This window comes from Brassica napus, chromosome C9 (genome assembly GCF_020379485.1).
Source record: "Brassica napus cultivar Da-Ae chromosome C9, Da-Ae, whole genome shotgun sequence".
NCBI lineage: Eukaryota > Viridiplantae > Streptophyta > Magnoliopsida > Brassicales > Brassicaceae > Brassica > Brassica napus.
The window spans coordinates 10,412,873-10,530,438 of NC_063452.1; the positions used below are offsets into that span (position 1 = coordinate 10,412,873).

Sequence of the window (117,566 nt, forward strand, 5' to 3'; positions counted from 1 at the left end):
AAAATGTCTTTGTTTGATGATTGATGATCTGAGATGTTAGGATTGATAAATTGATTAATAGATCTAATCTCAAGATTCGAGATCCTTAAGGCCTTGAAACCCTTAATCTTGATTGATATTCCTAAAGGCCTTGAAACCTTAAATCTCTCATTACTTAAAACCTGAAAGATTGATTTAAAGAATTTACATATTGAATGAGAGTTAGGTTACTAGATTATTTGATTGATATGGATCGTATGGCATTGTGTTTTTGTTATCAATCATACTGAATGGCCGTGAGGCATAATGCATTGGTTCATACATGCGGCCTTGTGCCCTTGATTGAGATTAAAGCCGTAAGGCCTAAGCATCACAAAACATGAGCCGTGTAGCCTAAAGTATTATAGATAGACTTATGAAATCATATGCACTAATTATTTGAATTGGTTACAAGAATTTTAAATCATGAATTTATTAATGATTTCAGATGTCGAGATTTGAGCCTTCGGATTATGCTGCCCTAGATATCTCTGGAGATAATTATCCAGAATGGGAAATGAACACTTCAATTGCCCTGAAGTCTAGAGGACTCGGGAAATGTATCATTGAAAGAAATGATGAAGTTGAAAGTGAAAAGCATAGAGCCATAACAATTATGCGCTATCATCTCACTGAGGAACTGAGAAATAAGTACGAAAGTATTGAGGATCCTTATGATCTTTGGATAAAACTAAAATCCATATACTCAATGGAATTATGGCGAAAGGCCATGAATGATTGGAAGATACTCAGGTTCCAGGATTTTAAATCCGTGGAAGAATACGATTCTGCTCTAATGAAAATCGCCCATAGTCTTGAACTATGTGATGAAGTGGTTACAGATAATGATCTACTGTATAAAACATATTCCACATTCAATCCAAAGGATCAGTTGCTATCATATACAGCTAAAGGTTTCACAACCTATAATGACCTATTGTCATACCTATTGGCAACTGAGCAAAGAAAGCAGAAAATTAAAGATACCATTGACAGATTTGAGAAACTTCAGAAAAGATGCATTGAGGAACAAAACAGTGAGATGAGATATCCTGAGGCATTGGATCAGGATGAATCCAAGAAATCCGTGTGGAGTAATATAGATTGTGAGGCCGGCTTATACATTGACTAAAAGAAAGATCTCGACATGATAATTTTATTTTAAGTCTATGATTTTGTGATTTGCTTTTGACCTACTTGATGATTCACGATTTTGTTTTTATATATTATCAGTCCACTGATAGTTGATTTCATGCATGGTTTAACTTTACCTTGATTGTATAGGTTTAACTTTACCTTTCTGCAATCACATAAAATCAATTGATGGGTGTAGAATAATGAGTCAGTTCACTGATAGATTGATTTCTCGCATAGATTTAACTTCATCTTGATTGTATAGGTTCAACTTTACCTTCCTACAATCACTTGAAATCAATTAATTGGTACTGACAAATGGCAAAAGACACGACATTATTCAGACCCATTGAGTTATAAAGAAATCAATTAATGCCTATACCCATATTTTCTACTGATTTATTCTATGCTAAGGATCAGTATGAAAGAGGCATAAAGCCATGGTAACCAGTATGGTTCACCACGAAATAAACACTTATGGCATGACCAGATTAGCCATCTTGATCCAAAACATGATGAAAAATTAATTAAGGCACAAAAGTGATCCCATAAAATCTCACAATGTGTTATAAGTACACAAGAGGGAAAATCACTAAAATAATTAAGGCTCCACTGTCCTAAGCACTACGAAATTATGAGTATGTTCATGAGGGGGAGAGAGGACTAAAACCCACAGTCCATGATCATATCATAAATTCGGATTCCATGGTTTACAACCATAATATACACGGCTGGAAAGCTTTAAAGCTCTCACTAATGGTACATCACCCACGTCCAGCCTAAAGCTTAAGGACATTATGTATATAAATATTGATTTACATCAGGCCATACATGTAAGCATAGACATTCCCACCTCTGAATGATTAAGGGTCATAAACCAGACATATACACAAACCATCTTAAGAAAATACGAATATTCCACCACATATATGTGTGCCATTTAAGATGGAACCTCAGATGAGGATTGGGAATATATATTAGATAAATAAGACTTCCTCCATGAAACTATAATGTATCTTGTGCCAAACATGGATGATTTAATCAAGTGGCCAAGAACACAGGTTACAAAAGATAGTAATCTGATTATCCAACTTTGAAAGGAGAAAGTTATCAGGCTGATAAAGAGTAAAGAGTAAAAGAGAAATATAGTGGTATCAACCATAGTTGTCTTGACAAGATCCTCAGACCAAAGATTATGATCTAGACGTTCTAAAAGAATATGATCAAAAGATATAAAAGCTAGCAGAAATATATGCCAGATACACTGACCCGAAAAGAAAAAAATGACTATGTCATACCAGTTTAAGCACCACGAATTTGATGTCTAAGAGACACAATCAAGTTGCTACAATATCTATTAGAGATAGACAAATAAGTTCCAAATAATAAGGAACCTCGGAAAGTAATGAAAGGTGCTCAGAATCGTACAAATCCGAGTTCATAAGAGAAACCAGTTCAGACAGAGAAATAAGGTTGCGCAACCACACATCTAAGGTACCAGACCATGTAGTTTGGGACGCCAAACTGCAAGGTATAAAGGTCTTGGATAATAATATCTCAAAATCTAATTAGATCATGTCTGGAACAGTATGAAACTGAAGATAAAGAGTGTTAACACCAAAGATGTATTTACATACATAAGAGCTCATAAAAGATTGTAGTACTTGGGATTTGAAGGATATAACCTGAGGATCATGAACCCACGTAGAGTACTCATAAAACCTATATAGGGACGTGGGGTGTTCAAAGAATTCATATTAATTATAAGACAGATGGACGTAGTAACCATGTACATACAGAAAAGCCATCTAAGAAAGAAACCAGTAAATGGATCTTGTAAGATAAGAAATTCCGTGAGATTAAAGGACATGACCACATGGTATAGTGTGTCCATGTTCCTTCTAAATAACGTTCAAGTATAGCTTGATTACACAAGGATACTCACAAGGACCAAGGAACAATTTATAAAGAGATATGCTCCTCTATGGTGGATGCTACTACAGAAAATCAAGTTTGATTTTGTCTGGATATTTACTAAAGAAATAATGGTGTAGTAAGCAGCAAATGGATCACTAGATAAATGTATCAACGTACCATAGAAATATGAGAAAGAAATTCTCATAGAACAAGCTTTGTTCCTAAGTTGTTTATGGATTGTAATATACAGCAGCTGTAAGTAATATGAAAGACTAAGTATTTAGTGCAGTCAGTCCATACAGAAAATATTATAATTCCTTGTGATCATAATAAAGACCAACTGAGAGAAAAAGGTTTAATGGTTCAAAGGTTCAATGATACAAGTTATCGATTGATTAAACAGGCTATGTTTTACATATGGAAAGTCTGTAGAAAAATCATAGCCGTGTGTGTGTGTATGATTAAGTCAGCACGCCTAAGTGAGAACCATAAACCAGGATAGTGACCAGAAGGATGTCTGGTCGTGGCTTAATGATTATAAGCATTGCTAAAGCAAGAAAAGATCGATAACCATGTACAAAGGACATGAGTGTATGGCTGCGAATTCATTGTGTGATGAGTTTCATTGCAGCAAATAATTATTGATGGTATGACCTTAGACACTCATGATTATGAACGAATATAGACAAGGTCTATAGCTCAACATGGATCGACAAAAGAAAATAAAGAATGATTGGCTACAATGGATAAAGCCATTGGCACATACGAAGAGATATAAGTCCGAATGAACGAAAGATATGAAGTAAAGTTGTTCGTATGTGTTCTGCGTCTATGACTCAATATATATTGAATGTCCACATTTTGGGAAAGCCATATAACCAAAGAGAATCCGTGGGACATGAAAAAAAACCTGCAAGTAAAGTTTTATTGCAGATTATAAAGTCCATCCGAGCACCGTTTAAAGCACCATCAGTTCAACCAAGACATGGAGTGATCAGCAGCAAAGATGTACATCCTGACCACATCTTAATGGAGTTCCAAAAGAGATACCAACGTCCAAGACTTACAAGTTCATTCAAGGAGAATCCAGCTGATCATCTTCACCAAGTCATAGGCAACTTCAACGTTCAAGAAGACTCGGATACCAGATTGGAATGCGTCTACTACAGTGATGCATTCATCAGGGGGAGTTCATGTGTTGTACTCTTTTTCTTGTCTTGTTTTCCCTTTTTACCACATTGGGTTTTGGGTTTGTCAAGAGAGGTTTTAATAAAGCAACATCCAAAGCATGAATGAACCTTGACCGGATGTGTCGATCAAGGGGGAGTGTTATAAACTATTTAGTGATCGACCCATTTATCAGCCCGTGTAGCAAGACGGGCCAAGCCCATCCGCAGGATCATACTGGCGCCTATCTACTCTTGTGTTTATCCACATTATAGTTGGTGTTTATCTTACGTATTGCTAGTCATTATCTAGTTAAGGATAAGTACGATCTCATGTCGATCCAGTACTTAGACCGTCATTACCATATGTATATAAAGACCAGTTGGTCGACCTAATAATAAACACAAGTTCCCCTCTTCATTCACAACAATAATTTAATTCTAACCCATGTTCTAATAGATATGAGATCTTGCTAAAAATTTACTATAATATAATTCCCATACTTTTATATTACTAGGTGCATAGTCCCCGCGCAAGCGCGGGGTCGGCTACATTATATGTGTATTGTATAGTTTTTTTTACGGGATTTTTTTTTTTTTTTTGTCTATAATGTGATTGATGGGACTTTGGATATTACATGGGTTGATGAGTTTGATATAAGAATGAACGACGAAGTCATATGTTGATATTTTTATATCTTATATGTTCAAAGTTGAGGGTGATGGAACTTGTTAGTGTTTACTTAGGTAGTTGTTTGTATATAAATCAAATAGTGCATGGAAAAAGATAATAAATTTGGATTTAAAATGTTAGGGTTTCAAAATAACTGGGCCTTGAATATGTGGTTTAGTCTAATACTGAAAAAACTGTTAGGACTTCAACTCCTTTTTTCTCTATGTCGGGAATGTGGGCACTAATTTCCCGATTCATGTAGGTAAAATTATTTCTTAGTTTGTGAGATTGAAAAGCGTAGATTGATTTTAAGCATGATTGATGAGAGGTTTACTTGCATCAGCTTCGTCTGCCGTGGGTGTTGAGTTTCGTCGGCGCCAGATGTTAGACATGCAAGAGAGAAGATCTGAATATGTTAATTTCGTGTTTTGTTTTTTCTTCTCTCGTGTTTTGTGGGTTCCACTCTTTGCTCAGACTGTACAAAAGATGAAGTCTGGCTAGGCCGTCTCACTTCTCTGAAGTATTCCCTTGATTAACTTCCCACCAACATCTATCTTCTGATTATGTCTTGAAGTCGAGGAGCTTCCGGAAAAATTAGCTTCCATCTGCTGTTCCGCTTGGAATGGAGAGTTCTGAAATGCCGCATAAAAAACATATTGGCAAATAACTAATGATTGTCAACAACTATCACTATACCAAATAGAAAATAAATCAAGGTTTTTTGTTCTGCACAAACTAAAATCTTACAACAGGGTTGTCACGGTCTTTTTTCAGGAGCAAGATCTTTTTCTTCCCATAAACCATAGTCAATGCAATTCTTGGGAGAGAGCTATCCATGATAGAGGCTAAAGTTGCGTAGATGAAAAAATAGATCAGAAACACAGTAGATTTTTTCAGATAAGGAAAATATGGGATAAGTTGTTGACTAATTATCAGTTTCAGTTGTTGGTATGTCATTCCACTTGAATTTGCTTGATTGTAATCTTGCTTGGAGCTGCCAAATATGCTATGTTTACCAATTTATAGGTTTGTGTTCGCAATCACTTGGAGCACCTAGCAACCTCAAAACGATCGACTTTCACAATGGAATCTGCTTTCAAAGATGGCATATAATGATTAGCACGTCCGACGGGAGAAAACCCATGAATCACGGAATCTGTAAATAGTATTATCCAACAAAGAATCAGGAAATAAATTAAAACAATTATGTTAAATAAGTGTGATAGATCGAAGATTAACTTACCTTTTCATCGAGGAAAAGAACCGTGATTCCCACAAACTGTCTGTCTTTCTTGAAGTTCAGGGAATCCCAGAAGCGGAGGAATCCAGGGCTATGCTCTGACTACTAAGACCAAGACGGAGAGACTCGAAGGTTGAGTGACGGATGCCGGGACGCCGGTTTGACGAACTGGAGAAGCAGAGAGAAACATTTTCTAGAAGATGATTAAAGCTAAGATGAATCAATGAGTTTTGTGGAGATGCAGATTGGGTTCATCAAAGATGAGAATCATATATATATGGTTTACAGAGGGGCTACAAATCAGGAACATTTATGATCAAGCGATTTAAGATGGGGACATGAAGAGTTCACCGGTGAAAAAATAGATTACGAACATACACACGGCGCAACTCTGTAACTCAGACGTGTTTGAGACAATAATGAAAAGAACTCATATTAAACTACAACAGTTTACAATATAGGAAAACCATAATTGTTGCAAACTTAAGCTTTTTTCATATAACGTGATGAATCCCATTTAAAAATGAAACCCATAACACACTTGTATGTCCGACCCTCAGAGGAAGCCGAAGAAGCAAGGGCTTCCGACCTTCATAAATATATATTAGGTTCGGCCATCAATGTACAAAGGTATCAGTTAGCTTAGTGGTATAAATGTTGGTGTTTATATCTCAATAACCCGGATTCGAGCCATGGACTTCACACTTTTTTACACTTTTTAAAAGTGGAACCCACAAAACGATGACGTGGCGCGCTGAGTAGTGAGCAAAAACTGATCTATTATAATATAGATTTATATATTTTGACATGCCGTCAAAAAAGATAAATATTGGTATGACTTCATTAATGGCCTTGAACAACAACAACAACAAAAACTCCCACTTCCAAATTAGTCGTTCGCACGTCCTTCCCAGCTTCGCTCGCGTTCCTCGTGTTCTTTTTTATAATGAAGTAAATAATCTGAGACAGCATGGCTTTATTTTTGCATCCACCCACTTAGACATGTAGTCTACTGCAACCAAGATTACTTATTTAATTTCCAAAAGAAGATATATGGGAAATAACCCATGAAATCAATTCCCACGTAGAAAACCTCAACTTCCATAATGAAGTTCGGAGGCATCCCGTTCTTCTTTCTATTGTTGCCTTATCTCTGACGAGAGTCACACTTAGGAGGGTGTATTGAATCATGGATTTTAAAAGTTTGAATGGATTTGGAAAAATATTGGAGTTTGAAGATATTTGAACTAAATCTCATTTATATGGGTGGGATTTAGAAAGAGAAACGGAGATTCGGGTGAGATTTACTCTTAAATTTCAGAGTACTTATTAGCAAAAAATATATATTTCAGAGTACTCTAGATTATTTGATATTATTAATCTATGTTATTCCATTATTTTTGAACAAATGACACATCGTTACAAGACACGAGTTGGCTCCGTTTCGCAACTCTCACAAAGGGAAAACGAGCAAGACGACGTGGTTCATCAGATCATTGATAAGGGAAGTAACTGGATTTTCTCCTTAGAAGAGAACCATCGAGGCTTCTCAAAGTTGGTAAAGACAAGAGGGCTCTTAAGGTTGCTAAGAGGAAGTTGAGTATCCACAAAAGAACCCAGAGGAAGAGGGAGGATATGTCTAGTGTTCATGAGGTCTGGTGGAGATGCTACTACTGAGAAGAAGATATAATAGATCAAAAATGTTTATCAAAATATCAAATTCATAACGACAACAAGAAATATATAATAGGTGATTTGCTAACAAGTCTTCATGTTAATTCATTCATTTTTGCTATACATGTCATGTACGCTCATTTTTGCTACACATGTCATACACTCATTCTCATAGTTATAGTTACGTGTAAAAGCTTAATCCGGAACAAATAACTTGAGTGATGTTTTCCAAAAAACAAAAGGGTACACAATTATCAGGTCTATCGTGTTGTGCCTGCAAAAAGAACTTCTAAACAAGTTAGGGTGACACAGCTCCCACAACTCCTTCTCCCCTAGCTTACATGTGCTAAAGTGCTTCACCGCAAATGTTGTGCCATCAGAAAGAAGCGCCTTATACGCTGTCCATGTCCTAGTATAATGTTCTCAGAGCTTGCATCCATTAAGTCCCAAGTTTAACTTTAACCAAAGGCTTCTAAAACAAAGAAACTTGAGCAAGCTTATGGCTACTAAGTCTTTACGCCAAATAACTAACTCCTCCTTTGGTTAATCTACTTCTCTTCTCTTTGTACACTTCAAATGGCAATACCACCAAACCCCAAAAGCTAACAACATCCATGCTGCAGCACCAAACTCGCCAGCTGATAATCACAAGATTATTCTTGCTTAACTCCACAGGTCGAAGATAAAGAATGACCAGAGAGACCTTGATTCTCAGTGAAATCATCAGAGGAGTATTTAGGTGAGATAAAGAAAGATGGAATGCGACCTTAGACAAAGAGAACGTCGCTAATCTACCCAAAGACGACAACTCCAGATAACTGTTTCTTACACAGAACCAAAGAGTTCACAAACCTACACTCTGCTAAAGTAATCTTACCGTTCAAATCATTGTTTGACATATCAAGAGACACCAAGAACAGTAACCAAGTACACAGTTGTGGAGGGATGTTACCAGACAATTATTGGTTGCTAGATAGATCCAGTTTTTGTAAGCTCCCACAGTACTGAGGAGACTCTGGGATCGGACAAGAAAAACCATGTCTGGAAGCTCGAGAATGATAACTATGTTCTCCTGATTGTTCTAAGTTCCAACAAGACACACCCAAAAATTGAAACATCTAGATATAGAGTATGCTCGTGTGTCCTACAAGGAAGCTGATAGCTTGGTTTTTCAGAAATTACAGAGGAACCCAAGAGTGGTGTTTGCAAAGTTACCAAGGATCAGTGAGAGGTTTGGATTCCTCCTAAGCATCTTACATCTGCAGCCATCGCGGGATAATAACAGAGGAAGAAGATGAACAGAGTAGTGCTATCGATAAAGGAAGAAACTTTATGGGGTTTGAGCCGATCTCCATAGATGAAGTGTTCACAGGTTTGATTTTTTTGTATCTGCTAATGGAGCAGAGAGACAAAGCTGCAAGTCATACGCATTGAATGATCATCTCAAGAATTAGATAGATGCAAAGTAGCCGTCAATTGTCTTCTGCATATATTTTCTTTTTCATCGTTAGATAGATGTTTTATTTTTATTCTGAAGTCGCTCCAAATAACACATGTAGAGGTAGGAGTTTTATAACCACATTTTCTAACTTGAATTAACACAAAGTATCCCAAAATCACATTCATAGCTTTTTCTTTCAAAATAGTGTCTACCTTTCAATAACAGTAGATTTGATTTAAGTTTTGTAAATAGTTAATTGAATAACATGACATTTGCAAGTGTTTCTAGTGATTTTATATAAATTTTATGTTCAATAACAAGTAATTTGAAACTAAATTTTAAAATCCTTAATTGAATAACAGAGGATTTTAAAACAACCCCAAAACCTTTTAAAATCCGTGATTCAATACATCCCCTTAGATACAAGAGCATGGGCATCTATGAATATACTGGGTCACTATCAGTCCGCTTGGAGAATATTGGATACTATCTTGAATCAGTACCGCTCGAGACTTATGTGGCACCTAAAGCACACAAAAAAAATTATGCCCTTAAATATAGCTAAAATTTTAAATGAATTTTAAGTATGTAATAAAAAAATGCAATATACTATTAAATCATAATTTTTTAACAAAAAAAAAACAAATCACAGAGAGATAAAATCATATTATTATTGAAAATAATATATCTATTGATGAACTTTAATTAACTAAAATATTTATAAGCCAAATTTATTACTAATCTTAATTTGTAACATTTTCTATAAATAAAAAACATAAGTTGTATAATACAGCAAAATATGATAAAATTACATTATAACATCAACATCATTTTTCTTTTTTGTTAAAAATGTAGAAGTTGAGCAACTGATAATTTCAATCCTTTGTTATAATAAATATCTTATACAAAGCTTTTTTATCCAAAAATATAATAGAAAATAAATGAATACTTTGATCATTAATAAATTATTCTCAAGGAAAAAAATAGAAAACAAAAAAGAAGAAGAACGTGTACTTTAAATATATATATATATAACTAAGGTTTGTTTAATTAAATGGTTTATTTAGTAACATATGTAATAGAGTATATTAAATTTGTTAGAAAAGGTAAGGAATAACTAAGGTTTGCTTAATTAAATAGTTTATTTAGTAATATATGTGATAGAATTGTTAGAAAAGGTAAGGAATAAAAAGAAAAATAGTAAAAAGAAGATGGGGCATTGAACTCATTACCTAAAGGACTTGATGAGAAGGATATAAACCATTAGACTAAGGTAATATATTCGTAGAATCTGGCGCCCCTAATGTACAACGATTGGCGTCTAAAGCCCTGGTTTTACGGGCTTTAGTCCAGGGCCGGGCCTGTCTTGAATCTCCCCATTCACGAGCAGATCAAGTTACATGCATGTAATACAATCTTAAAAAACAAATCCTCACGAAACGCGGATAAACTATTAGTATATAATGTAAATAAGAATCATGACTCAAAATAAGAAAACTAGATATTAAAAACAGTGTAATTAGTGTAACTATTTAAAAAAAAACTGAGCAACATATGATTTTAACTTTTTAGCAAAAAAAAAAAACATATAATTTTAACCGGTGGTGGAACTAGAAAAAAAAACCATTGGGGTCAAAAGTGTATATATATGAAATTGGCTAGATATTAAGGGGGCCAAACTACTAAAACTCATCTAATTAATCAAAGTATATTGCATACTTAAGCCTAAATTTGATTTAATTCTTAAAAGTTGATATGGGTCAAATGAGCTACATGCTTCTTATCTGGCTCCGCCACTGAATTTAACTTTGCGTCTTATAAGTTCAAGAGCTGAAAAAAAATTAGATGGCTGCAGATAAGGTTCTGAAATAAAAAGTTTCTCAGAAAAAAAAAAGTGGGCAAATCTCACAAAATACTTTAAATGAGTTTTTGACCCAAAAAAACACAGAAAGAAGATAATCACCAATATAAGTTTTATTAATAGATAAAAGACTCTTATACATTTATTATATAGATATATATATATATATATATATATATATAACTAAAAAAATTTCAATTCGAATTTTTTTTTCAATTATTTTTTTGATTTTTGATTTTTTTCTTGAATTTCCTTTTTTGAAATTTTAAAATTATTTTTGAAACTATTTTTAAAAAAATATTTAAATATGCTAATCCTCCCCCCCCCCCTAATAAAAAACCGCATCCGTAAAATTTAAACTCGAAATCTATATTAGTTAACCATAGTGATACAAATATCTTTTACTTCTTTAATGAAATATGTTTCGGTTATTTTGACCATTGTGTGCTATATTTGTGTGAAAAACTATTTGATTATCTTTAGGTATTTTTCAAAAATGTTTTGTATTATGGTAGCTAATTTAGGTATTTTTATTTGGCTTATGCAGAATTAATAAAATAAACATGTGAGTAGTTATACTAAGAAATTTTAGTTGTGTCAAGTGAATAAGCCAATTGGGCTAAAACGTATTTAAAGCCCAAGCTAAGTTTAATTAAAATAGAGTTTTTTTATTGACTGGTTTTTAAACTATTAAAAAGATTATCATTTAAGTTTTAATAGGGCAACTAAAATTACATAAATCGTATGTTATAACAATAATAATAACAAACAGATTAATCTAACCAATTTTAAAGATATTAACAATCTTACACTATCCTTAATCATTCAATATTTTTAATATTTTTAATACATTATCTAAAACTGCCTAGATATTTTTATTCATTTTCAAAGGATTTTCTAGAGATGGACATTCAAATATCCATTCGGGTTGGTTCGGATCTATTTGGCTTTGAGATTTTTAGACTAGGAATTTAATCTCCATAAGGATATTTATAAATTTCGGTTGGGTTTTGTTCAGATATTTGCGAGTTGGATTCGGATTCATATAATTATTTAAAATATGTAAGCAATTTCAAAAATTTCAATACACCTTAAATCTAAAAATTAAAAATAATATACAACATATAAACTTGACATGTATGTTAAATGTCTAAAATTAACATAAAATTTGTTCGGTTTGGATATTTGGATGGAAAATCAAAAGGTATTTAGTATATTACCGTTGTTTTGAATATTTTTGGATTTTTTGGGATATTTACTTTTAATTATTTTTGGATATTATTCAGGTATTTTAGATATTCTATTATTAAATTAAAAAATTTAATATGTTTAAGTAGATTATTATGATTATTATGATTTGGTTTTGGGTATCAAACTATTTTGGTTTGGGTTGGATTTGGACCTGGTTCTTCATATACCAAAATTTTTTATCCGTTCAGATATCTTTGAGTTCAGTATAAATTTTTGAGTCAGGTTCAGTTCGATTCTCGGATCCAGGTATTTTGCCCAACCATAGGTTTTTCATTCATTTTCTAAGATTTTTATTCATTTTACACTACTTATGGTTTTTATTCATTTTTAAAAGGTTTTCATTAAAGATAATTTTGAACAAATAATAAATGATGAGCAGACCTAATCTAACAATCAATACACTATTTTATTTTAAAAACTAGGGGTTGGCCCGCCCTACGGACGGGTGAGTTTACAATAAAATTATTTGATATTTAAATATATTTAAATTTTATAAAATATTTGAAAATTACTTTAAATTGAACATAATAAAATTAATTTGTTTTCGAGGATCATATTGTAAATTTTATTAAATTTTGTTGGTTTGGACTGAAAGAACCACTAACGCTTCTTTTTAAAGAGAACATAAAATTTAAAATAAAAAGATAAAAAGTGGTTCATATTTTTTTTATTTTACTTTGATATAGTTGAAGAAATCGAAGGTAAGACTAACTAATACCTTTTCTAAGAGTTTCACATTTTTATATCTTGAATTCTCTTCGTTGTAATTTTCAAAAAAAGAAGATGTGGTTCAATTTTATTTATTATGAAAGCTGAAAGAAAGTCGAGACCAATCCATATTGTGCTAAAATTATGAAACACGAATTTGGTCATTTGTTTGTGGATCATTACATCCATTAGCAGGAATATATATATGTTTGAGAAAAAGAGATAGTCAAATAATAGTAATAACGAAGGAGTGATTAAATTTTTTTTATTTTTGGTCAGTATAAATCCATAAATATTTGTTACTGTGAAGTATATAATAGTTGCTGCGATCTGATGTTTTATGTTAAGGAATAAAATGTGATTGATGTATTATTATATGAATTAGATGAATTTTGTTATTTTCTTCTAGAAATAGCAGTGCTCGCACCTTCTGTTGATGTTGTTGGGACGTATGATTGTAGACTTCGTTGCTCGTAAAGTGGTTGAGTGAGATTTGAGTATTTTAACTCGCACTTCATGAAATGTTTTTTTAATGTGACTTCAACATTGATCCGAGCTTATGGTCATGCCTCCAAGGCTCCAACCAACTTTATCAATGTAGTTTTTTCCTATATCTTTGTCATTTTTGCAAAACATTGTTGTACTGTATAGATAAATTGCATCTAGATACGAACCGTCTGTTGATATTTGTAGATGATGGAGGATGATGCTAACTTTTTTTTGTTAAAATATTCTTGAATGTCTTTAACATAATGAACTTATAAGTTTTCAGATGATAATCATTTTTCCATATCGTTATACTTTATTGGAAAAGCAAATGGATGGATGATGGTTAATGATTTAATTGTCATATTCTTGAAAAAAATAGCTGTCTTTAGTAGTTTTGGCCAGTATTGGGCATAATAATTGCATGACATACGGGTGATGGTTCTTGATAACAGTGATACTTTAAAGATGATATTGCTTTCGATGTCTTGATGGAATTATTCAAGTTTTGATAGGGGTCTATCTCCATTAATTTTGACATTTATATATAAGAGTTTTTTTTTTATTTGAGCTAGAAAGTTTGATTTGTATCATCGAAGAATACTTAATTTAATTAAACGTTTCAACTCATGTGTAGGTAGTGTTCTTAATAGTGATTATTGACTTAGTTAATTTTCCGTAAGTGCTGATAACGTGTTTGTGCATTAGAGCACCTACAAAGAGGATTTTTCATTGGAGTTCTTGAAAATAATCAATACTCCATTAAAGTAATAGAAAAAGAGGAGAGAAGGTGATATAAGGTTCTGAAAATATACTCAGCAAGAACTTCCCCAAAAATCAATCATCTAAGTGTAGAATTGGGCATAATAATTAGAATAAAATATTATTATTATTTTGTTTACATACTGATTTTTAGATCTCACGGATGGTGTTGCTTTTAGATTCGAACTTATGATCACTAAAATATAATAAGAAGAAAAAGAACAAAATAGTAGAAAAACAAAAGAATATGTATTCTTTAATATATTTTTACCGGATTTAATAGAAATAATGATGTTTTATGATTCTTTAAATTAAAAGAATGAAAAAGAGTCCGGACGAGGTAGTCCAAGTGGCAGGACGGGTCTGTGGTGGCAACCACCATCCGGGTTCGATTCCCTCCCCATGCGGCAACTACCCTGCCTCTTCTGGACACCAAAGCGGTACTGGGTTCGATTCAGCCCAGGTAAAGCCCTCCCGGGTGAAGTGGACCGCTGCCTGACCGGGCCCAGGGAAATGACCCGCGAAGCGGGAAACCCCTGGATTATCAAAAAAAAAAAAAAGAATGAAAAAGAATATTGATTTTTTTTATAAATGGTGTTAAAGTTAAAAGAATGAAGAAGAATTAACTATTCCCCCTAATTCTTTTGATCACCTTTTAAACACTTAAAAGTATTTTGGTATTAACTCCGACCGTTTTATATTTGTTTACATGGTGTTGCGTAAGACAAAACGATTTACCAATACTTTGGGTGTTATTCTTTTATATAATCGAATAGTATTTGTTTTTCCATTTTGTTTTTTTCCTTAAAGTCCCATGCACGTTACGTCTATGAATATTGGTATAAATAATGGGATAATTTTATTTGTATTTTATAAACGTAAGTTTCATGTGTACGTTTGTAAATTATTCTCGCACTCGGATGGCTTAGACCGTCTAATGATGTCTTCTATCTTTTATATTTGTTTATTATCTCATTTTAGGCGGACGTAGAACAAACTTTTAGTGGGGGCAAATCATATGTAAATATAAAAATCAGGCTAAAACTTGATTTTTAATAGAGGCAAATAACTAAATTTTGGGCAAGTTACAAAGAATTTGATTATTTATTAGGGGGGCAAGTGCCACCTCCTTGTATCAAGTAGGTATTTGCAGATGTTTAACTTTTTTTTTTCTTTTTTTGCGAAAAAGGTTGTCGTTTAACTTGCAAAGATTTGTAGTTGTTTTAGGGCTGAAATTGATTCAGACAGGCTGAATGAGAAAATAGTTGCATAAGTTGTTGAAGGTTAAAATAGAAGCTATAGTTGAAGGTAAAACTGAAGCAATAGCAATGCATAGTTATTTTGACATATATCCGTTCAGATGAAGTTTATAAAGTTCTTAATACAAACCTTTTAGTGTTGTCCATATCATTGATGGGGCACCTTCTTGACATTATGTTGGATATAAGGCACCAATATATGTTTTCGATATTTGGTATATGAATAGAATATTAAGACTTATATACAAAGTTTGGTTTAAGTAAAACCCTTTTAGTGCCGCAGTTAAAAAATGTTGTGAAGACTGGAAACAATAATCATAGGAGAAGAAGAAGAGCGAGAGAGACTGAGAAAGATTCGCATGGCCAGCTTCCATAGTGTGACGGGCGGGGAAGCTGAGGCGTTAAAAGTTAGAAAAACCACTGATCTAGGTCCGTGATCTCACATGAGTTGGTTGGCAAGATGCCCTCCCTACCCTTCACTGGGGACCTGAATATAGGCGGGTGAGTTTCCCCTGAACATGGAGTCAAGTATCCTTTCATACCATCACTGCAAGTAGTTCCAAATACATCAGGAAACAGTTCGGAAAAAATCTTAAGTTGCAAGTGTAAAATCAAACTTACCAGCTGACTTCATACTTATCCACCATTACTTGAACATGGAGTCAAGTAGCTACCTTCATATTTTTCATTTGATTTATGAACCTTAGCTCAGGTCAAGAGAGAAGATGAATTTGGCAAGGAGTGCGACGTTGCTATGTAAAGCATGTCACACATACTGGCGGTTCCTCACTTGTTCTCATCCTGCAGAATGAAAGTAAAAAATAATTCATGAAAACAGAGCCTGATCGGAAGATAATTACTAAAATATTGGAGTGGAGGAATGACACCTATACTTTTTTTTTCTTGACCTTTTAGTCTCATCAACAGTTGCTATTAACTATCCATGTTTGAAACTGTATATGCGGCATCAATTGCGTCTCTCCTCCACCATTATCCTATAAGGCTAACCTCTCTCTCTCTCTCATAATACACAAAACCAACAGAGTAAGGCTCAGAAGGACAAATGCAACGAAATGGTACTGACTGAGGCAAATGCAAACTTGATTAGGTCTCAATTTGAGAAGGTTTGTGCCAAAATTAATAGCTACGCTTCCAAACATATTGATGAAATCTCCGATGACATACTCTCTCATCCCATGTTTAAAGAACGGAGACAATGATCATCTGAAGCTGCAAACTTGGTGTAATCGCAACCTGAGGCTCTGATGTGATTTTAAAGTCTTCGGAATCTGCAAGAGAAGAAAACATCTAAGCGTATAACCTAAGAGGGGCTACATGATGGTAACTGCAAGAGATACCAACAAAAACACAGCTTGCAGCTTCGGTTATGTAATAAAAAGAAAACTGTCCATAAAACTTCATCAGAGGGTTTCTTCAATTGTTAATTCTATCGAAACATAGATCAAGCTGAAGATTAGCATAGAATTGAAGAGGCCAAAAAAACCTGCTAGGATACGCCGGAGAGGTTCAGATCTAGATTGATTTTAAACAGTAAAGAAGAGTAGATGTCCTCCTCTACCACCAAACAAATCGGCGTTGAGTAAAAAGACGAATAAAATTAGATATTTTCCCATGTTCTTTCCATGGTCTCAACGTGTTGGAGCAGCTCCCAAGGATGTAGGAATTCGCCGTTGTCGTAATTGGTAAGCTGAACAAACTATCCTTGTAGAGCTTGTTGTAGTTATTCTGTTCATCGCTGGAAGTTGGTGTATTTATACTCGTTGCTTTAGTCGGTTACTTTGGAAATCGATGAGTCGATTGAATGCTTCATGAGTGGGTTAACCACGTAAAAGCTAGGAATAAAGTACATATTAATGCAAGCTGAAGACGTAACGGTGAGCTAGTCGGTATTAAGTTCCATAGAACTTACGGCTGCGAGACAGAGAATATCGAAGGAAGAAGATGACTAAACCTAATTTGCATGGGTTTATAATTTTTTGCTTAAAGCCCATAAAAATTTGAGGACCAAATAAAAACCTACCAAACACAAAGAACCAGCGATTTCGGCGAACGTAAATGAAGCGAGCTTTGCGATTTTTTAAGGATGCCACGTGTTGGGATTTGCCCCTCCCTCCATGATGACATGGCGCAAGGAGAAGGGAGCAAACCAACTTTATTGGTATAGATAGATATACACACGGTTATTGATATATAAAAATAATAAAAATAGTTTAACTATATATATTGCGTAACTGATTATATTAAGGATTAGTTGAGTCACGTACTATATCATATTAACCAATAATTAATCTACACACTACAGATCAGTTTGTCAATCAAATAATATAATCCATCTGCATTTTTTTATTATACAAACTACTATACAACCAATGATTTAAATGACTAAGAAAGATAAAACAATTTACATAGAAGAGACTATGCAGTAAAACCGGTTAACAAAAACACACTCTTTGCATTACATAAAACAATCCTTATGTATGCATTATAGCTGTGCATAATTTTCAAGTCAATTTTATTTATTTTATTTGAAAATGAAAACAACTATCAATAAAATATGATGTATGTTAGGTATCATATAATTAAATAAAATACATAATTAATATTATGAACTGAATTTAATAGAATTATAACACAATCATATAGTTATTTGGATATCAAACTATTTCGGTTTGGATCGGATTTGGATATGGTTCTTCAGATACCAGAATCTTGGATCCGTTCAGATATCTTTGGGTGGTATAAATTTTGAGTCGAGTTCGGTTCGGTTCTCGGATCCAGGTATTTTGCCCTGTCCTAGATTTTTCATTCATTTACTAAATTTTTTATTCATTTGCTCTACCTATGATTTTTATTCATTTTTAATAGGTTCCCGCGTTAAAGATAATTTTAAATGTATAATAAATGTCGAGCACACATAATCTAAAAATTAATACACCATTTTATTTTAAAAAATATACACACGGTTATTGATATATAAAAATAAAAAAAAGTTTAACTAACTGTATATATTGCGTAATTGATTTTTATATACTAAGGATTAGTTGGGTCACGTACTGTATCATATTTAACCAATACTAATCTACACAGTACTACAGATCAGTTTGTCAACCAAATAATATAATCCATCTTTACATTTTTATTATACAAACTATTATACAACCAATGATTTAAATGACTAAGAAAAATAAAACAATTTATTTGCAAGCAGGTAAAACCGGTTAACAAAAACACACTTTTTGCATAACAATCGTTACGTATCACGTATGCATTACATTATTGCCCCAAAATTGTTATGTATGCATTATAGTAGCCCGAATTGGTCAACTATATTATTGCCCCAAAATCCATTTTGCCGATATAATTTGTATTCAATATAAATATAACATTTGAGTTGATTTGACTTTTAATGGAGTTTTAGATGATTTTAATAAGTTGCAGAGATTTATGTGATTTTTGTTAAACCACTCTAGAATATAACCTAAAACCATGAGATTTGGATTTTAATTTTTTTAACTAAAAAACTCCACCCAAACACCATAAAATCACCTGAAAATTTTAAAATTCCACAACTTAAAATATTTTCAATAACAGTGAATTTTAGAGTACTCTACGAAATGTTAAGTTCAATAACAGTGGATTTTAAATGAGTTTTTAAAATTCATGTTTAAATAACAGTGGATTTGTCATTTTAATACAAATCACCTAAAACTCTCAGTTGAATATACCCCCTAAGTGCGTATTAAACAAACTATTGACTTGTAGGCTTAGAACATGATTATTGGGAAGTTTTTAGTGTGGAGTTCTTAGCGGAATATAAGAACCCGTCTCTTAATTTTTAATTAAAAAAAGCTAAGAACCGGTTCTTAAAACTCTTATTTAAGAACCAGTTCTTAGTTGTTTTAGTTAAAAGTTAAGATACGGTTTCTTATATTCCGATAAAAACCTCAGTATAAGAACCTCCAATAATCATGCTCTTAGACCATCATTATTGCAGATCCTTAATAGAGGTTTTTAGCTAAATGAGTGATTTAATTAAATCAAAAATAAATATAATTATAGTTACTGATCCTTAACAAGGGATTTTGGTGACCGATCTTTAGTGGGTTTTTGACACCACGTGCTCTCCGTCGTCTTCTCCGCCGTCTCTTCATGTCGTCGTCTCTTCTCTCAAGCAGGACTCTTCTCCCAAGCAGGTCTCTTCTCGCAAGCAGGTCCTCCTCCAATTCTCTGGTTTTTCTACCTATGAATCATCGAAAGTTTCCATCTTTTTTTCTAGGATTTAACATTGTTGATTCAAATTAGAATATCTCCTTTCAGTAAGCTGTTTGTGTGTTTGAATTTGTTTGCAACATGATTGGAAAGTTCCGGTACAGTTTGAAGTCATATTTGTTGATTGATTATGGAGAATCAGCCTGACATCAACGTGAGGATGAGAGGCATCCTTGTTGATTGGTTGATTGAGGTTAGTACAGAGACTACTCTGGTTTGGTTTCTCGGAAATATAGTTTAGTAATTAAACCATTGTTATGTGCAGGTGCATTACAAGTTTGAGCTCATGGAAAAGACGCTTTACCTCACAATCAACCTCATCGACATGTTTCTTGCGGTTACTCAACATGTCCCAAGGAAAAAACTTCAACTTGTTGGTGTAACAGCTTTGTTGCTCGCTTGAAAATACGAAGAAGTCTCAGTCCCTGTTGTTGATGATCTCATCGTGATCTCTGACAAGGTTTACACGAGAAGAGAAGTTCTTGACATGGTAAAAAATCCTTCTTCACTAGATATCATAAACCATGGATGCTCTCTCTATAAATGTTTGTGTGATGGGTTTGTTTACTTGCAGGAGAAGTTAATGGCGAATACATTGCAATTCAACTTCTGTCTGCCAACTCCATATGTGTTCATGAGGAGGTTTCTCAAAGCTGCACAATCTGACAAGAAGGTTTGTATAATAACTTTTTTGACCATATCTTCTTAGTTGGTAGGTATATAGAGGAGAATCAAATGTGGGTTTTGTCAGTTGTGTGTGTTTTTAGGTGGAGCTTTTATCTTTTTTCATCATTGAGCTTTGTTTAGTTGAGTATGAGATGCTTCAGTACGTTCCTTCCCGGTTCCAGGTTAGTGAAGTTCACTACTTGTCTCATTCATACAACAAAACGAAAGCTCCTCATCTCTGTTCCCCTTTGTGCAGACTGCTCCATTGGACTTAGATACTGAATCCTTCTACCTAACCAGGAAATAAACAATAGAGTCACAGCTAGAGAAAGTTGCAAACAGAATGGCTGAAGAAATGCTCATCATATCATACGAAACACACCGTGGAACATCTTGTAGAGGAGTGGCATGGGAGCGGTTTTCGTTAGAGAAACTGAGAGCAGCAGTGGCTTGTGTTGGAGGTAAGTGTGTAGCATTGATCAAGAAACCCTAATTAAGAAACTCCCATTGGGTCCGCGAGGTGTGATTGAGTTGGGTGTGAGAAGGGATGCGACACTGGAGGAAGCAGTATTAGCTGTTCGAAGGAGAAGAAGACATCGCACAGGTGTGTTAAATGTTATAGAAGCGGAACTGCACATCATTGCAAGTAATCTTGTGCCTGAGAAGGAGGATAGTAATCTGTGGAGTGGTAAAACTGGTTTTAAACAGAAATTCTCTACGATGGAAACTTGGTATTTGCTGAGAGAGAGTAAGAATCCAGTCTCATGGGCACGTGCTATCTGGTTTCCTCATGCTACTCCTAAATTTGCTTTTATGGCGTGGGTGTCTATCAGAGATAGAATGCCAACGTTAGATAAGATGGCTATATGGAGTAGGGGACTTGATACAGTATGTGTATTATGTAAAAATGCCTCTGAATCGAGAAGCCATCTGTTCTTCCAGTGTGAATACTCGTCTCAGGTATGGGAGTATGTTACAAAAGGGATATTGTGTAGTTCCTATACTACAGATTGGTCTGGAATCATTGCGATCATTTCAGATGAGAAAAGGGAGAAGATGAGCCGGTTTTGCCTTCGTTATGCGTTTCAGATTGTGCTCTATGCAATTTGGAGAGAGCGTAATAAGGTAATTCATGGGGAGAAGAAGATGCAGTTGTCAGTTATTAAAAGGATGGTTGATAAAGGGATACGCAACAAGATCACGTTGATGAGTAGAAGTGGGGCTAAGGGTATGGAGAGATTAATGCAATACTGGTTTTATACTAGAATGTAAATAGGCTTCAGTTCATATTTGAAAAGGTAGCTAGTGGTTAATTCTAGTATACAGTATGCACTTGTTGTATAAAGGCTTTTTTGAATAAATTTAACATTCATTCAAAAAAAAAAAAAAAAAGAAACTCCCATTGGACCATCCAAAATGGGAGTTTCTTAACAAAAATTCTTAAGGTTAAATTTATTACTAAAAATCATTAAGAACCCCATTAAGAGTTTTAGAGATAATCTTGCTCTTATCAAAATAATAATAATAGGCTTATAGCCTGTTAACATGAATTTTAGTGTTTAATAAATACAAAAAAAAATCACAGCTCTGATCTGCTGACCTGTCTCAGATAATATAACTTAATATTGAGATTATTCTTGTGAATGATTTTCCAAGATATAGTGTATTTGCCATTTCCTGTTACATGCATCAATTCTGCACAAAAAAAACGAAAAATAAATGGCGAGCTCGGATGCTCTCTTGCCTGTCATCTTCCGACGAAAACCATTATCAGATTCAAGATCCGACGACCTGATCTTGGAAAGCCGTCGGAGACAACCCATCAAAGTCCATCGCGCCGTCATCTTGCTCTTGATCGCTTTGTACGTCACTCTCATCGTTATACACAACGGCTCTGCAAGCAAGAATTGTGGAAGTGATGAAACAATGACGAAGTCACCTGCTCATTTGGCCGGTGTGTCGGAGAAGAGAAACTTTCGGAAAACAGAACCGTTTGCGTGGAACAATACGATGTTGTCGTGGCAACGAACGGCGTTTCATTTTCAGCCTGAGAAGAACTGGATGAACGGTATTAACATTCGTGATTTTCTAATTATATATATGTAAATAGCAAAAACAGTTCAAAGTGTTCCTTTTCCTTTTCGTAATTTCATGAAGATTAGAGTTCTTGACTATTTTTATAATCATAGCTTAAGGAACACGAGTTAAGTAATCATGCAAGAGTGATGTCAACTATATTTTCTTTGAAATCCGTAAAATTTTAAATCAGGAATCATACAATTTCTTTTTTTTTAACATGTATGATGTATGACTATCGGTTTCATTTCGCATTTAAATTTTTTCCTATCTTCTTTTGGCTCTTACTTTCTCCATCCATTGGCGTTTGTGAATGGCAACTATCTGGCTTCACCATCTGCAGATCCTAATGGTTAGATTCTACCGTATCTCCTCTCTTGTTTTTTCTTCTACAAGTAACTATTTTTCCCATTAACATTGTTTTTGTTGTTTCTGTAAATTATGGAGAACGTATTATAAAAATGATTTAACTTCAATATGAAACCTTCACAGCTGGTAGAAGTATGTTGAGAAAAAGGAAGATATTTTAAAATGAAAAAAAAAAAATTAGTCGTTTGCGGACAAAATTAAAAAGTCAATGGAACAAAAAGAAAAAAATGGAAACAAAAATATTGTGGGAAATTATGAACACCTGAACGTTTCTTAAAAGATTTATTGTTTAGTTTAATTATTATTTTTCTTTATAAGTTAAAGTTTAGTTTAATTATTTATCTGACCTGTTTTCTATACCACGTGAATCATGTTCATTGTTCAAACTGCATGCCAGTTATTGTTTAGCTGTCTATTTTGCGGTCCGACTCGTTCTAGTAACTTAGTTGACCAATGATTTCATTATTCACCACAAGATCCATAATACATTACAGAACTTGTGTTTTCGTCGCATCAAATGAACGAATGTTTTTTTTTTTTTGGTAAAAACGAATGTTAATCATGCGTCCAGGTCCATTGTTCTATAAGGGATTGTATCATTTCTTCTATCAATACAATCTAAATGGAGCCGTCTGGGGTGATATTGCTTGGGGTCACGCCGTTTCAAAGGATCTTATACACTGGTTTCACTTCCCATTAGCCATGGTTCCTGACCAGTGGTACGACGCTAACGGCGTCTGGACCGGTTCCGCCACTTTGCTCGATGATGGCTCCATTGTAATGCTCTACACCGGTTCCACCGACAACTTCGTACAGGTAATAATTTTAAAATCCTCTTCATCTTTTTTTTACTCGTGATCGTCGATTTATAATTTTATACGATTCCAATATAAGGTTTTGATAATATTTGTGATATTTTTGGAAAAAGGTAAATAAATAATATTTACTATTGGACTCGAATTCGTATCTGGTATGACTTCTTTCTAACTTGTTGAACTAACTGTATCTGAATTAACTTTTGCTCAAAAAAAAAAACTAAAATCTGAATTAACTATTGAGATAAATCCAATTTGGTCGGACCAATGGATTACACTACTAATAATAATTATTGTTTTTAGGTTCTAAATCTTGCCTATCCTGAAGATCCCAGTGACCCCCTTTTAATGAAATGGACCAAGTTCTCTGGCAACCCTGTTCTTGTACCGCCTCCAGGTATCGGAGCCAAGGACTTCCGTGACCCAACAACGGCTTGGAAGACATTGGATGGAAAATGGCGGATTACCATCGGTTCCAAGGTCAACAGAACCGGAATATCTCTAGTCTATGATACTACCGATTTTAAAACCTACGAGAAGCTAGATAACTTGTTGCACCAGGTCCCTGATACGGGAATGTGGGAGTGCATTGACTTTTACCCGGTGTCCAAGACTGAAATCAACGGGCTTGACACTTCTGTCAATGGACCGGATGTGAAACATATCCTGAAGGCTAGCATGGACGATACTAGGATCGACCATTATGCCATTGGGACATATTATGATTCAAATGGAACATGGATCCCGGATGATCCTATTTTCGATGTTGGGATAAGTACCGGTTTGCGATATGATTACGGGAAATTTTATGCGTCAAAAACGTTTTACGATCGAAATAAGAGACGAAGAATCTTGTGGGGTTGGATCGGTGAATCTGACAGTGAAGCTGCTGATGTACAAAAGGTTTGGTCTTCTGTTCAGGTATGTTTTCCCTACCTAACGTGCTATGAAAGTTAGGCTTTGATGTGCTAGTTACTTGTGTCCCAAGTTAAGGGTTAAATTTGTTAAAATCATGAGCAGAGCATCCCTAGAACTGTTGTCCTAGACACGAAGACGGGAAAGAACTTACTCCAATGGCCAGTTGAAGAAGTCAAATCTTTGAGACTGAGCAGCAAGAAGTTCGACATGAAGGTTAAACCAGAGACGGTGGTTCAGGTTGATGTAAGTTCCACGGCTCAGCTAGACATAGAAGCTGAGTTCGAGATCAACAAAGAAGATCTCAAAAAAATCACTGGAGATGAATCCGTGGAAGCTGAAGAAGATTTCAGCTGTGAAACAAGTGGAGGTTCAACTGTAAGTGGTGCTTTAGGGCCTTTCGGATTCTCTGTTCTTACTGATGAAAGCTTATCGGAACAAACCACGGTTTACTTCTATGTGACGACTAAGGGGAAAAATTCTGAACTCAAGACTTTCTTTTGCACTGACACCTTAAGGTAATTTTCATGTTAAACATGCATTGATAGATTCGATTCTTCTTTTTATACAAATTAAGTAATTACTAAGTTCCTTTAAATATCAGAAAATATTGACTTAAAGTTAATCAAAATGTCATTAAATAGGTCGACAATGGCAAACGATGTGGTTAAATCGGTATATGGAAGCTTCGTACCGGTCCTTAAAGAGGAGAAATTGACTATGAGAATCTTGGTAAAATATTATATCCTTTCATCAAACCATACACTTAAATCTAGTATTAGTTTTTACTTTATATATTATTATATTTCAATTGTGTGTACGTAGGTGGATCATTCGATAATAGAAGGGTTCGGACAAGGTGGGAGAACATGTATTACGTCAAGAGTATATCCGACAGAAGCCACCTACGGAGCTGCGAAGCTCTTCTTGTTCAACAATGCCTTTAATGCTACCATTACGGCGTCATTTGAGGTCTGGCAAATGAACAGTGCTTTTATTCGTCCTTACTCTGCGGCCGATTTGGTGCTCCTTCACAATTCATCATGAAATTTGAAATGCATATTGATGTTCATTTTCTTCTAATGTGGGCATTGGGTTGGTTTAAGTTTGAGGCGTTGGATGGTTTTAACGTTATTAGTTGTTGTTTCTTAGAGCAATAGCATTGATTATTATTTATTAACAAAAGTTATATTAATATGTAATCTAAAATGTATGCAAACTTATATAAATAGACTAGGGTCGGTCTGCGCTGCGCGCGATATGGTATATTTTTTTGCTTGAAGTATACTATTTTGTAAGCCAGTTTTGTTTGTACGTTGAGTTTGCATTAGGATGTAATAAGTGTGTGAATTTTCTATATTTTGAAAATATTGTTCGTGTTGCCGTTGAACAAAAGGGAGAGAAGTTTATGTGGGTATCAGTGAGTTCGTCAGATTGTAAGGTTGATTTAGTTTTAAAATACTGGTGATCTTAGTAGCAAGAATCTGTAATGTAATTTGTTATTGTTACCGGCAATTTAATAGTATGAGATGGATATGGAATGGTTTGTAATTTGTGGAAAATCATGATTAGGAAATTCACATGTGATTGGTTTTATAGTTAGTACGAAACAAAAAGCAGCATACTAAGTTTTTAAGTTACATGCATGTATAAGGATATTTGTTAGTAGATCCGGTAATTAGAAAATGTCATATGCTAAATGAACGGCTCATTGATTAGTGGAAAATATTTGAAGGAAATTCAAATATGATTGTCTTTATAGTTCAAAAGAAGCAAAATGGCTAAAGTTGAATCTAATTTTTAACATCCATACTTGTGCTTGATTCCAGTAGCAATCATGTGGACATCTACATTTTACACATAACATATCAGGTGCACTATTTATTTCCTTAACAATATTTATCTATAGTTATTTTGATACTGATTTTCATTTTGTTTTAAGATATTGAATATTTGATATTTTAAGATTTAACTAAATTTTTTAATATATTTTAAGAATTTAAACCTAGATATCAAGCTAATTTTTCTGATAGTTTTTAGTTTTTATATTAATTTATTTTGTTTTGTGAAATGCAAAATTTTTAAGTTCAATATTTTTAAAACAATTGATTTTGTCAGTTAAATTTTATGTAGATTTTCCAAAATATTTTGTTAAAACATCAAACTAATTTTATGGCATTATTAAGTGGATCTTCTAGAGTATCATTAAACAATGGAGAATGAACATGGATTTATAGATCACATCAATAAATAATCAATGAATAGATAAAATATAACATATTTATGAGACATTCAACTTTCTGTTACTCTCAGCATCTCTCTTTTTACACAGACTAGGGTCGGTGTCCGCGCTTCGCGCGGATTACATGTTTAATAAAAGTCTGGTCAATTAAAATTGGTAGTTTTGAAGTTTCCAAAAGGGCAAGTTAATTTTTGTATTTTTTTTATAATGGGGAGACGTTGGAAGCGGTGATAATTATCTTTTATAAAAACATAGTAAGTTTGAGTAAATAATTTTTTTGAGGACTGGTGGCGTTTGCTATGAGGCTTAGGATAGCAGTTTATTCCTCTTTTGGAAGCGTTGAATGATATCAATTTCGTTGTTAAAGTAGAAGCGCGTTTCAGGTGTTGCCGTGAGGGATAGTTTTCCTGGAAAAGTCAAATATTTGTTAGCATTTAGTTTTTTTGTAAAGTTTATGTTTAGTTTATTACCTTCATGTATCTTTGGAATGATACTTGTGATGTTTAATTCAACACTATGACTTTCCTTGTTTTAATATATGTTTTAAACAGGGCAAGCTTCTGATGAAAATAATTATAATTATGAACTTTTATATTAGTTTCATAAGAGTTTTGATTCGTGTATTAAATTAATATAATAATACAAAAATATATTAAATAATTGTTATCCACATAGAACCTGATACTAAAAAAGTATTTTCCTTTTTTTGTATGTTTTAAAATCATATTTATAAACAAATAACATTTAATAAGATGTAAAATAATTCACTCACGTGAATTTTCATTAAAAAATATCAGTTTATTTTTTTAGTTTTAAAATATAAAGTAAGTGAAAACATTTTATTCACATTTCGATAGTAAGAATGTTCCTGATTCTAAAATTATAATAGTTAAGGTACAGTATATAATTTCTGGTGTTTTGGGCTTTTTCTTATTAGTGGGGTTTTTGGAAAGTAATTTTTAACTTTTTATATTTTTCGAAAAGTAATATATTTGGTTGTATGGTATTAAAAAATAATATGACAAATCAAATTTAATAAGATGTAAATAATTATATTTATGAACTTTTAGTTTTGTTTAATTTAAGTTTTGGAGTCCCGTATTAAACTAATATAATAATACTAATAATGTTTTTGATTCAAACAATAATTTGGAAATTCAAAATACCTCCTAGAAGCGGAGGATCTTTGGAGGTTGGTTTCACCATGGTCTTTATGGACAGCCGTTCCTTAAACAATCAAATAAACGGAAAAGAGAAATAAGTAAGATATGATGACCCAAACTGGGATAAATAAAGTTAGTTAACCGGGACTGGGTAAGAGGGATGATATTGCTGCAACCATGTGAAGCTAATTCGCTTCTGCGACGAAGGGTATAACCGGGTGATGTTAGGAGTTTTTAAGGCTCCTAAGACAAATGTTGTAGTATAGTGATTGTCGAACCAGTTCTGAGGGATATCAAAGCACTGAGAATGCAAGTACTCACTTAATCTAAGTGCAACCAATGATTTAGATGAGTTTTAAACTACTACTAATACTAGAAAGCAATAACAAAATGATACTTTCTTGACTAAGGGAAAAGAGAACTCATGGGCATAGGGATTAGACCTTGGGTGATCAAGTATCGAACTAATGATGGCAAATGATCAATCAAACTATCAACCTTAAGCCTAGACACAATTCTAAGCAAGCTCTATGTCTAGATAAATGCTCATTTGCTAACATATCTCAAACATCAAATGTCTTTGGTTGAATAATATGAAAACAATCATTACTAACAAGTCTATTAGCTATCTTAGCACCTTTAACAACAAATGTCTTTGGCAAAGTATACTAAAAGCCTAGGAGAGTTGTCTCAGGCATTTCATCAAACACCTTTCGGGTGGGAAATGCCTATTGATCAACTTTTGAGTGGCCAACTCAGAAGATGCATTAGGAATACTCTACTAGCAAGGAACAAGAATGATCTACACTAAAACATCCTAGAACTAACCTAATCACCCTTAATCTCCCTAACCCATGAATTCAAAAGGTGATTACTCACTAATCTCCATGATTCCTCTTAAACCCATATTGGATTTCAGATTAATCATTCAGAGAAAATACAGATAATAGAATAGAAATCAACAGTAGAACATGTGATCAATGAATCAAAGAGATCCCCTTTTTCAAGGTTTTTGGTGGTTTTCTTCAGAACAAAGATAGATCTGCCTCCTGGTGGCTTACAGAGTATTAAAACATAGGTTTAGAAAATAAAAACGTGCATCATGAAATGACCAAAAGGCCCTTGAGAAATCATAAGTTCGAGCAGAAATAAGACGCGGAGCGACCTCCGCTCGTCGCTCCGAGTAGTCGCTCCACACTTCGGGAGCGACCTCGCTGTGTCGCTGCGAGAGGTCGCTCCGGACTCGTTCTCGCGTTCCCCAGTGATGAAAATGCGAGCGACCTCCGCTCGTCGCTCCGAGTAGTCGCTCCATGCTTCGGGAGCGACCTCGCTGTGTCGCTGCGAGAGGTCGCTCTGGCTCCATTGTGTTGTCGTCATGCGATAGAAATGCGAGCGACCTCGGGGTGTCACTCTGGCCAAGTCGCTCTGGGCTTCGGGAGCGACCTGGAGTGGTCGCTCTGATAGGTCGCTCCGGGTCAGTTTTCGGCTTCCACCGGGATGAAATGGCGAGCGACTTCTCCGCATCGCTCTGGTAAGGTCGCTCTGAAAAGGCAGGTCAGAGCGACTTGCTGGTGTCGCTCCGGGAAGTCGCTCCCAACGCTCTGCTCGTCCAATGATCATCTTTACACCTCTTTCGAGCTCCAAACACACCCAAATGTCTCCGAGAACTCCATGTGGTACTCCAATACCTGATAAAGACTTATGTATGCAAAATGCAACCTAAACATGGCTAAATCCTAGTCTATATGATCAAAATGCACATGGATGAATGGATAAGATAATGGAAATATACAAGATATCAACTCCCCCAAACTTGTTCTTTTACTTGTCCACAAGTGAACTTTCTAGAACTCATAGGGAGAGAGGTTTGAAGGTGGGAGCTCATAGCCAAAAGAAACACAACTAGTACTCGATTCAACATCTAATCCAGCACGAGCACACTCTCTTATTACACTCTAGCTTCTCTAGGTCTATCTGAACTCTTTTCATCCCTACACTCATCATCATGCATCCACACATTCAAATCAACCAACTCTCACATTCATTAAGCACAAAACATCAGGTGAATTCTTGCAAATGGTAAGTTGGTCCAAGTCATTTGGTTGGGTGAGGGAAGACTTTTATTCAAGTGATTCAAGAGGTTCGAAACATAAAATCTTTAAGGTGGTTTACTCTCGAAACAAGTAGCCTTGACATTGCACATAATATATCTAAGAAAGGGATCAACTCATGCATACAATGCTCAATCTCCATTGTTCTACCCTTTTCCCAAACATACAATTACACAATCATTCTCAAATGCCAAACCCAACTCACATCTCTCACCAAAAGATCCTAAGAACATTAACTCCTTCTCTTTGAAATCTACAAGGGATTTTTCACAACCTCAAAACATTACTTAGCTCCTAACAACTTTGCTAGCCCCCTTTTTCTTTCTTTTTTTTTTTTTTTTTTTTTTTAAATGGGGGCCAAGACTTTTCGTAACTTGAGCTAGAGGTTTTTTTTTTTTTACTTATCCCAGTAAGACAATTCACTTAAACACAAAGAGTCATTTCTTTTCCTTTTTCATTGCTCCCAAATCATAATCACAACTCACCCCCCCCCACCTATAGCTAGACAATAGAGTGCCCAATCTAGCAAGAATGAAGATCAAGCATTGTCGTTCCCGATACTCTCAACATTATGCACATGTAAGACTTTCCGAAGAAGGCCTCACTCATCAAACAATGAAAGCTTAAAAGGAGGGAAAGGTTTTGGGAGTGGTCTACCACTAGAGTTTGTCAGAATAAGATTGGCATAAAGGATGTGACAACTCAGGTGTGTATAGCCATGACTCAGTACACAAGGGACCATGAGCAAGAAGCATTAAGTTCGTTCAGTTCAAATAAGGTTGTAGTTGGCTTCAAAGACTGAGTTTCAGCAATCAACAAGTTTCAGGAAGAGTCTTCAAGGCTCGAAGCATACAAGTGTTTTTGAGAGGTGCATAAGCTATTCAGGTGCAAAGTAATGTTCTTTACAAGGCATTTCAAATCATTGCTCCCAATGCAAGTAAATGCAACCTATATGCTCTAGACTCTCCTAGAAATGCCAATGATGCAAACTTAATGAATTTTTTTTATGCAAATATATATGTATAATGCAATGCATGAGACTCAAAATCATCAAAGCAAACGTGATCAAATACTTGGTACCTCCCCCAAACTTAAATGACACAGTCTCTGTGTTGTCAAGGAGAGAGAGATACCCAAAAAGAGAAAACTAATATGCAAAAAACGAAATGGTATATACAAGGGAAAGTAGTGGGTTACCTTCTATGGAGAATGAGTAGAGGGAGATGCTCCCTCCTCGTCGTCCTCAGGTGGTAACTCTTCAAGGTGCTCATCAGCAAGAGTGCCCATCTCTTCAATGTAGAAGGCTTGCCCGAACACAGTTGGTTTCTTCATTTTCTCCTTGATGTCAAAGTGGAGAACATGCCCTTTACCCAAATGGAGATCAATCGTGCCCGCTTTCACCTTAACAATTGCTCCTGCTGTAGCTAAGAATGGCCTTCCAAGAATCAATGGGTCTTGAGCCTCCTCACCCATCTCAAGCACCACAAAATCTGTAGGTATCTCATATTTTCCAATCTTCACAGGTAGGTCCTCTAAGATGCCCACAGGGTACTTCACTGAACGATCAGCTAACACCAGAGAGAGTTTACACTTCTTGTACTGAGTGAATCCAAGCTTCTTTGCAACAGACAAAGGCATCACGCTGACACTAGCTCCCAAATCGCAGAGACATTTCTCAAATACCATAGGTCCAAGAGCACAAGGTAGTGTGAAGCATCCTGGATCCTCTAACTTCTCTGGAACATCAAGCCTTTGGATGATGGCACTGCACTCATGGGTAAGAATCATCATGCTTTCCATTTCCTTCTTCTTTGCAGCTACAACATCTTTCAGGAACTTGTTGTATTGAGGAATCAACATGAAAGCATCGATGATGGGCATTGCAACCTGAGCTTCACTCATTTGCTTGTCAAACAAAGCCTTGTACTTCTCTAGCAGCTGCCTCTTGAATCTACCAGGGAATGGTAGTTTGGGTTCATAGGGAGGAGGAACAAAAGAATTCTCACTTGCTGGAGCAAGAACTTCACCATCTTTCACTGTTTTCTTCGCTTCCCCAACCTTTCCTTTACCCTTGGCTTCCACAATCTTCTCCAAGATTTCATCATTGATTTTCTCATCAACAATCACCACTTCATCATCTAAGTTGATGGCCACCTCTTCACCTAGTTTCTCAGCATCCCTGATGAGGGTTGTAGGAGGTAACTGCTTACCACTCCTAAGGGTGATAGCTTTGGCCTCCTTGGGGTTTTGGTCAGATTTTCCAGGTAGAGATCCTTGCTGGCGAGTCTGGTGAGTGTTCATGGAAGCAAACTGATTCTCTAAATTCTTGACTGTAGAAGCAAGATGTGAGAACTTGTTGTTGAGCTCATTGTAGCTCCCATCAATCTTGGAATGAAGGTTCTTCAACTCATAACCAACATGCTTCTCACTTCTAGTCTGAGACTCCAAGATTTGTTTCAGCAGGGTGTTAGTGCTGCTCTCTTGAGGAGCAGAGGAACCAGATGAGGGGTTTTGATGAGGTTGATAGCTGCCTTGCTGGTTGTTTCGAGGCGGATAACCACTCTGTTGGTTGTTGGGATAGGATTTCTGTTGGTAGTTGTTGTACTGAAAGTTGGGCTCTTTTTTGTACCAGCTACCATTGTTGTTGATGAAACACAGCTCTTCCTGACCTTCCAAACCCTCAACCTCATGGACAACAGGTGGTGTATCTTGGCTTGGGTTACCAACAAAGTGCAGCTGCTCTTGTGTGGCTTTATCAGCAAGGAGGATGTCTATCTTATCCTGTAGAGCTTTCAACTCCTTCCTCGTCTGCTTATCATCTGTTCGACTGCTTCTGTCGTGGTCTCCACTGTAGACTGCATCACTCTTTACCATGTTGTCAACCAGCTCCTCTGCATCTTCCTCAGTTCTCCCCAAGAAGAACCCATTGCTAGCTGTATCCAGTCTGGCCCTGTACTTAGGAAGAGCACCACGGTAGAATGTGCTCAGCAAGCTCTCCTTAGAGAAACCATGGTGTGGGCATTGAGCTTGGTAGCCCTTGAATCTCTCCCAGGCTTCACTGAATCCTTCCAAGTTCTTCTGTTGGAAACTGGAGATCTCATTTCTCAGCTTAGCAGTTCTTGAGGATGAGAAGAATTTCTCCAAGAATGCTCTCTTGCACTCATCCCAAGTGGTGATAGAGTGGCTGGGTAGAGACTTCTCCCACTGACGTGCCTTATCCCCCAAAGAGAAAGGGAATAGCTTGAGCTTTAAGGCATCTTCGGACACACCATTGGTTTTTGACAACCCACAGTAGCTGTCGAACCTATCCAAGTGATCAAATGGGTCCTCCAGAGCCAAGCCATGATACTTGTTGTTCTCGATCACGTTGAGGAGTCCTGACTTGACCTCAAAGTTGTTGGCTGCCACAGCTGGTGCTCGGATTCCGAATCTGTGACCATGTATGTTGGGGCGGTCGTAAGTGCCAATGGGTCGAGCTGCCCGCGGTTGGTGTTCTGCCCCTTGCGGTGGATCTGCCATATCAATATCCAAGTGGGCCTGGTGTTCTTCTTCTCTTCTAGCTCTAGCACACTCCCTCTCAAAAGCTCTGATGTCTGCTACTATTGGAACTAGGTTTGATGGACCCCTGCTCCTCAAGTTCATACACCTGAAAGTGAAAGGTAGGTGAAGAAGAAGAATCAGTAACAAAACAAAATTAAAATGACTTAGTCTCAAGCAAGTGACTAAATCTCAATGTTTAAATCTACTCAGAATTTGGCAACGGCGCCAATTTGATGTTAGGAGTTTTCAAGGCTCCTAAGACAAATGTTGTAGTATAGTGATTGTCGAACCAGTTCTGAGGGATATCAAAGCACTGAGAATGCAAGTACTCACTTAATCTAAGTGCAACCAATGATTTAGATGAGTTTTAAACTACTACTAATACTAGAAAGCAATAACAAAATGATACTTTCTTGACTAAGGGAAAAGAGAACTCATGGGCATAGGGATTAGACCTTGGGTGATCAAGTATCGAACTAAGGATGGCAAATGATCAATCAAACTATCAACCTTAAGCCTAGACACAATTCTAAGCAAGCTCTATGTCTAGATAAATGCTCATTTGCTAACATATCTCAAACATCAAATGTCTTTGGTTGAATAATATGAAAACAATCATTACTAACAAGTCTATTAGCTATCTTAGCACCTTTAACAACAAATGTCTTTGGCAAAGTATACTAAAAGCCTAGGAGAGTTGTCTCAGGCATTTCATCAAACACCTTTCGGGTGGGAAATGCCTATTGATCAACTTTTGAGTGGCCAACTCAGAAGATGCATTAGGAATACTCTACTAGCAAGGAACAAGAATGATCTACACTAAAACATCCTAGAACTAACCTAATCACCCTTAATCTCCCTAACCCATGAATTCAAAAGGTGATTACTCACTAATCTCCATGATTCCTCTTAAACCCATATTGGATTTCAGATTAATCATTCAGAGAAAATACAGATAATAGAATAGAAATCAACAGTAGAACATGTGATCAATGAATCAAAGAGATCCCCTTTTTCAAGGTTTTTGGTGGTTTTCTTCAGAACAAAGATAGATCTGCCTCCTGGTGGCTTACAGAGTATTAAAACATAGGTTTAGAAAATAAAAACGTGCATCATGAAATGACCAAAAGGCCCTTGAGAAATCATAAGTTCGAGCAGAAATAAGACGCGGAGCGACCTCCGCTCGTCGCTCCGAGTAGTCGCTCCACACTTCGGGAGCGACCTCGCTGTGTCGCTGCGAGAGGTCGCTCCGGACTCGTTCTCGCGTTCCCGAGTGATGAAAATGCGAGCGATCTCCGCTCGTCGCTCCGAGTAGTCGCTCCATGCTTCGAGAGCGACCTCGCTGTGTCGCTGCGAGAGGTCGCTCTGGCTCCATTGTGTTGTCGTCATGCGATAGAAATGTGAGCGACCTCGGGGTGTCACTCTGGCCAAGTCGCTCTGGGCTTCGGGAGCGACCTGGAGTGGTCGCTCTGATAGGTCGCTCCGGGTCAGTTTTCGGCTTCCACCGGGATGAAATGGCGAGCGACTTCTCCGCATCGCTCTGAAAAGGCAGGTCAGAGCGACTTGCTGGTGTCGCTCCGGGAAGTCGCTCCCAACGCTCTGCTCGTCCAATGATCATCTTTACACCTCTTTCGAGCTCCAAACACACCCAAATGTCTCCGAGAACTCCATGTGGTACTCCAATACCTGATAAAGACTTATGTATGCAAAATGCAACCTAATAATGGCTAAATCCTAGTCTATATGATCAAAATGCACATGGATGAATGGATAAGATAATGGAAATATACAAGATATCACCGGGTGATGGGATACGATTTCTTACCTGATGGGGCGGTAGGTGTTTTCCTCTTCAGGCTTCGAAGACATAGTTGGGAAGATAGAAGGAGAATCTCGGTGGAGGCAGTGGGTGTTTGATATGGTAGAGACGTATTGAGGTTAAAGTTAGAAGCAGAATATCTGTTCAAAACGTTATGGTTTTGTTTCCATATCTTTAGTTATTTGGATTAATGGTAAAGATATTTTTTTCAATTATGGCATGAGTTATGGAAATTTTCTTTATGGTAGAAGAATATTATTATGTCGTCTTTTATGGTTGCAAATATGTGAGAATCTGAACTGATCTTCTCGCTAGACTTAAAGATTCGATGCATGCAATGTTTTACTATAATGTGGTTTATAAAGTACGTAGTCCTTATTGACTGCATGTTTTTTGTTTTTTTAAACTGTTTTAGTCTAATAATGAACACCTAGACATTAAAAACTATAGTTTCATAACCAAGATAATAATGAAAACCAAACAACTTTAATAAGAAAACCAAACCATAAGGTTTTTCCAATAACAAACTGTCTTAGCGAGAAGAAAAATCAAAACTGAGTAAAGAGAAATAAGAAGACTGTTATTAGAGTAGCATGATGACTGGGCAGTCTTTACCAGCCATTCATGGAGTGACTTTACTGCATCCGATCTAGCCACTACGCTTGGTACGCTTTGCATTCTTCTCATTGTTAGTGGCTGAAGTACCACCACCACTGCTCGTAGCTACATCTGAGATTTCCACTTCAGTTCCTGCTGGTGTGTTGAGTGGGGGGTTCTTTGGGGGCAAAACTGCTGATGAGACAATTTTGGTTGCAGTCAAGGATAGGCGTGTAGATGTGAAATTGTAGGGCGACACCTTGATCCTGAATTTCTTAGTCTGTCCTATTGCATCGATAAAACACTGTGGCAGTGGAACCTCAAGCTCAGCCCCATCTCCCCCATTTTCCTATTATAACAGAATCATTTATCAAATTGGTAGCACTTTATGATGAAAATAAGTGTCAAGTTTATCAAAATTATTACCTCAGCATATGTGTCGATCAACTCTGTTGCTTTTCTGCCAGTAAGCTCTTTCCCAGCATCTCCAAGAATGATGAACGTGCACTGCTCCTCATTATCATAGACAAACATCTCCACCCGGTAGCTGTTTCAAAGGCAAGTGATTAATACATTGTAGGATGAAACATGTTAGAATGGAGAATCTTACTAGGCTACTGCAGTAGCATTTTCATTGCCGCATTTTGGACAAAGCAGTGTTGTCGGCCCGCGGTTTAGCTTCGTCTGGCAATCCTTGCAAGCAATGTAATACCACTCAGTGCCATGCTTGACATCATCAATTGTGGCAATGCAGTCAAAGTAGGCAACCTAAAATCACATACCAAAGGTTATCAGCAACTTAATTCAGAGAATGTTTGATTTTAATAACCAAATGGGGATTACCTTAGCAGGCTCACGCTTGATGAAGGCAGCAATCTCACTTATTGTGAGTGTTTCAGCTTTAACCACCTCAACAGGATTGACTGAAGAAGTTGCACCAGGGTTCGTGGTCAACCTTGCCAAAAAAATTAACAACAGGCGATCATCAAGGTTCTTAAAAGTGGCCAAGTAAAATATATCTGAACAATAACCGAGTGTAACTGAGTGCGAGTGATTAGTGGTAGGGTTATGTAAAATACTAACCATGTCAAGTATTCCTTGGTGGGGTCAACCTTTTCGTCCAAAAACACTCTTGATGAAGACATTGAACTTAGGCATAATTTCCCTGACAATACAGAAGCAGTTAGTGATAGGGTTATGTAATTGAATTTGAGTGATTAGGAAGTCTTATATGGAGTGTGAGATATTACCACCGAGTCTCTTAGGATTGACCGTTGTAACCAATAGAACCGTTGGAGTGTCTGCACAGGCGTCAAACTTCACGCGGAAATTCTCCGCAGCCTCGTCCCATAGGTACACGTTAATCACTGGACCACTGCAAAGTAAAAAAAAAATAGATGTTTCAGTAAGGATCATAAATTTAAAAACAATGGCTGAATTATAGTAGCTTACTCTTTAAGTTGCAAATGAACCATCACTTTCCGAGAAGCTGAGTCATCCTTGGTGCACAAAACCGGACGCTGATGGAGAGGATGCCCATCAACCAGCTTAAGGTGGCCGACAACATCTACAACACAAAGTTACACGGGTTGTTACTCAGACGGCTACAAACAATCAACTGGGAAGCTGTACTGGTCTAAACTTGGTAAGAAAACAACTAAACCCTTACCGTGAAGATCTCCTCTGAGATCACAGTTGGCTTCAAAATCTGCAAAGGAATGGATTCTGAAGCGCTCTGTCAAAATGGCTTCAATGTCTTCTTCCACCTTCCTCAGCTCAGAGGCGTGTGAGATGCAAATTACCAGCCTCTGGTCAGCAACATGGTACATCACCTTGGTGTTCGATGCATAGTAGTTGGTCAGTGTGTAGATCATCCCACGCTTGAGCTCTTTCTCGTATTGGTTGCGACGGTTCAGACCGATGAACCCCTGAGCCACAGTACCCTATATAACAGAGAGACATTATTGGGTCAGTCGAATATCTAAAAGTAGAGTGTGTTATTTGAACAATATATAAAACTAAAACCGTTCAAATAGATAGATGCAAGGCAACAAAAACAATCTTTCCACTTCTCGTATTACTCAGAGCCATGTTTTATATTAACCTAATCTCTATCACAAATACGTTAATCTGATTTCAAGCTGATCAATCAAGTTTTTTTTTTCAAAATAGTTGTGGTGAGTTAGCAAAACAACAAAACTGGAATGATATAAGCAGTTTAAGTTCTGATAAAGACACGTTCATTTAATAGGTACATGATAATGAAACATGAAGACAAATCAAATATACGCTAATATCATTTGAACATGAAGACAAATCAAAAATACACTAATATGATGTGAAACCAAAAAATCAAGTTTTTTTAAAACATACGCCTTTATAATTTCATCTCAAACCAATCAGTCACGTTTGTTTTCAAGATACGCCTAATAAGACAGGAACCAATCAATGAAGTTTTTTATCAACAGACGCAAACGAAATGCATAATAAGACAGGAACCAACCATAAGTTTTTTATCAACATACGCTTATATAATTTCATCTCTAACCAATCAATTTAGTTTTTATGAAGATATGCCTATATAATTTCATCTCAACACAATGTTCAATTTTTTTTTGAAAAACGCTTAAACAATTTACTGTTCGTGTATTCCAGAAGCTTAAACGACATGCATAAGGAAACATGAAGATATACCTCCGAATCAATCATAAGCATCTCGATCCCAAGAAGGATGCCGGGTCCTCCTTTGACATTCTTGCGAGCTTCCCAGAAATGAAGAAGCCTAAACTGCAAGGTCGAATCACCGGGTCCTGGTGAAACATGTCGGAAGAGGAGAGGAGAAGAAGCTTCGCTGAAAAGATTTGCAGTGTTTTTCGCCATGATAAGACTGTGGATTTTACGATCTGTGGTAAGAGTGAGAAGAATATATATAGGGATCTAGATATCAGCGAGCCGGAGAGGGGAAGTGGAGGGTCCATAGGGATCTTGAATGGGGGATTTATGAGAGCACATTGAAGTGCTAGCGCTCTCATCGGAGGCGTTATGCGGGAGGAGGTAGGGGAGAGGAAGAGAATCGACGAAGGAATGAGGAGGCGATAAGGTTAGATGTTGAAGGAGAGAGATGTGTAGAACAGAATGAGACGGCGCTTAGGGTTAGGAACATAATGAACACGGGAATATGCTCGGGCTTCGAGATGGGCCAAACTGGATTCGTATAATTTTTTTAAAAAAAAATCAAGCCCAATCCGGCAGTGACGTGGCAATTTGATTGGTCCTGATTATTTTGAGCATGTGGATAGCTTTAGGAAGCTTAAAAATAGCCCCTTTTATATAGTGGGATGTTGGCTTAGCCTAGGCATTTTTGACAAATACCGTCATCGTAAGCGACCGGTGGATAGCATTACAAATGACCTTATATATTGTATACATTTACTGATAGAGTCTTGAAGCTGTGTGCCCATTTCCACACTTGCAATCACTGACTCTCTTTCAAGTTTTACATTTGATCTTGCTCACGTTTCTAAAACGCTAAACCAATGTTTGATCTGCACCTTGACTTCCTGTCTATAACATTTTCTACAAAGTTCTCATCGACATAAAAGTATCCTCCATCTTTCCCTCTGTCCTAACTTAAAGCTTCAATCTGGTCCTCAATCTTTCTACAATAATATAATTGCATTAGCATGACCCCAGTCAGGAATAAATCCAATTGTCCAAAGAGACATTACTTGCTTCAGGAACAGTCACAGAACAAAAGGAAAAAAAATTGCAAAATTCTTACCTCATAAGTCTTCTCAAAATCATATATATTGTCTTTCTTATCAATAGAGAGCTCAGTTGTAGTCTGATTGCAAATCTGTGAACGCTCACGGGCTTGGCGGTGAGCTACATGATCTTCAGCTAATTGTACATTGATGTATTTCTTCATAGCTTGATATGCAGACTTCTTTTCACGTAAGCAACTTCCGCCAAGCCCTTTTACCATAACACAAACGCCGGCAAAGAACAGATAAACTAGAGGGAGAAAAAAAAAAGAAAACAGAAGTTAAGATTTTGTTTCCGTACAAATCCAATCTGGTGAAGTCGTCTCCCTGTGAAATTGTTAAAAATAGCTTTGAAGGTGATAAATCTGCGGTAGGAAATAGGAATGATCAAGAACCCATAAAATATGATAAAAGCGATTAGGATGAACACGTTGTTTGCAGCTGATCGAGATCCGTTGCAGCAGACTCGAAAGCTAGTTGGTTGTTCTTGAAAACAAATACTGCAACATATCAATGTCCTACACATTTCAATATAACTCTCCAAATAAACATAACGCAAAATAAACAACAACGATCCATGGAAAACTTATTTAGAAGGTGATAAAGCAAATCCACTGAACATATAATTTCAAAGTCACTACTTACATTTATAGAATTGTCCACGGAACCAGAAAAGAGTCTGCTAGCTCCAACATATAAAAAAACAACTCTACAGGTGTGGTCCGTAAGTGACGCAGCCGGATGTAAACGTAGTGTCAGTATTGTATCTCCAAGCCAAAGTAAAGCCATTCTGCACATAGAGAATGATATATCCCTATAAGAATTTGTTACTTACCTAAAACCCAATAGACCTGTAAAATTCTATAACACATACGTATTTTCCCATTCAAGAAGATAATCTATGATAATATAAAAAGAGAAAAACAAAGATGAAGGATACACATGACGCTAAAGCACAATTCTACTTGGTTTAAAAATTTATTATATACAGTCAGTTAAACAAATTTATGTAGTCATATTCACATGAAAATTAGCAAGTTTTAGTTCATCAGTCATATAGATTTTGTGAAGAGGATGTTTACCAGCTTGGAAAGAAGGTTTTCCCATTTTAATTTGGAGACTGAGTCATCGTAATTTACAGATAAGAGTCTTCTTTCAAAATCTTCTCAATTTTTCATCTCTACAATCTTCTATGTGTTTCTCTCAGTGATGCTCGCGCATGTGATCAAGCTCTGATAAGATAGATTACAATCCGGTTAATATACTACTCAAGAGATAGAGGCTAGAATAAAAGGTTTTACCTTGAGATGATCATGGGCGTTGCAGGGAGTTCGTTGAAAGAATTAGCTGAAATACATACGAATTTCATCTCTGATAAAGAATACCCCCAACATATAATTTCCTAGGAACAATCCCATATTTTGTTTTACTGAAACAAAATAGTTTTAAGGACATAATCAATTTACATGTCTGAAACATAAACACACAATATCAGAGCTTAAAAAAACTTACATGTCCGTATCAACTTGTATCCATATGCCTTAACATTGTTTTCATTAGCTTAAGTGCCTTATTCAACTACTTTGCAATTCACAATATTGTATCTCTTCCTCTTCTTTGTATTTTTGTTCCACTTCAGGGTTCATCTTCTCGTGAAAGCATCGGCCTTTCTTTGTTTCTCTCTCTTTGACAATAGGGGTTAGTGGCTGGCTGAATCAAGGAGACCTTTTTAGTTAGGTTTGGGTCAAAGTCTGGATTGATTTTGCCTACCGTCGACGATAGAGACCAAATCAAATATTGTCTATCTTCTGTTTCAACTCAGAGAAGAACATGAACCCTAGATTTGGCGTGTAGGAGATGAAGACAAAAGGGCCGCTTGGTTTCGGCTTCTGAACATAACGCCCACAACTTCTTCGGTTATACTTAAATGAAACGCAAAGTTTTGGGACGGTGGACACATGTCACGACCACATGACTCGACTTTCTGACCTGGCGCTGACGTGGCAGCCTTACAGGAGAGAAAACATGATTTTATATATATATATAGATAGATAGATAGATAGCTTGAAAAACTTAAAGAGACTTTTTAGGCCATCAGCATTGAAGAATTTTCAACACGTTTTCAACACTTCTAAAATAAGAAATAGTAAAATGAAGAAAAAAAGAGAATTTCACGGATTAGAAAAATTCTTAAGAAATTATTTCTGCACATATCAAAATTGTCTATGGCTCATATTGAATAAATAAATTATTTTGTTATTTTGTAATTAAACAAAACTTTTAAAACATTAAAATATATTTTTAAGAATTCTGGTGGGTTAAAATGCTTCAGATGTTCTTGTACAAAATCTCTCACATGAAAAAACTTTTGGAATATCCACCGATAAATATATTATATTTTTACGAACATTTAACAAATTAATTTTTGTTTTGAGATACTCACTTAGTTACTGACCATCTCAAGATTAGCTCCCATGCGCCAACACACTTCCTGAGACCTGAGTGGTGAAAATTACTTTGCATCCATTTTCCCATGTCATCTAGCAACGATACAAACTTCTTCCTCGTTAGGACATTATGTATGTGACACGTCTTTTGCTCTTTATCTTTCCGGTTCCAGTCTTATCCGTCAAAACCCTAGTTTCTTCGCGACCTCTTCTTGAATGTTTTTGATCTTTAAATCCTCTTAGACACCACAATCTAAGTCACAATGTCAAAAGCATCCTCTGTCTTGAGAAATTTATTGTTAATTTATATGAGAAGCGTTGTTTTGCCAACTCCACCCATACTCACTTCATCTTCCTTGAGAAGGTTCCATATTGTTGATGCGCTTTCTCAGCAAGCACGTCAAACCCCCCCCCCCCCCCATTAGCTTTTGGATTCTCAACTTCCTTCAACATCATGAAAACCCGTTTCCCATAACGATAACTCAATGTTAAACTCTTCGAGCAAAACCCACAAAGACAACTTTGAAGTTCAGTTGTTCTAACACTAAACATATCATTGACTTGGCTTTCAATGGTCTCAACTCTAGTAAACCATACCTTTGGGCAAGCCTTTGTAGACCTTTGTCCTCCTCTCTCTCCACTCTTTTTGACAAATCATCTCGCCTTGGCTTCAGCTCTCCAACAATTGCTCCAAACCAGCTAGATTTTCCTCGAGGTTATGAATATAGCTCTCTTTGACACATAACCATTGAGTGGCTTGATTCACAAATTGATCACATGACAGTGATACAGAGAAGCAACCATCCATCGTTCAGAGAGACAGAAAAGGAGATTCAACAAAAGGGAAAGGGAGGAAAATGTGAAGCTGTTACCCGATGAGTAAGGCTGTAACTGGTTACAGAATTTAGGAATACCCTGAACCAAAGGAATTAAATAAAGTGGAACGTCAACAACTGGAATGAAGGAAGTTACTAAATGGAATGAGTAGTCGCTGGAAAACATTTTGCAACATAAATGGTAACCTTTCAGAGTAAGACCAGCTGCAACGCGGGATATTAGCCATATCTTAGCGCTAATCCTTATGCTTATAGAGTAAAATAATAATATAAAATTGACGTTACGCTGAGATTGAATCCTTAATGAAGGATTTATTTGTGGTTGATCCTTGATGTGCTGGCAACGTCTTAGTGGACCGGGAAAGGAATATGTTTGGTGAGAGGAAAAAAACTCGTTCATTTTCTCGAGTCGAGCCGGAAAAAAAACGTTTCCACCTCTCCCGGCGAAAACAAAGGCGATACTGCGATCCGGTTGGTTCAAGGTAAATCGCACCATTTTAGTTCTTTATTTTTGCATTTGGAGTTGATGCATGTCACTTTCATCAGTGTTTATGGATTCGATTGTGGGGAAAATTAGAGTTTGGGTTTAAAATCGAATTGGGGATAAAAATCAAATTAGGGTTTTCGTGTGTTTGTTTTATTTTTTACATTCGATTCTTTGTTTATGGAATTGATTGTGGGGATCAAATAGATTTGGGGTTTAAAATCGAATTGGGATTAAAATCGAATTAGGGTTTTCGTCTGTAAATTTTTTTTTCTTACATTAGCTTATTTGTTTATGGACTCGATTGTGGGGATGAAATAGATTTCATGTTAAAAATCAAATTGGGGATTATAATCGAATTAGTGTTTTGATCTGGTCTTATTATTTTCTTCTTTTTATTCGTTTCTTGGTTGGTTTCCTCACGATTAAAAAGGGATTTTGATCCGCTTATACGTTATTGTTCTTCTAGGTTCTGAAATGGAGGACGAATTGAGGGATATGAAAGCACACAAAGCATACTACAACATGCTTTATTTCGTTGCAGATGCGCAACAGGGGATTCCCAAGCTGTGCCCCTGTGGATCTATCACGAAGGAGGTCGTCGATGAAGAGGATACATATGATTACCTCCCCGGCAAAAGATACTTCATATGCAAAGATTATGAGGTTTGCATTCTTCTGTCTATATTTATCGAGCTCGTCCTTCCATATTTTTTTGTTGTTTGATAAGTTTTTTTTCTGTTTTCGCAGAATGACGGGTTGCATTTCAGGCAACCATTGGTTATGGGGATGCAACAAGAGGTTGAGAGACTGAAAGTACATTTTCACGAGCAGGAGAAGCTTATGCGAGAGTGCGAATCACTTAAGGTGAGTTCTGTCTGATGGTTCACTCTCTTATTAATCATATTTCTAAGAAATTAAATGGAGTTGATCTGATGTCTTTTCAAGGGCAGGTGAGAATGCTGCTTACGCGGGTGGCTGAACTCGAGAAAAGAAACTTACCGGTTTCAAACTCTGGTTAGTGTTTGAACTTACCAGTTAGAATTCAAATGGAAATTAGTTTGTAGTTAGAAAAGAAACTAGGATTGTGTAACCGTGTAACTTTAGTAGTTGAGAATAGTTGAAAACAAACTAGGATTGTGAAACCGTGTGTCTGTTTTAATGTTTCTGAGCAAATAACTTGCAAGTATGTAGATAGGAAACAACTAGGATTATTAATGCACACTTAACCACCATTTAATTGTGCGTAACTGCACTGTTTCCTTTAAGCCTAAAACCCATTTAATTGTCGTGAGCTGTTCTGATAGGACTGTTTTCTACTAGGATTCAATAGAGTCATTATAGAATCCCTTATTTAACCGTCAGTGTTTCTACTAGAGAAACACATACTTCTTCCTAAATGGTGAAATCTGGTGGTTATGTAAACCTCGTAATGAGTCAAGGGCCAGTTCATCTGGACTCCTGTGACCCTCTTCTCTTTACTGGCCAAAGTTCTGGTGTGTCTACTGTCAAAGAGAGGAGAAAATGGTCACTGAAAGAGGATTTAATCCTCATCGGTGCGTGGCTCAACACCAGCAAAGACCCCATTGTGAGTAATGAACAAAAGGTAGGTGCCTTCTGGAACAGGATTGTAGAGTACTACAACTCCAGTCCTCAACTGGTTGGGACCACCCCACGAGAACTTGGGCCATGCAAGCAAAGATGGGCTAGGATCAACGAGGGAGTTTGCAAGTTTGCTGGTTGTTACGACATGGCACTGAGGGAGCAGAGAAGCGGGCAAAATGAGAACGATGTGATGAAGTCTGCGTTTGATATATTTGCCAATGACCAGGGATCGAAGTTCAACTTTGAACATGCGTGGAGGGAGCTTCGGCATGATGTGAAGTGGTGCTCAACATATCTGGAGAAGGACAAACGCAAACCAGCGGATTCCCAAGGCGACGGTGAAGGGGCAGTGCCTGAGCCAGAGCCAGAAGAGCGACCAATAGGAGTTAAGGCTGCAAAGGCTGGTAGCAAGAGGAAGAAAACTGGAAAAGAGGAGGAGTTGGCGAAGCTAGAAAATTTGTTGGAGTTAAAAAAAAAAAAATCTCTCAGCAGAGTTTGCTAGAGAGTTTGCTTACAAAGCCCGAGCCTCTCTCTGAGATGGAATCAGCTCTCAAAAATAAACTTTTGTCTGAATTGTTGTAGGGTTTGTTTAGCTCTAACCTTAGTTTCAGATGTTTTCATTAGACTAGTTTCAACTATTTGCATTAGACCTTATTTTCCTTGTCATTATTACAACTAAAACATGTCTATTTACATTGCTTACACACGTGAATTTCTTCTGTTTCAGGTGAAGTACTAGACCATGTCACGGGTTGAAGACAAAAGCTGGTATCAAGTCACGGGTTTGTATTCTCTGTTTGTATTTTCATGTGAACCAAGTCACGGGTTGTTTGTATGTTGCCTTTATAAGTCTGTTTGTACACTCGGATGTTATGCTATTTCCTTTGCTCTTTTGCTTCCTTTGTACTGTCTAAAAACGGATGTAATGCTGTTTTGGTGGAATCTATTTCCTTTGCTCTTATTTTCCTTGTACAATCTCCATTCCACAAACAGAAAGAGTACTTGTGTGTTGTCTAGGACTCATAGATCGCAAAACGTTCGGTTTTCAATTGTTTCAACAACAACGACCTTCCCACCTTCATCTCCATCAGCGTTAGGTATGAGTTAATTGTAGTAGTTGATTTCAAATTAGTTAGGTAATTATATGAACCATCATTTATTTAATTTAAAGGTAATAGTTAGTTAATTATATAAGTTGGGACTGGACCAAAATTATAGAAGTTGATTTCAAAATAATAATAACCGAAAATAAGTTATGATTAGGAAATATATAGCACGTTGACTGTTTTTTTTATTGAAAATAAGTTATGATTATGAAATATATATATGTCGACAAAATCACAAAATTAATACCAAAAAAAAGTTTACAAAAACGTATATTTGTTATAATGTTTGAAGGAAGGATAGCCTAATATGGCAGATGAAATCGACCGAAGACTCGATGCGGCTGTCAATAAGGCTTTTGATGAATATTTTGAAGAAACATACAACAGTATTGTGGAGAATCGAACTACAAAAAAAAAAGAAACGTGCATATGTCGAAAGAAACCGAGAAGCGGGCCACAACCGTCTATGGAATGACTACTTTAGTGAAGATCCGACATTTCCGCCTCATTTATTCAGACGCCGTTTCCGCATGAGCAAGGAAGTATTCATGCGGATTGTCGACAGCCTCTCAGCATATATTCCATTTTTTCAACAAAGAAGAGATGCAGTCGGAAGGTTAGGTCTATCAACATTACAAAAGTGTACGGTAGTTATTCGTATGCTTGCGTACGGCTCTGCGGCTGACGCCGGTGACGAATATCTCCGACTCGGTGAAAGCACATCACTTTCATGTTTAACCAATTTCACAGAATGTGTAATACAACTATTTGGAGATGAGTATCTACGAAGACCCACTCCAGAGGATCTTCAACGACTACTCGATATTGGAGAGATACGCGGCTTTCCGGGGATGATAGGAAGCATCGATTGTATGCATTGGGAGTGGAAGAATTGCCCAACTGCTTGGAAAGGACAGTACACACGTGGATCAGGAAAGCCGACAATTGTCTTGGAGGCTGTAGCTTCACAAGATCTTTGGATATGGTACGCCTTTTTTGGTCCTCCAGGTACCTTAAACGATATTAACGTCCTTGATCGGTCACCTGTTTTTGATGACATTTACCAAGATCGCGCTGCAAGGGTAACGTACATGGTCAATGGACACCAGTATGATTTGGCTTACTACCTCACTAACGGTATATATCCAAAATGGTCAACATTTATCCAGTCTATCACACTCCCTCAAGGTCCTAAAGCAGCGTTATTTGCTAAAGTTCAAGAAGCAACCTGGAAAGATGTGGAACGTGCTTTTGGTGTATTGCAAGCTCGATTTGCGATAGTGAAAAACCCAGCTCTATCATTGGACAAGGAAAAAATAAGGAAGATTATGAGAGCATGTATCATACTACACAATATGATAGTCGAAAACGAACGAGGTGGTTACACTCAGTTCGATACATAGGAATTTGAAGAAGGAGAGTCGAGCAGAAGTTCACATGTAGAGCATATTAACAACATGCCTTCACATTTCGGTAATATGCTTGGTCTGCGGAATCATGTTCGAGATAGGCGTACACACGAAGCATTGAAAAATGATTTAATCGAAAATATTTGGAACAAGTTTGGTAATGATGAAGATGTATAATTATTGTATGTTTGCTTTTAATCATTGAATAAAAAAAATTAAAATTAAAATTTTTAAAAAATTTAATAATTTAAATCCCTAAGGACTTCATTTTGAGTAACACCATTGGAGATACATTTTAGACTCAAATCTTTAACTATTCAAAAAGCAAAAAAAAAAATACTATTATAATCCTAAGGACTCCAATGGTGGGTAACACCATTGGAGTTGCTCTAACATAATGGAATGAAAGTAACTAGAATTTAGATCAAATTATTAAGAGTATTCTTAATATATGAAATAAAACTAGCCTACTAATATATGATATATATATATAAAACAACCTTTTACAGTGTTTCATATATTTTTCAAAAAAAATAAATATATATATATATATATAATATAACAATGATGAACAGAGACATGCCCGTAAGAGAGAAATACTTTTTATTAGTTGGTTTCATAATGAACATACGATATGGTGTTAGAACATACGATTTGGGGTTAAATAGGAAATAGGAGGTTGCTATTATTTTGTGCATAAAAATCTACAAGAGTTTTGAATTTTAAAATCTTAATAAATCTACATTTTGCGAACATATAACATCTTAACTAGATTAAAATAATTATTGATTTATTTGTATTAATTCCATTCCACATCATTCACGCTCATTTTTTATCCTGAATCTTTTACAACTACATTCCACTTGCTTCCACTTATTTCCATTTATTCCACGAGAATTAATAGAATGAAGTTTATTTTCTATTCCAGATAAATGATAGTTTTATTTTGGAATATTAAGGAATAAGGTATTCCAAACAGTTATATTCAAAAAAATGTTAATCCAGTTGCACCCTAATAGTTATTAGGAGAGGAGAGAAGAGAAGATAAGCTTTGTATGAGAGCAAGATAATTTAGCCTTATGGATGGGCCATCGAAAGACGTATAACAGAGAATATCATAATTATAATATCATTTTAAATTAAAACTTGCAGAACTTCAACTAATATAAGTGATTATCAGGATAGAACAAAAGATACGATTTCTGAGAACCTTTCTTTCAATCTGAAGAAATACACTATGAGTATAATTTGTCTTTGTGCTCATAGAATTTTCATTTAAGGAAATTCTTTTTTTACAACTTCATGGCATTTTCTAAATCAAACCTCTGGCAGAGCAATTTTGTTCCTTGCATGTCTTATGTGTATGCACAAACGTAGTGATGCTCACTTTTCCTCATGCCGGTCAGTCAAATACGTCTCTTTTTCATGCATTCCTCTGTTCCCGAGTACCTACCTGCATTGGGAGGTTTTACATCTCAAATTTGTGCAAAAAGACACTCAAGTAAGAAACAACAAAGATTTTTTGCGTGTTATGTTCATCTACATTTACACTTCCATTTGTTTTGAGATAGTTATCTCTTCAAAACTGGAAAAGGCATTGTCGCTACTGTTAGACACCAGAATGGGACCGATATATAAGTTAGATGACTCAAAGAAAGCACCAATTAGACGACAAGTTGCATCAAACAAAGCCTATAATAAGAATGCATTTTCGAGGGGTGTTCTAAAAATGTGAACCAAGAAGCGTGATCTGATGATATAAGTAGACATAAATTTCACCTCAAGCGTCGACCGAGATGAGGAGGAGGTTGATGAAGAAAGCTTATCGGCACCAGATATAGCGCAGCGCTGATTATGATGATGCTGATGGCAAAGCGTAAAACACTTATGGAGGATCCCTTTGATATGCAAAGTCCATATACAGAATCTCTAACTTGGAGTGAAGCGATTGAGCATCTCTCAACTCGACATCTCGAATTAGAGACATAACCAAGTGCCAGTGATTCCATCACCACTGAAACAGATGTGTTCCCAAGACAAAACCCAAGCATAACATCATAGTGGAAATGCAAAACCCACAGTAATAGTTACAAGAGAGAAACAGCTTTTTTGCATCCCCCGGATGGTGCATAGCCACGGCTCAACATTTCTTTGATAAGCTCGGCCGATAAGGTTATATCACCATCTCTAAGACATAGCGTGCCATCATTCAGCATAAGCCCATCTCCTTTCATCTTTGTATACAATGCATCTATTTCACAGTGTCGGCCTTTCCTACACAGGCCTGACATCATTGTAGTGTACGCTACAACATCAGGCTTCACTCCTTTGAGGCTGAGGCTACAGAATAAACTCCAAGCGTCTTCAACCTTACCAGCCTCGCACATCCCTCGGATAATTGTCGTATATGTGACAATATCAAGATCCATTTCTCTCCTTTGCATATCTTCAAATATCACCAATGCTTTCTCTAGCTCCCCGTTGTCACAGAGACCACCTAACAAAATGTTGTACGTCCAAATATCGGGAGAGAGACCAAAAGAATCCATCTGACTAAAAAAATCCTGAGCCGTATCAACATCCCCTGCTTGAAAAAAGCCTTGGATAAGAGTGTTGTAAGTGACTGTACTGCTAACTAATCCTCTTTGAGACATCTCGCGGAAGAGTCTCATCCCATCCTCTACTCTCTTCGACTTACAAAACCCATTAATAAGAGTGTTGTAACTCACTACATCAGGGAAGCAACCTTTGCTGACCATCAGATCAAACATCTCACTTGCCTCGTCTATTCTACCTTGCACACAAAGTCCATTGATCAACGAGCTGTAAGTAACAACATCAGGAACTATACACATCCTCATCATCTCCTCGTACAGCTCTTTAGCCTCTAAAACCTTCCCGTTTTTAACAAACGCATCCACCAACGCACTGTAAGTAATCACATTAGGACTGATCTTCCTCTTAATCATCTCACTTAACAGCCGAGCCGCATCGCTCCATCTACCAGAATTACAAAGACCCTTTACCAAAGAAGTATAAGTAACAACATTAGGTCTAACACCTTTCCTTTCAACTCCCTTGAAGAAGCTGAGAGCTTCATTAGCTCGTTTACTCTTGCACAAACTATCAATAATCGTGTTGTAAGCAACAATGTCAACTCTATACCCTAACTCAACCATCTTACAAACGAAATAAACAGCTTCATTAACCCTATCCTTCCGACAAAACCCATTAACAAGAGAGCCAAGCGTGACTCTATCAGGCTCATACCCAAGCTTCAACATCTTCCCAAGAAGAGACAAAGCAAGAGAGAGCTGAAAGCAGCTACACAAACAGTTAATCAATATATTAAACGTGTAGAGATCATTTCGAATCCCTAAAGTCTCCATCTTTCTCCCTAAAGAGATGACGCCGTCGTGCTTCTTCAGCTTGGCGATGGCGTTCAGCAGCCTGTTGAAATCGATGATCGAAGGGAAGGGGCGAGATTCGACCATGTCGTCGAACAAATCGATTGCGTCGTCTAGGTTGATGTCGCGGAGACGGTTTCTGCTCAGCCTCTCTCGGAGACCAATCGCGCTGGAGAAAGCTCGTGTCCAGCAGCCGCAATGCGTAAACGAAGGAGGAGATGCTGCTCTGGGTTTAGGGTTTTCCAGAAGGTTGCGATGAAGCAATCTCTTCGCCGTCATCGCAATCGACTTCTTCATTGTTTCCGATCCGTTCTCTCTGATTCAGAATCCTAAAAACTACAGATGGGAATGGGTAACTGACAATTCGAGAAACCTAAACCGGTTTGATTCCGGTTTATATCTTTGTATCAAATCGAATTCAGTCGCCTCTGGTTAACAAAATAGGTTTTTGCTTGGAAACTTCAGATTATTCTTAATTTTCGGTTTCTTAAATTTGTTTATGATTTTTTGTGATCTCTGTCTGTTCGGTCCAAAACTCGGTTTCAGTTTCTGGTTTAGTAATATTTATCTTCCTCAGCCTGTCGAATGTCGATGGTGTCTCAGAGTACTCACCAAATGACAAAGGATTCAAATCTCGCTAGAATAAGAATTGAACGATTACAAAAATGATTTGTTGCTAAAAACATGATATCCTATACTCAGTTTCCTCTTTCGTCTTAAAACCTATGGTCTAAGACAAAGAAATTTGTAAAGAGACAAAACAGTGGTTACAGTCTAAATGTAAGGGCTTAATTGGTTTCGGTGCTACTAATCCACAAACTCTCATCAAATGCAAAATGTAGCGATGGTTCATGTTTTGCAACATTCACAAGAAACGATATAAATCATCTTGTACTACTTCAGATCATTCTAAACCTTTCAAATCAAAAACTGGTTAGTATTAGTGTTTACATTTGTGGGCTGGGTAAATAAAATAAAAATATTTTATAAAAAATATTAAAATAAAATAAAAACTCCAAATTGAGAGATATTATAAATAAGATATATATATATATAATCTTATATTTTAATTTATATTCACTAACTTACATCATAATTTATGTTATAAGAACTTTAAACAAAAAAATTAGCTAAATTTTTATAACTTTAATATATATATATATACACATATAAACCAAACAAAATATTTTTAAAAAATCTAATACTAATCTTCATAAAATAATAACTTTTATTCAATTCTTACCTTCAAGCAAACTAAAAAATAAAATATTATATTATTATTAATTATATTGATAATTTTATATTTTATTAAAATAATAATAAAAATCCTCAAAAAAATTATGAATATTTTATTCAATTATATCTTATATCAAAGGTTGCCACTTATGATGATTCTAGTTCTAAAAACAAGAAAATGATTGCTTAGATAATGAAGATGAAAATTTTAAAGAGAAAATTCATTCTCTGGATATGGGCCTCTGATGATTTCTTTTTCGTTTTAAGAAAATAACTTTTCAAAAATATAAAATTAGAGTCACCATTGCTCTTTTATCTAAAAATAACAAAAATTTAACAGTTGCATTTATCGACAATGGTGAAATCTAAATTGCATCAAGTTTGGGCTTATTCCAAAATGTTTTCATCTAGAAACTCGAAAATTATATGCTATAAATGACTCTAGACTTCGTATAATATCTAAAACAGAAACTTCATTTAAAAAAAATATATATTCTTATTAAATTGCATTTGTTCTCACATATGATATAATAACTTTAAAGAAATTTGTTTTTGCAAAAGAAATATGTAAGTTTATGATAGTTTTCAAAAATTCAGATATCTGAAAATTGTACCATGCATATAGCCATGAAGATCAAGGTCCACATCTAGCAAACATCAAACAATTATAAAGCTCATTGGAGACACATTTTGCATCTGCCACTTTTTATTTTATTTTAAAATTTTATGTATCATTACACCTTTGTAAATTCCTATATAAAGAAGTATTTGTTTCGGTTGTAAACCAAGTTCTCATTTTCTCATTCTCTTAGAGGGTGTATTCAACTAAGAATTTCAGATGATTTGTATTAAAATGACAAATTTAGTGTTATTCAAATGAGGATTTTAAAAAACACTTCAAAATCCAGTGTTATTGAACTTGTCATTTTAACAAACACTCTGAAATAAAATTTAAATTAGAGATATTAGAGTGCTTTAAATGTTTTTAGGGTGTTTGAGATGGATTTCTTAGTTATAAAAATTCAAATTGCATGGCTTTAGATGAGATTCTAGAGTTGTTTAAGCGTCTGAATTTGGAAACACCATTCACCCTCTCTCAAGCGTTTTCCAATATTCAGAATCTGGAAACTCCATTTCCAAATCTGGCAAGTGGTGGTGTTGTTTTTTGTGTTCTTTGGTGCCACAAGATTTGGTTCTAAAGGTTTATATCCTGCAATATACAATGTCTTTTTGGCCGATATATTATATGGAATCATCACTGTTCTTCGGCCATTCATACCATCTCCTGAAGCTCTTACCCATATCTAAACTTTGAAGCCTCCATCTAGGATGGCGACAAAGAATGGTGGTGGTGGTGGTCTCTCGGTGTCTGCTAGCGACACTTCCTTCGCCTACGGGCTCCATTATCCTGTGATATACAGGTCTCTATTTGGGTGTGTCGACTGGCCTTCAATCAGTTCTTGTTTCGACCTCCCAACCAGTCGTCCTTGTAAGATCCTTCATGCTCATCTTAGCTCTTTATTTCCTAGTTATTATGCTACTGTAGAATGGTTTAGACAGCTATTTGTATGGGCGATGTGGGAATTGAGGTTCATGATCTTATCTGGTGATATACCGATGGGCTTAGTCTCATTTGGTTCTACTTTTGTGACCTCTAGTAGCATTTATATCGCCTTGGCGCGAGCGTCACTACTATCATTCTTGCTGAAAAAAAAGATGACATGATACTTAAAATAGATGACATGGTTTTAGAAAATAGTGACTTGACATCATATTAATTGTGAGATTTAAAATTTTCTTATAAAAATTTAATTTTTTTTGTTGGGATTTTAAATATAGTAGTAAAAATAACTCATATATCATCATTAATGCCAATTTTCCATATAAATATTTATTTATGGTAAACTATTAAATATATTAATAATTAATATATCACAATTAAAATAATAATATATGTATATATGTATCTCATATTAATAAAAATAAACTAAATAAAGTAACACTAATCCAAAAAAAATTGATAGTTAAATATTTAAACATTATTTAAATTTATCTGTTCATCCTCATAGTTTAAATTAACAAAAAGATTTTTCAGTTTAACTAAAACAAACAAAGTCTCAAATTTATTAGAATTTATATTTATATGTAAATATATATATATAAAAATATATATATATATATATATTGTGAAGTGATATATACATATGTCGTCACTACAACCATTTTCGCTGAAAAAAGGATGACATGACACTTAAAATAGATGACATGGTTTTAGAAAATAGTGACATGTCATCATATTAATTGTGAGATGTAAAATTTCCTTATAAAAATTTAATTTTTTTTGCAGAAATTTTAAATATGGTAATAAAAATAACTCATATATCATCATTAATGTCAATTTTCCATATAAATATTTATTTATGGTAAACTATTAAATTAATAATTCATATATCACAATTAAAATAATAATATATATGTATCTCACATTAATAAAAATAAACTAAACAAAGTAACACTAATCTAAAAAAAATTGATAGTTAAATATTTAAACATTATTTAAATTTATATGTTCATATTCATCGTTTAAATTAACAAAAAGATTTTTCAGTTTAACTAAAACAAACAAAGTCTCAAATTTATTAGAATTTGTATTTATATGTAAATATATATATATATGTATATATTTAAAATTACATGGGGAGATATATATATATTTAAAATAAATAATTATTAAACACAATAATATAATAAAAATTATTTTTATAAAATCTAATTTTATCTTTATTATAATTTAAATAAAATCAAATTTAAATAGTTATACCAAATCAAAAGAAATAAGATTACAAAATACGTTTATGATTTTTTATAACAACTGAAGTTAAAATATAAATTAATAATGTTGAAATATAAATCAAAATTTTCTTTTGAAATAAAAAATGTTATGTTAAAAATTACTATTTTTGCGTATGGCGCATGAAAACTCCTAGTATACTTTATTTTAATATTATTTTTTTGCTTTGTGCTTAAGTGACAGGTTTAACCGCTCATATTTTTGTTTATTTATTTTCAATATACATTTTATTATTTATGGATAAAATTCATCTTTATGTATTTTTTGAATTTCTCAATTATCAATTGATCTTTGGAAATAATTTATATTTGTTACTTAACTAGACTATCTTTGTTGAATCTCTAATAAATCTTTTTTCCGATTTAGAAGATGAAGAAGCAGATTGGTACTTGTATGATGTTGGTCTAGAGCCATGTTCTAAAACGCCTATTTGGGCTGCTTTCTCGGCAATTAAGCGCTCTACGGACCTTGGCTGTGGCGTTTCACCCTTATTCGGGCAAAAAATCGGGAAAAGAAAAATCTGGCTTTTTCAAACTTGAAATCTATACCTTTATCATAAATTTATCATATTTTATCATCAATAACAAAGAAATAGAGGCTAAACGACGCAAACCACTAAAAAGAGTTAAAGCACCATCGTGAAAAAATCTGAAGCGCCACAATTAGGGTTGCAGGTTCACTGAGGAAGATGAAGCGGAAATAACTTTTTTGCCCTTCATTAATAAAAAACAAGTATCACTTGGACTTTGAACCCGATAACTGCTAGTCAAACTAGACACAATACCGCTGGACCACAGACAATTGTTATGTTTTTTTACTGATTCAAATATATCCCCTGGACTATATTTGCGAAGTGATTTTGTCACATGTCCTATCTACAATCATTTTTATAAAAAAAAATGATGACATGGCTAACAAGATTGATGACATAGCTTATAGTTAATATGACATGGACAATCACATTTATTACTGACATATATTTTTGGTACACTTTATAGAATATGATAATAATTAATACATTACATTTAATGTTGATTTATATTTTTGTTAAACTTCTTAAAACATGGTAATAATTCATAAATCATCACTAAAATAAATATATTGAAATATGCATTATAAATTTTGAAATACATTATTTAATTGTATTTTTATAATTATACAATTTTTATTACTAATATTTTCAAAATTTTCTACATCTTTTTTAAAACATTAATAAATTGTTAATCATAATTTCATTAGTTTCTTTTAAATATCTACAAGTTTTATAAATATTGTTTAGTTATAATTTTTAATAACTATACAATTTTTATATGATTTTTAGTAATTTTATACAAGTTGATTTAATACATTTAACCAAAATAAATAGATAAAAAATTTATCTAAGATTCGAATTTTAAATATATTACATATATATTATTAAATGTAATTTAAAATAAATAAAATTATTTTTTTCTTAATTTTATGCTTAAATAATCAACTTTATATTAAATATTAGTCAAAAATAATAAAATATATAATATTAATAAATTTCATTTTAAATATAATTTAACTTTTAAAAAAATTATCACTGCACATGGTGCAGGAAAACACCTAGTATCTCTATAAAATCGATAATAGTTCTTAAAAAAAATCCCCGATTACTCCCCGAGTTTTTTCCGATTTGTTGTTAACTCTCTAGGCCCGGATCGATCGCACGCGTTGCGCTTAGCGAATTTTCGAACATGGGTCTAGAGTATAATTCCATTTTTAGAAGTAAAAAATTCAAGATTCTTTACAATCTTGTCTAGACAGAGGTTTAGTTTTTCCAATACCTGTCGGATTTATGGCCGTGCTTAGACCGACAAAAGCACTCAAGAGGATTACTATTCAAATATATATAAACCAAAGATGAAAAATTAGTGACCAACACTCAAATCTTAGACGTCTACACACAAACATGGCTGCTTTGATCAGGCGCGGACAGAAGCATATGGGTACAGGGTCCCCTACTCTCTATTTTTTCCTTCAATAGTTTAAGCTTATTTAGTTAAATATTCATTAGTTTGGAGAAAAATATGAAAAGTGACCCCAATCAAAATTTTTTTTTTTGTATTTTTAACATTGTGTCCCTAACTACAAAACTTTCTAGATTCGCCCTGATTTTGATACCATAGAAAACTGTCATAGAGATAGCAAGCTTAAACAAACACCCGACTTTTAGTCGACAGAGAGGCGAGTAAATATTATAAATTCAGGAGCTCTTCATGTATAAGTGATTTATAATCTGTTTTGAAAAAAAAAAAGTTAAACTCGGATCTATTAAAAACACAGACCTAACCTCCGGGTGAAGGTACAGCCCACAGATAGATCATCTGCTGGACATTCAAATGAGCCGAAAGCAATAGCTCATATCTGTGTGGTAAGTGGAGTTTGAACCAGAATTCGCCGTATTAGGTATATTTCCTCAAGCGCCGCTGAACTACCACCACTGATTTAGAATCTGTTTTTCCTCTTGTTTGTCATGAGCTTCATAGACGGTAAATATTATAAATTTTGATAAGATCATCGAAAATCAGCTATTTAACCAGCAATATGGGAAATTCCAGCAACTAAAAAACTAAACGAACTTTAACTTCATCTTCGCGTTGGTAAGCGTTATAAATTGAAAAAGGGTCATTTACATCCGAGTATTTGGAACTAACGGAACGTTCCAGAGTGGTAGAATTAACTTAACAATTGAATTTGGATGCTTTTGTTTTTTTTTTTTTTTTTTTTGTTTAACCTGGGGATATCCACAAAGGGAGGTGCAGCCCATGGATGGACCCTCTCTCCGGGTTTTCAAATGGGCCCTAAAGCATAGGTCCATATCCACGTGGCCCGACGTATGGGTAAATCTGAAGGAAAGGTTCGAACTTGCGACCCTTAGGACCATTGCGAGCCGCCTCACACCACTCAACCACCAACGTCGGGTTAATACTTTTGTTTAAATCAGCTTGGAATCGATTCTTGATTCCCGGGTTTCAGATTTGATTATGAAAAATAATTTAAAAAGAAAAAAAAAACAAAACCAGGAAGAAATGTATTACTCTAATTAGTGATCTTGTGGAAGGAAAAGAATTATCGTAAATTCTTTGTTCTTCAAAATTTATACTAGATATGTTAAAATTTTAATCAATAGATGTTAGTCTTTCTTTTTGTTTCTCTAAATTTCTCGTGGAATAATAAATTTGTTTTTAGAAAAATTCTTCTGCAATTTTGGTAAACAACAAAAATTTATATTTTTTTTTTCAATTCCTAAAATAAAATCTATGTTGTGAATAAAAGATGAGGGTTATAGATATATTATAGTATTATTATTGTCTTATGTATATATGTGAAAAGTGGAGAAGACAACGAATGATAAAGGATAGATATATATATTTAACTATTTAGTATGTGTGTGAAATAAACGTAGAAAGAGAGGAGTAGATGAAAGTATGATTCTTAATTGATCATCTTTTCTATAACACAAGACCACTATTTATACAGAAAATGAGTCGGTCAAACTCAGATATCTCTGAGAAGAAATACATATAATAATATGTCAAGTCGGTTAAATTTACCAAGAGGATAATCATCCCATTTGATATTACTCTCCCTTGATTATTCCACTTGTATTACGTAGTGCCTCGTTAAAAACCTAGTCATGGAAAAAATCATTGGGACAAAAACCATGCTAAAGAAAAAAAGAGTACACTGCCGTAATCTCCCCACGAAAATAGTAGATCTAGCTTTCTTGTCACAGGTCATGCATATGCCGCATTCCGATACCATAAACGTGTTTTCGAAATGTTGTAGTCGGAAGAGCTTTGGTGAACAAGTCAGTCGGATTGTCGCATGACCGTACATATTCAATGTCCACTTCTTGGTTATGTGCTTTGTTCTGTCGCTCTTAATATAACCTTCTTTGAGTTGAGCAACACAAGCCAAATTGTCTTCAAATATTTTTGTCGGCTCTTTTTCGTTGACTATTCCACTTGTTTCTTGTATGTATTGGCTCATTGACTTAAGCCACACACATTCTCGACATGCTTCGTGAAGCGTAATAGTTTCTTCAAGATTTGAAGAAGTTGCAACCAGAGTTTGTTTCTGGGACCGCCAAGAGATCGCGGTTCCACCAATTGTAAAACCATATCCGGTTTACGTTCGACTTTATAAATAGCATGTATCTGCAAAACCATACCAAACTCGGAGTTTCTAGGATAAATCAATCCTAAATCAATACGTACCTTGGAGAGAACGAATATGTTCTCGACGCCGTTCTAATTTCCATAAATAGGAAATGAGCTATATCTCACAAAGACATTAGTGTCTAAAAGTATATTTAATCAAATACAACTCGCAAGACATATAAGCTCACATATGCTTTATTATCATTAACATCTCCAAAGTACTTATTTATATAGGATCTTACCAGGATCTTTTAAAACAACATCTCTTTTAACATCGAGAGATGTACCAACCATTGGAGTACTCAAAGGAGTCGCTTTATCCATATAAAAGCGTTTCAATAACCTTTTCGTATAGTTTGATTGATGCACAAATATTCTTTCTCGGAGATGCTCTATCTGGAGCCCAAGACAAAACTTTGTCTTGCCGAGATCTTTCATTTCGAACTCCTCTTTCATATGAGTTCGAGCATCATCAACCTCCTTTTGAGTTCCAATTATGTTCAGGTCATCTACATATACAACAATGATCACAAAGCAATATGACGATTTCTTTATAATATGTATAGTGATCTCTGTAACTGACCGAACAAATCTCCCTGGATTTTTCTTTCAATGCCCCTGGCATTTTCAATCCCTGAGGAAGTTTCATATATATATCGTTATCCAACGATCCATACAAATATGCAGTCAAAACGTTCATGAGATGCATTTCAAGATTTTTAGACGCCGCTAAGCTCATCAACAATCTAAACGTAATTGCATCCATTACTGGGGAATACGTTTCCTCAAAATCAATTCCCGGTCTCTGAGAAAAACCTTAGGCAATTAATCAGGCTTTATATCGTGTTACTGTTCTCACGAGTACCCACTTATACCAACAAGATTTATATTCTCAGGCGTTCTGACTATAGGTCTAAAGACATTCATTTTATTTAGGGAGATTAATTCAATTCGAATGGCCTTCTGCCACTCCTCCCAATCATGTCTTTTAACATTCCAAAATGGACTTTGGATCGGGATCATCACTTTTATGATCGATCTATTTGGACAGAAAAGGAGAACATTCCATCAACATCTTTTATCTTATAACTTTTCATCAAGGGTGTAGTTGATGGAAATCTCATACTTTTTTGTTCCCTTTTCGTCATCTGGATCATCTTTATTTGATTTATCTTGAACCTTTTCATCTATGCCTTCTTTCAGACATTTTTCAGTATCAGATTCTCCTGGAACCTTTCCACTTATGCCTTCTTTCAGACATCTTTCAATATCAGGTTCTTCCCGAACCTTTTTACTTTGCTCAACAATTTTCTTTTTCTTTCGGGGATTTTTTTTCTTTAGAACCCGCTGGCCTCCCCATTTTTAACTGAACCATAGGTTCATTCATTTTGTTACCATCAGTTTGTCTTTTAGGAATATCAACTCTTGATGGAACATTTTCAGCGGGTATATCATTTCGTATCTGTGAACACATTTGGTAACTGATTTGCCAAGTTATGCAAATGTACAATTTCCTGAATTTCCAGCTCTCTTTGATTCGTAGGGAGATCAAGGTGTAACAACGACGGTGTACACCAAGTAATCTCATTAGGAATTCTACTAATTTTTCCCCCTAACGCTGGAAACCATCCTCATTAAAATGGCAATCGGCAAATCGTGCCGTAAATATAACACCAGTTACCGGTTCAAGATACCTTATATACGGCTTATTCTAACTCTTCTAGAGTTTTATACATTCCCGAGAGCATCTTTAACTCTCCAGGGACTACTAAATATCAAGATGCAACTCAAGTCATTTATGTCATGCCAGACATTTTAATATACTGCATCTATTTTTAAATATTCTCCAGTGACCTTGGAACAAGCTGTTTTTCATACCGCAAGGTCATCTTTTATTTCATTCTCTGGAGAAATATATACCTTGGACTTTTGGTCCAAAAATCTCTCGTTTTTCTAACGAGCTTTATATCGAATTGATGGCCAATCAATTCACTCTACCCTCATACATAGAGGTAGATTCATAATCCTTATTTATATAGCGCTTTTCATTTTATTGTCGGCAATCTATTTTCTCTTTGGTTCCATCTTTTTATCCGTACTGATATAGTTAATCGAGATCTTTTTATCATCATCGATGATTTACCCAGGTATTTGACTGTAATATTAATCATATCAACGGTCTCATCATGAGATTTATCTTCTATTCAAATTTTTGCTCCTTTTCGAGGACTCTTTGGAACCTAAGTGGTCTACCACGTCTCTAGCGTGCTATAGACTCATATATTATCCGTTTAGGACACATTTTTTCATTGGAGCATTTTCAGCTGGAATATGAGATTTCATTATTTCATCAAAATGTGTGGCAGACATTTTGTAAATGGATTATCCTACTTTTCATTGTAATCTATTTCACATATCTCATTCCATCAGCTTATCATATGCTATCATATGCTTCTAGCAAACTTGTGAGCATATTTATAATTATCCATATACTTTATCTCTTTGGATTGTATATGTCTTTATTACATGCACAACTGTATTACACCCGATCATGGGGATCATCTTACTTGAATTTACTTTATCGAGTTCTTTTTCAAGTGTGAACATAATTTTTCAATGTTCCACTCACTAGGATTCTTTAATTATCCCCCTCGAGATGATGACAGTCCATGTCTAAAATCTCGTACTGAATCCCACTCTAGAACCAATAACATATTCAGTTTTCCCATTTGGGATGAATTATGTTTCAAATCCTTTATAGTGAGATCATAATGTGGGGTCTGATTAAAGAAATCAGATATTGTGAACTTGTTTGATGATTCATCACCCATAATAGTTTCCTTTATTTTCTTGACATGCTATATGTGAAAAACTTCAACATTTCACAATAATCGTAAACATATTGGAGGGCAATATATCAGTAAACTTCAGGTTTACCACTCACTCATTTATTTGGAAGCCATTTCTCTGGCATATATGTTCATCATAAGCTCTTCTAGCTAGAGCCAATAATATGTTTATATTACTAGACTATTTTATTTAATTTGAGGGGAGGTATTATTTATTACCTTTAGTAGTCATGACGCGACCCAATACCTGTCAGGTATATTTATCCCATCCGAAATAGTCAAAATCTTATCAGGAAGATCAGGATAGGAAGATCGATTTATTTTCATTAGGATTATTAGGAATGAAGATCAGAGACCAAGAAATCTGATAAATCAAATGATAGAAAAGCAAAGCTAAAAAAGATGGTCAGGCTCAAAGAGACGCACTTTTAATATACTTCCTTTTTCTTTTTGATTTATCATATAGATCGGCTAAAGATTTGGCGTACGAAACTACTACCCAATTTTTTTTCTGCCGCAAGTAGTAACAAACCTTTTCTATTTGCCTTTTATCAACCGGTCATTTTCATTTTTCGTGGAAGTTCTAATGGACGAAATCTTCTTCCTCATCTTCTTCCACGATCGCGGTAGCGGTTTCAACCGTATCCACACCCTCGTCCTTTTCAAAAAGGACCGAGAGATGTTTAGTTATGAGTTTCTTTTCTTTTCAATTCTAACGGGGATTTACATCACTCAACAAATTGGTGAATCCTTTCTTTCAAAGATTTGATTATTGAAAGTAGCTTTAGATATCATGATCTTAATAATATCATTAAAGGGGGTAAATTATCATTTTTTAAATGTTTTTCCAATCAAAAGATAGATAGATCGAGATTTCTCAAAGCTCAATTTCTCTCAGGTGCATCTTTGCACACAAAAGAAGTCTTATAAAAAATCAGGGAAATTTGGGAAAGGATAATGACGTGAGAAAGATTCATAGAAAGATTATAATAAGAGGGAGAAATTAAAAGCAGAAAAAAGAGGAAGAAAGGGCAAAAAATTGCAGAAAGGGAGTGGGAAAAAAAGAAGGAGAGGGGAGAAAGGATCCGGATTATGGAAGGGGGGAGGAATTGGGGGTGGAGAAAGGGAAAGGATTTTTATTAACAAAAGAAAGGAATTCAAGGAAAGGGAAGAAGTCCAATTTTTGAAGAGAGGAGAAAAAGCCTTTGAAGGTTTTTCAAGAAAAGGAACGAGAAAGGAAACGGGGGAGGAAGGAACCTTGGTGATCAGAGGGTGGGGGAAAATAACGATCAGAGGGGAGAGGAGAGAAGGAAAGGGAAGATAGGAACGGAGGAAGGCCAAAGGATCTCAGGGAAGACAATAAAAAACTTAAATAAATTAGAATATCGAAAATTAAAAATTTAAACATAATACATGCTTTAAGAATTTTTGGAGAGAAAAAGGGGAGATAAGGAAAAGAAAAGGGAGGAGGGGTGTGAAGACGAGTGATCAGAAAGGAAAAAGGGAGGTGATATTATAGAGGGTAGTATAATGGAGAAGATGGGAAGAAGGGAAGAAGAGGACTATATATACAATAAAAATATAGGAGAGAACTATTTAGAAAGGGGGAATGAAGGGGGGTAGAGATAGTAGATTATTACGAAATCTTTTAAGGGACACAAGACCAGAGATCAGAAAGAGTCGGAAATTATAGGGAGTGGAGAGGAAAATACTTCTGGATAAATATAATATCAAGTAGGGAGTCGGAAATTAGAAGAGGATAATCATCCCATTTGATATTATCTTTTAACAATCTAAATATTTTTCAATTCTTAAAATAGATTTTTATTTTTCATTTTGTTCATTTTTTCCATTTTTCCATTCTTCTAGTGGTCGATGGTCACCGGAAGCCGTTACGCATTTTCGGTAATTATATACAACTACCCTAGCAAACTAAAAACATTTATTTTATTTTCTTTTGAGGCCTTCTTAGCATGATTACCCGATAAACACTTAAATACGTTTCGACATATCCCCACAGACCTGGTGCGACATGAATCGAGCCTCATAACCACCACATGCCGCAGCGGAAGCTTCCTTCATCAGCTCCTTCGAGACACCGTTGTTACAACTGTTTGCAAACGCTCTCATATGTTTCATCCCGCTTCGTTAAATCCACAATGCATTTCAAATACGCGTACCTAACAAATTGCAAGCACATTTTATAAACAACCTTTTTAACATTATTATCTGTTAAATAACACGTATAAAACAAAATTTATAAATGTATTGTACAAAAAAATAAAATTTAAAGGACTGCGGAACTCTTACCACTGATTTAAGACATTCCCAATCGTCGACCAATGGCAAACCGGGTTCTCTAACTGACTTCAGAACATTCGTCGTGGGACCAAACAGAACCGTGCCTATCAATTCCACACTTGTGTCTAGTTGTTTTCTGTGCCTTGTTGTCTCCGTTAATTCCTTCATTATCTCATCCTTCCTTGACCCATCTTCCGATGTTCGGTACTATAACCCCAAAGCCAATGGTTTAAGCAAACCAACTATTTACAGTCCATTTAGATAACCAAAAATAAGCAAAACAGAATAGACCAATACCATTTGCCAAAGGAAAATAAGGTCTGCGTCGCGTTGGTTAACAACTCCCACGGGTGACGACTTAACCGGTAATTCATTAGAAGGGAGATTAACAGTCGCTGGATCGAATCCCTGGTATAGATAAAGCTTCTCCGACTTGATACTGCTGTTACCGTATTCCATCACATGGGAGCCTTCGGATATGTATTATAGTTTGACGTCCGCATCTTCACCTACACACCGGGATAAAGACCCGCTATAGTTTAACATTCTCAAACCACCATTTAAACGGTTAAGACCAAAACTTTCATGTACCGTTTGGTATTGTTGCTTTACAGTCTCTTTCTTTAAGTTGTGTGTCTCACTGCAAACGAATCACAACTAATAAACCAAAGCACATAAAAGTACTCTATAATAAAATGCATCTAATTTATACATACCTGTCTTCCATCCAAGCAACGCTATATAAATCTCCTAAGCAAGTGATATATTCGGATGGGGGAGACGGATTCATGCCGGGACAATATGTTCCATAACTACTCTCTTGTGCATTTGAAGCCGTTGTTACGTAAATGTTCAAGTCCTTTGGCATTATCCCCTCGAATATGCTCCCGCTTTCACATGCTTCTACGTATATAACCTACATTACATCATCACAATAATAATTGCATAACGATATTACCATCAAATTTAAGAAACCAATAAACCACTCAAGATATTTACTAATTTTACCATCTCTTTGTATGTTCCGGCAGCATGCTTCTTCTTAAGTGTTTCAATAAAATCAGTAGCATAAAGGTAAGGCTTGTTTGGCATCCCTGACCAACGAAAATATTAAACGAAACAAACACCATTATAAGCAATCGATTACAAGCATTTCTTGAACACACTAAAAGGGTAGTGAATTTACCAAGAACTCCCGGACCACCATGATCAGAGTAATATACAAAAATGTGGTCGTTGGCCTTGCTAGCGATGACCTTACCGCTTCCACCTGTAGCAGCCTCCTTGTCGCCTAGAAGTACCGCGTAGAAGTTAGCGGCCGTAACGTTATGACCGGTATAGTCCTGAAAATAGATATTCAAATGAGTAAATAATGGAAAAGGAAAACAATAAGTGGTTATGACTTATGATCTACAGAGTCATTGTCACTAGTAATTGTCGGGTACTATCTAAGTCACAATCACGATTGATCCAAAATATATTAGGAATTTTAATAACCTGAGAGCGCCGCAGACAAAAAAGAAAGTTTATTTCAAATAAGATTCGAAGGAAGTAACTTTCAATATACAAATTAATATAAAAATAAAGATTTACAACATTATTAGACGCTAAATTGGATTATAAAAATAACATATAGTATTACCATCAAATTTAATAAATATAAAACCAGAACATAGACTAATCATGGATTAAAGGTACGTTAATAATACCTTCGGGACTCCGGCGTAAACATCTTCGCCATCAGGATGGTTGATTAGAGTACCTAGACGAGGATTAAGTGGATGGTTGGCGATATCATCATACATCATGACGACTATGTTCTCTTCTTTTAAACCTCCTTTTCTTAGTATTTGATATGCGTGACAAACGTCAGCCTATAATATAAAAGCAATAAAACACAATATATAAGTAAATAATTGTATATTTAATAAAAGACAAATCTCCAAAATAGCACATTTCTAAATTTATATCACAAAAATAGCACTCAAAAACTAAAATGACCAAAATAGCACCTTTCTAAGTTTATCCTTTGAAAATTTTAATTTTTTTATTTTTCAAAATTTGAAATCTTATCCCCAGAACCTCATTTCTCAACCCTAAACCCTAAACCCTAAACCCTAAACCCTAAACCCTAAACCCTAAACCTAAACCCTAAACCCTAAATCCTAAACCCTAAATCCTAAACCGTAAATCCTAAACCCCACCCTTTAACTTTAAACTCTAAGTTTGTGACTTTTGATAAAACATTAAGTGCTATTTTTGTGATTTTTGAACTTGAGGGCTAGTTTGAAAACAAAAACTTGATTTAGTGCTATTTTTGTCCTTTTTTCTTTAATAAAAGCACTTTTGAATATTTTTAAGAAGTATGAAACAAAGAACACTTTTATACATGTGATAAAGTAGAACTAGTTCAACAGAATTCATCAAAGGTTCTTCTAGTTTTAAGAAAAACTCCCAAGGCTTGACCGAACTCATTGGATATTAATTTGTAGCTCCTCTTTAATAAAATTAGAGAATTAAAAAAAATTTTGCATGTCATAAGAATATTCGTAAGTCCCCAAAAAAAAAAATCTTGAGGGAAAATATTTACATTGATGCATAATTTTAATAAAGAACTGAAAACAACGAATAATAAAATTAATTTGTTAAGTAATAAGACGATTAACTATTTGATTTTACCACAAAAAAGATCCGCTATTTGAACATTTATGTACCTGGTGCCTGTAGTTTCCGTAACCGGAAGAACCAGCGATAAGAACCGCCCATCTAGCACCGATGGTGTTTTCTTGCTCATTCGATTTAGCTTCCTCTGTCGGCATGAGAATTTTTGGCTCGAACCGACCGCGTGACTGGGTACGAACCACTAGAAGTAACAGAAGAAGAAGAAGAGCTGGTCTGAGACAATAGAACTTAGCCATGGGAGACGGAGAGAGAATAAAGAAAGAGATACTACGAAGGAACAAAGATAGCTATAAAAGCAAATGATGGTTGGTTATAAAGCTAAACCAATGGGTGTTAATAATAAAAAAAAGGACAGAATTCTAAAAAGGCAAATCTCCAAAATATCACTTTTTTAAGTTTATATCACAAAAATAGCATTCAAAAACTAAAATGACCAAAATAACATCTTTCTAAATTTATCATTTAAAAATTTTAATCTTTTTATTTTTCAAAATTTGAAATCTTATCCCCAAAATCTCATTTCTCAACTCTAAACCCTAAACCCTAAACCCTAAATCCTAAACCCTAAACCCTAAACTCTAAACTCTAAACCCTAAACCCTAAACCCTAAACCTTAACCCCTAAATCCTAAACCCCAAATCCTAAACCCCACCCTTTAACTCTAAACCATAAATTTGTGATTTTTGATAAAACATTAAGTGCTATTTTTATGACTTTTGATCTTGAATGCTAGTTTGAAAACAAAAACTTTTTTAGTGCTATTTTTGTCTTTTTCTCAATTCTAATCTAAAGTTTTTGCCAACTAATTACACTTTAATATATAGTTACACAATTTTATCAATAGTATTTAGCTCTTTCGGATGGGCAAATTAAGTCGCAAAGCGTACTCTATTCTTTCTTTCTTTTTTGTTTTTTTTTGAGAAAAGGGCTAAAGACGTACTCTATTCTTTTAATAATTAGTGATATTTTGTTTTTTTGGTAAAATATATTTAGGAATACTTGTCCCAAAAGATGAGTGCGTAATTTTATAAGCTTGTAATATTTTTAACGATTTATTGTCCTATTTTTTGTGTTTGTAAATGTAAATTTAAATATTAATTGAGACCTATAATGATTATAGTGCTTTGTAATTTAAATTAGAAGATATTAAGTACAGATGAGTTAAAAATGGTTATACTGTTGACGATTATTACATCCAAAAGAAAAATGAAAACAACCAAAGACTCGCTGCTCGCTCAGTTGTCTGATTCGACACAACAGAGAACATGCAAAACACTGTCAATACACGCATATATTGGAGGGACCCACAAATTGCTATTTTTCACCGTTACAAGGACAGCATCGGTTAGCACTGAACCAAAGCTCTACGCAACCGATTTTGATTAAAAATGTTTAACCGTGATTGAACCGGTTTCCAAATCTCTCTCATCGTCTCCCTCACATAGAAGATAATAGGGTTTTTATTACAGGGTTTTAGGCTTTTAGCCACTTACATACAGACACACACACAGAGGGTTTTTTTTTTTTTTTTTTTTGAACAACACACAGAGGTTATGAATAACCAAACCCAATCAAAAATCATATGAAGAGATCGATTTCGACTTCAATTGCATCGAAAGCTAAGAACTTTCTCAATCATCGCCGTCTTCCTGAGAGAGGTAATCCTCTAACTGCTCCTTTCTTTAACCGTTGCTCTTACACTACACGAACTCTCCCTACTTCCAAGAGACCGAACAGAACTGATCTAAAAGACCCACTTAAACTGTTCTGTCGCATGATTCAGTCTCGTCCTCTTCCTTCAATTGTCGAATTCAGCAAACCGCTGAGTCAACTCGCCAGGACGAAGAAGTTCGATCTTGTGATCTCTCTCTTCAACCAGATGGAGACTCTTGGAATCACGCATGATCTTTACACATACAACATCCTCATCAACTGTTTATGTCGTTGCTCTCGGTTCTCCATTGCTTTATCTGTTATTGGGAAGATGATGAAGCTTGGTTTCGACCCTGATGTCGTCACGCTTAGCTCTCTGATCAATGGGTTCTGTCGAAGGAACAGAGTTTTCGATGCTATAGAGTTAGTTGCCAAAATGGAGGCAATGGGGTGCAAACCAGACGTTGTCATCTACAACACCATCATCGACGGTTTCTGCAAGAACAGGCTGGTTAATAACGCTTTGGAACTGTTCGAGCAGATGGATAAGAATGGAGTTAGCGCGGATGTTGTTACTTACAACTCTCTTATAACCGGTCTTTGCAGCTCCGGTAGATGCAATGACGCTGATCTTCTCCTTAGAGATATGATGATGAGGAACGTTGTCCCTAATGTCATCACTTTCACTGCGTTGATCGATGCGTCTGTGAAAGAAGGGAACCTTTTGGAGGCTGAGAAGCTGCACGAGGAGATGGTTAACAGGTCTATAGTTCCTGATGTCTTCGCTTACAACTCGATGATCAACGGGCTTTGTATGCACGGTCGAGTAGACGAGGCCAAACAAATGCTTGAGCTGATGGTGACAAAGGAGTGCTTGCCTGATATAGTGACTTATAACACTCTCATAAATGGGTTTTGCAAGTTTAGGAGAGTAGATGATGTGATGAAACTCTTCAGCGAGATGTCGGAAAGAGGATTATTAAGAGATACGGTTACTTACAACACTATCATCCAGGGCTATTTTCAAGTGGGCAAACCAGATGCTGCTCAGGGGGTTTTCAGACGGATGGATTCTCCTCCCAATCTAAGGACTTACAGCATTTTGCTTTATGGTCTTTTTAATAACGGGAAGGTTGAGAAAGCTTTGGTTGTATTCCAGGATATGCAGAAGAGTGGGATGGATCTTGATGTTACTATATATAATATCATGATTCACATAATGTGCAAGGCTGGTTATGTGGAAGATGCTTGGGACTTGTTTTGTGGTCTCGCCGTCAACGGAGTTGAGCCTGATGTTGTATCATATACTACCATGATCTCAGGGTTTTGTAGGAAACGCCTGTGGCAAGAAGCAGATGAGTTGTATAGAAAAATGCATGAAGATGGGCTACTTCCACTATAGCAGATTGTACATTCTGTGAAACTGTATATTGTTTGAAGGAAAAATAAACACATTATTGTATTTTTTTCTCTGTTGCCTATTGTAATTTTGAATGGTTACAAGTAAAAATGTAAACAAGCTGGGAGAGTTATGTGATAATGTCTGAAGTTATTCAGAACATAGATCTCCATGAATACCACTTGAGCTTAAACTGAAACCAAAGTGGAGGAACACCAAGAACTCCTCATTGCATCCTTGGATCAAAAACATCGAAATGTACTTTACTTAACGAATCCAGAAGAACCTGTGCCGGTACAGAATGAAGCAAAACCGGGTTTAGCTTCTGCAAAAATGTATTGGTACATGAGTGTCGATAATCATTGGTTGATGGAATTTTATAAATTTTTGGTACACCCTAATTACTTAAATCAGTTATTTAAAAACAATTATCTTGTATCAAATAATATTTTTCATAGAAACAAATTATGTCAAAATTTATAATTTTTATGGTTTATAAATAGATGTTTGGTTCATTTGATTTGGATATAGGAAAAAAATCAGTTTTTACTACAGTATTATTATTATTTTTAAGAAAATACAATTTCAAGTTGATCAAATTTTTTTTTATGTCAACAAGTTAATTATTATTTTTTTAATTTTTAGTTATAATGATTTTTAAATATATTTTTTTGCTCATAAAATATAATTATAAAAGAAAAAAATAAAATAGTGGATAAAATGTTGAATTTTGTTCAAATAAAATTATTAAAAGAGTAAAAATTAAACGAATAATTAATTAATAAGCGAAAGAAAGAGAAAAATGATCCAGTTAAAAGTGTAGATTAAGTTGTTGAATAATTTCATATTAATAAAAAGTTAAATCAAATTATTAAAGTTAAATATCTGATATACACAAAGAAAATTCTCGAATCCTTTTAAAAAAAAAACAAACTCTTAATCCCGGATATTGTTATACTCGTATCCAAACAGTCCGCTTAACCAAAACCCCATTATAGTCTCTCTCCCCCGCAAGGAACTTTCCAGAAGAACACAAAGAGACCTCCCAGATTCAACCATGGCCGACGAAGCTAAAGCCAAAGGCAACGCAGCTTTCTCCTCAGGCGACTTCACCTCCGCCGTCAACCACTTCACCGACGCAATCAACCTATCTCCAACCAACCACGTCCTCTTCTCCAACCGCTCCGCCGCCCACGCCTCCCTTCACCAATACCAAGAAGCTCTCTCCGACGCCAAGAAGACCGTCGAACTCAAACCAGACTGGGCCAAGGGCTACAGCCGCCTCGGCGCTGCTCACGTGGGGCTGAACCAGTTCGGAGAAGCGGCCGATGCTTATTCCAAGGGGCTCGAGATCGATCCGAGCAACGAGGCGTTGAAGTCAGGCTTAGCAGACGCGTCGTCGAGGTCACGCGCCGCCGCGCCTCAGAATAATCCGTTTGGGGATGCTTTCAAAGGCCCCGAGATGTGGGCGAAGCTGAGCGCTGACCCGTCGACGAGAGGGTTTCTGAAGCAGCCTGACTTTGTTAACATGATGCAGGAGATACAGAGGAGCCCTAGCAATCTCAATCTCTACTTGAAAGACCAGAGGGTGATGCAGTCTCTTGGCGTTTTGTTGAATGTTCAGATCAGGACTCAGGCTGGTGATGAGGCTGAGGCTATGGAGGAGGATGAGATGGTTGTGAATGAGCCTGAGGTTGAGAAGAAGCCTGAGCCTGAGCCGGAGGTTGCAGAGGAGAAGGAGAGGAAGGAGAAGGCTTTGAAGGAGAAAGAGATGGGGAATGCTGCCTACAAGAAGAAGGATTTTGAAAATGCTATCAAGCATTACTCCACAGCTATGGAGATTGATGATGAAGACATCTCTTACATCACGAACCGTGCTGCTGTTCATCTCGAGATGGGAAATGTAATATTACCTTTGATTGAGTCTATAGTGATTTGCTTTAGAGTCTAAAAATGTGGAATGTGTGTGATTACAGTATGATGAGTGCATCAAGGATTGTGATAAGGCGGTTGAGAGAGGTAGAGAGCTTAGGTCAGATTACAAGATGGTAGCTAAAGCTTTGACTAGGAAAGGAACTGCTCTCGGGAAGATGGCTAAAGTCTCTAACGACTATGAACCTGTCATCGAGACTTACCAGAAGGCTCTTACGGAGCACCGTAACCCAGACACGTTGAAGAGGTTGAATGAGGCAGAGAGAGCCAAGAAAGAGTTGGAGCAGCAGGAGTATTTTGATCCAGCTATTGGTGATGCCGAGCGTGAGAAAGGTATATGCTTTGTATTATGCGAGGAAATAATCTCATAAAACTAACATCTTGTTGTGTTTGTAATATACAGGTAATGAGTTCTTCAAGGAGCAGAAGTATCCTGATGCTGTGAAGCATTATACCGAAGCTATCAAAAGGAATCCAAAAGATCCGAGAGTAAGGCCTTGATTCAGTGTTGTGTATAAAATGTTTCTCTATTTGATTGTTTAAATGACCTGTTGAATGTCACATAGGCGTATAGCAACCGAGCTGCATGTTACACAAAACTGGGGGCAATGCCAGAAGGATTGAAGGATGCAGAGAAATGTATCGAGCTCGATCCAACATTCTCAAAGGGATACAGCAGAAAAGGTGCGGTCCAGTTCTTCATGAAGGAGTATGACAACGCAATGGAAACGTACCAGGAGGGTCTCAAACATGATCCTAACAATCAGGAGCTTCTTGACGGTGTTAGAAGGTATAATATACGTGTAAAAGTTACAGAGAGAGATTTATTCATTCTGTTATCTTAGTAGCCTATGTAATGTGTTGTAAACTTTTTATGCAGATGTGTACAACAGATCAACAAGGCAAACCGTGGTGACCTTACTCCCGAAGAGTTGAAAGAAAGACAGGTTAGATTCTAACTACTGTTACAGAACGTCTTCCTTGTGAGTTTAAGCTTACTTAAATTGGGATTTTGTTTTTTTTTTCCCTTCGTGCAGGCTAAGGGAATGCAAGACCCGGAGATCCAGAACATTCTCACAGATCCTGTAATGAGTCAGGTAAAGAGACAAAACTTAACTTCTCTAGATGATTTCTCAACCCAGAAACCAAATGTTTGGTTCAGATGATGTCTCACAAAACTCCAACACTGCTCTCTTTGAACAGGTTCTGTCTGATCTCCAGGAAAACCCAGCAGCAGCACAAAAACACATGCAGAACCCGATGATTATGAACAAAATCCAAAAGCTTATCAGCTCAGGAATCGTCCAGATGAAGTAAATCCATAAGAAAAGACATCAATTTCTATTTCGCAGATTTTTTTCTACCTTTTGTGACTCGAGCCAAAGATGGGTTCTTCCCATTTTTCCAGACTGCTTACTCTGTTATAACATTTTTCTTCTCATATCCAGTGTTTACTAGAAAATTATAACTTTGTCTAATAGATTTGTATAATGAACCAAACAAAACCACAATAACTTTCCAGTGTAGGATTAGTAGTCTTGGACAAAAGAAAAATCTGTCTTAAGCTGGTTCCGAGTATGCTAAGGAACAGCATCGAACTTAGCCAACTGCGCTGTGTTAGATGCACGATCTTTTGTTATCCGGAGCTTATGCACTCCTCAAGTCTTTTCATGACACCGGGATTATAATTTCTTGGTACGGCTCCTCTTATGATCTCACTCTTGAATTCATATCCTGATCCTGCTTCCAGTGTCTCAAACCTGACTGTAATACTAATATCAACAAACTGTCCTTGTCCACCTGATTGCTTCATGTGTGTGTATCTCACTTCAGTTAACTTTGGAGATACTCTCACGGTCGTTCACTTTGGCCTACCACGTGGCTTTGTTATCTTTTTTGCTATCCTTGAAAAGAATCTGATCAGTGAAGAGGTTGGCTTTAGTCACTGAATCAATATACAATAAAAGCATCATCAATCTGTTACGTGTACTGATACAGCAGTACACAATTGATCAAGTGAAATGGCAATGAGCTTCTAGAAGGATGAGGTGGATCTTATCCATATGTGAATATTCTTTTATGCTGAATAAACACACCACGTGAGAGGCATGTGCTGAGTAGAGCTTCACGCAGAGTGTGATAGGAGAGGGACCTTTCTATATAAGCAGGGAGAGAGGAGAGAGGAGAGAAGAGAGAGGAGAGAGGAGAGAGGAGAGAGGAGAGAGTGAGAGTTATCTAGAGATTAGATCACAAGAGGGGGAGGTGAGGGACTCCATTAATAATTCTCTCAAGGTTCTTGAGTACTTGTAACACAGTTCTAAGATAATATTTTCGTAATCTCATTATTGAGATTTTATGAGAATTAAGAAAGATAAGAGAAATCAAATGAAGAACATAGAAAATAATGAGAGACTTTCTTGAAAGATAATGAGAAAGGAGAAATTGAATTGCTTACTTGTTTCATGTATCAAGAGTGCCTATATATACATCAAATGGGGAGCCAAAAAAAGAGAGGCTTCCATGCACTAAATGAGGCTCTCTTGCACTAAGGAGATGCTCCCTTGCACTAAGGAGAGGCTCTCATACACTAACTAAATAAAGAAATGATAGTGCATGATATGTGGGCATAATACTCCACTCACCAAACAACCTCATTTTACATTTACTACAATTTACATTATTAAGTTTACTCATCTTTGCTTTATGATCTAACACTCCCCCTCGAGCTTGACACAGGTAGGTATCAAGCTTGGAAACCATGAAGCATTCCCTCATTAAAACCTTTAGCTTGGAAAAACCACATGGGATAAAAACCAAGCTAAGAAAAAAGAGTAGACCACTTCATGGCTAAGGATCAATGTGATGGTAGATCCACAAGTCCCAACTTAGAATGTATGAATTCACAAACCTTAGTGCTTGCAGCCTTGGTAAAGATGTCAGCCAGCTGATCTTCACTTCTTGTGTAACAAGGGAAGATGATTTTCTGTTCCACAGGTTGCCTCACCTTGTGACAATCTACTTCAATGTGTTTAGTCCTCTCATGAAAGACTGAGTTACTAGCGATGTGTATGGCAGCCTGATTATCACAGTGCATAGTGATTGGTGTTGTAGTCTCAATCCCCAGGTCTTTAAGCAGCCCCTTGATCCATATCAGTTCACTTGTGAGATTTCTCATAGCTCTATATTCTGCTTCAGCACTTGAACATGACACTACTTTTTGCTTCTTGCTCTTCCAAGTCACAAGGTTGCCACCAATAAATGTGCAATATCCAGTGGTTGATCTCCTATCAACTCTATCTCCTGCCCAATCAGCATCACAATATCCCACTATTTTAGTACTCTTGTTCAATCCCATCCAAACTCCTTGGCCTGGTGCCTCTCTTAGGTACCTTAATATCCTTTCCACCATGTTCCAATGGTGAATCTTTGGCGCCTGCATCTGTTGGCTTACTTGGTTCACAGCAAAGCAAATATCAGGTCTTGTAATTGTGAGGTAGATGAGCTTTCCCACCATTCTTCTGTACTGCTTCTCATCTCCAAAGGGCTTATTTTCAAACTCCCCCTGTCGCAACACTTTGTAACCATCTTCCAGTGGGGTCTTTGCTTTCTTTTCTCCAAGATCACCTGCCTCACTCAACAAATCAAGTGTGTACTTTCTTTGAGATAGGAATAACCCCTCTTTAGATCGGCATATCTCAATCCCTAAAAAGTACTTTAGCTCACCCAAATCTTTAATATCAAAAGAGGATTTAAGAAAAGCTTTAGTTAAGATGATACCTTCCTTATCACTTCCGGTAATGATAATGTCATCCACATAGATCAATATGACTACAATCCCACGCTGAGATGTGAGGGTGAATAGAGTGTGATCAGCTTCAGACTTGATGAATCCTCTTCCATTAAGAGTTGTACTCAGCTTGTGGTACCATGCTCTTGGTGATTGCTTTAACCCATAGATTGCTTTCTTTAGCCTCAGCACATTCCCTGGTTTGACAAGGTTTTCAAGCCCTGGTGGTGGTCTCATGTAGACTTCATCCTCCAATTCTCCTTGAAGAAAGGCATTCTTCACATCCATCTGCCATAAGTCCCACTCTAGGTTGACAGCCAATGAGAGAATGATCCTTATGGTGTGAAGCTTGGCTACTGGTGCAAAAGTATCCAAATAATCCTCTCCATACACCTGAGTATATCCCCTTGCTACTAGCCTTGTCTTCTTTCTTTCTGGTTTTCCATTTGCTAAGTACTTGATAGTGTGTATCATGCGGCTTGTCACTGCTTTCTTGCCTTTGGGGAGTTCAGTTTCATACCAAGTGTCATTTCTGATCATGGCATTGACCTCATCTTCGACGGATGCTCTCCATTCATCATCTACCATTGCTTCTTCATAAGACCTTGGAATGTACTCTTGATCTATGTTGGCGATGAAAGCTTGATGCTCTGTGGGATAGTGAGCAAGAGAACATACTGCTTGTATAGGATGAGCTACTGCTTGGCTGTTGAAGTAAAATTTTTTGTTGATCCAGTTTGAGGCAGGCTTTCTCTCCCTTGTACTTCTCCTAAGTGACTGGACTTCTTCAGTAACATGCTGCTCATGTTCATCTCCACCTGAATGTACCTCAGTGACCTCGGTGTGCGGCTCCTCCACTGTCTCTTCTTGTTGTCTCTCATCCTGATCATGATCCTGACCAGTATGTGTATCATCTTGTCTCCCCCCATCAGGATCAGGATGGGGATTGTCTCCAGTGTGATCAACCACTTCAATCACAGTCCTTGGAACCTGTGTATCCTCTTGATCAGTTCCAGTCTCTGATGGTTGAGCCATATTGATGCCAAGACTCTCCATTATACGCCTCAGATTGTTTGCCCTATCAGAAGATGATTGAGAGATGTCCTTAAGCTTATCCCAACTTTTCTCTTCATAATATCCCCTTGATTCCACAAACTTTACATCTCTCGAGACCAATACCCTTCTCATGTCTGGGTCATAGCACTTGTAGCCTTTTTGGGTTGAAGAGTAACCAAGGAACACAGCGTTATACTTCTAGCCTCAAGCTTATTTCTTTGCTCCATTGGCTGCAAAACATAACACAAGCAACCAAACACACGAAAGTGATCAATAGATGATTTTCTATTGTTTAGTACCTCATATGGCGTGAGATCATCTAGCACCCTTGTTGGTGTTCTGTTGATGAGGTAGCATGCTGTCATGACCGCATCACTCCAGAACTGCTTAGGTACATTAGTCTGGAACATCATAGATCTTGCCACTTCCATGAGGTGTCTGTTCTTCCTCTCCGCTACACCATTTTGTTGTGGTGTGTATGGACAACTGGTTTGGTGTATGATCCCATTCTTGGCTAGGTAATTTTTGAAAGTATTGCTTGTATACTCCCCCCCATTATCTGACCTGAATACTTTGATCTTAACATTAAATTGGTTAGTTATGTGGTTCTGGAAATTAATAAAAGCATCTATCACTCTATCTTTAGTTTGAATCATAGTTAGCCAAGTATATTTTGATTTTTGATCAATAAAAGTGACAAAATATCTATGATTCTCCCTAGATATGCATGGTGCAGTCCAAACATCAGAGTGTATAAGATCAAAGCAGTTTTCATAGATAGTAGATGACTTAGGAAACACAGTCTTGCAATGTTTGCATAGGATACATGCTTCACAGTCATCATTTTTAAAGGAAATATCAGGAAGCAGCAGGTTTAGTGCACGAGAATGAGGATGACCTAGCCTAGCATGCCATAAAACACTTTTATCTAAAGCAGGAATTGAACTGAAAGCTGAAGATAAATTTGAAACAGTCTTGGTGTCTTCAAGTAGGTACAAGTCATCCTTTGTAACACCTTTTCCAATCAACTTAAGAGTCTCAATATCCTGAAAAACAACCTCATTGGGACTGAAAATCACATTACAATTTAAATCAGTGGTAGCTCTTTTGACAGATAATAAATTTGATGCAAAAGATGGCATGTAAAATGCTTTTGTATCTTTTTCAAATAGCTTAAGAGTTCCTACACCTTTAATTGGTATTTTGTCTCCATTTGCAATCATTACATTACCTAATACCGGTTCTACATTACTAATCAACCTAGCATCACTAATCATGTGGTGAGAGGCTTCTGAGTCTATGACTAAAGGCTTAATACCACTAGATGAATGAGATGCATGTAGAGAAGTAACCAGAACTCTAGGCGGTTTATATGATGCACTAAGGGAAATACCAAGTGTGTTACCAGACTCTTTTAGAGCTTTGATGAGAGCCTCTAGGTCTGACTTCTTGATAGATTCATCTTGTGTAGTTCTCACAGCTGAGCAGCCGCTGAAAGACATTGTCTTTCCTTCACTAGCACCATTAGTGCGCTTAGGAGTAGATGGCTCTCCTACTTCACCAGAGAAGTTTGCCCTTGCATCTGCATATGGAGTCCAGAATTTCTGAGGTTTAAGGTGTGGATGGAGGATCCAACATTTGTCTTTGCCATGACCCTTCTTCTTACAGTGATCACACACCCAAATCTTCTTATCTTCTGGTTTGTAGTACCCCTTGTTAGCTACGCCTTCTGGTTTGGTCTCTGCCCCTTCAGCTTGATTTACCATGATGAGCTCTCCCTTTCTCCCAAAGAGCCCAACTGATCCTTGCTCCTTTTGGATCTGAGAGCACACTTCATCTAGAGATGGGAGCTCCTGTCCTCTTAGGATGTGTTTGATCAAGTCATTATACCCAGGGTTGAGAGTGAAGAGAAGCGCAAATACTTTATCTTGCTCTCTTCTCTGGTTCAGTACTTCAGGATCCAAAGTACTTGGCCTCAACATCTCTAGTTCAGCCCACAAAGACCTAAACTTTCCAAAGTGTCTATCAAACTCAGTATCCTCTTGACACAAATTGTTGATAGCCCTCTTGACTTCAAACACTCTACTGATGTTGGAGACATTTCCAAACACCTTTTGAAGTGTATCCCACAGATCTTTAGAAGTTTCACAGTAGGAGTAAGCTTCCAAGATTGAGGGTTCAAGACTGTTGTGGATGATAGATAACACCATGAGATCTTCTTGAACTCTTTTCTTATCACCATCTTCAGCCACACTATCTCCTTACCATCCTCTCCTAAGATAGTCTTCTTCTTAAGGCCTCTGCCTTCTTCAACAATTTCCCAGAGACCTCTGCCTCCAAGAGCTGTCTTAGTTAACCTTGCCCAAAGTAAGTAGTTAGCTCCCTTGAGAGTAACTGGAATCACAACCATCTTTGAATTTCCTCCAGAATCCATTAAGAACAGTTCAAGTACAATGAGAAGAACAACTTTTTTTTTTTTTTAAGTAAATAGAAACAGAGTGAAAGATTGAAAGATTGCGGAAGACTTAAGGTTCAAGAGCTTGTCGCTCTGATACCATGAGATTTTATGAGAATTAAGAAAGATAAGAGAAATTAAATGAAGAACATAGAAAATAATGAGAGACTTTCTTGAAAGATAATGAGAAAGGAGAAATTGAATTGCTTACTTGTTTCATGTATCAAGAGTGCCTATATATACATCAAATGGGGAGCCAAAAACAAAGAGGCTCCCATGCACTAAATGAGGCTCTCTTGCACTAAGGAGAGGCTCCCTTGCACTAAGGAGAGGCTCTCATACACTAACTAAATAAAGAAATGATAGTGCATGATATGTGGGCATAATACTCCACTCACCAAACAACCTCATTTTACATTTACTACAATTTACATTATTAAGTTTACTCATCTTTGCTTTATGATCAACAATTATTTCCTTTGCTTAATCTCTGTTTTGATCCAACAAAGATACGTCACACGATTTCACTCCTGATTGTGGTTGTTCAAGCTTTATCCTTGCCACATGTTTCAGCTTTAGGCTCAAAGACTTACCTCTACCCGGTTCTCGGAGGAGGCGACCTTCGAGGTTCTCGAGCTTCTCTGTTTTGTCAGCAGGGCTGCCTCATTCCTCGGTGGCTTGGTCGGTCGAGGCTTCACTTCCCAGCGCCATGAGCATGTTGTGTTCATGGTGGTGTTGCTTCTCTTTGATTTTGCAGGTCTTGGAGTGTTCTCGGCTTAGTCTAGTTGCGACTGGCTCGGGTCCGTCCTTTATTCACCACCAGGCCTAGCGATCATTCTTGGTTCTAGTTCTGGGTGGTTGGCGATATAGAAGATTGCACAGCGGGTTAGGAGCGTTTTTCACTTGGTATGGCTTCTAATTCCTACTTCTATATGCGTCTGTGCGTTCAGTGTTGGTGAAAGTTATGAGTTCTGAAGAGAACCCCGAGAGTTAGCTACTCCGGCGACGACGTGGGAGTTCCCGGCATCCGAGGCAACGAGGAGAACCTCACGGTTCCATGGTCATCGTCTTCGGTCGAGAACAACAATCGGGTCCTAAGAATTTTAAAATCGGGCTACCGGAGCGTGCCGGGTTTAGTGGGTGGGCGAACGTAGCTTTGTAATACATTGACTTAGGAGCTTTTGTTCGATTTGGGCTTGTAACCGGATCCAAAATTCCCGTTTTTCGGGTTGATTTTTATATATATATAATTAAAAAAAAAAAAGATACGTCACACGTAACGTATCACAATCTTGGTACATAAACAATATTCCATCTCTGTCAATGCCCAACAAAACTCATGTACAGACAACAATTTCAATTTCTTCATATATGTTAATGTACAGAGATAAAAACAGAGCAAGTGAAACGAACAGACAAACAAATTCTAATGCAAAAAAAAAAAAAACAAACAATTTTTACTGCTCCTCTCTCCATTCACTGTAAGTGATCATCATCAACACCCGAAAATGATCATCTTAATAATAGATTTCAATACCATAATCACCACCATCTTGATTCCATTGGTTATAATCTCCATCAACATTTCATATATCACCTTCGTAACCAACTTCTTGAAAACCACCGTAATAGCTATAACAATCACCATCATAGTAAATATCTTGTAAGATTGTTCTATACTTTCTTTGTTCTTGTCTATGGTATTACTAAAAAGTTTGAAGTAATTACGTTATTGAGTGGAGACTGGAGAGAGCTTATACATATATATATATATATAGCAGGTTAGGTGAGGGATTAGATGGAGTAATCTGATGCTAACAGATATTCACAGGAGCAATCTTAGGGATTGAGTATATCTGTTATTGAGTGGTGATAATAATTTCCTTAAACAGCTATGATCAAGCATACTGTCTTTCATACAAAGAATAGAAAATCTTAGAACTTGTGTTTCATCAAAAACAAGAGTAGGAACGCAAATTAAGTTAAACTGAATAACTGTACAATATTTACATATATATATATGTATATATATATATATATATATATAAACCAATAGAAATACATAAATACAAATACAAATAAAAACTAGAAAGAAAACACTCTTACGAACATAAATTTGAAGTTTTGGGAAGAAACATTCTGATTTAAATTATCTCGCACTCTATAACTTCAAATATTAAGTTTTTAGCTCTCAATTTTTTTTTTTTAAAACTTCAAATTTGAAGTTTTGAGAAGTGAAACTTCAGAGTATATCTGTTATTGAGTCGTGTTAATAATTTCCTTAAACATACTGTCTTTCATACAAAGAATAGAAAATCTTATAACTTGTGTTTCATCAAAAACAAGAGTAGGAACGCAAATTAAGTTAAACTGAATAAACTGTACAATATTTACGTATATATATAAACCAATAGAAATACATAAATACAAATACAAATAAAAACTAGAAAAAAACACTCTTACGAACATAAATTTGAAGTTTTGGGAAGAAACATTCTGATTTAAATTATCTCGCACTTTATAACTTCAAATATTAAGTTTCTAGCTCTCAAAAAAGAAATTTTAAAACTTCAAATTTGAAGTTTCGAGGAGTGAAACTCTATATTTGAAGTTTCACTACTCAAAACTTCAAATTTGAAATTTCATATTTTGTTTGTATTTTGGTCCTTACAATTATATATCACATTTATGATTCTAAAATATTTTCTCGTTTATCGTTTTAATCCTTAAAATTTTTATATCTCAAAAATATTTCAATTTATTTAAAAAAATTAAGTTTTACACATAAAATTAAATTAAACTTTAAAATAAGATTTAAAATATTTGTACATGAAGACATAACTATTACAAAAAAACTTTAAAAAAATATACAAAATATGAAGACATAACTATTACAAAAAGAAACTTAACAAAAAAAACTTTAAAAAAATTACATGAACACATAACTATTACAAAAATTTAAATATTTCAACAACACTAATAGTCAAGTAAATTTGATCTCGAACCTCCAAATCTCCAAAATATTGTCCAAACAATTTTTTTTGTAACCGAAGATGGTTGTTGCTGTTGTTTTTTTATGTCTTTTTCGTACGATTATTTCTTATTCAGATCGGAAGTATTCACAAATATTAATATCATCGATAAAAATTAAGCCTTTTAGCAATATTTTATTTTTTCCTTTTTACTTTTTTTTTTCATATCTAATGTATTTACAAGTATTAATATCACCCATTTTCAACAATTTTTAGCTCGTAATCTATAAATTAAAAATAAAAGTCAATTTTACTTCAAAATTCACTATATGATTAGGGCTGGGCAAAAAACCCGGATCCGAAGAACCTAACCGAACCCGATCCAAAAAAGTAGTACTGAACCCGAACCGAAATTTATATCCGAACGGGTTCAAAATTTTAGTATCTAAAGAACCGAAACCGAAACCGAACCCGACCCGAACTGAAGTATCTCGGGTACCTGAATGTAACCGAAATAGAATTATATACCTATCATATTACTTATTTTTAGATTTAATATATATTCAAAACATTCAAAAATACATAAAATACTTTTAAGTTATCTGAAATACTTGAAAATATACATAAATAGTCAAAAGTAAATGTCTAAAATAGCTAAAATATATTCAAAACACCAAAATACTTGAAATATCTATTGATTTTCTATCCAAATATTCAAATCAAACCAATTTATATGTTAATTTTAGGTATTTTGACATATATTATACAAATTTATATGTAATATTTTTTTTTTGGTTTTATAGATTTTGAGAAATTTTAAACATATAATGAATATTAAAATTTTAAAAATAATTTAAATAGGTTATCCGAACCCGAACCCGCTAAGATCCGAACCTAACCCGAACCAAAATTTAGAAATACCCGAATGGGGCTGAAATCTTTAAACCTGAAAAACCAAAACCCGAATAGATCCGAACCGAACACGAATAGGTACCTGAACGTCCATCCCTATATATGATCATATATGCATTACAGAAATAATTTTGTGGAATATTATGATATTTTGCTTAATTTTAATATTAATTATGTTATTTCTATTTAAAATTTATATCCTAATATAACATTTTACTAATTAATATTATTATAATATTTTTATATATGTGCTAGTAAAAGTTTTATGAATTTAAATTAATTATGATAAATATAAGAGTCATAGTATAAAATACAAATAGTTTTAAAGTTAACTCTCAAGTTTCTATTCCGGAGAACAATACGTTTAGACTTCGAATATAAAATTTTAGAAAATTCAACATAGAGTATCTTCGAAATTTAACTTCTCTAGATGATTGCTGTGGAACAATCTATGTTGATGATGTCTCACCAAACTCCAACACTGCTCTCTTTGAACAGGTTCTGTCAGATCTCCAGGAGAATCCAGCAGCAGCACAAAAACACATGCAGAACCCGATGATCATGAACAAAATCCAAAAGCTTATCAGTTCAGGAATCGTCCAGATGAAGTAAATCCATAAGAAAAGACATCAATTTCTATTTCGCAGATTTATTTTTCTACCTTTTGTGACTCGAGCCAAAGTCGGGTTCTTCCCATTTTTCCAGACTGCTTACTCTGTTATAACATTTTTCTTCTCATATCCAGTAGAAAATTATAACCTTGTCTAATAGATTTGTTTTGCTTACATTCCTATATAAGGAGCCATATAAAACCTGTCTGGTTCCGAATATGCTGAGGAACAACATCGAACTTAGCCAATGTAAGAAGCACAAGCTTTTGTCATCCCTCTCAGTGTGCCAACGTCTCTCTCTGCTAATGGAACAAGGGAATCCACCACCTGTAATAACAAGAACAACAATTCCATAATCAGATTCATCAGACAACTTTTGAGATTTTCCATCGTTGGACTTTTAAATTTGTACCTTGAGACCACCGGGTTTGTCTCCAAAACTGTTGATCTGACCTTTACTAGAGTCAAGGTCACCAATGAGTCAAGATGTTGTTCAGGTGTAACTTGTGTGGCACCGATGGAGAACCAAAACAAGCACTAAATGTGTTTTCTTGGCTGAAACAATGATAAATGCTTTTTTTTTTGTCACAGAGGGGGAAACCATTTGGTGATCTGTTGAAGGAAAATGCAGAGAAGTGTGGAAGGGAAATGAAGAGAGAAATCAAACAAAGGCAATTTTTCAAGTCTTGTAGAGTCAAATTCATAGGCAATATGGAAACCATCAAATGGACTGAGTCTCAATGATATGTGGAAACTGGTCCGAAATCAGCTTGGCGATCTTGTAGAAGCTGCTATAAGAAAAGTAGAAAAATTGGAGGCTGTTTCTGAAGTTGTATATAATGTTCATGCTTATTGTGGGAGTACGAAGGAACGAGTAGCTAACAATGGTGCAGTGCATTCATTTCCTGGAGACAGAAGTCACAGAATCTACAAAACATGGACAGAGAGGTGAAGGTGGCAGAATGTGCTTGGTGATGAGGGTATTACAGAGATGTGTTGGTGATGTTACAAACTTACCTTTTGATACGAGAGGAATTGTTTGTCTTCCAAACAGTGGCGAGTTAGTGGCTTCTCAGGGCCAGTGGAAACGTACAGAACAGCAATCTCAGATCGCTCATGCTCTTTTCACAGTTGTAAGGGCTTTGGTTTTGGTGTTTGGAGATGACGCCATTGATGAAGAAACTGATGAGGCTCTGGCGCAGAAGACGTGTGGTTCTCCTCAGAGACGAGACGTAATGGTGGAGGTTGCCGCTGATTACACTTCACAATTTGAATTTGGTGTCAAGGAGTTTTCCTCAAAAGACCAGCATGTGAAAAAATCTTCAACTTCTTGTCCGCCTAAGCACAGCACAATAGGAGGGAGATGTTGGTTGCTGTCCTTGACCACTGGGTATGAGTTTCGAAAACATTCTTCAGCTCAGAAGGGAAAGGACGAGAGTGGCGGGAACGAGCTGCGACAGTGACATGCAGGGGCGGATGTACGTTGAAGGTGGAGTGGGCAGCTGCCCCCCATGAAATAACTACACCTAAGGCAATTTAATATGAGTTATTCTTGGGTTCACCTCCTAGGGTGAACCTAAGGTTCACCAACCAATAGAAAATTGTCATTTTAAATCTAGTATCTTTTAATTAAGGAAACCAAATAACTTGCAAATTATATTATTTTTTCAAAATAAAATTTAAAAATAAATAAAAATAATATATAAAAAACGAATTCAAAAAAAAAATGTTGTCAACAAAACACTAAACCCTAAGCTCTAATACTAAACCCTAAACTCAAATCCTAAACCCTAAATCTTTGGGTAAACCCTAAATCTTTGGGTAAACCCCTAAACCCTTGGAAAAACACTAAACATGTTGTCAACAAAACACTAAACCCTAAACTCTAATCCTAAACCCTAAACCCTTGGGAAAACCTTAAACCCTTGGGTAAACCCTAAACCCTTGGGTAAACCCTAAACCCTTAGGTAAACCCTAAACCCTTGGAAAAACACTAAACATTTGGATAAATTCTAAATTATAAATCTTAAACACTAAACTCTAAATCTTAAAAATAAATATTTTTTTTAAATAATCTTTTTTTAGAACTATTGTTATTTTTATTTATTTAATTTTTTATTTTTTATTTTAAAAGCATAATATAATTTGGCAAGTTATTTTGTTTCCTTAATTAAAAGATACTAGATCTAAAATGACAACTTTCTATTGGTTGGTGAACCTAAAGGTTCACCCTAGGGGGTGAACCCAAGAAAAAGTCATTTAATATTGCCCCCATTCATTATAACATTTTGCGACGGTCACTTTTTCTTTCGTTCACTGTTTTAGTTAATTTAATTATTTTTACGTACGATTGGGTTTGTCCGTTAAATATGATGGCTAATAAATCTTTTTTTTTCATTGTTTACTAATATCACTCAATAGACACGCATATAGTAATCTAAATATGGGGGTAAATTTAGGCTATTGCAAAGATTGAGATTCTAAAACTATTGAAACTCATTTTTGCTTAATTTATTTTAAAGATTAAATTATAAATAGTTTAATAAGAATTGTTTCAATTTTATTTTATATGATATTATGAATAATGACTACAGATTAAATTTTTTGAACATAAGCTATAACTTTATTTTTACAGGTCATGTCTGTCTAAATATTTTACAGTAAATATTTTAGATAAATTTTCAACAAATTTCCAATAGAATTTATATAACATGTTATATTTTTTTGGGATAATTTTTTTGGATAATTTGAATAAAATTATGTTTTATATTTTCTCTCCGGTGAAATTTTTTTCTAGCTCCACCACTGGTGACATGGTGTTGTGTACGGGACATTCTATTTGGACGTTGTAGCAATTTGAGAGCTCGGGCTTTACTTGCAGCACAAGAGAAACTTTTGCTTCAGATATGCGAGATCTCAGAGCACCTCCACCGGAGTAGTTTAATACAGGTTCTAACCAAAAGCAAAAGTAAAAATAAATGAAAAATGCTAAATAAACAGAGAACCGCTGTCAAACGTGAGCATTTTAGAATCAGTAAGACACCCTAACGTGTCATCTTGTAATTGGAACGCACATTAATGTCTCTCTCTCCCCTTCGTTTGTGCGAAATCAGTTTTCTTTCTCCTCCATTCTCGAAGACTCCGCTTCTCTCTCGAATCTCATTTCGACCTCTTTCTCGGGTAGGTAAAATCATCCTTTCGATTTCGTGAATGGGAGGAGGAGGAGGATCAAGATCTTCGACCCCATCGAGCTAACACCGAAGAAGGATGCTGGTAAGCCTGGGGAGGAGGAAGATCACAGGAGGAAGAAGATGAGGAAAGAAGCTGCTGCGACCGCGAGAGCCTCTGCGAAAGATGCTGCAGTGAGGGCAGGGGATCCGGATGAGGATAAGTATAGGTTGGGGTACGGTGTGCTGGTAAAGGAGTGAAGCTTCCTTGGTACGTTGAGAACAAACGTGAGTATGAAGATAGAGCTGGTGGTGAAGGGGAGGAGGAGGAGGAGGATGGTGGACGTAGGAGTGAATCTAAGAAGAAGAGTGGGAAGAAGAGTTTGAAGGAGCTGAGGGAAGAGCGGTTGAAGAGGGAGAGGGTTGAGAAGGAAAGAGAGAGGGCTTTTTCATGAAACAGAACCAGCGAAGCGGTGGCTTTTCACGTAAGTGAGAGAGCTTCTTCTTTCTTTTTGTTTTGTTCCCAAGTGTTGCCCTTTTCAAGGTGTACTTATATAGATTAATTCACACTTTATAATCAAGTTAGTATCCAAACTTATCGTTTGTACTTCATTTGTGTTGATACAGTCATGGTAGATAGTTTTGGAGTGTGATAATAATTTACCAGTTGCTAGACTCGAGCATATTTTGCTGTTTAGGAGAAGCATGGTTGTCTTAATTTTATTGTAGCAGCATTTAGACATTGAAGTTGGAACTATGTGTGTGATATGTACACTTGTGTCAACATCTGATTCCTGCTCTAAAAGTATTAATAGTACACGATCATGAACCTGGTGGCAATTGAATTTTTCTCCATTTACGCTGATAGATTCATGGTAGATAGTTTAGAATGCGTTTTGTAGACATGACAGTCTATTATCCTGTCCTAAATACGCTGAGGGCCGTATGACACTGCTAGTTTTTGTGGTGCTTGTTTCTGTAAGTCTGTACAGAAGCTGCTGTTTGCCCAACTCCTTGTCTTCAATACTTCCCCATTGATGATAAAAGAAAACAGAACCTCGTCTTTTTAACACACCAATATGATCACCATCATGAAGAAGAGTACAAAAATGAATGTTCGGAAATAAATTAGTTTGTGAAATGCATGCATGCGATGATTAAATCACAAGGATGACAAAAAAAGATGGAAAGGAGACGTGTTGCAGAGAGAACCCTATGGGGTTCTCCCATTGGAGGAGGAAAATTTTATTTCCACTAACCAAAGTTCTAAACTTGCCAAATCACCTTATTTACTCTTAATTTAATCATTAGAACTCATTAGAGGTCCTAATGGATGGAGGTGGTCTCAGTAGTCCAACCAGTGGCCGAGGTTGTTTGCTCTGACGGGAACTAATGACCGCTGGTTTCTTCACTAAACCTTGAGGATAAGGTTTCCGAAACAGGGAGGATTTGATATAGGAATATGGTGAAGCAATTACTAAGCCACATGGAAGGGGATGTGAGTGGAGGAAATCAAACGGAGGAGCACAACTATATAGGAAAAGTGGTGACGACGATAGAAATCAATCAAGAAAATTGTCAAGTTTGTTTGTCATCTCTTTTTCTCTGTATTTTCTGGGAAATTTCCCATGGTTCCTCATCACTATTCTTGAGTTGTTTCTACTGCTAAACTCATGGCATATGAAAGTTGAATTGTTGTTTCATGAACATCAATTCAGATTCATTTCATTTTCAACGATTACGTCTTCCTTTATCATAAAAGCAGAACTCATATCCAAACTAGTATCAAATAGTATCTAGAGAGAATGACAAAAGTACCTAAGAAAGAAAAAGTCTCGATCAGAAACGATGGAGGATGGGAGCTCATGTAAACAGTAAATATTGCGGAAAAATAGGATGGCTATTTGAAGAATATTCATTATTTTCTTGCACTGAATAAAACGAACCATCTTTAAAAATCATCCACGATAACAAAGATAGAGTCAAAGTTTTTGTTGAATGCGCGGAAGACCGAAAACAAAATCCATCGTAATATCTGTCGACAGTTGAGTTGGAATTAGCAAAGGCATATACAACGCTGCACTAAACATATGGCCTTTTGCGCGTTGACAAGTAACACAACGCTCGACATCATGTCGTAGAGAGGGCCAGAAGTACGACGTGGTTTAACAATCCCATCAGGAAAAATAAATTAATATATATATAGTATGCTTCCTTGTTTTCTCTTAAATATAAACCAAGAACTCTACTTTTAAAATTTATTTAAGAAACAACAAAGAACAGAATCACTAGATTAGGGAATGCGGGTAACTGCGGCATGTATAGCATCAGCAAGTTGAGGCACTGTCTTTGAACTTAGACCTGCCATGCTTATCCTCCTGAAATATTACACAATTCTCATTATAAATGATAAGCTTTTAAGTTGACAAATAAACTAATTAGCATCTAGCTCATTTTTCAAGTACTTAAATGTCAGTTAATAGAAAACAATATTCGGTTCACGGTTCACTGAAAGTTACAAACAAATGAGCAAAACTATCTTCCGTCTACTAAATTGCAGCAGATGTGTAGTAATTGTTTGTTTTTGTTTGATGTCATGTTTATAATCAGTTTATAATTTTCAAAGAAAATGAAAATAGTAAGCAATTGAAGCAAAACGAAATTATTAGTTTGCGTTTGTATTTGGAAAAACTATACGTTTTTATTAAACGTAAAAATGTTTAATATTTTATAAATGTGAATTTTCTTGAATTTTTCTCTTGTCATTTAACTGAGTACTATATAAACATTAGAAGACAAGAAATGTTTGCCTTACCCATCATAAGTCATGTAAATGTGATATTCTTTTGCCATCATCCGAACTTGCTTCTCATTTAATCCTGTAAAATAAAACATCCCTATCTGTTTGATAATGTGACTCCAATCACCAGGTGTGCCTGCAGGAACAAAATGGTACAAACGGAACTTATAAATGATTCAGTTAACGAACGTTTTGAGGAAAATAAAAGCATTAAACCAAACCTCTAGCTTGAATAGCTTCATATAACTGTTGGCGCATGCTAATAATGCGGTCAGCCATGCCTTTCAGCTCAATGGTCCAGTCCTTGTACATATCACTGCCAATGTGTACGAAATTTTGAGCATAATTAAAATTCATTATTTAATAAGCATTTCATCACAACAATAATTCTTAAAGTCATGCATATATATATCTTTATAACAACTACCTGTTTTTAAGAATTGTGGTAACAATGGATGCTCCATGAATTGGTGGGCTAAGATACATAGGTCTAACAACAAGTAGCAGTTGGCTTTTTACTTTCCTAGCCACATCCTCTGAGGTGCATACCTTCACATTAAACCCACAAAGATTATACACATTTTTAAAAATGTTTTATTATACAGCCTATATTTACGCCGGTATGCGAAAATGAGAAGTTTGGTAGCTTACAATGGTAAGAGCACCAATACGCTCACCATAAAGACCCATGTTTTTGGCAAAACTTTGAGCTATTAAACATTCACCTCCATCAGCAACAAACATACGAACCGATTGTGCATCTGAGTCAAGGTTACCACTAGCAAAACCCTGAAAATTAAGATGAAAAGAGAGTCGTGTTGCTTTTCATTGTTGAAACTAAATCTCTAATATAACGGATTCACCAAATGTTTTTGTATGAATGTCATATGTGTGTAAGCATACGAAAAAAAACAACAACTACTACAGAGTGTTTCATTTGTTTGTAGAACAAAACAACAAAGCAAAGGTAGTAGTATGTCTTACCTGATATGCATTATCAAAGAAGGGTAATAAGCCTTTAGATCTCACGATTTGTCGAATCTGTTCCCATTGTTCCAGTGTTGGGTCAATTCCTGTGGGGTTATGCGCACAAGCTTGCAATACCACTAGAGCTCCAGACGGTGCTGCACCAAGATCCTCGAGCATGCCTATTTATAAAATGAAGTCTTTACTTAAAGTTATGATTGGTAGAACACTAAACGTAGTCAGTATGGACGTAAACAAAATCAACCTTCGAAGTCGAGTCCTCGGGTATGCGGATCATAGTAACGGAAATACTCTACCGACAAACCCGCCAACGTGAAAATAAAGGGATGGTTCCCCCAAGTTGGATTTGGAACGAAAATGACACGCTGAAAGAAATGAGAAACACATTTATCGACTATGGGAAAATGGTAGACTTGACAAAGACAATTCTGAAACCTAATTATTTTTGTAATGGCTATACAACACATTTTGGTCAAAGAACTTTATTTTCCTTTTCATATTAGTGTAAGATTTTTATAAAAAGTTTATAAGCGAAGTTTGAAGAAACTATGTAAAATGTAGTCTATAATTACAACAATATTACAAGCTTACCTAATAAAATATGTTGCAGTTTACATAGATATATATATATATATATATATATGACACAAATTTGTATAACTTTGTGAATTTTTCGTTTTGCATTTCTTTCTGAAATGTTCATTTACAAAATTCTAATGTCCATTAACAAAAACTAACTGAACTAGTGAGAAATCTTTACTTGTTGGTGGTGTTTTGCTAGAAACTCAGCTCCGACTCTCAAAGAACCAGTACCAGACAAACACTGGATAGTAACAACTCTATTCTCCTTTACTGCATGACTGCCCAAAAACGAAAACAATCTTTATAGTAAAATGAAAATAACCAAAAGAATTTAAGTTAACAAAAGCCAAAAAAACCTCCGATTAAACATTTAAAAAGATGAGGGAAAATAGTACTATCTAATATATTACCTATCATCACCTAAGATTAGCTTAGCGCTAAATTTGTTAAAATCAGCAAGTCCATCGATTGGGAGATATCCCTTGTCACAATACCTTGAGGCAAAACAAAACAAAACAAAATCATAAGCTAATCATTTACTATCAGAAAATTATAGACTATGATTGCTTGTTTACATTTGACTTCACAAATGAACCCACAGTTATAACATTTTAACTGAAATGTTAATTGTACAGAAAACACACAAAAATACTTTATAAAAACAGTAAAATTAAATATTTTAAGAACGTGACTATTTTTTCCTCAATCGAAGTCTTTCTATATTATTAATCAGACTCTAACTTACAGGTCATTCGCTAACTGTTGCTCTGCTTTTCTTACCACCTCAAGAACAAGAGGCTTTCCCTCCTTAAGACAATAAAATCAAATATACCAACCCAAGTGAGGACTAAAACAATAACTTTGTCATAGAGACTGTGAAGATCCATAAAACAGAGAAGGAACCAAAATTACCTCGGTTTGGTAAGCACCGACGCTCAGATTCAACTTAACCGGACAAGGATCATCTCTACAAGCAAATATGACCTGTTTTATGACCATATAAATAAGATTAAAAACTTTCAATAACAAAGGATTTACTCTTTAATAAAATGGCAGAATGGATCCAAGCAACAGAAAAAGAAAAGTAGAGATGGATGTAGATCCTTAGACTGAAATGCATGTACACTGAGAACGGGATCTTCCGGAGCAGGAAGAACGTTTGACAAGATGGAACTCATGATCAAATGATTGAATCAATCGAAAGTGAAAAATAAAAAAACAATCATCACTTATTTAAGCATAAATAGGCTCGATAACCAAGAGAATCCGATCACCAAGAGAATCCGATCCTCTATTAAACTGTCCTTTTCATAATGGCTAAAATCCAAAAAATTAAAAATGATATATTATTATATATATATATATGAAAGATCTACACTACAGGTCACTTTTGGATTATAAAGTGGGGCTGTTTTCATTAATATCTCCATTTACAACTTGAACTTATAACCAAAAAGTAATAATAACATGGAAAATTACATTTTATAACCATAAAAAAATATAATTCACAAAATAATCCTATAGCTATAATATCTATTTTTTTTTTGAACAAAAGCTATAATATCTATCTATAATAATAAAGTTGGCTTATCTGGTCTCTCAGATGTCCACATCATCATTTGTATAGGGGTTTTTTGCCACGTGGCACAAAAAAAAATCCCTAAAGCTGTGTCTTATCTCATCGAGTTCTCAAAAATGAATAAATGCGTCCAGATATGCAAGAGGCTTGTCTTTTGTATGTTAATGGCAAGACCCGATAAAGTCTTTCCGGTTTTAATAAAGCGAGCGCCACTCTGAATCCACGTGCTGACTTGATCCTGGCCAAGTGCGGCAGATACGTAGGGGGAAAGTTTGGGCTCTGGCAACGAATCATTTACGAAACAAGGACCAGCTTACTTTTCGAGCGAGAGTTTCACGATCCCGACCAGCAACTTGTTGGGATTTTAATATTTGTGTATTGCTTTCAAATTGGCCCATAACTAAAAAATCCAGACCTATTGATTGGCGGTTCAACTCTTTCTTCTTACCAGGACGCCGGCACATCGCCTCTCTTTCGCCACCGCCCTTCTGTAACGCTTCACATCAACATTCAATCCACGTAATTAAGATCCCATTACCATCCTTTACTCCATTCATTCCACTACGACTCACTCGATATCGTTAATTGTTATTTTTCTATAAATAAGAATGTCTTCACACCTTTTCGATATGAAACTCAAAGGTTCAACAATGGCAACCTTCCTTGAAAATCAGCCGTTTTGCTGAGACAGTAGATGTTGGTGTTGATTGAGTCATCTTTGTCATTAGGAACTTTTAGTTATTGAGCTGCGGGTACAAAGTGTTCATATTTATTAATGTAGGCTGACCTGCTAGCCGATCTGGATATTTGAGGTTCAAAACTTTTCACAAGCAAAAAAATCAGTTATAAGGTCACAAAAGCTAAGACTCACTTTAATCGTTAATCTTTGTTGATGGCTTTTTTTTTGGTATATTCTTCTTCAAGATTATGTTTTTATATCCTTTATTAGTATATATATATATATATATATATATATATATATATAGCTTGGAATGAGTGGATTGATCGTCATTGGAACTACTGTTACATGTAGCAAGGATCTCTGCCTTGGAATTACTGTTACAAGGTCTAATAAGAAAAGCATGCCATACGTTTAATTTGTTTCACTCATCATCTTTTCTTTCCCATTTTTTCCAGCTTGTGCTTCTCTTTCTGGCTATTGTCTCTGTTCCGTGTATGTTGCTTTCAAAGCAGTTCATCTTGAAGAAACAACATGAAGCTGTGAGATTCTTTCCCTTTTAGTTCCTGTATAATGGTCTTTCTTTTTCCATTGCTGGTCATTCTAAATGGTTTCCTTATCCAGATCCAGAAGCAACAAGGTCAGTCTTATGCACCTCTTGAGGAGACGGATGAGAGTATTCATGTATCGACAAGCGGAGGATCACATGGGCACGGGAGTTTGAATTCAGCGACATCTTTGTGCATCAGTTTTTTCACACCATAGAATTTTTTGCTTAGAGCTGTTTCCAACACCTCTTCTTACCTGCGTATATGGGCTCTCAGGTATCTATCTAATCATGGAGTAGTCGAAGCTATTATATATATTACTCATGGCTTAATTATATCCATCATCCTTTGTGTGTGTTGCAGTCTTGCACACTCGGAGATATCGTCAGTCTTCTATGAGACTATGAGAAGGTCCTCCTTCTCGCTTGGAGTATGCGCATCCTCTCACTCTCTCTCTTAGTCTAACTAATATTAGCAAATCAACTAATCAATCTTTGTTTTTTCATTAAAATAAACAGATACAACAATGTGTTGATCCTGATCGTTGGGATCATTGTTTTCATATTGTGGGATTGCTGCTGGTGATAGAGACACAGAGCACGTTCCTTCACGCACTGCGTCTCCACTTGGTGAAGTTTCAGAACAAATTCTACGAAGGAGATAGTTCCAAGTTCGCTCCTTTCTCTTTCATTCTCACTGGAAACGAAGACGACTGATAGGGATGAATGATTGTTCCACTCCCCTCCCATTCTCTGCAAAATTTGCTTATATAAAAAAGGAACAAGACAAACCAAGTTTTATTTATTTTTTGCCAATATATTTTTCCCCTTCCACATTCAGGGTGGGTGGAATAAAATATGTTTATTTTGTTTGCCTGTCTGGAGATTAGATTTTTTAAACAACAGTGGAGAAGGGGCTAATGGAATTTGTATGAGGCAAAACTCATTTGTTGATGTGTTTGTTTGGAGTTAAATACGTGAGGATTTGTTTCCACTTACTATAAAGTTCATCTACTGAAAATTGTTTGTCACTAAGGAATCAATTACTCGACAAATCACTTTTCTTTATCGAGATAACACAACTTCTAGAATCTCTAACAGATTGTTAGGACTTGGTGTTGTTGTCTGCAGGCACAATCCTTTTTGCGAGGGTCAATCTTTTTTGATGAGGTCCTCTAACAAATTAAGGTACTTTAACTAAGTTCCCTCTTACAAACAAATAGAAAGTAAACTAGAATAATGATTTGTTTCAGAGTTGACAATTTTGCTTATCTAAATACAGGTGAGAGCCTGAGAGAGTTTGGCATATTAACTTTGCTTAGGGTTTTGTTTTTTTTTCATCTGTTTTAGGAGTTGAATAATATTTTGACAGACTTGAGTGTGCCAGTCTTTACTTATGAGATATTATGTGTGTTGAGCCAAATAAAATATGTTTTGGTTCTATACACGTGATTGAATATTTCTCTTTTTTTTTTTAACATTTTGTGTGGCAAGTACTTTTGCTTATTGTTAGCTTGAGGTTCAGTTTCTAATGTCACTCTAATCACATAATATATAACATTTCAGATTTGCAGATTTGAATTTTTTTGCAGCAAATTAAACATATTGACTGGTCTTATACAAAAAAAAAATTTCTCTATTCAAATAGAAATGTTAGATTTCTTCAGGTGCAAAAAACTGATGTGGTGTGAAAATTTTGTTGACTATGATCTATTTTTAACGTAAAATGTACATTTAGTAGTCACACAGTAAGTTAAGGTTATCAACCTTCTCTCATTTTCAGTTACCACAATTGGTTAAGAATGGATTAGAAATAATATATTCAAATTTAAATGATTTTGTAACTGTCATTGTGGTAAAAAATAAAAAGAGAATATCTAAATTCTTACATTAATCAATTTATTTATTTTTATGTGTTAAAGTGTTGTTTGGAAATCATATCCTAACTTTAATTACGAAGAAGTTAAAAATTCTTTTTTATAAAAAACGGAGTTCGCCAATAAAATCGTACCACAAGTTATGTGAGTTTGTTTGAATATCCCATAATTAAGACATGGAAAGTCACTGGATATCATCACATTCACAGTGTACAAAGATTCATGTTTTGCCTCTATATGCATAATTAATATATATAAACATACCTGAAGCGAAAAATATATAGATTTTGATTAAATGAAAAAAGTTTCACATCTAGAAACATGAATATAAAACAGCTTAAGAAACAAAAGTGATCATTAAATTACAAATTAACTTAAAATTTGTAAAATCTTACAATATTTATTTAAAAATGTTTGCTATAATAACGTCTCCTTCCATATATATTAACAATTATGCGTACTCAGTTGCACTAACAAAGAACATATGAAAAGAAAAATGAGAAAACTCTATTTTGAACTAAATGCTTACTTAGAGTCATAAAAAATGGATAGAGAGATGTAGTCTCCATAAATGTGCAGAGCAATGTGTAGAAACTGACATGGCATTATTTTGTCAATGCAAAAAGATACAATTTTGACATGAATATGAAAACGGATCACAACATAACCCCAACATAAGAATACAACCCAATGTGATAACAACATACACACCTAGGATATTATTTTCTTAACTTGAACTCCAGAAAAGTCTACATAAAAAGTTCATCAATCATAACAATGTTAAAAAACACGTAAAAATAATGAAATATAATAAATAATCAAGATTTATAGAAATAGTCGTCAAATGTTGATTTTAAAAAGGTTGAATTTCCGTGCGAAGCGCAGAAAAACCACTACTATTACATATAACCAGAAAAACAGACAAAATACCCTTCTACGATGATTGAAACTCAACACCCTAAAATTGTCTTATGAATACATCGATGTTCGTCGCTAAAATTAACTGAATCTGTGTGAAGCTTCATAAAAAACGAAAGGGTAGACATGATGCATAGCTGTATAAGAACAAGCAATTAAATTTATATGAGAAAGGAAAAGTCGGCCTGACGGTATTGCGAAGAAGGTTGGTGGCGACATTGATGTTAATATTAATGGATCTAGATCTTAAGGTGAATCATGTGAGCATGTAATGATTCAATAAACGATAATGATAATGAATAGGAGATTGCGATTTGGAGAAGATGAACTGTGTTAATATATTGTATTATTCTATTCAATGATCACAGTATAGTATGTCTCTTCTTTTCTCTCCATCTAGAGGTCTCCTTATTACAGATTTACAGCTCAAACCTTAGCTAACGGTATAGAGTACCTACGGTATAGTTCTGGTTTAAATTTGGACAGAACACACAAGAATGTTGTTAAATAGATTCCAGCTTTCAGCTAGCTACAAGGAACAGCGCCACTGCTCGAACTCTGTATGTTCTGATTTCTCATACCAACAACAAGAGTTCTCAACACATCAGATAAGCATGAAACTATTTTTTGGTTGCTTCCGCGACATAAACATGGATGAGTCTGCACATTTTACAAGGAGTTTCACTGACATATCGGGGCATCTTAGTGTCATTCTCCTTCGATCAGGCAGACCCAAAACGTAAAACCTGTACGCAAAGAGAAAAAAATAAATACTATAAGATTAATTAGATTTTGTTTGAAAAAATATAAGATTAAGATTAAGATTAAGATTAGAGATCCCCTATATATTAATTGAGGAACATTTGAAAAGATGTAACCTCAATTTTGTATTAATTAAAATAGGCCCCAATGCATAGGTGGCACTCAATTAGGTAGTCAATTACATTCAATTGAAAAATAAGTAGGTCCACATTCGATTTTTATATGTTGTTAGATACATAAGTTGGTCAAACTATATGATATAATGATATGATATGTTATTTTCTTTCCTTAAATCAAACCTACGGAATTACCATAAATGACTAATATATATATGACAATTAATGATTTTAATAATAAAGATTTGATAACAATTTATATCTCCTCCATCATTTTTTGTTTAATTTTATATTATTAAAATAAATTAAACAATCAAATTAGCTATAAAAGTAAAATTTAGATTTTTTCGTATATGTTATATTTTGAATTTTTAAAAACGACAATAAATGACTAAAACTATTAAAATTATTATGTTAAAAATTAATGATCAATGGTTTAACATTTTTATTATAAGAAGATACACATGATTTTAAAACCATATGAGTAAAAAATATCATTTAATAATAAAATAAATATATATATATATAGATTAAACACTATATACCATAGGATTACATAAATATTTTAATATTAAAAGTTTCAATGAATTTTCAAGAACATTTATAAATTATAAACTTATTAAATATTTCAGATTGAAAATTTTGTTATCGATGATTTAAATATTTTGTTATAAAATGATATGAATGATCATAGAACCGTATGATTATAAATTCTTATTTAATAAATAACTATATAAAATATAGTATTCATAGAAAAATAGGTTGGTCCATCTTTACTTATATTACACTTTTTATTAAACTAACTATCGAATTGATAAATAACGTACAAAAAAATGTTTTGCACTTTCCTTAAATAAAAGCTACGAAATTACCTAATATGATTAACATATATGTGAAAATTAATTATTATGAATAATAAATATTTGATAACAATTTTTGTATCTTAGTTCTTTTTAAAAATTTTATATTATTAAAAGATATTAAAAATCACATTAAATATATAATAAAAAAACATTTATATTTTTTATATGTTATATTTTGAATTTTTCAAAACGTCTATAAATTATTAGAAATTTGAAGATCACCACTCTTAAAATTTTGTGATCAATAGATTATTTTTTTTGTCATAATAAGTTACAAATGATCATAAAATTGTATTAATATGAACTTTTATTTAATATTATAAGAAGATACACATGATTTTAAAACCATATGAGTAAAAAATATCATTTAATAATAAAACATATATATATATATATAGATTAAACTATATACCATAAGATTACATAAATATTTTAATATTAAAACTTTCAATGAATTTTCAAAAACATTTATAAATTATAAACTTATTAAAGATTTCACATTGAAAATTTTGTTATCGATGATTTAAATATTCAGTTATAAAACGATATGAATGATCATAGAAGTGTATGATTATAAATTTTCATTTAATAAATGACTATATAAAATATACTATTCTTAAAAAAATAGGTTGGTCCATCTTAACTTACATTATATTTTTTATTAAACTAACTATCGAATATTCGAATTGATAAATAATCTACCAAATATTGTTTTTGCACTTTCCTTAATTAGAAGCTACGAAATTACCTAATATGATTAACGTATATATGAAAATTAATTATTATGAATAATAAATATTTGATAACAATTTTGGTATCTTAGTTCTTTTTTTAATTTTATATTATTAAAAGATATTAAAAAAATCACATTAAATATATAATAAAAACATTTATATTTTTTCTTATATGTTATATTTTGAATTTTTCAAAACGTCTATATATTATTAGAAATTTGAAGATTCTCACTCTGAAAATTTTGTGATCAATAGATTATTTTTTTTGTTATAATAAGTTACAAATGATCATAAAATATAACGCATATGAATTTTTATTTAATAAATATTCAAACTAAATAATATATATACTAATGATTTAAAGCAACAAGATTGGCTGATCAATTTAGTTGTCAAGTTGAAATCTTTCAAAAGTATGTGAGAGACTAAAGTCAAAGTAAATATGGATTTAGAATAGTAGTTATATTTTACTAACCAAAATACCGAAAAAACCGAACCGAATCGAAACCAACCCGATATCTGGATTGAACACCCCTAATCCAAATGAAGCCAAACTATTGTCTCATTCTCCAAAATATAATAAAAATAATAACTTAATTCCGCGCAAGGCGCGGGTCTTATCCTAGTTAATTAGATATAATGCATATTTTGCTGGTGACACTTTCCACATCACTTGAACACGTAGAAAATAAACATAAGGTTGTAACAACATAGTTCTAAGCAATGTAGATTTTACGGTCTATTAAATAGGGGTTTTAGTGATGTAAACCCCCAACTATTTTCAGATCGGATGGACGATCTTCAACCGATTTTATTATTTTTATAAAACCTCAACTATTAAACCGTTAATCTCGTTAACCCTCCGTTAACAAAATCATTTTTTTTTAACAGAGATCCGTTAAATTGAAACGCTGCGTTTTATATAATCACAGAAACGATACGAGATGCTTACAATCAATAAATATTTTATGATTTAAATCCCCAACAATTTTTAAATCTGATGGAAACCCCTAAACTAAAACTTTATATTTTAAAACTCTCAACTATTAAATCTTTAATGCTTTTAACCTTCTGTAAACAAAGTCGTCTTTTCTGAATGGAAAGCTGTTAAATTGAAACACATCATTTCATTTATTCACAGAAAGGACACAAAATACTTAAAGACCTCATTTATCAATGGGTAGGAACAATCACAATTCATCCTCAAATTAAAAAATAGGTTTTTTCTTCTTTTTCAAGAACCATCGAAGGTGAGATAAATCAAAAAGTTGTGTTGTTTCGAAAGGCATCTTCATTCTCACTCCATATCTAATCTATTAAAACAGAAGTACAAATAGTACTTAACCCTAAATTTTCCTAAAAATTACAATAGAATGCCACTGATCTTGTGCACTGTTGTTCAGCATAATAATAAAACCACTGAACTTAAATTGAAAGACATAAACCGGTGAAAGTACATAACCAACTTCCTGCAAAACCGACAAAACATAAGTATGTTAAATCGCTATAGATAATATTTGTATTTATAGATATTACAGTTAGTATCTTTAGAATATATTGGTGCACTAAATCAGAAAGGGAATTTACCTATTTTTACGCTTAACTAGTACAATATCACTCGGCTAACATAATCTTATTATTCTTTTGAACAAAAAAAAAAAATCTTATTATTCTGTTTCAAGAACTTGCATATCACGTGTCACTAATCTTTAAAAGCGAATATTCTATAAATCATGATGATTAAATATTAAAGGAAAGAAAATTAATTAATTCAAAAACGTATATTCACTTTTCTATTCCTTCTAATCACAACTACAAAATATTTTGTTAGAATATCCTGTTTAACCTACCCATTCCGAACCAAACTCCATATACATCATCCCTACTGTGTGAAAACCATATCATTTTAGCTAAAAAAAATCTCTAAGATTACTACTTTTACTCCTCTAAATTAACTCATACCTTTCAAAAACTCATGGCGAGTTCAAATTAAATGCTTGCATTCATGAAAGTAAAACACATCTTTTGGAGGTGATTCCTTCGAGATGGTTTTAACCGATCAATTGGTATGTTTTCTTTGTAAACGTAATCTAAACTTCAATTCACTACTTTCGTCAACCATTATCTAATATAACCCTTTTCACTAACTATAGGGTAATAAGATCCATGTTTCTTGCAAAAGAAGTCACATGCACAAAGTTCAACGAGGCCTACCTATAGGAGAATGGCCAGGTCTACCAATCTAAACGTTTCCATTTCTGCTGCTGGTGGACAATGTCAAACAACCAAATGTCAATACAAGATGACAATCCCATAAACTGTTATGACAGGTTCAGACTTAAGTGATGTTAACATTTCCGTATGATTGACACACAGTTATTTCTCTCAAACTCTGTTTTATAGATTACATCCTAATATTTATTCCTGATACTAACTTGCATATCTTTTCAGTGGAAATGATAATTATTGTTTTGGTTTAACTGTTTATGCGTGTCGTATAAAGACTAAGAATCAAACTGTAGGAACTTATAATTGCTCTTTGCAAGTTTGGAACAAACTAAATAGCGTTGGTGGAAGAATGCTAGCCAGTTCATGTGCTTTAAAAAGATTTGTTAAATTTGGAGGAACCAAAATTGTTTTTTTTAATCAAAATTCATTTAAATAATGTTCTTTGTCTTTTGTTTTTGACAAATATATTCAATTATCTTTGGTCACTTGAAGCTATGTTTTTAAATTTTAAATTTATATAAAACTATCATTAACATAAACCCAGAAGTACATCACTCTTGACAAGCTAAAACCAAACTTATATAATTAAGGCAGGGTTCTTTCTATCTTATAACTAGTTTTAGATGGTCCTACATTGTTTCATTATGAATTAATAAGTATAGTAAATAATTACTAACCGTGTTCTGTTGATGTATTTTGGCAAGGTTGTTGTCCTCATTTGCAGCTGGATTCCTGGAACGTGTTCTCACAACGTCCAGTAGCATGTCAAACATTCAAAAAAGTCTAATATCAGTTTATGAGGTATAAAAGATGAACAAAAATATTGATTCCAACTAATTGTTTCTATAAAATTTTATGCCATCTGTTTTAACCACATAAGATGCCAAACTACACAAACCAGAGCAAGAAAAAAACGAACTCAATTTAACATGATTTATAAACACTGGCTATCAATAACATATCATCACACAAGTTATCAACAATATTTTATCTATCTACTAGGATCGGCCCGCCCTGCGGGCGGGATATAATTTACGTATGATGTATATGTCTATATTATTGTATATTTTCTTTGCATGTGTTTTATGTTAGGATTTGAAAAAATGTATAATAATGTTTATGGTTGTTAAGATGTTTGGGCATGAAGAAAATACATTTTAGCTCTTATTGGTAGTGTCTTAGATTTGCTTTGGAACTAATATGTGTTAGTGTTGTTTGCTTTACAAAATGATCTGTGCGAGGAAATGATTACCACAGGTCAACCGCATGAAAAAATAGATGTGGTGTGAGTGAGGTTGTATGCTTTCGAATTAATATGTGTTAATTTTGTTTAATCCTTACATAATAGTAGAAAAGAATCAATAAGTTTGAAATAGCTAAATAGGGGTAAACAGAACATTTAACATTTTTCTTAATTAGTGTGAAAAAATTAGAACGACATCTAATCTGAAAAAAGTTGAATATTATATAATACTGGTGTAGTTTTTTATGTGTGAGTACAGTTTCAATTAGAAAAAAATGGTCGGCTAATATATATTATAACAACTCTGTGAGCTTTCATTTTGTGGTTGTTTAATTGTTTTGTTAAAATAATTTAGTTTAGTGGCTAACTGTTAATATTTTTAATGGAGTTAATAAATAAAATACTTTTTTACAGTGGCATTAAAAAACATAAGTATTATAAATATGTTAAATGAGAAGGAGAGAGACGACCTACGTTTCAGAGATTTGGAAGAAGTCAGACGTTTCCAAGCGCCGCAGAAAGAAGGAGAGAGACGACTTACGTTTCTTTGCTTCATTAGATTTAGGGTTATCGAGGTTGGGCCGACGGGCCGCATACATAATCAGAAAATAGTAGCCCAAAACACTATAGATATTCCCCTAACGATAAAAGCCCAACAAATTTTCAGATTAAATGAAGTGATGCGTATAATACAGCTGAGACACGTGTCGGCCTGTCAGACATCGACTTTCCACGTGGCAAAGCAGGAGTGAGGCAAACATATTTTTTTATATATAGATTCTTCGGTTTCTTCTTACATTCTTCTTACTTTGTGTAAGAAGAATATATATCTATCTAAAATTCAGACCCTGTCCTGGAACTAGTTACAGGTAAACTAAAGAGATTAAAAAACAGTCAGCAGAAGAAAACCAAAAACTGAAGAGTTTTAACGGATTCGTTACTGATCTGAGACATGCATGATGTTTCTTTCTGTGATAGTATCTATATCGGACTTGCTCAGATGATCTCATGTCTTTGTATTCGAAACTTCAGACAATCTACAAGAAAAAAAAAAGCAAAAGAAACAATATATTCAGAAGAAACTAATCGAAGAAACTCAAGTTAACCTCAATAAAAAATCAAACCTTTATGTCAAAACTGATTGTAGGATGCAATAGTCATCTGATTAATTATAGTGTAAACATAGCAAAACACTTAGATCACATGACATAAATCAGATCCCTGAGCACGGTATCCGGTGAAGACAAAGAGATAAGAAAATGAAAAGTTTCTCGAACGAGAAAAGTGAGTAAGCTTCTTCCGTTTTTTTTTCTGGAAAAATTGGGCTTGGGCCTTTAAATTATATGAGGTCCGATTTGCTTGACAATTTCTATTTTCTTGGACGGACTAATTATCAAAGCAATTCCTAATATTATTTATGTATTATTATAATCAAATCACATTTAAACATATACAAACTACCTAATTTTGCAACAAATTTATACATAAATCTAATCTATCAAAACATACACCAACAAATAGTATTATTTTAAATCATACATAAATAGTTTTAAACACGCAGAGTTGTAGAAAAAAACAATCTCATTAAGAAAAAAAATCAGTAGCTAAACATTCACAAACAAGTTGAGGTCGTTTTAAAATATAAAAAACATAAAAAAATAGGGATACTCTAAAACATATATGTAATATAGTAAATATATTATATATATAGTATTAAAAGATTTTAACTATTCATTTTTATAAAAAATGACATCCGCGCGGATCAAAGGCTAGTTTTACTTTAAAATAGAGTGGAAAATTGAATAATAAACAAAAATAAAAGATTATTCCATTTGTAGAGTAATGCTTTTATTTTTTGTTCATTACTTCATTTTTCGGAAACATAAATTGGGCCCGAACATAAATTGGACCCTATACTACAAAAAATTTAGACTCATTTTTTCATACAATTATTTTTTTTAAATGAGGACCCTAAGCCTAGACGAAAACAGACAAAAAATGAAATGGGACTTGTGCAAATGCACCTCCAGCACAGGGCAAGAGACGGGCCTGATCACGAACATTTTGTTTCTCTATGGACAATGGAGACGCAAGATTTGGTCACATAGCACAATTACGTCACAAGTTTTGCTTCGTTTATTTTCGTCTTTTTTATGTCGGGTGTGATTGAATTGCACTAGTGGCGATAAATTTTTAGTGAAAAAATATTTTACTCTAAGTTCTGCTGATAATTCGTCAGTCAGGTGGAAACAAATTTTATCACTTTTTCTCTGAATACTGTTTAAATAAAGGTAAATGTACCACTTTGTTTTTTTTTTTGTACCACTATGTTATCTCAGTGAGAATACATCATAAAACAAACTTTTTTTCATTTTTATTTTTATTTATATTATCTTTTTCTCTCACGCTAATACATTTACTCCCACTTCCATCATTTAATTTACTCTCAATTCCTCTCATGTTTACCAATCATATTCGTCATTTTATGTGACAAAAATTAGTTACGAGTTACGACAAAGCCGGTAATATAATAATGAAATAACTACTCTTTTGACATAAAAGATCAGTCACAAAATAGTATCCGTTACGTCATAAATATGTGACGGAAATTTTTAGTCTTAAAAGAGCGTAACAATAGCCTCTTTCTCTTGTAGTCACTAGTAGGAAACTTTGATATAGACACGGTAATTTTCGTGACTGAGACCCTTTTTTCGTGACTATAAGACATCATAGACACGAAAAAAATGTGTCTACGATCGTGATCAAAATTGACCGGGATAATTCGTGACTATTTTAGTCACGTTTTGGACACAGTTTCATTCATGACTATAATTGTCACATTAAGTCATAAAAGCAATCATATTTACTCAGTCACGTTTTTTATTGTGGCTTTACGTGACTATCTACAAAAAATATTTAAAAAAAATAAACACAAATAAAATAGATTTTTTATTAATTTAATTCAAAACACACAAATTATGTATATATACATAATTACATATATTTACAGAAAATTACATACATATATATTATATGGAATCAACGCCTCCACCGCTCCACCATCGGCTCCGCCACCGGCTTCTCCACCGGCTTCTCCACCGACACCTCCATCAGCTTTTACACCTCCACTTGCTCTGGATGCCATGGGTTAAGAGATGACTCAGTCTGTTTGTAGAGCCACCAGTGTTACGGCTGAAGCGACGAACTGATATGCTCGCCACGCCTTCTCCGCCGTCAGGCTTCTTATGCCTCCTCCGCCATCAGGCTTCTTCTTGTTAGATAAATTCTTTATGATTCATCAATATGAATCATTTAACTGTATGATTCTCTGATTGAATAGACATAAGCGGAAGCGTACCTGATGTATCCATTGCTTAAGGATCTGAAATTAGGGAATGGATCTTCCAAAGCAAACCTTATGCGACTTTAGTTCTCTATTAATGGGATATAGAGAGATTTTGTATTTTCGGCTAGGGTTACCTTGCGAACCATAACTCTCTTTATATAGAAAATTAATTTCTATTTCAGCCCTTCATTAAACTAGAAATTATTTAAGGTATCCACATATAAATATTTCATAACAATTATGCCCAAGCCTTTACTTTATTCACAATACTGACCACTTAAATAGGCTAATTGATTAATGGCCCTATCACATTTATTCCTTAACATATGTGACCCCACCATATGATCTTACAATCTCCCATTGGGTCATATATGTGCCTTAGAATGTGATAGACTGTATGAGCACTCTTTATGCTATTAATCCCGAGAGCATAAACAATCTCGTCCATTAGTTATACCAACATAGGACCATGGCAGCTTTTGTTACATTCTTTCATAACTAAACCTTCCACAATCACATGCATCAGTCCAACCAAATGACATAGATCAATTATAAAACATGTGGCATGAAAATCACATGGAGTGTGGTCTGTACATGTCGATTTTCAACTGGTCCTACTTTAATGAGATCAATTTAACCTTATGGTACAAAGCGTATGCCAAAGACTTTAAACTTTATTTCTGATCAGAAAAATGTGCATAACACAACCAAAACATAGAACATAAAACAAATGACAAACTCCCACTAAACCAAATGATCCTCAAACACCAAAATACCCATAAGAGCAGTACGCTCATGAAAAACCCTAGGTACAATGCCTTTTGTTAGAGGATCAGCAATCATACAGTTTGTCTCTAAGTGTTCTATGGTAAACTTTCAACTTTGTACCCATTCCTTAACAACTCGGTACTTGATGTCTACAAATTTAGACTTTACCGAACTCCTACTGTTGTTGGAATACAGAACGGCTGCCTTATTGTCACAATACAACTTGAGTGGTCTTTCAATTCCTTCAAGAATCCTTAGGCCTGTGACAAAATTTCTCAGCCAAATTCCCTCAGTTGATGCCTCGTAGACTGCTACCAGTTCTGCCGCCATTGTGGACGATGTTACGTGTGATTGCTTAGCACTACGCCATGAGATCGCCCCACCGGCCAACAGAAAAACATAACCTAATGTAGATTTTCTACTATCTTGGCATCCCGCAAAATCAGAGTCAAAATACCCAATGATCTCCAAATTATCTGATCTCTGATATGTGAGCATATGGCCTTTTGTTCTCTGCAAGTATCGCATGACCCTTTTGGCTACTTTCCAGTGGTCCATGTCCGAATTACTTAAGTATATGCCTAACACTCCAACAATGTACGCAATATCCGGACGCGTACAAACTTGAGCATACATAAGACTCCCTACTGCCGATGCATAAGGGATCTTCTGCATCTCCTGAATTTCTAGTTTTCCTTTAGGGCATTGTTCGAGACAAAATTTGTCTCCCTTAGCGATTGGGGTATCTCCGGGTTTGAAATCATACATGCCAAATATTTTCAGAACTTTATCGATATAGCTCTTTTGTGACAATCCAAGAATTCCTCGAGATCGATCTCGATGAATCTCGATCCCTAATACAAAAGATGCCTCACCAAGATCTTTCATCTCAAAATTTCCCTTAAGAAATCTCTTGGTTTCAACCAGCATGCTAATATCGTTAGTGGCCAGAAGTATGTCATCGACATATAAAACCAGGAAAATACATTTACTTCCACTGAAATTTTGATACACACAATCATCAACCAAATTCACCTCAAAACCAAAGGAGGTGATAACCTTATGAAACTTGTGGTACCATTGACGGGAAGCTTGTTTTAGCCCATAGATGGATTTCTTTAATTTACAAACCATATCTTTTGCATCACCTAAGGCAAAATTTTATGGTTGTACCATATAAATCGTTTCTTCAATGTCTCCATTGAGAAACGATTTATATGGTACAACCATAACATTTTGCCTTAAAGAAGGGCCATGATTGTCCTAAAAGAATCCTTCGAAGATACCGGAGAGAAGGTTTCTTTATAGTCAATCCCCTCTTTCTGAGTATATCCTTTAGCCACTAGACGAGCCTTATATCGTATCACATTACCATTCGAATCCCGCTTGGTTTTAAATATCCATTTGCAACCAATGGGTTTCTCTCCTTCTGGTAATTTAACGATCTTCCAAACCTCATTATCTAGCATTGACTGATACTCTTCTTTTGCTGTTTCGAGCCACATATCCGACATGGAACAACTCATAGCCTGAAGGAAGGTGATTGGATCATCTTCCAAAAGAGTTTGATTTTCCTCATGTTCCATTAGAAATACTATATAATCATCCGGAATAACATTTCTCTTAACTCGGGTGGATCGCCTAAGAGTAACTTGATCTTGTTGCACTGGTTCTTGATGATTTTGATTTTGACCTTCTTATACGATATCATCGACAACCTGAGTTGGAGGGACGACATTATTATCAACCTGAGGATCCAAATTTACTTCATCAGAAGAAACTATACGAATCGGTATGGGTACCGGAGCTGATTCTTCCTCAAAGGTGATATCCTTAACCTTATTTCTCTCCCCCAAAATCAATATCCTCAAAGAACGTAGTTATACCCATCTCAAAAATATTCTTAGCAGTGGGATCGTAAAACTTATACCCCGTTGAGCGCTCCGAATAACCAATAAAGTAACTGCTAACTGTTCTTGAGTCCAGTTTCTTTTCATTCGGCTTATAAGGCCTTGCCTCAGCTGGACATACCCATATATGAAGGTGCTTCAGACTAGGCTTTCGACCAGTCCAAAGCTCATAAGGGGTTTTAGCAGTTGCTTTAGTTGGTACCCTATTAAGAATGTATGCTGCAGTCTTTAGTGCCTCTCCCCAGAGTGATTCAGGCAAGGAGGAATGACAAGTCATACTCCTCACCATGTCCTTAAGAGTGTGATTCCTTCTCTCAGACACACCATTCATGCTAGGCGTCCCTGGCATGGTGTATTGAGGCACAATACCACATTCCTCTAGGTATCTGGTGTTGGAGGAGAATCTAGCACTCCTCCACAAGGCCCATCGAATAACGGGATTCGGCCCATTAGCGATAAAAGCTCAAGCAGAATCAGTCAACTGATCGATCGATCGACCCATGAATATAGTCAACTGAATGACTTGGAGAAGCCTCGGCTCGGTAGACCCCCATTTAGCCCGAAGGCCCATCAAGCATAGGATCAGGCCTGGGCCTCTAGGGCGAACTCAGTCCTAGGGCAAACGAAAGATAAACAAACGGAAGCTATAAAAGGGCGTCGAAGTGGAAAGAGAGGGGGATCCGCAAACAGACACTAAGACACTGACGGCAAGATCTAGGGTTTACGACCAATCGTTCTCCTTAGTGTTTCCATCGGAGTCTTTCAACAAAGCTCCGACCTTTTCCTTCTTCCCTTAGTCTCTTTGTAATCTCATTCGTTTATCTCATATTGTGAATAAAACGTCTTTGTAAGACCCACAAGACCGAGTTCATTTTGTTATCATTCGATCTACCAAACTCGTATTCAACATTTGGCGCCCACCGTGGGGCCTTACAGAGTAACGGTCACGAATTCAGTATGAGTCCCGACGAAACATCCGCTGACAGTAACAGACCGTCGGCCTCTGTTACGCCGATTCCCGATGCTCCGGTCGCTCCGAACCCATCCATTCCCGAGATGCTGCAGGCCATCATGGCATGTTTCATTCAACAAGAAGAAACCAACAAAGCTACGAGCGACCGTCTGGCCGCACTCGCCGCCGCTCTCGGAACCCTAGATGGCGAAAACGACAGAGCGGAAACGGCAAGAAGAAGGTTGTTCGCAACCACAAACCCTAACCTTGGAGTCGAACAACCAACAGACGAAGCAAACCCTACGAACGGCGAGACTGCACAAACGACTGACGGCTCAAACTCTATGACTAGCCACCAGATCGCCGATCTGCAACTCTCACTGCGGGACATACACTCTAAGATACATCATGTCAAGGCTTCCACACCAGAGATCGAACGCGTTCTCACCACCACCCGGCGAAACCCTTTCACCCAGCGGATAAAACTCTGTATCCTTCCATACAAGGGGGATTCGGATCCGACCGATCACATGACCGCTTTCAACATAGCTATGGGTCGAAATCACTTCTCTGACGAAGAGAGAGACGCATGCCTCTGCCAACTCTTTGTCGAGAGCCTCTCTGGACCGGCCCTAAGTTGGTTTTCACATTTAAAAGAGGGTTCGATCGATAGCTTCGACGACCTGTTCGCCTCTTTCCTCAAAAACTACATCATGTGGTCCCGTCAAGGAACATCCATGGCCGACCTACGGAAACTATCCCAGTCGCAAAACGAAAGTCCCAAGGACTTTATGGAAAAATTCAAGCTAGTACTATCAAAGGTACCTACCCCGGATCACACCACCGTCGAAGCCTTGACCAACACGCTTTGGATTAACTCCATGTTTCGAGACTACCTCAGGATTAACCCAACTATAACCATCGAAGACGCTCTGCACGATTCAAAGAACTTTATCAAGATGGATGAAGACAAGCGAGCTTACAACGCCAAGCAGCAGGCTCTAAAGCCGACGGCATCGAAGACATCAGACGCCCAAGAGCCACGACAGCACGTCCCTTACAAAAAGAAAGGACACGTCTATGCGATCTCCGAGGATGATCAATCTGGTGTAGTTGCTGCGGTACGTGATCCAGGGTGGAACGTATGGGAACGCGATACCGAAAGAAAAAACGCAGCAGTCCCGCAAGCCCGCATCCGCCAACTCTAAGAACTCATACGACCAGAACAAGTTCTGCAAGTACCATGATATGAGAGGTCATGACACCAAAGAATGCAGACACCTCTACGAGGCATGGCTCGCCTCCACCAACGACAGTCGCACTGAGGTTGAACCACCGAAACCAAAAACAGTAAAAGTTGGAGCAAGAGCAAGGACAAGAAGAAAAAGTCCAACGAAAAAAGGAAGAAGACTCCCCTCCGGCAGACGATGGCGACCAATCACATCATGACGAGGAGTCAACCTCCGACGAAGAAAAACCGAAAGCTCGGCGAAAGATTTTCAAAATCCGAGCCACGCCATCCCTTGCCCCATCCACAACGGCAAAGCCGGAGGACGATCTACGTCAATCACTCAACCAAAAATCAGGGAAGACGATCGAAAGCCTCACACCCACCAACAGCACGATTATGGAAATCGATGGCACACCGCTTAGGATCAGTCGTTCCATAAGGAAGCTCAATGTTTCAGACGCTCGACACGTCCTAGACGCCAAGAGAAAGGACCCACTCCACCGGCAAGATGAACTTAAACGGGAGCTGTGGTTAAACAATCAATCTGATTGTATCGAGACGACTGATCTCCGAATTAAGCTCAACTCGAAGATCCTGGATCATCGCGAAAAACTCAAACGATGCAAGACTGACCGTTCCAAAGCGGAGCCAGAACGAACGAACAGCACGACCCGAGGAAGAGCATCAAGAGCAATTTCAGCGCTTGAATTTGATCATGGGAGGATCCCCCCCCTGATATGACGCATCAAGTTACTACATGCTGGTTGGTCGTTTACTAGCGGCCCATCTTGATCATACAAGAATTCAACACGCTCCGACGTAGCAACAAGAAGCTTCCCGGATGGAGGATCTAATCCACCCCAAAGCGCGCGACGACCAACAAGCGGAGAAACGACGAGCTCTTCGCCGTCTTCGATTGAGCGACCAACAACGTCTTTTTCCACCGTCTTCCTTTTCTTCCTGGTCAACTCCTGCGGGCCCTCTACCCGATTGTCCTCGCTTTCTCCCCCTATCTCTTCAGCCGAACGGTTCGCTCCTCTGCGGTCCTTGTCAGGCTCATTTTTTCCTTCTTCAAGGCAAGCCATAGCCTCCTTAGAAGACTTCTTTTTCTTCTTCTTCTTTATTTTTAGGTCGAGCGATCATCAGTAGAGCAGTCAACAGGCTCTTTCGCTGCAGCACCGTCCGACAAAGCGCCTGTTTCATCATTCGGTGAATCCTCAACCCTACCATTGTTTTCCTCCGAAGCGTTCATGGAACTGAAGCTTTCACCGCCCAGTTGGGCGCTAAGAATGTCGCTGTAACTCGGGTATGCCTTTGGAACTTTGCCCATGAATGGAAGCGGCAATCTGTTTCCTTTCGTTTCTTCACAAGGAACGTTCGTCGCCCAGCCAGCTGAAAAGAGGAAAAAGACGATCAACGTGCGAACACCAAGAGGTATGACGATCAAACTTCTTCCAAAGGGAAGTAATGACAAAGTTAAATACACAGCACAACCTTTGGCGATCCGTCGTCGTTGGTCGCGAATATTTGTCTCGTCGAAACTTTTCCACTCATGTTTCTTCAAAGCCAAGATCTTAAGAACTTCGAGCCAAAAAGGCTGCGGATATGCGACGGTGTTGGGATGAACAACTGTAAAATAACCAAAGAAAAGGTCAGAATCAATGGTAACCGAAATCGCTCGACATAGAGTATATACCGATACGATGGCTCCATAAAAATAGAGAGTTATCGCCCGGAGGTTCCTCAAAAGCAATTTTGTCCGCCTTAACATAGAAATAAGAGCGCTGTCAAGCCTTGGTCGTCGACGGATGGCCCGATAAAAGATGGAGACCCGATCGCATCTGCACCGCGCAGATGCCGTTCGGCTTGGGCTGAGTCTGCGCTAACTCTTCAAAAACGCGGACGGCCAACGAAACATCTATTTCCGCTGCCACCACCATCAGCGCCACAGAAATTCTAACGGCTCCAACCATTAACTGCGTCAGAGCAATGTCTCGACGTGAACAGTATGAAGTAATCAGGCGAGGGATCGGAAACCATAGCTTCGAATCTTTCTCGAAGAAAGACTCATAAACGCAGTAAAAGCCAATCGGAAAAGACCAAGGGCGCTGGTCCGCTCTAGGAGTCATGAAAGTCGCACCGAAATCTTCACATCTCCTTAACAGTGACGACACACTCTTCACTGAGGAACAAGTCGGCAAAACATCTTCCCAACCCTGCTCCGCGACGACCGAGGGACGCGAATTCTCTCGAGGGAGATCCAAAAGCTGCTCGATCGATCCGCTACCACTGAGGCGAAACGGGGTCAGCCGTCGACACCCTCTTCCGTTGATCCCAGTCGAGCTAGGGCGTTCCCCGACACCCTTCGTGGCGACCATAGGATCGCTCCTCATCTCACCCGAAGCAATTTGATCTCCATCATCGCTCGCGCAAACACCGTTCCCGTCTTCCCTAGATCCCCCTGGACGCCAGAGATCAAAACGCCTTGGCGCGAGCTCAAACTTACCGCATCGTTGCGTATAGGGTCCCGGTGAGCTCTCATCGTGGATGCCAATAACTTCGGGCCGATTGATGGATTCTCCGAAGGAGCCTGATTTTTCATCACCCCTTTTCCTTTTTCGGATTCCGAATATCTCTCCCAAGGGAGTGAGGCCATTCGATCGATCGACGACACACACCGGAGCAATCGACGAACCCCGCGGCGGCAGATCGGAGAAACCAAACAAAAAAAGGAGAGGAAAGGGGGGGGGGGCGGGAGAAAAAGAAAAAGAGCGGCGGGAGAAAAAGAAAAAGAGAGAGAGAGAGGAAAGAGAAAGTACCTTTTAATCTGAGGAGAAGTAAAGAAATGAGAGGAGAGCCCCATATTTATAGTATAGAGGCACGGACTTCGAGAATACTGCCATCATTAAGCCTATTGGGCCTACGGCGGCGCCTCGTTTCTTATGCCAACAAAGGTTGTGATAAAAACCGACCAGCTGAAAAGGAAACCAACGGTCAATAGTTATATTCCGCGGGCCGAAACTGTTCCACGTGGAGCATATCAGTCGCATGCCGATCGATTGATACGCCATCAACCCAACGCCCAAAAATGGCCTCGAACGGTCATTATCACATATATTCAACCGATCGATTGATAACTAGCTCTATCAGGACGCAATGACGTGCGAAGTTCCTTTGTGCGAGATAGTCGAACGATCGCTCATTGAACGAAATTCTGAGCGTGTTGAATTCTTGTATGATCAAGATGGGCTGCAAGTAAACGACCAACCAGCCTGTAGTAACTTGATGCGTCAGATCAGGGGGGGATCCTCCCATGATCACGTTCAAGCGCTGAAATTTCTCTTGATGCTCTTCCTCGGGTCGTGCCGTTCGCTCGGCCCTAAGTGAATTGAGACGCTTACGTAGATCTTGAGTCTTGTGTTGATACGGGATGAGCCGAAACCGTCCGACGTGGAGCATATCAGCCGCATGCCGATCGATTGATACGCCATTAACCCAACGCTCAGAAACGGCCTCGAACGGTCATTATCACATATATTCAACCGATCGATTGATAACTAGCTCTATCAGGACGCAATGACATGCGAAGTTCCTTTGTGCGAGATAGTCGAACGATCGCTCATTGAACGAAATTCTGATACCCGACTGATCAAGGATCAAGATCGATCGATCGACCCACCAGCATATACTTAGCGTAGGGCAATCGATCAACCCAAAAGAAAAAAGGTGGGGGGGGGGGGTCCAATGTCAATCAGTCATACCTAAAAATCGCAGCCAAAGACGGTCCGACCAAGCTATAAGAACCGTTTCTCACATACGCAAATCAATCGATCGCACTCGACGTCTACCAGCACGCACTTGGCACATGGTGATCGATCGATACAAGAAATCCCGATGTCCTAAGCATATATCGATCAATCGTACCACAAACTCGCAGCTAAAGATGGCACAGCCCCATTATTATCATAGCCAAAATCTTGACGGCCGCTCTCGAGAAATTGAGTTTCTCAAGAACGAACTAGGGGGGCTTACTGTTGGAGGAGAATCTAGCACTACTCCACAAGCCCCATCGAATAACGGGATTCGACCATTTAGCGATAAAAGCTCAAGCAGAATCATTCAACTGATCGATCGATCGACCCATGAATATGGTCAACTGAATGACTTCGGGAAGCCTCGGCTCGGTAGACCCCCGTTTAGCCCGAAGGCCCATCAAGCATAGGATCAGGCCTGGGCCTCTAGGGCGAACTCAGTCCTAGGGCGAAAGAAAGATAAACAAACGGAAGCTATAAAAGGGCGTCGAAGTGAAACGAGAGGGGGATCCGCAAACAGCACTAAGACACTGACGGCAAGATCTAGGGTTTACGACCGATCGCTCTCCTTAGTGTTTCCGTCGGAGTCTTTCAACAAAGCTCCGACCTTTTCCTTCTTTCCTTAATCTCTTTGTAATCTCGTTCGTTTATCTCATATTGTGAATAAAACGTCTTTGTAAGACCCACAAGACCGAATTCATTTCTTTATCATTCGATCTACCAAACTCGTATTCAACATCTGGCAAACGGTCCTGGACGTTGTTCACCTGAACCATCATACCGACCATAGTATTCACCACCACGATCAGATCTGACAGACTTTATCCTTCGGTCGAGTTGGTTCTCAACCTCAGCCTTAAACCTTTTGAATACGTCCAAAGATTCCGATTTCTCATGAATGAGAAATAGGTATGCATATCGAGAATAATCGTCAATGAATGATATAAAGTATTGTTGACCACTCCAAGAAGCCGTAGGGAACGGTCCACAAATATCTGTATGTATCAACTCAAGGACTTTCGTAGCTATATATGCACCTAATCTCTTATGCTTGGTCTGTTTTCCTTTAATGCAATTCACACATATATCCCAATCTGTGAACTTTAGAGAACTCAACATACCTTCTGACACAAGACGCTCAACTCTATTTCTAGAGTTGTGACCTAGGCGTTGGTGCCAAGAGTTCCCGAATTTGCATCTTCGAACTTTCGTTTAGTACTTCTTGATTCAACATTTAAACTTTCATCCTTAGAGTTTATAATGTCAAGCATGTAAAGACTGTGATTTTCCAAAAGTTTACCGGTCCCAATAAATACTGAATTTAAAGACAAAGTAGCAGTTCCTTTCTCAGTTAGACAAGAATAACCTGAGTTGTCTAACCAAGGACCGGAAACCAAATTACGTCTAAAAGATGGTACAACAAAAGTGTCTTTCAAATCCAGAAAATGACCGGAACTAAAAAACAGTCTAAAATGCGTGATTGCCTCCACATGCACCGGACTCCCATTAGCCACATGAATGCGTCTTTCAGCATCAGTTGGAATTCGGAAGCTTAGGCATCCCTGAAGCGAAACACTGATGTTAGTAGTAGCACCGGAGTCTAACGACCAAGTGTTTCTAGGTACTTCAATCAAGTTCGTTTCCGAACAGACCAAAGCAAGGAACATACCTTTCTTAGCAAGCGTGATACTTAGGGCAGTCCTTGTTTATGTCTCCACCCTTCCTGCAAAAGAAACATGTATCTTCAACCTTAGCATGTTTCTTTTGAGTAGGACCCTTAGCAGCATCATCCTTAACAGGTTCAAATTTCTTTCTTTTGCCATGTCCCTTAGAGGTGTAAAGCATATGAGCACATTCTGTCCTCTCTTGTTTTATTCTCTCTTCCTCTTGCACACAATACAGAATGAGCTCGTTAAGAGACCATTGCTCCTTCTGTGTGTTATAACTTGATTTCAGCTGACTGGACTGAGGAGGAAGAGAGTTCAAGACAAAGTATATGAGCAATTCAGCCGGAAGCTCAGTCTTAAGTGTCTTGAGTTTTGAAACAATGTTGGACATCTCCAAAATGTACTCCCTTATTTTTCCATTGCCATGCTACTTCATCGTACTAAAGCGGTGCAAAAGCATGCTTATTTCCGCCTTATTGCTTCTTGCAAAGCGCAAATCCATCTCGGCAAGAAACTGTTTGAGATCATTGATCTCCTCACCACCTCTAAAGGTTTCTGGAATGGTGTCCTTAACGATCATCAAACCCATGCAATTTGAACGCTCCCACTTCTCATGAACAACCTTATATTATGGAGTGCTGCCATCCGTAGGAGAAGCAG

At 36.0% G+C, this 117,566-nt stretch overlaps 8 protein-coding genes, 3 long non-coding RNA genes, 1 other non-coding gene and 2 pseudogenes across 17 annotated transcripts; 7 read left to right on the plus strand and 7 right to left on the minus strand.

Moving 5' to 3' along the window:
• Positions 1 to 15,801: 15,801 nt before the first annotated feature.
• On the minus strand, positions 15,802 to 17,523 carry LOC106436893. The gene is made up of 2 exons (XR_007329302.1): positions 16,212 to 17,523; positions 15,802 to 16,137 (listed from the first exon to the last, which is right to left on the minus strand). It is a non-coding gene; the product is annotated as an uncharacterized LOC106436893 (long non-coding RNA).
• A 4,522-nt stretch (positions 17,524 to 22,045) lies between these two features.
• On the plus strand, positions 22,046 to 26,021 carry LOC106436892 (acid beta-fructofuranosidase 3, vacuolar). Its single transcript, XM_013877842.3, has 7 exons — positions 22,046 to 22,614; positions 22,966 to 22,974; positions 23,563 to 23,807; positions 24,110 to 24,727; positions 24,827 to 25,239; positions 25,366 to 25,453; positions 25,547 to 26,021. Exons 1-7 carry the CDS (start codon positions 22,266 to 22,268, stop codon positions 25,766 to 25,768), a joined length of 1,944 nt encoding a protein of 647 aa, XP_013733296.2. The 5' UTR covers positions 22,046 to 22,265; the 3' UTR covers positions 25,769 to 26,021.
• Positions 26,022 to 33,241: 7,220 nt separating this feature from the next.
• On the plus strand, positions 33,242 to 33,348 carry LOC125593546. Its single transcript, XR_007329449.1, has one exon. It is a non-coding gene; the product is annotated as a small nucleolar RNA R71 (small nucleolar RNA).
• Positions 33,349 to 35,665: 2,317 nt separating this feature from the next.
• LOC106386132 lies at positions 35,666 to 37,279 on the minus strand. Its single transcript, XM_048767650.1, has 3 exons — positions 37,037 to 37,279; positions 36,804 to 36,961; positions 35,666 to 36,740 (listed from the first exon to the last, which is right to left on the minus strand). The coding sequence occupies exons 1-3, from the start codon at positions 37,277 to 37,279 to the stop codon at positions 36,557 to 36,559; spliced, it is 585 nt and encodes a 194-aa protein (XP_048623607.1). The 3' UTR covers positions 35,666 to 36,556.
• A 347-nt stretch (positions 37,280 to 37,626) lies between these two features.
• LOC106384686 lies at positions 37,627 to 38,245 on the minus strand. Its single transcript, XM_022697756.2, has 2 exons — positions 37,863 to 38,245; positions 37,627 to 37,760 (listed from the first exon to the last, which is right to left on the minus strand). Exons 1-2 carry the CDS (start codon positions 38,065 to 38,067, stop codon positions 37,642 to 37,644), a joined length of 324 nt encoding a protein of 107 aa, XP_022553477.2. The 5' UTR covers positions 38,068 to 38,245; the 3' UTR covers positions 37,627 to 37,641.
• A 1,287-nt stretch (positions 38,246 to 39,532) lies between these two features.
• On the minus strand, positions 39,533 to 41,857 carry LOC106436890. 3 transcript variants are annotated; one of them, XR_002663139.2, is made up of 7 exons: positions 41,470 to 41,857; positions 41,259 to 41,386; positions 41,040 to 41,189; positions 40,603 to 40,747; positions 40,259 to 40,457; positions 39,975 to 40,168; positions 39,533 to 39,852 (listed from the first exon to the last, which is right to left on the minus strand). It is a non-coding gene; the product is annotated as an uncharacterized LOC106436890 (long non-coding RNA). The 3 variants fall into 3 exon arrangements; XR_001287189.3 differs by having other exon boundaries at positions 39,975 to 40,457; XR_001287188.3 differs by having other exon boundaries at positions 39,975 to 40,475.
• A 7,186-nt stretch (positions 41,858 to 49,043) lies between these two features.
• On the minus strand, positions 49,044 to 51,618 carry LOC106436889 (pentatricopeptide repeat-containing protein At1g62680, mitochondrial). Its single transcript, XM_013877841.3, has 2 exons — positions 49,624 to 51,618; positions 49,044 to 49,297 (listed from the first exon to the last, which is right to left on the minus strand). The coding sequence occupies exon 1, from the start codon at positions 51,546 to 51,548 to the stop codon at positions 49,932 to 49,934; it is 1,617 nt and encodes a 538-aa protein (XP_013733295.2). The 5' UTR covers positions 51,549 to 51,618; the 3' UTR covers positions 49,044 to 49,297; positions 49,624 to 49,931.
• Positions 51,619 to 62,960: 11,342 nt separating this feature from the next.
• Positions 62,961 to 67,692, minus strand: LOC106363747 (annotated as a pseudogene). The gene is made up of 10 exons (XR_007328431.1): positions 67,393 to 67,692; positions 66,388 to 66,552; positions 65,865 to 66,021; positions 65,687 to 65,772; positions 65,395 to 65,594; positions 65,270 to 65,318; positions 64,976 to 65,187; positions 64,688 to 64,885; positions 64,400 to 64,557; positions 62,961 to 63,035 (listed from the first exon to the last, which is right to left on the minus strand). The product of XR_007328431.1 is annotated as a vacuolar-processing enzyme beta-isozyme-like (transcript).
• A 1,215-nt stretch (positions 67,693 to 68,907) lies between these two features.
• On the plus strand, positions 68,908 to 70,574 carry LOC106368854 (pentatricopeptide repeat-containing protein At1g62720). Its single transcript, XM_013808916.3, has one exon. It carries the CDS (start codon positions 68,943 to 68,945, stop codon positions 70,413 to 70,415), a length of 1,473 nt encoding a protein of 490 aa, XP_013664370.2. The 5' UTR covers positions 68,908 to 68,942; the 3' UTR covers positions 70,416 to 70,574.
• An 826-nt stretch (positions 70,575 to 71,400) lies between these two features.
• On the plus strand, positions 71,401 to 84,230 carry LOC106368855 (hsp70-Hsp90 organizing protein 2). Of its 2 annotated transcripts, none has more exons than XM_013808917.3 (7): positions 71,401 to 72,315; positions 72,389 to 72,677; positions 72,748 to 72,833; positions 72,911 to 73,134; positions 73,225 to 73,291; positions 73,382 to 73,441; positions 73,548 to 73,855. In XM_013808917.3, exons 1-7 carry the CDS (start codon positions 71,470 to 71,472, stop codon positions 73,659 to 73,661), a joined length of 1,686 nt encoding a protein of 561 aa, XP_013664371.2. In that variant the 5' UTR covers positions 71,401 to 71,469; the 3' UTR covers positions 73,662 to 73,855. The 2 variants fall into 2 exon arrangements, with proteins under 2 accessions (XP_013664371.2, XP_048625901.1); XM_048769944.1 differs by lacking the exon at positions 73,548 to 73,855 and adding an exon at positions 84,025 to 84,230 and having other exon boundaries at positions 71,419 to 72,315.
• Positions 84,231 to 87,328: 3,098 nt separating this feature from the next.
• On the plus strand, positions 87,329 to 88,075 carry LOC106437166 (annotated as a pseudogene).
• Positions 88,076 to 89,483: 1,408 nt separating this feature from the next.
• LOC125593388 (aspartate aminotransferase, cytoplasmic isozyme 2-like) lies at positions 89,484 to 92,985 on the minus strand. The gene is made up of 12 exons (XM_048769945.1): positions 92,798 to 92,985; positions 92,586 to 92,657; positions 92,419 to 92,480; positions 92,084 to 92,167; positions 91,852 to 91,951; positions 91,336 to 91,456; positions 91,089 to 91,252; positions 90,756 to 90,893; positions 90,532 to 90,653; positions 90,326 to 90,420; positions 90,120 to 90,240; positions 89,484 to 89,682 (listed from the first exon to the last, which is right to left on the minus strand). The coding sequence occupies exons 1-12, from the start codon at positions 92,849 to 92,851 to the stop codon at positions 89,598 to 89,600; spliced, it is 1,218 nt and encodes a 405-aa protein (XP_048625902.1). The 5' UTR covers positions 92,852 to 92,985; the 3' UTR covers positions 89,484 to 89,597.
• Positions 92,986 to 93,450: 465 nt separating this feature from the next.
• Positions 93,451 to 95,476, plus strand: LOC106392783. Of its 2 annotated transcripts, none has more exons than XR_007329303.1 (5): positions 93,451 to 93,771; positions 94,390 to 94,473; positions 94,556 to 94,755; positions 94,843 to 94,909; positions 94,998 to 95,476. It is a non-coding gene; the product is annotated as an uncharacterized LOC106392783 (long non-coding RNA). The 2 variants fall into 2 exon arrangements; XR_007329304.1 differs by lacking the exon at positions 93,451 to 93,771 and adding an exon at positions 93,783 to 94,102.
• A 14,725-nt stretch (positions 95,477 to 110,201) lies between these two features.
• LOC111212924 lies at positions 110,202 to 111,404 on the plus strand. The gene has a single exon (XM_022714562.2). The coding sequence runs from the start codon at positions 110,202 to 110,204 to the stop codon at positions 111,402 to 111,404; it is 1,203 nt and encodes a 400-aa protein (XP_022570283.2).
• The last annotated feature ends 6,162 nt before the right edge of the window (positions 111,405 to 117,566 follow it).

What these genes read in the sequence shown, in the direction of transcription:
- LOC106436892 (XM_013877842.3), top strand. Translation starts at nt 22,266, where the DNA reads ATGGCGAGCTCGGATGCTCTCTTGCCTGTCATCTTCCGACGAAAACCA. An exon ending in CCACCGACAACTTCGTACAG is followed by an intron (nt 23,808 to 24,109) that starts GTAATAATTTTA and finishes TATTGTTTTTAG; the next exon opens with GTTCTAAATCTTGCCTATCC. An exon ending in TTTTGCACTGACACCTTAAG is followed by an intron (nt 25,240 to 25,365) that starts GTAATTTTCATG and finishes GTCATTAAATAG; the next exon opens with GTCGACAATGGCAAACGATG.
- LOC106386132 (XM_048767650.1), bottom strand. Translation starts at nt 37,279, where the DNA reads ATGGTTAGTATTTTACATAACCCTACCACTAATCACTCGCACTCAGTT. An exon ending in TCAAGCGTGAGCCTGCTAAG is followed by an intron (nt 36,962 to 37,036) that starts GTAATCCCCATT and finishes ATGTGATTTTAG; the next exon opens with GTTGCCTACTTTGACTGCAT. An exon ending in AATGCTACTGCAGTAGCCTA is followed by an intron (nt 36,741 to 36,803) that starts GTAAGATTCTCC and finishes CCTTTGAAACAG; the next exon opens with CTACCGGGTGGAGATGTTTG.
- LOC106384686 (XM_022697756.2), bottom strand. Translation starts at nt 38,067, where the DNA reads ATGATCTACACACTGACCAACTACTATGCATCGAACACCAAGGTGATG. An exon ending in TCTCAGAGGAGATCTTCACG is followed by an intron (nt 37,761 to 37,862) that starts GTAAGGGTTTAG and finishes TTTGTGTTGTAG; the next exon opens with ATGTTGTCGGCCACCTTAAG.
- LOC106436889 (XM_013877841.3), bottom strand. Translation starts at nt 51,548, where the DNA reads ATGAAGAAGTCGATTGCGATGACGGCGAAGAGATTGCTTCATCGCAAC.
- LOC106368854 (XM_013808916.3), top strand. Translation starts at nt 68,943, where the DNA reads ATGAAGAGATCGATTTCGACTTCAATTGCATCGAAAGCTAAGAACTTT.
- LOC106368855 (XM_013808917.3), top strand. Translation starts at nt 71,470, where the DNA reads ATGGCCGACGAAGCTAAAGCCAAAGGCAACGCAGCTTTCTCCTCAGGC. An exon ending in GGAATCCAAAAGATCCGAGA is followed by an intron (nt 72,834 to 72,910) that starts GTAAGGCCTTGA and finishes AATGTCACATAG; the next exon opens with GCGTATAGCAACCGAGCTGC. An exon ending in CTTCTTGACGGTGTTAGAAG is followed by an intron (nt 73,135 to 73,224) that starts GTATAATATACG and finishes CTTTTTATGCAG; the next exon opens with ATGTGTACAACAGATCAACA.
- LOC125593388 (XM_048769945.1), bottom strand. Translation starts at nt 92,851, where the DNA reads ATGAGTTCCATCTTGTCAAACGTTCTTCCTGCTCCGGAAGATCCCGTT. An exon ending in CAACAGTTAGCGAATGACCT is followed by an intron (nt 92,168 to 92,418) that starts GTAAGTTAGAGT and finishes TTTTGCCTCAAG; the next exon opens with GTATTGTGACAAGGGATATC. An exon ending in ACCACAATTCTTAAAAACAG is followed by an intron (nt 90,421 to 90,531) that starts GTAGTTGTTATA and finishes ACACATTGGCAG; the next exon opens with TGATATGTACAAGGACTGGA.
- LOC111212924 (XM_022714562.2), top strand. Translation starts at nt 110,202, where the DNA reads ATGAGTCCCGACGAAACATCCGCTGACAGTAACAGACCGTCGGCCTCT.